Source organism: Oryza sativa, chromosome 5 (assembly GCF_034140825.1).
Source record: "Oryza sativa Japonica Group chromosome 5, ASM3414082v1".
Lineage (NCBI taxonomy): Eukaryota > Viridiplantae > Streptophyta > Magnoliopsida > Poales > Poaceae > Oryza > Oryza sativa.
This window is the reverse complement of record NC_089039.1, coordinates 13540884-13684677: the sequence shown is the minus strand read 5'-3', so window position 1 is coordinate 13684677 and position 143794 is coordinate 13540884. Positions and strand designations below refer to the sequence as shown.

Sequence of the window (143794 nt, the reverse complement as noted above, 5' to 3'; positions counted from 1 at the left end):
ATTAGACTTGAGATTTCTGACCTGAATGAAAGAATTATGTCATATAGAGAATTCTCCACAAATGCCATCCAAAATATCCATCATCGTCATCTGAATCATCTGATCATCAGTGCAATTTCGATAGATTATGCTACAGCATGGTTGCTTGATACACCTACGTGCTTTTCTTCGTCATGCTCTGCTTCCGTTCTCTGAAGAGCTCCTTCCAGAGGTTCCAAATCCACAGGTTGCTGACCGTGATGGCGGTGCCGACGACGACGATCCAAGAAATGCGCACCCACCACGGGATGACGTCGACGGCCTGGCCGGACAGGTAGAAGAGGCTCATCTTGAGGAAGAAGAGCGGGCCGGCGACGCCCCTGACGACGGTGTAGATGAAGTAGAAGGGCGGCGACAGCGCCCTGTACACCCTCGCCGCGGCGGGCTTCTCGGCGCGCCAGATCCCGGCGAGCGTCCAGACGTTCTGGAGGAGGCTGGTGACCTCGGCGAGGACGAGGAGGACGAGGAGCGCGTAGGCGCCGTGGCGGACGAGGTAGCGGCAGGTGACGAACACGAAGAGCGTGGCGACGTGGTGGGCGATGAAGAGGGTGTCCCCGGGGAGGAAGGCGAGGTAGTGGAGCAGGTCCATGGTGAAGTAGGCGACGCTGTAGTCGAGGACGTGGTCCTGGAGGCGGGTGTTGGGCGCGGCGAACCCCCTCGCCTCCGGCGGCAGCGCGAGGATGGCGCCCGCCGCGGCGAGCGCGGCGGGCGTGCCGTGCGCGAGGGAGATGAGGCAGCTGGCGCCGTCGAGGCGGAGCGGCCACGCCCACCGCCGGAGCAGGGCGAGTTGGCCGACGCAGTAGATGGCGGCGTACATGGCCAGGAACCCCGGGTACAGCCACCGCTCCTCGGCGGCCAAAGAATCCAGCACCCCCACCACCGCCATGGCCGGACCAAGATTCGCGCCGACGGAGCGAGGGATCCCGCCGCTCCTGGCCGGTCTGCCTCCGATTCGGGCCCAACCCCCCGCGTGCGCGCGAGGCGGAGGCGAGGGGATTCGATCGACGCCGGTAGGGTTTCGGCGGCGGCGGCGGCGGCGGCGGCGGCGGCGGCGGAGGGATGGATGGCTGTGGAGCAGTGTGAAGGGATGGACGGCCGCGTGGATGGTGGGGAACGAAAAGGGGGAGATTTTAAAGCGATTGGTTTTGGTTTGTTTTTTTTTCTTTTCTTTTTTCGATATTTGTTTACGTGGGTTTTGGTTTGGTTTTTCCAAATTAAATTCAAATTAATTTTGGGTTGAGTGATTAGGTAGAGGATTATAGAGGGTTTGCGTGTTAAATTGGGGTTTTGGAAGGAAGGTCAGTCTTCCGGGTGTTGTTTGAATTGAAGATTATATTATGGTTGAGACTTGGGTGCCATGAAATTTCTTCTCGGTTAACTATCATTACAATATTTTGCTGAGTTGGCACGAGTTTTCATATCAAAGTTATATTTTTAGCAGTTTTATGAACTGAAAATAAAAAAAAATGTTTGGACTTTGTAATGAGAGGCACAATGCCGACATGGAAAAACAAGTAAAATTTTGTCAGTGAATCACTCGAAACGAACGAACAAGGTATATAAATTTATACTCATCGATCAGAGTATCTTATAGTATATATACTCTTTCCGTGTTTTAACATATGTGCCGTTGATTTTATGAGATATGTTTAACCATTTGTTTTATTAAAAAAATATCATTTATTTTATTGTGACTTTATTTATTATCAAATGTTCTTTAAGTAAGACTTTTCAATGTATACAAGAAATTTGAAATAAGATAAATGATCCAACATTTATTAAAAGTTAATAATATTATATATTAAAAAACGAAGATAGTATTGTAAATGGCTCCTTTTGTTTTATACTAATATGGCTGAATAGCTAAATAAACTATACTTGTCTAAAAAGCGTTAAATAAACTATATCCCCTTCATCCTCAAATATAATTATTACTAACTATGTATTTTGATAAAGGTATGTCTAAATGTGTAGCTAAAATTGACTATATTTTGAGATAGAGACAGTAAAAATTATTCGAGAGTAGTATAAACAAATGAATTAAATATTCGAGGGTAATATTATTTGGGATGGAGTATAAAATAAAAAATAAATCTAACATAGTTTTATCAAAAAATCATATATAAAAGTTTTCCGTAAATCACTCTGTTTATAAACTTGGGAAGCATGGACATATATCAAATCATTTCATTAAACATAATTTCTAAATATTTAGTCATTTTTCCTCCTTACATTAAAGAAAGGCATATACATCCACGACACAAGCTTAACAAATGTATGGATGGATCATGGAATATTTGGTTACGGAGTAATTAGGTCCGGAAGAGCACACGCTCTATTTCGAAACGGCTACTTAGATCACGTTTCATGAAATGCTAAATGCTTGTTTCATGCAAAAGATTTTAGTTATATAGAAGTTCCATTAAAAATAAATAAATCTTTTTTTAAAATATAATACTTAATACTCGATTAATTATGCATAAATGGTTGTCTCATTCAGTGTGCCCTTAAAATTTCAAGCTAAATAGAGCTCCAAATGAAGCCTTAAAACACGAGATTTTTTTTTCTTTACAGCTTGAAAGTTTGTCCTCGCAAAAAGGAAATAGAAACATTCAGAATACCGTCTAAAGGAGAATCGCATACTCCATATTGGGTTGATTGGGTTGGTTCCTTAAACACGGAAGCAAGCTTTGGGCTGTGTTTAAATCAAAAGTTTGGATCGAAACTTCCAATTTTTTCCATCACATCAACATGTCATACGCACACAATTTTTCAGTCACATCATCTTTAATTTCAACCAAAATCTAAACTTTAGGCTAATCTAAACATAACCTTGGTCACGTAGTATGCGTAAATGTGTCGATATCTTTTTCTGGATCATGTGACAGATCATGGTATTGGCGAATATTCCACGCAATTTGGTATCATGATACCTTGTAGTAGTAGATCGCGTGGGGGCGTGTGTGTTGCTAAAGAATGTGATTCTTGTGGCACACTGCTAGCTCTACTTGCGATTTCTATACACTAACACTAGGCTGCTCCTGTCTTTTTCAGCCTTCAGAAGCGAATAAAATTATCATCGCTAAAGTATATAAAGGTGATAATAAATGTATATATGTTGTCATAAGAGCAAGTTTAATAGTATAGCCAACTACTGGCTCCAATTCATCTATAGCTAATCTAATAGCTCATTCATACAATAGTTACATACTACACTATTAATACCTGGTCCCACCTGTCATACACACTGTGTCTTGGAGTCCGTGCTACAGCTGTCTATAAATCTGTAGCCCGCTGCTTTCCTCTCTCCTCATTTATCTTCTTAAAATATGTTTGCAGCTGGTTTATAGCCTGTTATTGTACTTGCTTTAATGCTCTAATGATGGGCGATGGCGGCACGGAATGTAAGACGGATTAGGACAAGTTTAACGAAATTCGACGGAGACTAATCCGTGGCTAATTGTTTATTGCACAGACATGATTTTTCCTCCAACAACTGCATTTGATTTTTCCCGGCTCCAAACTACACGTTTGTTCCAATCTTGTTTACGAAACTGCACCTGTTTGTTGCAAAGTTTAGTTTTCTAAAACAATCTGCAACAAGTGTACTTTTGTGTTTATATAAGGGAAGTGAAAAGTGTACTTTTATGAAACCTTAGTACCTGCTCGCTCTTCACGATATTCCCGTACAGGTGCCGTTAAATTTACTTGCATAACGATATTCCCGTACAGGTGCCGTTAAATTCATTTGCGTAATACTAGCAGGCAAAGTGTTAATTACAAACTAGCAATACAATACTCCCTCCATACTGTAGGACGCCGTTGACTTTTTAACGTTGATAAAAAATCAACGGCGTCATACATTAAAATACACAGGGAGCAGTAGTTTTCTTAGACCGATCACTAGGTGAAGGTTTCTTCATCTGAATTGATTATAAGTAGGGAGGATAATACAAGGTTCATTGATTTACAATGGAGCATAAAGGGGAGATGAAATTTCTTCACAGGGTGTAACTACAATCCTGCAATCGTATTTCAGATGCTCAGCTTAGAGCCGCATAGCATCATCTACACATTTTGTTATAAACCTAGCGAGGGACCGCAGGTATGATTCCACAACCTCCAAAAGCAAAGAAGGTAGAAAAACTGGAAGTGCTTGAACGGCAGTTGGCTGGGAGGCTGCAAGCTGGTTTGATCTCTCATGGAGGAGATGTTCAGTTGCAACGGTAGTTGATTCAGTTAATGAGAATACTTACATAATTTGAAGCTATGATCTACGAAGAAGGAATTTGATTCAGTAATTTGAAGCGTAGTAGCAATTGGCAGCAGAGTTGAAAAAACATCCAGTCATCCTATAGAGGTTGACTGCTCCTCAATGTCCTCCCTCTTATTGTCATCGATGACGGAAAGCTAACAAGATGAACAAATATGCTGAATCTGCTTCCTGACGTGCATGCTCGGAAGGTGTGAAATATGCCTACTATTAGTATCAACTATCTTCAACCACAACGGACTGAGGTGCATGCTTAGAAATCATCTCTTATTGTTTGGATTGGGTACCCATGCGTTGCAACGGAAAAAAAATCAATTTAAGATCACATGTTTTAATCACTCACGATCCCATGTGACTAAAATTTGAGCCAATGCCATAAAAGCGATCATCTCTTACTGTTTGGATTGGGTGCCAATGCGTTGCAACGGGAAAAAAAAATCAATTTAAGATCACATGTTTTAATCACTCACTATCCCATGTGACTAAAATTTGAGCCAATGCCATGAAAGCGAAGTAATAAGTAGATAATTTGCTTAATAAAAAAAATACCCCCTCCGTATTTTAATGTACGACGCTGTTGACTTTTTGACTAACGTTTGACTCTTCGTCTTATTAAAAAAATTATGTAATTATCATTTATTTTATTGACTTGATTTATCATCAAATGTTCTTTAAGCATGACATAAATATTTTTATATTTGCACAAAAATTTTAAATAAAACGAATGATCAAATGTTGGTCAAAAATCAACGACGGAGGGAGTACTTGAAAAAGGAAGTTTAAGCATGAAATATATGTATCTTGTTTTATAGCTGAACAATATTACTAATGTTTTATTTTGAAGTACACATAACGTTAACAATACTATTTTTTTTTTGCGAGGAACGTTAACAATAGTATGAATACATGATCAACGAGTTCCTAAATTTTTTTGAAGTACACATAACGTAACGTTAGATCCCACTCCGAACAGTCAATGATTATATGTATCAAATATACAACGTAACAATCATCCGGCCATCATAAAAGCTCATGGTATATTAAAAAAATAAAAATCATCTCAAGAGACTGTATGCTACATATTAAATCTAATGATAGAAGCTTAATTTGGACAAAAAATCAACAAGGCTTAAAGAACATTAAAAAATCATGCTTAAAGAACATTTGATAATAAATAAAGATCCAAAAAATCAACAAGGCTTAAAAATTTAAAAATACAACCAGCTACTAATTTGTACAATTTAATATTCCAAGATGACATCTTATATGTCCAACTAATAGAAAAAACCATGACTACAGACATCATGATAACAGCTTACATCTTATAGGTCAACATACAGGAATGATGGAATTTATTGACAATGAAATGCCATTAGGAACATGTTAGTTGGACAGTAACACTGGATATTTCAGCAACATAAGGACAGCTACACAGACTGAAATAGATTCTACATGTGTGTACATATATGACCATATAATATTCATATTTGGTGAAATCACTCTGCAAATCTAATCATGCACACATAGTGTATTAATCTTATTTTTCTCAACTAATACTAATCGAATTAGTTATAACAATAATTGAAAAAAAAAGAATGTGATAAATGCATGCCGGATCTATCATGTTTAACTGCATGTGATAAACCATTGTGTACGGTAAATGAAATATGAAATAAGTTTGACTGATATTCCAGTAGGTAATGATTTCAACAGTTAATATAAAAATTGCAAAGATAATTAGTTAGTACACAATATTCTTTGTGCACACTAGATATACCTCGTCTATGCTATGAGGACATCCTTGTACACAATATTCTTTGTGCACGTTGTAGTATGTTTGGACCGTTTGTTTTTCTTCCTCTCTTTGTCCTGCATGAGAGAATCTTGATGTTTGTTCCTGAAGTTGCTCTAGACAACGTGACGTAGAGCTGACCATGAGAGAACACCGGCTCCGGGAGGTAGACGCCTGCATTTGGAATTGTTTGTCCTTATGCCTTATTGATCGTCAATTCGAAACATAGTCTAATTGGAAACAACTTTCTCTTAAAGTGAAACGGGAACATTTCATCATCTAAAAGGCATAGAGGTATCCGAGGAAGGAAAACTCCCTTACCAGCATGCTGCCCTACCACAATCTCCACGTTAATAGCATTTCTTCCGAACCCATGAACCACTAGTGGCCTTGTCCCGTTTCAAAGTCCGTTGGCTGGGTCAATGTTCCTCAATAGCATGATGGGTAGTTTAACTTCAGCTTTAGCACATGCGGAGGTAGCCCGTTTGGAGTTAGAGAGTTCAAGAATTCGGGCAGGTAATAGCTATGAGGGTCATCCTCTGCTCGGTAAAAAACTATGATATGTCATCATCTCTCCTCGAAATCGCTCGATCATTTTCATGTTTATTCGATCCATGAACTCATTCTGAGTGGACATTATGGCCCTAGATGTGATGTAGTTTGGGTCCGTAAGGTTATCATTTAGGTTGGGGAACACGGTATCAGCCCATCGAGGTCCGAGTCATTCCCTTTGCATGTCACACAAATATCCGAAGGCAGGTGTATGTGTCCTTCCTCATTCACCTCTTCAATGCCATTCCCAACTCGAAGGAGGTAGTCCGCAAACCACGAGTCGCTCTACACTCTCATATTGCGAACAGGCTTCAACTGAACCATACAATCCCAAAGATAGGACCTATGTAGAGTGGCATCTGTTATTTGAGACCTAGGAAGGACACTAGGTGTATGCATCATTAGGAAGGACACTAGGCCTCAGATAACAGATGCCACTCTACGCAGGTCCTATCTTTGGGATTCTATAGTTCAGTTGAAGCTTGTTCGCAATAAGAGGGCGCATACCGACCCGTGGTTTGCGGACAACCTCCTTCGAGTTGGGAATGGCATTGAGGAGGTGAATGAGGAAGGACACATACACCTGACTTCGGATATTTGTGTGCCATGCAAAGGGATTGACTCGGACCTCGATGGGCTCATGGATACCGTGTTCCCCAACCTAAATGATAACCTTATGGACCCAAACTACATCACATCTAGGGCCATAATGTCCACTCAGAATGGTTTCGTGGATCGAATAAACATGAAAATGATTGAGCGATTTCGAGGAGAGGTGATGACATATCATAGTTTTGATCGAGCAGAGGATGACCCTTGTAACTATTACCCGCTCGAATTCTTGAACTCTCTAACTCCAAACGGTCTACCTCCACATGTGTTAAAGCTGAAGATAAACTGTCCCATCATGCTATTGAGGAACATTGACCCAGCCAACGAACTTTTTAACAGGACAAGGCTAGTGGTTCGTGGGTTCAGAAGAAATGCTATTGACGTGGAGATTGTGGTATGGAAACATGCTGGTAAGAGAGTTTTCCTTCCTTGGATACTCCTATGCCCTTCGGATGATGAGATGTTCCCGTTTCGCTTTAAGAGGAAGCAATTTCCAATTAGACTGAGCTTCGCATTGACGATCAATAAGGCACAATGACAAACAATTCCAAATGCAGGTGTCTACCTCCCGAAGCCGGTGTTCTCTCATGGTCAGCTCTACATCGCGTTGTCTAGAGCAACCTCTAGAACAAACATCAAGATTCTCTCCGTGCAGGACAAAGAGAAGGAGAAAAAAAATGGTCAGCTCTACATCGCGTTGTCTAGAGCAACCGTCTAAAACAAACATCAAGATTCTCACCGTGCAGGACAAAGAGGAAAAAAAACAAACGGTCTAAACAGACTGCAACATGCACAAAGAATATTATGTACAAGGAGGTCCTCACAACATAGACGAGGTATATCTAATGTGCACAAAGAATATTGTGTACTAACTAATTATCTTTGCAATTTTTATATTAACTATTGAACACATTTGATATTTCAGTTGAAATCATTACCTACTGGAATATCAGTCAAACTTATTTCATATTTCATTTGCCGTACACAATGGTTTATCACATGCAGTTAAACATGATAGATCTGGCTATCACACTCCTTTTTTTTTCAATTATTGTTATAACTAATTCGATCAGTATTAATTGAGAAAATAAGATTAATATACTATTTGCCTCACTTGCATGATCAGATTTGCAGAGTGATTTCACCAAATATGAATATATTGATATGTTCATATATGTACACATATGTAGAATTTATTTCAGTTTGTGTAGCTTCCCTTATGTTGCTAAAATATCCAGCGTAATTGTCCAACTAACATGTTCCTGATGGTATTTCATTGTCAATAAATTAAATCCTTCCTGTATGTTGACCAATAAGATGTAAGATTGTTATCATCATGTCTGTAGTTTTTTTGTTAGTTGGACATATAAGTCATCTCGGCATATTAAATTGTCCAAAGTAGTAGCTGGTTGTATTTTTAAATTTGTAAGCCATGTTGATTTTTTTCCAAATTAATAGCAAGTTGCTTCTTTGATTTGTAACCCAGGTTAGTTCTTTATTTAGAAAGAGTTAACATCTATTACAATAGTATGTTGACGAATATGCTAAGAGAATACAGTTTTCATTCTGCAGGTTTTACTCCTTTTGATAACTTAAAGCATGTGGTGAAGGCAAACACGTGAATTCGTGGCAGAAATTTTTGTATGGAAATTTAACATTGATCAGAACAATTTGTATGCAAATTATGCATCACAAATTGGCATATATTTGATACATATCTTCAATGTACCGTATTTTATCATTTAAATTAAGCTTCTATCATTGGATTTAAAATGTAGCATACAGTCTATCGAGATGATTTTCATTTTTTTTAATATATCGTGAGTTTTTATGATGGCTAGATGATTGTTACGTCGTATATTTGATACAAATAATCATTGACTGGTCGGATTCGAATTCACCTAACGTTATGTGTACTTCAAAAAACAATTAGGAACTTGTTGTTCATGTATTCGTACTATTGTCCAGCTATAAAAGAAGATACATATATTTCATGCTTAAACTTTCTTTTCAAGTATTTTTTTATTAAGCAAATTATCTACTTATTACTTCCCTTTTATGGCATTGGCTCAAATTTTAGTCACATGGGATCGTGAGTGATTAAAACATGTGATCTTAAATTGATATATATTTTTTTCAAGTTGCAACGCACGGGCACCCAACTAGTTCACATCATTTTATCAATTTTAGGTCATGTTCTCCAAGCAATTACACAATATTTTAGTGCTTCTATCCCGTTAGAATGGCTGACTCAATTAAAGGAACAACAAAGAAATGTGTCATTAGAATTTTTTAGAAACAAAAAGGTCTGCATTGTTCACATCAGTATTTTTGTTTCAAAAAAAAAAAGGTCTGCATTTGTAAACTAATGATTTTTCAACCTTCATCTTGCATCTAAAAATATTGATCAGCCATAAAAAAAAGACATTCGTGAACCAGGGAATAGTGTGAACACATATATTATAGCAATCAAGAGTTGAGAAGTTAAGATTCTCACCTAGAGATAGTAGCATGTGAGTTCACAAGATCTGAATAACTGGAGCTGCAATCCTTAAAGCATCAATCTGTGAACAGAAAAAAGCAAAAGAAGATTTCGTGAGGTGAAAGCATGTGGGTTTGCAACAGTTGAAACTCGAATAAAAAGAACAATTCTCACCGGACACTATGCACCTGGGTCAGCTTCCTGTCAGCCAGCTTGTAAACTCTGAAACTCGAATCAGAAGAAATTTATTGTTTGCATATACTTGTGGTCATCGCAACGCGAGATGGAGGGGATTATCTGAAATACCAGATGTAGGGGATTACCAAATGGTTCCAAACTTAACTTTGCTTTTTTTACATACAGGTGATTTTTACATATAGGTGATTATCTGAAATACCAGTTGTCATGGGCGTTGGGCCGGCTAAGGCCCATCGGCAGCCCATGACACCAGTTGTGCAGACAAATGAGTGATAACAATCTGAATCTCTCCAGTAGAGAACATAAAGCGAATCAAGGTTGTTCTTGTTCATGATTTTTGATTATATTCAAAACCGTATGATCAACTTAGTAGGAAAGAAAATCAGCAGATTTTATACGTGTTGTGCCTATTTACAACCTGAAACTTATACTAATGTATGTGATGGCATGAGCTCCCTAACATGGCTAGTATGTATATATCTGCTGTTATTATGAAGAGAAAACATGGCAGCATATGCAGTCAGCAGAACTTACCAAGAAGTGTATTATACTGGAGAGGTAGATGGCATGATGCTGAACTTGAACAGCCTTAAGAGAGATTGAATTGAGGAAAATTAAGAGATGATCGAAGTGTAGCCTGAAAAGGAAAAGCAGAGTGAGAAAGGTTATCCAATTTCTCTGCAGATATTCATTAAAAATATATTGCAGCGATCCTTTTTAATATATCAGACTACCCAACATACATAATCTTGATTTTAGCTGCTATAATTAAAATCATTGAATAAACATGAGAAATTATGGTTAATAGTGAACAGTGGGGATTTAGTCAACACAGTGGATTTCTAAACTCGAAAGCCATTATGAATCTCTATGAATGAATGAACCATACCCTGCCTCGTATGCCTCCTCCTGTACAGGAACGGGATCGTCTGTACACTAAGTGAACGCAACATTTAATTCATACATAGTAAAACATCAAGTACACTAAGTGAAACATTTTTCGGTGGAACAAAAAACAAAATGAATTCTCTTAATAGGAGGTTTCCAAAATATGTGGTTTTTTTGTTGCACTGGAATATTTCGTTCACTGCAATATTAGATCTATATATAGTAAAACATTGTGAGTACACTAAGTGAAACATTTTTGGTGGAACAAAAAATAAACCAAATTTCCTTAATAGAGAGTTTCTAAAATATGTGGGTTTTTTGTTGCAAAAGAGTATTTTAATTCACTGCAACATTAGATTTATAAATAGTAAAACATTGTAAGTACATTAGGTGAAACATATATTTGGTGAAAACAAAAGGAGGGAGAAGTAGGTGGGCCCACGTGGGGGGAGGGGCGCACGGGGAGTGCCTGATCCGGCTCTCCCGCGCCGGTCGCGCGACGTAGAGATTTTCGAAAGAAAGGCGATCCAGACGTTGGATTTCGCAATCGATCCAACGGTTCATACTCCGCGGGTCTGCCTGGCGAAGGATTTTTAATACTACTAGAGATTATGCCAAGACCACCTATACTTGTTTGTATATATATAAAGAAAAAAGACGCCCTGAACATCAAGTGCAGCCCATCAAAAAGAAAGAGTTGTACGCATGCCTAAACCACCTATACTTATTTGCTTGGTTTTCTTTATAAATTTGTCATACTATCAAGAGAGGTGATAATCTTGGCAAACATATAAGAGCAGCTCTAGCCTGCACCTAAAATCGATTTCAACGTAAAAAGAACCGAACTATGCACACTGTGGGAAGCGAACTGCATGTGTCAGATGAAAAAGCAACTCCAAAACAAAAGTCGAACACTGATGATAAAAAATTGCTTGTTGCTATAGGTGGGATTAAGATTTTTTTTATGGGTCCCACCCAAAATCGATTTTAACGTTGTAGGGGTCGAATCGAATGTTTATTTGACTTTTGTGGACTAGACTTTTGTGTTCGCAAGTGCAGGATGGGAACACATCCCTCCTGCACGTAAAACGGAGCGTCCTTTTAACATATGATTAATTAAGTATTGGCTATTTTTTTTTCAAAAATGGATTAATTTGATTTTTTAAGCAACTTTCGTATAGAAAATTTTTACAAAAAAACGTACCGTCTAGTAGTTTGAAAAGCGTGCGGACAAAAAACGAGGGAGAGGGGTTGGGAACAGGCGTTGCAAATACAGCCTTACCGAACCAACACTACAAATGCCCTAAGCAAACACACGCCACATTAGTACACGAGCGCGTTTTTTTTATTTGTAGCTTTGATTTTGTTTTCTGTGTACGAGAATCTATACGATAGGACATCAAGCACACATGAGACAAAGATTATACTGGTTCAGGTCCCTTGCGAGGAAGCCCTAATCCAGTTTATATGGGATTATGGAGAAAACCATATAGATTATAATAGAGAACAATGGAACCCTGAGATTGCCGACGAGATCCCTATCAAGAACGGCTCGACGAGATCCACCGGTGAGTTGGCTTCGCGTTCTCTTGATTGTTTCTGCTATGGTGTGTGTCTTGCGCTAAGATTCGATGCCATGTGCCCCTCCAGGGTCCTGTATTTATATCGTAGGTTATCTTGACCTCCAGTAGAACTCGGAGATACCTTTCTACGTATGGGATCACAAATCCCCTATTTCTTCCGAATATGACTCTTGTCGACGTTTGATGTCGCGATTCCGGTATTTGTATGGTATGGGGATCGTCGGTGCTAGGATATATGCGAGACTGAGGTAAAAGAGATATGTACAAGGATTTTTATACAGGTTCGGGCCCCTGAATTGCCAGGTAATAGCCCTACATCCCGTTGGCCGAAGCCGGTCGTTGCTCTTATTCATCATAATCACACCAGTACAATATTTGGGGTAGCCTATCTAATTGTTGTCGACATGGTGGTCTGAAGTTCTGACTCGTAGTCGACAACAGGGTAGTCTTCCTCTTCGAATCCGTGCCCGGCGAGATCAGAGATAGAGCTTTCGTTTCTCCTGACAGTATCCGGAGACACCGTAGGGAACTAGCTATGCTTATCCCTGAAGTCGATATCCGACGTCTTGTCTTGGCGTATGTTGGCTTGTATGTTGATCTTCTGTCTTGATCTATTGTTCCGTGTATGTTGATTGTGGTGGGTGTGTCCCTCTCCTCCTAGGAGGCCTTGTATTTATACCCATAGGTGTCTCCTTGTCCAAGTAGAACTAGGGAAACCAATATGGATACAATCCGAGTAGTCCTTGTCGTTTCCATGTAGAACTCTGGTTGTCTTTTCTTATCCGGAACTCCCTCCATATCCGAGGTCAGTTTCCGTATAAGATATGGTATGTGGTGGGTCCTACCAAGATTTAGTCAACTACTATTAGGTATGTGGTATCCGTAACCCTGACAACACTAACATCTTTTATTCGGGGAGACGGTTTCCTTGCGGATCGGCTGTTTTCCTTAGTTTGGAGGTAACATTCCCGTATACTTGAGGATATACCGTATTTGTATATCTTACGACCCCAAGGATAGGAGATATGCCTTATTCGTAACCCTGATAGTGGAGGCCGGTCGAACCGGGGTTTTAGAACTGGTCGCTTTGGGTTGGTCCAACAGATTAGAAAACCTTTTTGGATAAGGTGAATAGACCGGGCCCTAGGCCGGTCGGTCCGGGCATGCCCATGGCGCTATAACCCCCTCAACACCTTCCTCCTCGGCAAGGAGACACTCTTGGCAATATTTTTATATTTCACTTGATCTATTGTATTTACTCTCATACTACTTGAGCACTTCTCCATTCACTGTTGGTTTTTGAGGGAGAGTAAGCCAAGATAAGTGTATTGCAATTTCATTTCTACCCCTACTTTGATGTCTAATATTGATTTTACCCTTATTTTTTAGGGTTTTCGTTTTTACCCTCAATTTTTCGAAGTGAATGCTTGTTTTGCCCCTACTTTGGATGGTGAAGTTAACGGTGTTAAGTGATTGAGAAAATGACATTTATACCCTCTCATGTATGTACATTAATTATGTTTTTGTCCCTATTTTATACACGTAGCTTTGAAACTTTATTTTTGGGAGTATATTTAAAATTAGATGACGCACATTGACTAATATAACAATTTGGACAAATTCTGAATTTGATGGAATTTTGACAAAATTTCAGCATTTTGATAGAACTTAAACAAAATTTTGACAACATTTTGTAAAATGTAATTATATGTTCCCTTTAGATATTAGTCAATGTGCTTCATTTAATTTTAAATATACTCACAAAAATAAAGTTCTAAAGCTACATGCATAAAGATGGGGACAAAAACACAATTAATGAACATACATGAGAGGGTATAAATGCCATTTTGTCAATTACTTAACATCATTAACTTCACCATCTAAAGTAGGGGCAAAACAAGCGTTCAGTTAAAAAAGTGAGGGTAAAAAAAATCCTAAAAAGTAGGGGTAAAATCAATATTAGACATTAAAATAGGGGCAGAAACAAAATTGTCCCTTGTTTGAACTATTGTGGCACTTAATCACATTCGAGCATGGTTGCCACCTGTTACTTTTGAAGGTTGCTGCATCCTATATGGTTGGAACGAGTTGTCCAGTGACCTCTACGAGAAGATTGTGAAGGAGGCTTGATATTAGTTGTCTGTGATGCCCCAGTAATAATTAGGAAAAAGAAAAAAGAGAGGAAGAAAAAAAAAGCAAGCAGCAAATATAATGGACGCATAGAGCAAAGCTAGCTAGCGTGCAGCACTAGTCTGGTTGGCCTTTGGGCCTTGACCGGCCCACGCGAGGAGTAGCGGTGCTATCAACGTATCAGGCTAGCAGCAACAGGCAGCCAGCAAAGCGCAACAAGCTAGCTGGTCCCACATCTCTAGTGAAGCTTGAGATATAATACTAGCTTACTTATATATTAACATCAAAATTGAAACTTTTTTAAAGCGAGGATAAAAGCACATAGTGTTACATTGTAAGTGTGTTAACAGTGAAATTTGGTAAGCCCCTAAAAGAATTATCACATCACCAATAGTCAGATTCCTGCTATATTTGGTTAAGAAAATTAATCTATCAAAGAAAGCTTATCCAGAAGTGACAGAGTTCAAGAAGGATGCGGCATGACAAGTTATCTATTAATTAGAAATAATTTATTAGTTTTCTTTTCATCTTTAGGAAAGTGTATTTAATGTCCTATAAGGACTTATATGTTTTCCTTTTATCTTTAGGAAAGTTTCTTTATTGTCCTACAAGTACTAGTATGTCCCCATAGGTATAAATATGTACACATGGGGTCATTGTAAGAGATCTCCACGATCAATACAATTCGGGCCATCGTCACCTTTTACCTTTTCTATTTTATTTTATCGTCCGACGGGATTTGGCACCTAACGCGGGGCTGCATCGCTTTTCGATCTCCGGCGAAGGGGTAGGTCAAATGTTCCGCCGGCCTAGACAATTATATCGTCTACGTTGGCGTCGTTCAAGGCTGCATCAATACATTCGACCTCTTGGATTGCTCAGGTTTGGATGATATATTTGTCTGCCTTTTTATCATATGTCTTAGTTAATCTATTCTTAGTATATCAATTTAGCTCTATCGGTTGTCTCTCGCTTTAGGGTTTCTGCCGGTATCGGCTAAATTGTTTTACTAGATTAGATTAGATAAGGCATCTACCACCTTAAAAATTAATTAGTCAAGGGCTTGATTGTCTAGATATTATGTTTCTTTTCATACTTAGTGCTGCATCAGTTAAGTTTGATCTACTAAACCGTGTTTAGAACCATAATCTCTAGCCTGCTTCTTGACTGCTAATAAGGGTTTCATCGGGGTTTCAGCCAATGAGGTATCTAGATGTTGCATCGGCTTACAAGCATTACATACAAGTTGGATTTAGCTAATTGCAACAAAGGTTTCACTGTTTATCCAATCTTGTGGATTTTATGACATCAGACCTCTAGCCGATGTATGCTTTAATCTTCGGATCAGTGCTTATTCTATCATATCATTTCTAGCCGACTGGTTTCTACTGGATTATATTGTTTAATTATATTGATTATCGGCCGATTGTCTTTATATCATTATATACATTGGACGTATAGCCGATTACTCGAAACCCTATCGCTATCGGCTGGTATCGGTATCGGCTAGAACTATTCCATCGGCTTGTCAACCGATCAGCTGTTTTATCTATTGTTTATATATCTTGTCGGTTGCAGGATCAAACTGACTGGCACGCTCGCATATCATCAAGATTTGGACCTGCACTGGAGCTAAGCAGATCTCCCAGGTCAGTGTGTATTTTTAGCATCAATAGTATGGTCCAACAAATTGAGTTGCGCCTAAATCCGCCTTTAGACCCTAGGCATCACAACCACCTTCAGCTGAAGGAATAACCGTCCTAGTGATCGAGCCTTATATGAACAACTTCAGGTTTGGCTTCCACCTTACCCATTCCTTAACTAGGGGATTTGGAGGTTTGACGGTTTGATCGGTGAGGTTGGGCTCTTGTGTAAACCATTTGGAAACCGGCTCCCACCTTACCGTGAGTTCTTCCTGCTGTGTAGTTGAACATCCAAAACCCTCGGTACGCATTCACTCTGTTTCGTATATTCAATCTATTCATGTTTTACGTACTGTCTAGTTTTAGTTTACATGTATAGATTGTATGATACGATTATGCTAGTTTACATGTTCAATCTTATGATTTATTTATAGAATAAATTAAATCAATATGTATATTTTTAACAAGGGTCACCCTGACTCTTCGTTGGTATTTGATTAGTGTTGTTCCATTAATCATGATGTGTACTTTGCCGGATTCCAAAAGCTGTTTAATCCATGTGATCCAAACTGAATTAAACCCCTGTGCGATAGTATGGTGTAGAGACATTCCCAGTTTAACCATATGCACAATTTTAGGGTAAATAAACATTTGCAGTGTATCTACTGCATTACTTCTATGTGTTTATTCTTTCTTTATTCACTTTTCAGGGTGCTCAGATTGTTGGAATGGTTGCAGAAGCACTGAATGTTCCAGCAACTGCCAAACTATTTGATTAAGGCCAATGATGTACTGGGTATCCCCCAACCTTTTATTCTATCAATGTGATTTCACCTGTTTCAGAGTACTTGTTCTGCCATGTTACCAAGTTTCTGTGCTCTACTCCAAAGTTGAAAAAAATAGTGATCATGCTAATGTTTTTAAATCAATGGACCAAAATTTGTTGGATCTTTGAATCAATGGACCAAAAGAAAAGCTTGATTCAATTAGGTTTGTTGATGAATCTAGGGGTTGTTTAGATTGATGACATTTTAAACCATACCAAATTTTCTAAAGTTACCAAAGATGTGCATACATTTAGTTTTGTACCAAATATTGCTAAATACATAAGGAATCCTGCAAAAACTTGGCAATATTGATAACTTACCAACATTCTAGCATTGCCAAAATTTGATAATGTTTATTTTGGCTATAATCTGAACAGCCCCTAGTTAAACACCTCTATATTTTCATCTTGCAATTTCTGCTAGAAGTCTAGCCCACAATTTTTTTGAGAATTCCCAGCTATGATTTTATCAACAATTGTTTGAGTGCCAAGTATGACATATTTCAGATATGGTTCCGGTTATTGTCAGTTAAAAAAGTTGAATTCTTATGGTAGAACAATACTTTTTTTAGCCATCTATGTATGGGACTTCCTCCGTTTCATAATGTAAAATTTTCTAGCATTGCCCACATACATATAGATGTTAATGAATCTAAACACATACATATGTCTAGATTCATTAATATCTAAATGAACATGGGCAATGCTAAAAAGTCTTACATTGCGAAATGGAGGAAGTACCAGCCTTGCAGCTGTAGAAGCACTGCGTGCACGTGATTGAGACCAAAATGTAATTGACTCTGTAGATGTCGCATGCAGTCTCAGCTTATGAGAATACACTGCACTTGCATTTGCTGGTGTTTTCAGGTAATTCCTTTGTCATGTTCATAAAATCATGCATATTTTGTTTTGAAACAATAAGCACGTGGGTTCCTTGCCTATCATGGGGGTGAACATATATACAATGGTTTGATTTGATCGATCTTTTGTTAATACCTGTAAGATGGAATTCCTAATTGAAGCATCATACTTTTTCATTCTGCTATGTGCCAAGTTTGTATACTTAATCATAGTTCTAAACATGCAGGGATGGTTTGAAGCTGTCAAGCTTAGAGGAGAATCCGTGCTGGTCACTGTCCAAAAAACACTGAGATATCTCTACCTTGATTTTTTTTTTTACCTTCGAAATCGATAAGTTTTCATTATCTGTGTAGGATGCTTCAGATGCTGCCAGCAGTGCTATGGTTAGTGTGTTGGTCTAGATTCAGAAACGGTGCAACAATTATGCGATGCTGCAATGACGAAGTAGATGAAAAAGAAAGAGTTCAAATAGCTAGCAAACTTACTGTGTCAAGTGTTTCATTTGATGTTTTCGGTTCCCTATTTGGTACCATTGTCATGTTGTGTTATTTTATTGCAGGGAAATTACGCTGTTTGTGGTGATGTGAAGGGTATTGAAGAAGTTGAAGTCCCTTAAGGCCAGAACGATGGTTAAGTGTTCCCATGCATCTATATGTGTTACCTGACTATCATAACTTGATGTGTTGTATTTTGGAAATGCAGTAAGGTTAATCTACTGAATACTAGCTCCTTTGCTAGAAAGAATATTTGCTCCCATCCAGCAGCTCTCCCGGTACCGAATCTCGGCCCTTCATCCTGCCCGATCGAACGGTTGGAAACATACGGTACCTCCAGGTACATATTTTTTTATGAGATGGTACCACCTGTATTGAGAGTGGTGGAAAGGTATTTTTGTCTTTTCGTGTAGATAAGTTTTCTCTAGCTGAACACCCTAGTTTAATTCCCCTTGTGTGTGGTAGCGGCGGCGGCTGCGAGGTAGCGAGGGCCCGTGGCCGTGACTTTGGTGGCGGGCGTGGGGTGCCGACTACGGTGATGAGGTGGTGGTGCTGTGGCGGCGGTGGCCGGTGCGTTAGCGACCTTGATTGTGAGGTGGTGGCGTCGAGTTGTTGCGGCCGCGGTATATTAAGGTGGTCGTCGGAGTCGGTAAATGACTTAGCTGAGGATTTATCAATAATTTCACAGCGCGCACAGAGATTGTTGGTAATGTTCTTTCATCATTGCTTGTATGGCATTGCCAGGTCAATGAAGGAAAAGGCTTTTCAGATAATCCCCATGAGAAATAAATTAGAGGGAATTAAAAGGGATTAGTTCCAGGTATATGAAATTTCCTTTCGATTTTCTTGTGAAAGGAATTGACCAAACAAGATCTAAGAGAAATAATAAATTAATAAAGGTACTTGAATTGAGAACATTGATGCGTGAGATCTGTAAGTATCCTAATGTATCGAATGTTAGCAACAGGGGTTTTGTGGCAAACTGTCAGTAGCCCATAGTTCAGAGTTTCTTTTTGTGGTTTCATGTTTATTTACACCCTGTGGTTCTTTGACTCCAGGGGCGGATTCAACGTGGGTGTAGGGGGACCCACAAGACCCATAGATACCCCTCGGAACACCTCCTTTAATTTTTTCACCATGACTGATAAACTAAAGATCCCTAAATGACTGGAGGTTAAAAAAACTGTGTAATTGAATCCCCAATATTTTGTTCCTGGATCAACCCCTGTATGACCCTCCACGTGTGTGCATGTGCAACGGGGTACAAACAAGACCCATAAATACTGCTATAGTTTACGCAAAAATCCTTAATGCTGCTCCTACGCTGAGACTGATATAAATTATATTTGTATTCAGAAACTATTAAGAAGTGGAGTACTCCATATTATCATTTCACGAATTATACTCCTGGTCGCAAATACTGTTGTTGTGGATAAGATTTAATCAAACTTTTGATGCTTCGACTGTCAATGGTTTATGAAATACTTAATTTGAAAAAAATATATTTTATGTATATTTGTTTTAAAAATACAGTAAGTATAACTTATAGTACCTTATAAACTTAGGCTGCTTTCAGAGGTGGAGATTCGGAGCTTCATCTCCCCGCACGTAAAACAAAGTGATTCATTAGCGCATGATTAATTAAGTATTAGCTAAATAAACTTGAAAACAAATTAATATATTTTTTAAAATTAATTTTTTATATAATTCTTTTAAAATCTACCGTTTAGAATATGGATAGCGTATATGTGAAAAATGATGGAGTAGAAATTGGTAAGAGGTGTGTATATAAACTAATTCGAATATAAAATTTGTGGTCAAAATCGCATCTCAAGCTCAGTTAATGAAAGTCAAACGTCGAAGTCTTTGGTGACTGAATGGATCACTTTAATTGGAGAACTATTAAAGAACTGCATTGTAGCCTGTAGGTATCGAAGCAGTTCGCAGTTTCAGAAAGAAGCACCTTTTGTTGCAATGTTTAGTATTCTCAATCGGTTTATAAACTGGTTAGGTAAGAAGCATGGATGGCTGAATCGTCGGCGTTAGTTAGCTCAATCGATTGGTCAAGATAGAGAAAGAACATCGACAATGGATGTGCTGACATTTGAAGAAACAGCCCGGCCAAGAAAATGGATACAGATTTACAGTAACAGATAAAGAAAGTGTTCGAAATTTTAGCAAAAATTGGGTTATCTGAATTGAACAGCTCAGCTGTCTTTCTACTAGGAGTATGCCTCCCAACAGGCTGAAGGGGCCTCAACCTTTCTCGCTGTCTTCTTTATAGCCAATACATGATCGGATTGAACTGAGTTTATTAGAATTATTTGAGGCCCAAACAAATGAATTACATATTAAAAAGATTTTTTTTAAAAAAATATCGTTTAGGAGATTGAAAAACATACACACGATAATCACCAAATCCATAAAGAGAGAAAAAAAAGTAGGCATCTCCATCTCCAATATTTATGGCCTTAATAACATTAAGGTAGGTCTCACTATTTCTTGGTTATTGCCACAATGCTTAAAACAAGAGTGTATACTAAGATGGACCTCACAAGTGTAAAGTTTATTACCTTTATCAACCATCTTAGTTTTACATATTACTTTATTGCTTGTGGTTGAGCCATAAGTTTGGAGTTATCCTTTGCATTTAGAGGTTGTTTGGTTACCTCCTAAACTTTGCCAAACATTGTTACACCTCATGTTAGGCAAGTTTGATCAAGTTAGCTCATTGTTTGGTTCATGACCACACTTGTGATAAGATTCTCTTTCATTTCTCATGGTCCCATATGTCATCAACTCAAAAGTGTATGGCACACTTTTCTTTTGCTAGCTAAAGTGTGGTTTACATTTTGTTGGTCATAACTTAGCTAAAGTGTGGTACAAAAGTATTATAAATTTGTACCGGTTAAAAACTACAGGAGAAACGATCTTTAATACCGGTTGTAGCAACCGATCCAGTAAATCGAGACTAAATATCTCGATCTCAAGATGCATACTAAGACAAAAAAAAAGTGAGATGTGGAATTCGAACTCAAGAGCTCTCACCTCAGCCCTGCTTTCTTTTTAAACTAACCCTGGAGGCATCTTTAGTATCGGTTGGTAACACCAACCGAGAATAAAGATGTTTCTAGGTACTTCGACTTTAACTAGTACTAAAACATCTTTGGTACTAGTTCTTAATCTAGTCGAGATATTTATGTTTTGGGACTTAGGATAAAAAATCGTTTCTCATATATTAAAGAATGAAAATGTTAATATAGCATCCAAACAACCATTTAGTGTATTGTGGCTTACCTCCATAATGTATATGGTCACCATAAGGTCTTTTTATAATCACTTTTTGGCTGCTCATATAGTATATGTAAGGTTGTCAGTCCAGTTTTTGGTTTTCTTCTTTCGGGGAACCACTATATTTCTGTATGGCCATTTTAGCTGATCGTATGCTTTCTTTTATACTAGAATTAACTAGGATAAAAATAGTTTGATACCCTGATTGGGATTTGACACTAGAGTAGTACTACTATTTTTTATATAAAATAAAAATCAAGGGTGCATCATACATTCACCAATTCACGTCACAGACGAAAGAATGCACTGGCCCTCTTTACCAGCAAACCAAACTCATCAGTGCCTACCGATCGTAGCAAGTGAAAACAATGAAGGCAACTAGTACAATTATTTCTTTTCCAAACACTTTTTTGCCATCAACCTCTATTGTCATATACTACCTCCGTTTTTCAATAGATGACGCCGTTGACTTTTTATCACACGTTTGACCATTCGTCTTATTCAAAAATTTTACGTAATTATAATTTATTTTGTTATGAGTTGTTTTATCACTCAAAGTACTTTAAGCATGATTTATATCTATACATTTACATAAAATTTTTTAAATAATACGAATGGTCAAACATATGTTCAAAAGTCAACGGCGTCATCTATTAAAAAATGGAGGGAGTATGTGGAATATCACCGTATCATATCCTCTAACAAGGTGGGGAAGGGGAGGGGAGGGGAGGGGAGGGGGTTCCTAAAATCCATATATACAATTCGTGAAAAATAGAAATGATTCCGTACCACCACAATTTGAACTTCATAAATATCTTAAATTATGATCTACATATGAAATGAATGTAATCCCCACATAAAGATCTGGATCCCTTTCACACATTTAGGCAGCGTGTCATCTTTAACCCTTGTACACCAAGGATAGACCAGGTTTTTCACTTTTGGTTTTTACCAAAATTTTAGAATTTTGGTGCAACTGAAACTTTTGGTAATTTTGGAACTTTTTGCCCAAAATTATTTGAAAAATTAGCAAACTTTGACTGAATTTGGATAAATTTTTGACCAAATTCACATAATTTTGGGGAAAAAGCAAAAATTCCGGGCGAGATATTTGCTTGCTAGAGGGGAGCGTAATTACAAAAGTTTCAAATTTTCAAACCAAAATTGGAATCCCTGGGATAGACATGTCAAAAGCTTGTTAGTGTAGCCACAAAAACCCTCGAGAGAAAGCTGCAATCCCGATCTTGGCCCATCCCAAAACCTAAAATACATACTCCCGCCGTCCCAAAATATAAACATTTTTTTAGTATAGTGATAAATCAATTATTTCTAACTTTGACCATTAGTAACAAAAAAAATAAAAAAAAAGATCAATAATGTAAAATTGATGTTACTAGATTTATCATTAAACAAATTATCATAATATGCAATACTTTTTATTTTAAAACATCTTACTTTACAGATATTGTTGGTTAAAGTAGCATCTCAGAAACCGTGTCAGGGTCTAAAAATGCTTATATTTTGGGACGGAGGGAGTAGTATTTTGCTAGTTTTCATAATTGAATAGTTATTATTATTATTCTAAAATAAAAATGTATAAATATTGGTATTTAATTTATTTTTTGGACTTGTTTAGGCTTTGGAATAGGTTTTTGGGTGAAAATATAGGCCAAAGCTAGCCTATCAGGCTCCGTTTGGCTAATAGGTTATACCCATTGGGAAATGGATATAATATCCTGGTAGGATGTGGTGGTAGTTTAGAGCAAGTATAATAACAAAATTTCAGTCAGCTATAAGCCTGTACAGCTCAGCTTCGTCTGACGTGGTGGAGAGAGGCAAGATGAGAGAGAGGGGATCGGGCGCTTATGCAATCGCCAGCCTTGGCACAGGCGCCTAGAAAACTTAGCCGATTATCTTCATCAGCCATTTACTCTCATGCATGCATTGGATGATGGTGGGCCCTCCTCCATATAATAAAATGAATGATTAGTATTGGAGTATGTGTTATGCAGCTGGTTGATACAAAGATCTATCTATTTGATTGCTTTTAGATGACGTGTCATTGGCTTATAGCTAACTGATGACTCTCTTATTAAACTTGCTCTTATATGAAGGGAAATTTTATCCCATGTTTGGTTGGATGGATTGGAAAAGGAAGTTTCTAGAAGAATGACCAAAATGCCCCTTCAAACTATGCTAAATGAGTAAACAAACAGCACAGCTATTATCTATAAGTTCAAATGGTGAGGGTAATTCAGTAATTTTTCCTAGCAGTCAATCCACCCTCAATCAAGCAGGATTCTATATCCCACTCCCATCCACACCCAAACGGTGGAAATATGAAAAATGGAAATAACATCCATTTCCCACACTCCTCATCCCATTTGCCAAACAGAGCCTCAAATGCAGGCTGCCCATAAACAGGTCTAGGCAATGGTATTTCTGTAAACATTATATTTAGCTACCGCTCTTTACGGCATGAGCTCATCTCTATCTACATCAATCAATGCACTTCCTCTATAAAAATATCTCTTGAAATAAATCTAGAAAAAAAATCAGCATATAATCTTTTACAACTAAATTTGTCCCGGCATTTACTAAACGCCATATTTACACCAACCAACACACAACTCAAGTGACACTTGTACCACTACCTAAGTGACGCTGGATTCCACCCTTGAATCCACATATCAACAGATCATATTCTCCCATCTAAATCCCTCTTTGATTTAAGTTTACTAGGATTCTCTTTCCTTCCACGAGCGCAGGGGTGGTGATGGCAAACCTCAACACAAAACACAGCACAACTATTAAGAACGTTTACAACTTAGGTGATCCGTAGTTGACAAGGAGGTAGATGTTCTTGCTAAAACGACATGGGGTAACTTCGTCTTGCCGTGCTGAAGCCCAGGAGGCATGAGGAGTCGAGGAATTGAACCAACGGTGATAAATCGTTAAAAACTAGTGAAAGGGGAAGTAAAAGAGAAATTGAACTTGTAGGGGTCCTTTTACGAAAGTGAGTTGTAGGGGGAAGGGCAGAAAGACTAGTGAACTTATAACGGTTATTTTCCCCTATATTGAGCCCTGATCCCTAGATAAAGACAGGGTTTGTAACTCTTGCTTGCCATTCTGAATCTTCATGGAGTCCATATATATCATTGGAATTTTGGCATGTCCAATAGCGCTTGTACCACCATATTAGCGTAGTCGATGTCTTTCTCTCTTTTGGGTATTAATCTCCCTTGTCATAGTTATGGAATGTCACCAGATCATCTCCTCTAACCGGATCCACATCTGTACTTGTGAATAATAGAAAAGTTTTCGTACCACCACAATTTGAACATCGTAAATATCTCAAATTATGATCTACATATGAAATAAATGTGATCCCCAGTTGAAGATATTGATCCCTTTCGCACATTTGGGCAGCATGCCATCTTCAACCACAGTATGCCAAGGATAGGCATGTCGAATAATGCGGGTTATCTTGGGCCATGAAAAGTGCGAGGAAAAACTACAAAACTGAGCTAGTTTTCATATCTGAATAGATATTATTATTATTTAAACAAAAAAGTATAAATATTAATATTTAATTTTTATTTTTGGGCTTGTTTAAGCTATGGAATAGGTTTTTGATAAAAATAGAGACCCAAGCTAGCCTATCAATGTGGGTTGCCAATAAATAGGTCTAGTCAATGGTATTTTCGTAAATATAATATTTAGCTACCACCCGTTATGTCACGAGCTCATCTACATCTACATCAATAAATACACTTCCTCCTGTAAAAATATCTTTTGAAATAAATCTAGAAAATAATTCGACATATAATCTTTTGCATCCAAATTTGTCCCAACATTTACTAGACACCAGATTTATGCCAACCACCATATACGTCGAGTGACACTTGTACCACCACCTAAGCGATGATGTTTTCCACCCTTGAATCCATGTATTAATGGACCATATCCTCGCATCTAAATCTCTCTTGATTTAAGTTTTGTAGGATGTCAAATCACATCCCTTTGCACTTGTGGCTCCTGGGGAGGGGGGTTGGGGTGGGCGCCCAACTTTTGGTGTTAAATCAAGTGTTCGCTTTGTAGTCGGTTCTGATCCTGTTAGGAAGATTTACCAAAATCCATATCACACATTTGTGAAAAATAGAAATGATTCCATATCATCATTTGAGAATAGTAAATATCTCAAATTATGATCCATATATGAAATTAATGTAATCCCCACCTTTTTTTTAAAAAAACTAATGGAATCCCCACTTGAAGTTCTCTATCCCTTCCACACATTTGGGCAATGTGTCATATTTGCCCATAGTCTGCCAAGGGTAGATATGCCAAAGTAGGTTAAGCCGGGTCATGAAAAGCCCGAGAGAAAACTACAAGCCCACACTAGTTTTCATATCTAAATAGTTATTATGTATTATTTAAACAAAAATGTATAATATTGATATTTAATTTATTTTTGGGGCTTGTTTAAGATCTAGAATAGGTTTTTTTTGGATGAAAATAGAGACCCAAGCTGGCCTATCAATGTCGGCTACCCATAAACATATCTAGTCAATTTAGTCAATGGTATTCTCGTAAACATTATATTTAGTTACCACCCATTACGTCATGAGCTCATCCATATCACATCAATCAGTGCACTTCCTTCTGTAAAAATATATCTTGAAATAAATATTGAAAAAAATGAATATATAATCCTTTTGTGTTAAGATATGTCTCAGCATTTACTAGATGCCAAATTTACACCAACTAGCACACAACTCAAGTGACACTTATACCACCACATAAGCGATGTTTGTTTCCACCATTAAATCCACATATTTATGGACCATATTCTCGCATCTAAATACGTCTTGATTTAAGTTTAGCAAGATATTTAATGCACGTCCCTCCACGCCTGTGGCTCCCGGTGCCCGACTTTGGTGTTAAATCAGCCGTTCGATTTGTAGTTGGTTCCGATCCTGTTTGAAATATTTCCTAAAACCCATAGCACACATTTGTGAAAAACTGAAATGATTCCATACCATCATTTGAGCATAGTAAATATCTCAAATTGTGATCTACATATGAAATGAATGTAATCCCCACTTTTTTTTTTTTGAAAACTAATGGAATCCCCACTTGAAGTTCTCTATCCCTTCCACAGATTTGGGCAATGTGTCATCTTTGCCCATAGTCTGCCAAGGGTAGACATGTCAAAGCAGGTTATGCTGGGTCATGAAAAAGCTGAGAGAAAACTACAAGCCCGAGTTTGGCCCAGCCTATAACCTAAAATACTTATCAGTTTCCATATTTGAATGGAGTAGTTATTATTATTGTTACTCTAAAATAAAAAAAAGTATGAGTATTAATATTTAATTTACTTTTTTGGTTTGTTCAGGCTTTGGAATAGGTTTTTAGGATGAAAATAGAGGCCCAACCTAGGCCGGTCAAGGCGGGATGCCCATAAACAGATCTAGTGAATTGCATTTTCATAAACATTATATTTAGCTACCACCAGTTATGACATGAGTATCACACCTATATCTACATCAATCAATGCACTTCCTCCTATATAAAAAATATCTCTCGAAATAAATCTAGAAAACAAATATAACATTATAATATTTTGCAACCAGATTTGTTTGGTATTTACTAGACGTCAGATTTACGTCAACAACAACCTAGCTCAAATGACACTTGTACCACCACCTAAGGTCTGGTGTTGGTTTCTACCATTAAATCCACATATTAATCATCCTCACATCCAAATTTGTAATAATATAACTTTAGTAGGATATCAATACGCGTCCCTCCCTCCATGCCGCGGCCGCCTATAAAACCACCCCATAGCCCTTCCCCCCTCCCCCATCGGCCATCCATCTACCATCACATTCACAAACTCACAATTTTTCACATCACCATGTTCTTTAGTTCCTTAGGCTTGAGAGCAAACCCTACCCAGGGTAGCCCAAGCTGGATCTGAACTTTGTGTTCTTCACATAATCAATCACACACACATCCCGACCGGGTCCGAATAGAAGTATAGAACACAAAGAGGGGGCTGACGCTGACCGGTGGGGCCCACCGGCCCGGCCCGACCACAACTCCTAGTGGGGGTCCCCCGTGGTGCAGCGCACGTGCGAGGTCGTTACCCCTCTCCGACTCCCTCCCCCGTAAAACCAAGCCGCGGACTTCTCTTTTTTCTTTTCTTTTCTCTATGGAGATAGCTTCCGCGGCCGCCCACCAAATCTCGCCCATGGTTTCCTCCCGCGACCCCGGCGAGGAGGCCAGCGCGCCGCCGCCCCCGCCCCCGCGCCGCGGCGAGAAGCGGCGAATGCGCGGCCGCACCCCGTCGCCGGAGCCGGCCTCCGCGCCGCAGGTACGTGCTTACGAGGCCGGATTTGCATGTGGTGTTAGTAGGGTAGATCAGGGGGGAACACGCCGCCTTCTTCGTCGTCGTACGTGGTGGTGGATTCCTTTTTGTTTGTTATATATATAATTTTTGTTCCGTCTCGCCCTTCACGTTTCGAGGAACTGTTCATTTGGTAGGCGACTGTTGCACGTAAGGAATCGTTGCCGTGGGTTTGGGGTTCGTTCGTTTTGATTGGAGAGGATAGAATTCTGTCTGTATGGATCGTGAATTTAGTTCTCTGGTATGGAGCATGTGGGGGGAGTTTCTATTTGTGTGTTGTTTGGGTGCTATCAGGTCGGATGAGTAGCAATGAGATGCGAATTTCTGGATGCGATGCGTTTGATTTGGGGTTCTTAGATTAGGTCGGGAGAGCATTGGGTGGATCGATGAATAATGTGTCCTAGAGAGAAAAACTTATGGATCCTGAGAATTGTAGGTTTAAAATTGATATGCGATTCGGATGCCGCAACAGATTGGCATCTTCCCCTAGGTAACTCTGGGTTCTGTTGTTCCTGATTTGAGATTAAAGGAATAATTTCCCCCAACCTATCATGTCGATCTGTAAATTGGTGATGCAAATTTGTGTGTGATTTCAGTGGCTGTAACTAATTCGATGTTCTTGGCCTATTGGGGGAATTTGGGATTTGGCCCGGCGAAAAAACTTGGATTTGCCCTTGTGCTAGTAGATTGACAAATCCATGAATTGATTATATGATATAAATATATGCCAATCTATGAGAAAATTCTACTAAATCAAATCAACTTTCCTCAAGTAATGATGTTGGAACTAAAGTCCATTGATCGACCAATCATGAACTCAAGCATATACATGCGGATATGTAAACAAATTTTGATGAATGGTATCGTGCAATATTATTTATTTTCCATTGGTAAATGTTAAATTGTTAACTTGTAATAGAAATTTCTCTGTCCTATAAGAACATCCAATCTGTGGCACTTTCCTGATGAATGAAATATTCAAGGTACAAGCTAATTTTGTAAGACTACTCCTTTTCAGGATCTCTGCCCATCAGGAGCTTGCGGGGACAATGTTGCTGGAGCTACAACTGTAATTCCTTGAAAAGTTTTGATTTTATTAGCTGAATGTTGTCATTTCTATTCCTCTACAGCTTTATTATTATTGGCTAATTAATTTTTCATGCTATTTTATCTTACTTTTATGAACAGACAAATGGAAAGTGGCATCCACATGAATCGTACAGACCTGAAATTGATGATGCCCCTGTTTTCACTCCAACGGAAGAGGTTTGTGTACATTTATCTTACATAACTATTCCATGAGATATGCTGATAGCATAGTAATAGTTAGCTAATCGTTCTTTCCCTTCAGGAGTTTAAAGATCCAATTAGATATATTACGAGCATTCGTCCCCAAGCAGAAAAGTATGGAATTTGTCGTATTGTTCCACCATCTTCTTGGCGACCGCCTTGTTCTCTGAAGGAGAAGAACTTCTGGGAATGTACAGAGTTCAATACCCGTGTTCAACAAGTTGACAAGCTTCAAAACCGGGAACCCACAAAGAAAAAATCACAACCTCGAGTTCAGAAGAAGAGGAAGAGGAGAAAGAGACTGAGATTTGGGATGACTCACAGGCGTCCTAGTGCAAATACATCAGAAGACTGCGCAGATGCAGACGAGAAGTTTGGCTTTCAATCTGGCTCAGATTTCACACTAGATGAGTTTCAGAAATATGCAGATGAGTTTAAGCAGCAGTATTTTGGAATAAAGGGAAGTGACGAAATCCCTCTTTCTGAAATTAAAAAGAAGAAAAAAAATTGGCAACCATCGGTCGATGAAATAGAGGGAGAATATTGGCGGATAGTTGTATGCCCCACTGACGAAGTTGAGGTATTTAGTTTGCTATCTGTGCATCATCTTCCTATTTAACTATTAATACATACTGATAAGCATCGGACTCTCTTTGACTAGGTGGATTATGGTGCTGATTTGGACACTTCAATGTTCAGTAGTGGATTCTCTAAATTATCTTCAGATTCAAATAGACGAGATCCATATGGTTTATCTTGTTGGAATTTGAACAATCTTCCACGTATTCCTGGGTCTGTACTGTCATTTGAAACTGAGGATATATCTGGCGTCGTAGTCCCTTGGCTTTATGTAGGGATGTGCTTCTCATCATTCTGTTGGGTAAGCTTTTATTTTCTCATTGACCCATTTTTACAATGTTATCATTCTGTTGGTAATAGTATAATAGCCGTTTGCCTAGGTAAAAGTAATCTAATTAACTTCCTTGCTTGTTGAAGAATGAACATATTATTGCTCTATGGGATTGGAAAATGCTACTAGCCTAGTGATATTCTAACCTGGCAGTGCTATTCAATCTTCTTAGTGGATTAACATAAGATGAATGTTTACATAGTAGGAAAATATGTGATTTTTAATTGATTATGATAATTATTCTTGGCTGATATCTCTCTCTTGAACTTTGTAGCACGTGGAAGATCATTTCCTTTATTCTATGAATTACATGCATTTTGGTGAACCAAAAGTATGGTATGGTGTTCCTGGTGCTGATGCAGTGAAGCTGGAAGAAGCTATGAGAAAGAACTTACCAAGATTGTTTGAAGAACAGCCTGATCTCCTACATGAGCTGGTAACCATTTGAAATTGCATGTTTGTTATGTAATAGAATTGACCCTGTGATTCTAACAACATGAATTCACTGATTGCAAAATAAACTTTTTGGATATATTGCGAACTGGAAACAACTTAGCATCCATGTACTGAAATTCAAAGGAAAACATTATTTTCTGTTCCATTTTAGTACTCTATTTATTATCATTGCCTAGTGCCTACTACCAGTCACAAATTCTTGCTGACACTACACAGTGGTTCATCTGAGAATAATTATCTTCCTGTATTGTACAAATAAATATGCTGCATCTTCATTCATTTTCATCCTAAATTTTCATGGTGCAGGTTACGCAATTATCTCCTTCTGTTCTTAAATCAGAAGGAGTTCCTGTTTATCGTGTTGTTCAGAATCCAGGCGAGTTTGTTCTAACGCTACCGCGAGCTTACCATTCTGGGTTCAACTGTGGCTTCAACTGTGCGGAGGCAGTAAATGTCGCACCTGTGGATTGGCTGCCTCACGGACAATGTGCTGTTGAGCTCTACAGGGAGCAGCGGCGCAAGACATCCATATCACATGACAAATTATTACTAAAAACTGCAAATGAAGCTGTCAGACAGCTTTGGATGAACCTTAGCGACTGCAAAAGTGAACAAGGAGTATACAGATGGCAGGATACTTGCGGAAAGGACGGAATGCTGACAAGTGCAATTAAGGTACTCACTAGTTTAGGCCGTTGTTATTTATCACTGATTATTAATCAGCTGTGACTCAAAGGATTAACTCTTTCTTTTTCATCAAAAAGACTAATTACTCATATTTTGGTTGTACTATATTGCAGACAAGGGTTAAAATGGAGAAGGCAGCACGGGGAGGGAATATGGCACTGCGATATAAGAAAATGGATGGGGATTATGATTCAGCTGACCGGGAATGCTTTTCATGTTTTTATGATCTCCATTTGTCAGCTGTCAGCTGCCAATGCTCCCCAAATCGTTTTGCTTGCTTAAACCATGCAAACATTCTATGTTCATGTGAAATGGACAGAAAAACCGCGTTGTTGCGGTATACCATAGAGGAGCTCCATACTCTTGTTGCAGCTCTAGAGGGTGATCCAACTGCGGTCTACCAGTGGGGACAGAATGATTTAGGTTTAGTCTGCCCATCTGGTTCTACTCAGTACAAGAAGATGGACTTGGGTGAAAACACGGAATTTCCGGATTCAGCAACCAACGTCAATCATGGCTGCAGCTTAGGAAGTCAAGATCAATATCACTATGACCCCGCAAAGCCAGCAGGATACCAGCAAGAGAAGGGAATCCAGATTGCTTCAGAAAAACATGATAAGAACAAGATGGTTGTCAATCTTGAGTCTCCAGCAACAGCTAGTAATCCAAGCAGGTCAAAGTCTGACTGCAGTGGCTCACTGTCCTTGAATCATTCATCTGAGTTACCATCTTCAAGAATTCAAACAGGAAATTCTACGCTAGCTTCCATTACCACAGAGAAACTGTTTGGTGTTGACATTAAATCCAATTTAGCACAGTCTTCTGATGGCCAAGTTAGTCAATTGGCCAAGCCTTCCTCGAGCCAAACTGATGAAGTCTCTAAGCCAGCAATAGCTAAGTATACGGTTGAGCTGCTAGACAGTGGAACAATGATGATTGGTAAAAAGTGGTGCAATCAGCAAGCTATATTCCCCAAAGGTATATACACTGAACAATGCAATGATTATTTTTGTCTTCTGGTAATATGTACATCCTCCAGAAATATCACTAATAGAAATTCATCTATGCAGGATTTAAGAGTCGAGTTACATTTCATAGTGTACTAGATCCAACAAGGACATGCTGCTACATCTCCGAAGTTCTTGATGCTGGGCTTCTTGGACCATTGTTTAGGGTACGCTTTTATTATAAACGCTTCTTGTTTTTCTAAATTTCAGGATTTGTCTGCTTTCCTTCATTGTGCTCACATAAGCTACTGAATTAATAACAGGTGACTGTCGAAGGTCTTCCAGAAGTTTCGTTTACTCACACATCACCAATGCAATGTTGGGACAGTGTAAGAGACAGAGTAAATGAAGAAATAGCAAAACAAATAAGTTTTGGAAAATCTGGCCTTCCTGATTTTCTATCCTGCAATTCTTTGAATGGACTTGAAATGTTTGGGTTCTTATCCTCCCCTATAATTAAGGTAGATTTTTACGATATCCACAGTATTTATTTTTGTGAAACCTGGTCACTTCAAGTAACTAGTTGAATATTACACAAAAATTCTTTGTTGTTCAACAGGAAATCGAGGCTCTAGATCCCTGTCACCAATGCTTGGACTATTGGTTGTCAAGGGTTTCTTCTGTTGGAACTGAACTCCCCTCGGAATCTGTGATGGCAGCAATGGTTAATGACTCCACTAACCCCCCAATAAAGTTGCTCGGGATTGAGATTAACCGGAGGGAATCAGAACAATCAAGTAGCTTCAATAATTCCTGTGTGAGGAGGTCACACTTGGCAGGTTGCTGAAGAAGGCTAGCTAAGCTCCCAGAAGAACCAGAGCTAATGGCGATGAAAAGAAGTATTCAGTAGCAGTCTAGTGGATCAGATAGCAGTGGTATCATCTGGAGTGGCAATTGCCACTCTCCAGGATGAGATGAACAATAATGTAGATACATAGTGCCATGAATAGATCAGAAATTTCAGATAACTCATCCTAGACAGCTTCCCTAGGGAACCATTAGAATTGAAATAGAGCCACCATTGGTTTGCATTCTTCTAGAATTGCATTTCTTGATATTCATTTCAGCTTGATCCCAATTCATTTCTAACTTGATGGCAACAAGTTATTGTATTCTCTAATTGTTTCTGGATTAGCCAGTTTATTGTGACCAATGTAACAAGTTGATGTTTCCTGTCGACATAAAGCTTACATGTACAAACCTTGGCAGCTACCAATTGGAAATGAAAGGAAGAAAATGTTTTCGGACTTATGGCTATTTCTTCTACTTCAATTTAAATGAATTGTCTTTTCTTACCATATAAATGCGATGAATCTGTCCTCATTCAGGGCTAATGTTGCAAGGGGTTACTTTAATTGATTGTTTTGTCCTTAATAGTGATGCCAATTAAATCATACTCCCACCGATTTTTAAATATGCGCTGTTTTTGGCTTTTAGATATAACACTTAACTAATTTTTATCTAAAAGTATTTCTCATGGTGAATATCACATAACATAAATCTCACTATGTTTAACTATATCTAAATAAGTGAAAGGTGAAACCCTGCATGCAAAACTACAGTGCCACATCATTAAGTGATTATAAAGCATTCGATTTTCAATTCAGACATTACAGGCCGTTGGATCCTTTAATTGGCAAAAATATCTTCCCAGTCCTTTTAGAAATTTATTTTACAAAGAGTTCCTCAAATAATAGTGTTATTCTTCGCCGCCTGAACGACACCTCCCCTTCTCTCAGACGCCTCAGTTTCCTCCTCCGCACCCCATGCAGTGACGCAACTGTGGGGCTATCCTTCCTGCACCTACGCAGCATCCGCTCCACCATGGTCCATGGGCATTCCCAACCTCCTAGGTTTAGACATTGCCTATAGCAGAATGCATATGTGCTGTTCAATAGTCCATTGAAATATATGATTCAGCCAATAACTAATTAGGAAAGCAATTTTGTCCTCAAAGCATCATTTGAATGAATGCAGATGTGTAGATAAATTTATTCAGGCACCTCTTGCGGCAACCTGATAACTCAGTTATCAGTAACAATACCCTTCATTATTGCACTCCACATAATTGGCTTTCAGTTGCTCACCTTGCTTATGTTGGCCATTTACCTTCATTAGGTTTCAATTAATGTTATATTGCGTTCATATCTGGAAATAAAGAAAACAATATAATGAGAAAGTAATCTTAGGGCATGTTCAAAGCTAGAGCCCAGTGCAGGCTCTCTACACTCCATGTCAGCGAAAAAACTCCTATATACAAAGGATGGTCTCTTTAGCTGACTCTCCATTAATACAGGCTAATAAATGGCTAATAAATTCATCATGTATACTAGATCAAATGTAAATTTTAGCCTTCCATAAATTGTGCAAACAACAAGCTATTATTTAAGCAAACAGTAAGCTATCATATAAAAAAAGACAATGAGCATACCAGCACACACATACTATTATTTTAAGCAAACAGTAAGCTAAATTACATTATTTCGTTATATAGAGTAGTTCTACTTTTTTCCAAGCGCTGCCATATATGTGCAACTAAATCTTTCTTGAGTTGCATATGAGTTGGACGATCACGAATAGATGAATTCCTTCGTAGTACTGCAGCAAAGCATGGGTTGGGGTTGGAGGAGTTGCTCACTTCCGGTGGCAGAACGATTGATGCTCCTGGGTTCTCATTCAAATCCAAAGGAATTTCAGTCATTTCCTTTTCATCTTCAACTATCATATTGTGAAGAATAATACAAGCTTACATTATGTTGATAGCATCACCCCTCTGTCACATCCGGGCTGGACGACATACGATGTTAAAGTGAGACTGCAACACACCAAAGGCTCGCTCAACATCCTTCCTCTCTTCCTCTTGACGGGCTGCATATAATATATCTTCATCTGTCTGAGAAAGTTGTATTGTCTTCACGAATGTTTTCCACTCAGGATAAATTCCATCAGCAAGGTAGTACCCCGTGTTATATTGGTTCCCATTTACAGTAAACTGCACACGAGGAGCTTCCCCTATCAATGCATCAATGAACAACGGTGACTTGTTTAACACATTGATGTCGTTATTGGATCCTGTAGTACCAAAAAAAAGCATGCTATATGCGAAGGTCTTTCGATGCTACCGCTTAGAGGATCATGGTAGGAACTCCCTTGTCACCACGAGTAAATTGGCCGCGCCGAGAGACCGGGCAATTTTTTCATGCCCAATGCATGCAGTCTATACTTCCTAACATGCCAGGAAAACCACGCGACTTAGCAACCTGTAGCAATCTTTCAACCTCATCATTCCTTGGAGCTCGTAAGTACTCTTCACTAAATATTTCAATGACTCCTTTAGCAAATTTGCCCAAACACTCCAAAGCTATACTAGGACCAATCTTTAATACCTCGTCAAGTTGGTCCACCGGAGTTCCATATGCTAGCATATGAATGGCGGCTGTACACTTCTGAAGTGGTGAATGTCCTGCTCTACCAGTGGCATCCACTCTATTAGTAAAATAAGGAGACCATTCACTAAGGGCCTCCTCATCCGAAACCTCCTATGGAACATCTCATCGGTGTAGATAGGGGACTCGGAGAAGTAGTTGGCCACAAGATCCTCATTGCCATCTTCTTGGTTTCTTGGTATATACGGTCTTGTACCACTTTGACGTTGACAATGAGATGGCTCAGCTGTTATCTTGTCCTTCATCCTGATAATAATCTGCTCACTATATTCATCTAAAAACACCAACTCAGCAAGAAAATCATCCATGTTATATATATCCATAGGATCAAAGTTGTCGAGGTTGATGGCGGCATCGTCGTCAAGGTCGATGGCAGCATCATCGATGTTGAGTTCGGCGCCGACGACGTCAAGGTCGATGCCGGTATCGTCATCGAGATCGGTGTCATGGTCGAGGTCGACGGCACCATCGTTGTCGAGGTTGGCGTCAGAGTCAATGTTGATGGCACCATCGTCGCCGAGGTTGGAGCTAGCACCAGTGTCGAGATCAGAATCGTCGGCGAGACCATCTTCTAACTGGTTGATTTCATCGGAAGACACCATGTGATCTGACATACATTCATAGATACATATATCTCAGATTGAGATTCTGAAGATAAACATGCCCATCAATCATATCTTGGAATCAATCCCCGCATAAAAAAAAAAGAACAGGTAGTATAGTTTCAGTAACCTTCAATAAACAGTCATCCAGAAACAACCATTCAGCATGCACTTAGTAATAATATGGAAATGAGTTGAAAGTGTAAACTTGCATATATGGTTATTACATGAACGAAAGAATAATCTTATTCACCACACACCGCCAAGAGCGTCGTCGTTCACAAAGCGTTTCGATGGCCTCTTTCTACGTTTCTCTTCCAATGCCAACTTACACGGTAACAAAGTCATAAATAAAAATAAATAAAATTTATAAAACTACATGTACTTTGATGAAAACTATCGCAAAAGAATGCGCATCACAAAATTATAGATTTTGTGTTAAATTTATCCGATTTAAGGTATCATATAAAAATATAGATGTAGCATAATTTTATCACAAAACCACAATTGTTATAACTTATAATAAATAATAGTGCTAGGGATCTAAACTCTACAATTTGTAGTACAAATTTTGTAATTTAGTGAAATTTGTAGTTCTTTGATAACTTCACTAAATCTATAGTTTTGTGATAAATATATAGTTTTGTGATGCAATGACTAAATCTGTAGCTTTGTGATTCATGTAGTAGTTCTGTGATAGTTTGATCCACGTATATATAGTTTTGTAAAATTTACTTTTTTTAAAAAAGATATTTTGGTCAATTGTGATAAAGTGTTAAGTGGCTCATAAAACGACTTGCAAGTAAAGTGGTGCTAGTTAGATAGCCGTTCAGCTCCACGAAGAAGTGCAATTTTCTCACAAATATAAAACAAGACTGCCATATAAATGGTAGGAGTAAATTCAGTTAATTTTAGAATCTGCCATTGTAGGACACAATACTGCACTACTAGCAAATAGAGATAATAGGGAGACCATCTCTTGCAACAATATTCTAAGTTATCTCTTATTCAGATAAAAAACAAAATGGATAAAAAAGGATGCCAGCACTAATATTAGTCAGAGCACAACATCGATTGTAGTGGGGCATTAGATGCGTGACATTTTGATCTGTGAGGGATCATTTGGAGTTGCACTTTCCCATTGCTGCCTTTATTTGCATTGCCATTGGCATCACCGACATGTGGCACTACCTCCACACCTGTAAACACGGCAATTGGTTCATTCCCAAAGTCACTGTTACTGCGGAAGAACCTAGCGATGCAGAACCTGCCTGAGCCAAGGTTGACAAGTTGTGGATCCTTGCACTCCCTCCATTCCTCTGGCAGGTTGAGTTCCTTCCAAGGGCCCACTAGCTGTGGCTGGGAGTCCATGGCAGAGAGGTCAGCCGCAGCCAAGCGCCGGGCCTCAGCAGAGAGGCCAAACCAGAGGTTGAACTCAGGCACATAATCAATCCTGCCATGGAATGGCAGTGTCCACTTTGCCAACTTGGCTCCATGAGTGGCTTGCTGTCTCCAGGCAGTAGGTGCCGATGCCATTGACAGATAAGCAAATGTGTGAGCCACCGCCAAGCACAGCGTAGGAGCTGATCTCTGGGTCTGGGCTGCTGCAGCAGCTGTGACAGTGCTTGGGTTCACAGACAAAAGGCGGAGGTGGAAGTTAATGGCAGTGCCAGGCCTTTCTGTAGGAAGATAATGTAGACTTGCGGTATACGAAGGCCTCAAACTGATCGCTGTTGAAGCCCAACTCCGGTTTGGGAATCCTCTCCATGACAAAGAGGCTGCTGCCATAGCCATCATGGGAACGAACTACGAAGACAGACAAGGGCATCGACTTGGGCTTGTGAAGACTGGGCATGGTTCCTACCTCGCACGTATCTGCGTTGACGAGGAATGCGCGGCCAGACTGATCCGTGCAAATCACCTCGCGGCTAGCAAGCGGGAAACAGTCCATCTTCGATTGGTTGTTGACGTTGAGAGCTGAAGCTCGGAAGTTGATGCTGGAGAAGGGAAGCCCCATACTATCCATCATCGTGCCAGCTGCCTGTTTAAACTTTTGCCAGAATTCGCCAACCTTCTGTGTCGGTGGAGGTGTTGCCGGATAGAATAACTGCTGGTGCATCATGTCGAAGTACCATAGCGATTTGACATCAGGGTTGCGGTTGCCCACGATCAGATTAAGAAACCGCCGCGAGAAATCAATCGTATCCCTTAACCAGTGGCTTAACCTGATTCGTATCCCTCACCACGATACTGCATATCTTGACCCCCCCCCTCATTTATTAAAACCGGTGCAATATGACTCCCTCAGCGGTTTTGGAGGGTGGCTTCGCTGACATGTCATCTACGCGGCGGTGTTGACCTAGTCTTTATGCCACACGGTATTGACGTGACGTTTATATGACATTAGAATTAAAAAAAATATGTGAGACTCATTTGTCATTTACAAAAAATGATTTGTGGGACCCACATGTCATGATCTCTCTTTTTCCCTCTCACCCCTTTCTCTTCACATGAGCACTGCTCTAAGGCATGTTATTTATCTTCTCTACCGAATGTCAAACTACACATGCAATGCATGATTATTTCAGCTCTCTTTGTTGGGGGGAAATAGCACCAAAAGTCCAAAACAGAGATCAAATATGGGGAGGCGAAATATCCCGCAAAAAATTGACCACGAGACAAGACTAATTTACCTCTAGAACGCACGAAATTGGGGGAGAAAAACTGGAAACAACCGAACACGCACAGCACAAAACAACCAGACGCTGCTCGCAACAAGACCCAAAAAAAATGTGGAAACACATAGGCGAATCCATCTACTTCACCGCAAATCAGCATCAAATTACAAGGGGAATAGTAACCAATCGAAAGGCAAGGCAGAATGAGCACTCGCACGCGCGAACACACACATGCACACGAGGACGAGCCAAGCAATGCAGTGCGGCATACGAGACAGGGGGAGGAGAGGATGAAGAGTGAGGATGAATTCTAATCTCTCGGGTGGATGCCCACCCGTTTCTTGCATGTCAATTAAATAATTATGAAAAAATTTCAAAAAAATTACAAGATAGATTAATATGTAATATATCACTTCACAAACATGCAAGTTCAAATTCAAATTTTACAAGTTGTAACGAAAATAACAAATTAAACTTTTAGTATACGTATATTTACAGTCAAATTTGTTATTTTTGTTACAACTTGTAGAAGTTAAATTTGAACTTGCATGTTTGTGAAGTAATATATTCATATTATCCTATCATGTCAATTTTTTTTAAAACTTTCCATAACCATTTAGATGACATGCAAGAAACAGGTGGACATTCACCCGAATGCTTAAAACAGTTTCCCGATGAAGAGTTCCTCGGAAGCTTCATTCGCCACTCCAGCATTTGCCCGCCCGCCGGCCACCGTGCCCATCGCCCACCGCCGCCGTCGCCGCCACTCAAGCCCTCGCCTGCCGCCATCGGATGAAGGTGAAGAGAAAGAGAGAAATAAGGGAGAGAGAGGGGCATGACATGTGGGCCTCACAAAATATTTTGCATAAATGCCAAATGGGTCACATATAATTTTTTAATCTAATGTCACATAAGCGTCATGTCAACGCCACGTGGCATAAAGACCTGGTCAACATTGTCACGTAGACGCCACGTCAGCGAAACCGCCCTTTCAAACCGCTGAGGAAGTCAAATTGCACCGGTTTTAATAGTTAGAGGGTCAAAATATCTGATATTGTGGTTGAGGGATATGGATCAGATTAGGACGCTACTTAACGGAGCCAAAGTGAACTTATTCCCATCCCGTGAAACCTCCTCAACCCGGCCGTTCCCCTAGAATTTGATCGGCAATTAAGGGTGTGTTTGGTTGGCTGCACCGGGGGTGGCTCGCATCCCGCATGCAACCAGCAACGCGTTTGGTTGCCTGCATGGGTGAGCGAGCCAAGATCATCTGATGCAAAAACGGCCGCTGAGCCAGGCTGCGAGGAAACGCGGAAATCGGCCGTAGGTCCTCAGCCAGGCCCAGCTCACGCCGACGCGGGGATGAGCGGATGCAAGTGTGGGATGGACGAGAAAATGAACATTTAGCCACGTTCGAAACACAGTTTTCCTAGAATGCCATCTCGAAAACGCGTTTCACTAAAATTCCAATATAAAGCGCGTGCTCATCACCACTTTGCCATTTTGGCCCTTTTGTGCATTTTCAAAATCATCTTCGCTTCTTCAGTGGATAATGAGACGAAATTGCCCTCCATCCTTCCCCTTCCATGGTGGCAGCCTTGGCAGCGCCATCGGATGAGCCCACCACCGCTGCCGACGACGGCGGGATGGCCAACAGCGCCGTCGGATGAGTCCACGCCCGCTGCCAACGAGGGTATCTGGGTGCGTGGAGCGACAAAACCACCGGCAGCTGCCCCTGCCTGCCGCATCCGGACGGCACCGACGAGGCGGAAGCAGAGGTGAGGTCGTCGAGGAGGCCCCCCCTTCGCCTCCGTCGCCGACGAGGCCATGGGGCCACCTCGAAACCCTAGCCGCCATCGTCGACCACGGCGAAGCGACCTCCGGGATGTCGTCGTCGACCGCGGCGAGGTAGTCGGCGGAGGTGGCAAGGTCGAGGGAAGAGAATATGTCGGAGGACTCGCCGGCCACCTCGTTGTCTGGGCTCCCCATATAGCACTGCTTCAGATGCCATCCATGGAGGAGGAGGAGGAAGACGGTGAGCTGCTCATGGTGGACATGGAGATGGCCGACGAGGACGAGCTCCTCTCCCTCAATGATGGCGGCAAAGGACATGAAAGGCAATTTTATCTCATCATCCGGTGGAGGAGCGAAATTGATTTCGAAAATGTACAAAAGGGCCAAAATTTTGCAAAGTGGCGGTAAGCACGCACTTCATATTAGCATTTTAGCAAAAACACGTTTTCGGAATGGCATTAGAGTGAAACCGTGTTTTGGAAGTGGCTAAATGTCCATTTTCTCGGGATGGACAGGTGCAGCGGCGCGCAGGGGTCGATGCATCCAGAAGGGAGGGCTCGAGGGGCACCGTCGGCGGCAGCGGCACTGCCATCTTCTACCTCCTCTCCTCTTCTCCTAGTAGTTGTCGGCGCCGTCTCCATGGGGAGCTTGAGCTCAACGAAATCCAGAAGAAAGAGAGAGGGCAGGAGGAGGGACGGAGGGAGGGCTAGGGGCATCGTCGTCGCTGCCATCTTCTTCCTCCTCTTCTCCTAGTCGTTGCCGACATCGTCTCCCTCATCGGCCACCGCTTCCCTCCTTCACGAGCTGTGACGCACCAGATCCGACGGCCACAAGCTTCGACACGCTAGATCCGGGAGTCTTCAGCTTCGACGGCACCGGATCCGCAGCCATGAACTCTGCTGGCGGCGGCAAACAGCGGGACTCAAAGGGAGAGTGGCGAGCGTCATGTAGGCGAGCGGCGACGGCAGTTGCGAGATGGCGATGCATTTCTCTCTTCCTTTTTTTTTTCATTTTTTTCTTTTCTTTTTCTATCCGGTTGACCGGATAATCCCGACGATTAATTTATAATAGTGTAATTTAATGTTTGGCACAATTTTTTGGGACTTCCTAGTTTGGCGAATTTTTTCGTCATTGAAATTTGTGCATCTCCAAGAAGTCAGTAGCACTGCATGTAATATGTTGTTATCCTCTCCAATACGAAGAAACTATACTCAATATTCCGAAAACTTCATCTTGGACTTAGTTAAAACTCAATTTAATACCCATGGAGGTAAACTCACCCTCCAATCCAGAATGTATTTTTGATCCAACCAACCAAACATCTTTCGCATACAGTATCTTTAATACAACTAACCAAACAATATCTAACCATATGCAGGTTTATTCAATACAAACAACCAAACAATGCATATGTATATCTTTAACCAGGCCAATCTTAGTCTGGATAAAGGAGATGAACCAGGCTAGAAGTATACGAGCAACCAAACGCACCTAAATTGGGGAGTGTTTCCTGCGCCGCTCATCTCCCTCTGAAAGTCTGGATCAAACTAGCTGGCTACCCAAATAGCCTCTCACGATCACAGGCTCACAACCTCACAGATATAGTGACAAATCGCACGAGCTGGAGCTATCATAGATTGAAGGAAAGTAAAAAACCAAGGAAAAATTAATAAACAGATAAGGGAAAGAAATAAAAATACTACTCCTTCCGTATTAATAAATAGATGGTGTTATTGATTTTTCTTTATCTAACATTTCATACTCGTCTTAGGAAAAATATAAGTAATGATTAAAATATCTTTAATGATAATAAATTATATTTATATGTTTTTCTTAAAAAAAATATCCAAACATCATATCTAAAAGTCAACAACGTCATATATTAAAAAAACTAGTGAACGTGCACGTGCAAAGCACATTGATATATACAATTGAAGAAAAATGCATTCATTGCTAATGTACATCTACATATACTCACAAATTAAAGCTCATAATCATTGATAAAAATAAAAGTATTGTAAACATTGTCTTGGTAATTCATTGAATAAAACTAATTTGTTATTGTATTATATAGCGTAACAGATGTTTTTCAGTGAGAATCTTATTTTCATTACTTTATGCCTTGGACTACATGCAATAGATAATGGTTAAGCCTGTAAGAGTTAAACTATTATGAGAACAAACGACGATAGATAACTCAAGAAAAAGTGAGATAGCAGCCATGTATTATCAAAAGCTAGTAAATGTACAAATGCAGCTTAAAATAGATCAGTGAATCAGCAATGGATGTTTCCCAATTTTCCTCTTTCACGGTCTGCTGAGCATTAAATAGTTTGATTTGGATATATAAACATGTACATGAGATTTTAATGAGATAATTTTCCACACATTTAGCAGGGTAAACTCAGGCCAAAATAATGATTGAAACAAAACTTCTCTAAATTATTTTCTTTGGGCAAAAAACAAAATTCGGTTTCAACATCTCATAAAGCTCACAGAAAACTGAACTGCAAAATCAGTACTGCAAAGTTTAGGCGCATATATTGTGCTGCATTTGAAGTTACTTTATTATGTATAGATAGACATTATTCTTTCATTTGTAACAACATGATTGGGCATCATTAAAATCCCCGTCCAGGACCGGCCGGGGTACACAAACGACAATGTTGACATTCAGATCCACGTCTTACAAACATCATAAAAGTCTTACATAAATGCAGCGGAAAAACGAAAGATAACAGGAACTAAGCCTTGACTTGATCTGCAGCGGGAACACCACTCCACAGACATCCTCGACGGCACGGACGAAGCCTACTCCTCGGAGAAACCACCATCTGACACATACTTGTACTCTGGGGTTGGGGAAAATAGAGCAAGACTGAGTACTACCCACTGTACTCAGCAAGTCATACCGGAATAGGGGTATGATGCAGGGAATTATCAAAGGAGAGCTAGAGTGGTTCATTTGCATAAAGCGAGCATTTATAAACAGAAGTTGAAAGAATTAAACAGTTGTAATAATTAATCATATTATTCATCCACTGTCCAACGCTATACCACGTTGCGACAGGCCCAACCATCCACCTATAGTATCCAATTTCATTAGACTAAACTAGGGTGAGACTAATCACGGTGAATCTGGTTGACCGCCCATAACCGCAGGCACGACTATTCGAATAGTTTTACTCTGATCAGAGGTGTACAACTGTACCCACAAGACACAGCCCCACGACACGTTTCCGTGCGCCGACATGCCACCACGACATACCGGAAAGAGACCGTAACAGGACCCTTCGCATAACCCCCTCTAACCAAGCACACCACACCTCAGGTTTCACTCCCACTCCTCACAAGGCAGCGGGCAGTCCCCTCTCGTGCCTAGGTGAATCCGGAAGCTGCATAGGCCGTAGCAGGGCCCATCCAAACTCCATCACGCCCACCCTTGCCTGGATGCGTCGGCTAAAGAAAAGCTACACTACAAGTCCAGCCGTTGCCCACGCTGGCTTGTGGTAAGTACGATAAGTTCTTCCAGGGCATCCCGCGAACCGGTCCTTAACTGCCATGGGTGCGACCAACAAAACCATGCACCCACAGCCCACCATGTGATTTATTTTAATTAACCAACACTGAAGCGGTGTCACTAATCCAACATTACCATTAGAACCTACAGTCTAAACATTAATAGGATTTTTCCCCAATGTGTGCTAGTTGAACTAAGCATGGCTAAGCAATTCCTAGTCCAAAGTCTATTCATGTTATAACGCAAGCTAACAAAGGAGCATGGTATCAAAATAGCATGGCTGTAACAATAGGTAAACATCCCATAGTAACATTATAAAACAATGCAGTATTTGAAGAAAAACAATAGACCATTTGCAATATAGGATCAACATGTTCAAGTGACAGGCATAACTTGCCTTGCTCTGCAGTTGGAGGAACCTCGGCGACTATCTCGAAGTACACCGGAGCATCAGAAGAACCGGAATCTAAGCGACATACAAAGCAAACAATGCAAACAGGCTATAAGACTACTGAAACAGAGAACAAAACCATTTTTAATGGATTCTACACATTTTTCTTGATTTACTGAGACTTGAATGGGCTTAAACGGAGCACGGATGAATTAGTTATGAATTTTAGAAGATTCACTGTGTTTATTACTATAATAAAAAGTCCTTAAATCATTTATTGCGCAATATGTCCCAGGGCTGACGTCATCAAAGGGGGGGTGGTGCCGACAGGCGGGGCCCGCATGTCAGCGGCTCAAGGGGAGAGAGGGGCGCCGGCAAGTGGGGCCCCCGGGTCAGCGGCTCAAGGCTGCCGGTCCACCGGACCGACGGCCCAGATCGCCCCCGAGGCCGATCGGACGGGCGGCGGCGACGGCGTGGTGCGGCGGCGAGCCTAGCGGCGGCTAGCGGCAGCCGGAGTAGCGGAAGCGGCGGCGGCGGGTGGAAGCACGGCGCGGGAGCGATGGGAAGCACGAGGGAGTTCGGCGAGATGGGGAAAAAGAGAGAGGGAGTGGCGGTGGAGCTTAAATAGGGGAGGGGAATCCCGGACATGGCCGGTAGGGGCGGGATTCCGCCGGCCAACGCGGGGAGGTGGAGGTGGAGAGAGAGGTGGGATTCGGAATTCGAATCCTGGCCATCTCGGGCGCGGGCGCGAGCGGGAGAGAGGGGGAGTGGGTGCGGGAGGCGCGGCGCATGCGCGGGCGTGGCCGACATGACCCGGAGGAGGCGGGGACGTTGGCACAGCGGCGGTTTCGGCGGTGGTGGCGACGTGGGGCGGGCAGCCGGAGGAAGGGGACGACCCCGACAGGTGGGGCCCACCTGTCGGCGTCCCGGGGAGAGAGGGAGGGGCGGCTTGGGCCGGCCCACAAGGAGGAGGGCGCGCGCGGCGGCGGGGTGGACTGGGCCGACGGCCCAAGAAGAGGAAAAGGAGGGAAAAGAAAAAGAAAAGGAGGAAAAGATTTTCCCTGGGATTTAAAATTGCATGTGCTCAATTTTAATTGGTTAAAATTATTTCGAGAGCTCTGAAAATTCCACTAAAAATCTTGTTAGCGTATTTCGACATGTAGAACTCAAGAAAAATTCCACATGCCAATTCCGATTATTATTTGCATTAATTTATTAAGGTTTTCTCTTGATTTGCACCGGCATTTTCTTAGGATGATTTATAAATTCAATTTTAGGCTTAGGAGGAGAACTTTAGGGTGTGACATTGATGCTCATAGGATGCTGAGGTGACTACCACACAAGATGAAGACCATGTGTGTAGTTGTTCTTGATCACTTAAAGTCGTGGTACGTGGACTGCTACGTCACTGGTCGAAGACCAGTTGTAGTTGTACCTTGTCACGCCCAAAAATTTAGCCCAAATTTCCAGACTATTTTGTGCATTAAATCTCTGTCCAAGAATCACCCAGGGTAAACAAAACGACAAGTAATATACGGTTTCAAACGTAAATAAAGCGTAAAATACTTACAGAAGAGGCACTTAGTCCTCACACCCGAAACGAAAGCAGCAGCAGCGGAAAAAGGCAATCCTAGCAGGGCTTCAGCTCCACTCCACAGGCAAAACTCAACTGGGGTCTGAGCCTTGGTCCTCTAACTCCGTCTTTAGCTCAGAAGCACTACACTTCTGAAAAGGGGGAATAATAGCAAGGCTGAGTACAACCACCGTACTCAGCAAGCCACACCAATGATGCAGGCGTGCAAGGGGATACAAGGATGGCTTGAGGCTATTTGCATAAAGGCAATTGTAAAACATTTATTGAGCAAAACAGTAAAATAGTTGATTAATTAAGGTAATATTAAATCTCCACTGATCAACGCTACACCACGTTGAATAGGCCCAACCAACCCACCTGAACTACAGTGCATTGAGTCGATTTAATAAGTGTGTGACTAATCACGATGAATCTGGTCGATCGCCCATAACCGCGGGCATGGCTATTCGAATAGTTTTACTCTGGCCAGAGGTGCACAACTGTACCCAAAAGACACAATCCACCGGCATGTCACCGCGCCTGTCCGGACACGTCACCATGTCGAGTGATTGTGACAAGACCCTTCATATAACCCTCTCTGACCAAGCACACCACACCTCAGGTTTCACCCCCACTCCTCAACAGGCAGCGGGCAGTCCCCTCTCGTGCCTAGGCAAATCAAAAAGGCGCATAGACTGTCGCAGGGCCCATCCGAACTCCATCACGCTCACCCTTGCCTGGATGCGTCAGAGAGGAAAGCTATACTTCAAGTCAGACAGTTACCCATTCCCGCTTGTGGTAAGCGCGGTAAGTCTTCCAGTGCATCCTGTGAACCGGTCCTTAACTGCCATGGGTGGGACTAGCAAAACCATGCACCCACAACCCACCATTAAGTCGCATTTTAGTTGGATAATTATGACCAATAAAACATGGTCGGATGTCTCGAGCACGCAGCTCGTCATGATACTAAAAGTTCTACAAGATCAGCCAGTCGTCCATCCCATGATGAGGACAAGCGGCCATATATTCCTGAAGTCGTTCCCACGCCTCAGGAATGGACTCATCCCTCGTCTGCTGGAAACTTGAGATCCTTCCAGAAGGGCGTTGGTTTTGCCCATCGGGAAGAATTTTGACAGGAATGACGTAGAGCATTTATCCCAGGTGTTGATCGTGGCACGGTTGGCATAAAACCATTGTTTCGCTTTCCCAAGGAGGGAAAACGGAAACAATTGCAGCCTGACGGCGTCAGGACTGACACCCTTCATTGTGAACGTGTTGCAGATCTCCAGGAACTGTTGCAGATGAGCATTGGCATCCTCATTAGGCTTGCCGCAAAACGGGCTAGCCTGCGCCATTGTGATAAGGCTGGACTTCAGATCGAAATCCACGTCTCCCATGTTGATTTGCGGCCCAGTGGCCACGTTGTTAGCAGAGGGAGCAGCAAATTCGCGGAGGGTCTTGTCAGCCATAGTCTTGAAAGTTGGTAGCGCTGGTATGGCTGGTTTCTATGTCGGAAGAGTTTACTGCAGAGCGACGACTCGTGGCTTACGCTCCGAAAGAAAGCCTCTGGATTTTCCTTAGAGTTTTCCGGCAAGTTGAAACCAGTCATGTACTACCCTGTTTCCACAATAAAAGTGAAAACAACCATGGTTAGCCTGCAAAGTACAATGATTATATAGAGGTAAATATAAAGTATTAGTAATGGTAATCTCTTTTATAAATCTTCCCTGGCAATGGTGCCAGAAATGCTTGTTGGTATTTCTTAACGACATTACTAGAAATTTAATTCCCAGTAATGGCGCAAAAATACTTCTGGTATATTATGGTTACAGAGTTCATCCGCAAGCGCATGAATATACCATTGTAGCATTTCACCTGAGAGTATTCCAAAGGTATCGTATTTGTTTAATCCCGTGGGAAGATTATAATAGAGAGAACAGTACTAATAATTTATATATTACTGTACGAATAATTTATAACCAAAGTCTAAGCAGGGGTTAATATAATTCATAGGGTACAATAACACTAAGTAGAAGCATTCATCCTCTTACTCGTGATTATCTAAGCTAAGTGGAAAGAATATAGAAAGATCCTATTCCTATACTTCTAATTTACATACATATTATATATACATCCTAGTTATAGTATTACTTAGCTAATACCCTCCATCCGATGCCCTGCTGGTGCTTCGAGAAGCCACCCCTGATTGTCGAGTTCCTTACGACAATCCGTCATGACTATACAACCGGGACTAAATACGGTGGAGTACCCTCCCCAGGAAAGTATCTTAGGACTATATACATTCGTGGAGGAATACCCATACTGAGCTGTCACCATCAGCGGCCCACCTCGCTTCCACAGCATATAACCCCAAATAATGATATCTAGTAATCTAAACACTACGCTTAAATTACCAAATACTATCTAATATCATCGTCATGACATAGAGTTATCATAAATACGATTATTATACCCACACCATTGCATCTCCCAGATAAGCTAGCATCATAATAAATATAACTCGAACATATAGTAAAGTTGGTATTCATATACTCGGAAAGTAATACAATACCAAAGTAGTATAAAGAAGAGTATTCTAAATAAAGTACAAGTCATAAAAAAAAGAAAAAAGGAAAAGCTACTAGAGCCATACACGAATTCTTCCGAAGACTCTGAGGACTGAAGATTTTATTCTATTTCTATTCCATTATACTCTAGAAACTATGCTAAACTTGAGAGATGAAATGAACTTCTTGCTTGAGGTGTGTCTTGAAATGGAGGATGAGAGGGCTTTATATAGCTTGAGAATGACGGTTATGACGGTTGGAAAGGTCAGTAATACCCTCCAACCGCCATAGGGGAGCAATCCTGACCGCCCATCCAAACCCTGCATCGAACGGAGCCACGGTGGGTTCGGCTGAACCCAATGATTCGGCCAAACCATGGGCTGGGCCGGCCTGGTCCAAATTCGGCAGGTGGCCTCCTCTCTCGATCCCTTCTGCAGACTTATGAATTTTGGCCCAATTGGTCGTGTTATTTCTGAGTTCTTGGCCCATTCGTTGATAAGTCTGATTCTCAACATCGTCCGATTGATTGATCACCTGTTTTGATATCGATTCTCCTCCATTTTATGTCATTCTCTACAAGAGGTTAGTAATCCTAGTGCTAGTGGAATATTTATTATTCTAACACAAATATGCATTGCAAGTATAACTAGTTCTCCTTTATTTTGGTAGTATTGATGGTCGAAACTGATCGCTAACGACCGTCAACATTGGTCCTTTGATCCAGTGGTGTGAATTGTGGGCTTGTTTGCTCGTGGTAATTCCGTGTTGTCAGCCCATCTATCCACAAGTCTGATTCTCGACAGCATCCAATTGATTGATCATTTATTTTGCTGTCGATTCTCCTCCATTTATATGTGCTTCTCCTGGATACATGTTAGTAGCATAGTATATAGTGGAAGGAGATATTTTATTTGGAAATTATGCATTGTAAGCATAGTTAGTCTTTATATATTGGGTAATATTAACGGTCGAAACTGGTCAATAATGACCGTCAACAATAACATCGAAAAAAACGTGTAATTAGCTATAGGACACCACAAAGACGTGAATTGGCTCTATGACACTCTAAAAAAACATATGCTTGAGGACACTGAAGACATTATTTTATTCTTTTCAAACAAAACAGAGAAAGAGACAAAAAGAAAAGACCATATTGCCCTTTGGCTCTCTCGGCTTGGCTTTCTCCTGGCGCCGCCGCCTTCCTCGATGGTGTTGTCGATGGCCGGCAGCTCGGCACGGCACATCCAGAGCCACGGTACCAGTGCGTGCAGGGGAGACGCACCACGGGTGTCCGCTACCGCGATTTCCTCCGTGCACACCGTCCCAGCCACGCCCACCGTCGCGCACACCACCGGTGGCTTTGACACCACAGCTTACCTCCCGCCGCACGAAGGGGGAGGGTCCTCGACGGGGAAGGACTGCTCGTTGCAGCTGCCCTGTGCCCGCCAGGCCGGAGCAGCTCCCTCGCAGTCGGTGTGGCCCGTAAATTATCCGCAAGAGTTAGTATAGAACAAGAATATGGGGAAAAAATCTCAATGCATGATAGTGTACAACATAACATTATCTCAATGCGAGGGTTCGCATCAATTACACAAATTTTATTTCAAAATTTCCAATCACAAATCTGTACACTTTGAATTTGCAATGTGCTGAAATTCTAAACAATTGAACAATATGTACCACTGTGTGATGCCAAGACCTTCCCCTTCCTCTCCCTCTTTTTATTCCTTTTTAGTTTGGCAAATTTTGCTACAGAACACTACTAATGTGTGGTTTTAGCCCTAGGACACTGCACAAACTCACTTTTGGGGGAAAACACTCCATAAACATGATAATTTGTCAGTGGAAACCACGCCGATTGAAATAATAATTTTCGGTTGAAGAGGAGAGAGAAATCATGTGAAATGTCAAAAATGCCCTTGGGCCCACATGTTAGCTCTCTTATCTCTCTTCTCTCTCTATCACCTCCTTCCAGCAGCTGGCGAGAGCGGCCGTCGCCTCTTCCCCCTCTCCCGCCGGTGCAGCCGTATCCTCCCCCCTCTCCCGCCGGCCTCATCTCCCCCTATCCGGCCGGCCTCCTCCCCCCTTCTCCTGCCGCCGCTCCGCTCTACTCCGCCAGCCACGACCTGCCCGCTCCGCTCCGCCCCGCCCCGCCCGCCGCCGCTCCGCTGGTCATCGTGCGATCGCCCGCCGCCACCAGCGCTCCACCCCGCCTGCCACGCGCTCGCTCGACGTTGCCGCCACTCCGCTCGCCCGACGCTGCCGCTCCGCCGGCCGCACGCTCGTCCACCGCCGCCGCCGCCCCGCTCCACTCCGCCAGCCACCGTGTGCTCGCCCGCCTGCTTCGGCCTCTAGCTCCGCTCCGCCGCAGCCGACGCTGTGCTCCACTCCGCCGACCGCCGTCCTCGCCATCTCCTCCGCCGCAACAAGCTCGAGCCCCAGCGACCGACGCCGCCCCGTTCCCCTCTGGGAGAGAAGATAGAGAGAGATGAGAAGAGAGATAGGAGATAGAGCTGACATGTGGGCCCAAGGACATTTTTGACATTTCACGTGATTTTTCTCTCCTTTTTAACCGGAAATTATTATTTTAATCGTCACGGTGTCCACTGGCAAATTACTATATTCATCGAGTGTTTTCCCCTAAAAGTGAGTTTAGGTAGTGTCCTAGGGCTAAAACCACACATTAACAATGTCCTTTAGCAAAATTTGCCTTTTAGTTTTGCTTCCTTGCTCCTTGGCTTCCTTGCAGACTTGCTGCTTGCTCTTGCCACTGCGGCCTGTGGTGCTGCAGTAGCCCGCAGCTTCGCCAAATTAACATAAAACAAACTCAATCGTGAGAGTGACCCAGGCGCCCAGCATGACTTCGCCGCGCCGTCGCCCTCGGGCTCACTTGAAGAAGAGAGAAAGAATGAGATAGAGAGAAAAGAACAAGGATAAGGAAAAAAAAATAAAGGGTAAAATCGTACTTACACAGCTGTTTCTCTCTCCAATTCCTTCACATATAATAACATAATCTGGCAGGTGTCCAGCAACTAATTACCAGTTTTTTTTGTCCACTAGCTAATTATACGTTTTTTTAATTTTCTGTAGCAAATTTTGTCTTTAATATATGCAGCAGGTATATGACTCTTGGCTGATTTTCTTAAAATACTCACATGTATTACTACCAATGTGATCTAAACCACAAGGCATAACCGTGCGAGTATTTGTTCACTTTAATATTTGATACTTTTTATCAACATATTGTCAGAAATTTTTATATATTTATGTTTTAACCTTGTCATTTTTTTTAGGCTTATGAACCTACAACACGCATGCATTAATATTATATTTTTTACTGCACTTTATATATGATGCAGGGATATATATTGCTTCGATTAAACATATGGGTGCAGTGAATTCATGTTACTTTTGAATTATTTTAATTTTTACTCTGCCTGTATTATCAAACATATGGGTGCCGCCGGAGTCGCTGCCGCCAGATCGAGCACCGGCCGAGCACCACCGCCACCCATTGGATCTGGGAGAGGGGAGGGGGTTAGAGGAAGCCGCTGGAACCTTCGAGGCCCGGCCGTCGTCGTCGTGTGGCAGCCGCTGCTGGATCCACCGCGACCGCCACTCTTCGCCGCCGCCCGCACCCCTCCCCGCCATGGGACCCACCACGCCGCTCCCCGCCGCCAGATCCACCTCTCCACCACAACCGCCCCTCTCCTTCACCGCCCACCGCCTCCTGCGACTCCCCGGGCCGCCAGATCCGCCGCCCATGGCCCGAGTCGCCGCAGCTCACGTTGTCGCCGCACCACGAGCTTCGTCGCTGCACCTCGTTGCCGGATCAGCTTCCGTGCCGCCGTCGCCGTTACCACTGCAGGCACCCTTTCACCGCCTCTGAGAAGACTAGAGAGGAGAGGAGAGGGAGACGGCCGTGTATGGGAGGAGAGGAGAGGGAGGCGACTGGGAGAGGAGACCGCCACTCTTCGCCGCCGCCCGCACCCCTCCCCACCACGGCTCCACCGACCACGCCGCTCCCCGCCGCCAGATCCACCTCTCCACCACGACCGCCCCTCTCCTTCACCACCCACCGCCGCCTGCGACTCCCCGGGCCGCCAGATCCACCGCCCGTGGCCTGAGTCGCCGCAGCTCGCGTTGTCGGCGCACCACGAGCTTCGTCGCTGCTCCCCATCGTTGGATCCGCCTCCGCACCACGAGCTTCGCCTATGCTCCTCCCCATCGCCGGATCCACCTCCACGCGCCGTCGTTGTTACCACTGCAGGCTCCCTTCACCTCTGAGAATACCGGAGAGGAGAGGGAGACGGCCGTGTATGGGAGAAGAGGAGAGGGAGGCGACTGGGAGAGGAGAGGGATGCGGTGGGTGGTGGGTTGTGGGCTGTGGGGGTTTTTAATAACGCGGTTGATTTTTTTTTGCAAGCGCTGCTCTCTATGAGTATGTACTTTTTGCTGTCGGAGGTCCTTAGTAACCGCCAGCGAAAATCACTTAAGAGGTCCGCTTATAAAAAGTCCCCTATTTTTACAAGCGGTACTCTTAACCCAGCCGCCAGCGAAGATCCATTTTCGCTGACGGTCCTTAACGCCTCATCCCTCGTTAAAATTTCGCTAACGGTTTCCACTTATGGCCGCTAGAGAAAACAAAAAGTCAACGCCATGAAAAATCGATTTTGTAGTAGTGTATGCAAATTTCATGTTTGTATCCGTGATTTGTATCCATTCGTAGGGGACCGAACCTGAGAGCGAGAATCTCGTCTAGGCTTGTATCCACTAACGAGACCAAATCAGAGGGTATGGTAGGATAACATGAAAAAAAACGTGCATAGAAGCCACTCCTAGACCCATACTCATCTGGCCGAACCATAGAAAAAAGTGTGAAATTATGTTAAAAGCCATCAAATAAAACGAACTTTCTTGTCTCATATGCATTGGTTGAGACGAAGGACATAACAAAAGACGAAAAATTCCTTTGGCTTGTACTCATGGTGGTCAAGCCTAAGAATATGGCAAGAAGATGACTTCCTGGTTCGTACTCATTAGCCGAACCGAACAACATAGCAAAAGAATACATCAACGTGAGCAGAAGAACGAGAACCGAGAGATTCTTTGACTCGCACACAATGAACGAGCCTAATAACGAAGGAGGAGCATGATTCCCACCTTAAACACCTCTGATCTTCCAGCACAGTGGAGCGAGGAAGCAGAGGCTGACGAGATGGCATAGGAGCAAAGCGGAACGGCAGCAGTATTGCCTAGCAACAAGCAGCGCTTCTGCAAAGCCTACGAACAGCACCTAGCCTCTACGCTAATCTCCCCTGGAACTTCCTTTGCCGCTAGGGGGTTAACCAGCTTTTCGTGGTTTAGAACAGAGTCCCGCGCGCATCCGTGGGCAGATCGTGGGAAATGGACTCAACAGCATACACCTTTCTTTGGCTTACATGTGGGTCCCTTCATTTTGACTGGATGAATGTGGCAACGTGCGTGCAGGTAGTGGGGTGAACATGAGCAGACCGGTCATGCCCCTGGTCGTTACATGCTTTCCCATTTATTGTTATCATTCTAATCTTTATTACTCCAGTTAGCCTTTTAATTGCCTGGTTATTGAGTGAGAGAGAGCGCGTGTATCCTCTCACTGACATCTGGCCCTCTCTTATTTGGCGCGTGCGTGTTTATATATCCGCATCATTATAGCGGTCTGCACGTGACATGCATTTTTATTTCACGTCGCAAAAATTAGGAGTATAATTTTCTCATTTGTTGTATGAACATATATTTTGGTTTTCTTTTTAATTTATTGGATGACCGTAGTCTAAAACTATTTTATATGGTGCGTACACCTTTCCTGAAAATATTTAGGACATGACTATTTTGGGTGAGTGGGAAAAATCCTATTCCACGGCCATATGTTTTAGGCCAGGTGTGTACTTAGCGAATAATCGTAGTCTCAATATATTTATACGATCTCTTTTATTATAGCACGAATTTCATATGTGCACACGACCAGAAAGCTAAGTATCAGCGTTCGTCGGTCCGATGAAAAGCACGTAAAAAATATTTGTTCACGTTTTTTAATTTTTTGAACGTGTTTCCAAGATGCTAATTTATTTTTATATGGCACGCGCATACGCATTTCTATTTGCGCCGGAAATCATTTCACTCTGACCGAGCGGATTTTATTTTTATATTGCGGCCATATATTTTTGGTCGCCATTTTATTTTATTTATTCATTTGACTGTTTTGACTGTTTATTCCTATTTTTGTTTATTTATTTTTTTACATTATGTTTGAGATTATATATTAGTTTATAATTTAATACATCTTATTTAAGATACGAGCCAAAATCAGTGTCAACAAATGCCCCCTTGCCAAAATTTTGGTTTTGCATCCGGAGCTCGAAACATAATTTTGGATTCGTAGGGACATGATGCATGTGAAGTTTATCCTCACAACTATCGATGTGCCCGTTGTTTGAAAGATTGTTGAGAAAATTAAGGAGCATCTCTCCGATTATTTGGCCACGTTCCCTATGGCTAGGGGCAGTGAGGCACTTGTTCGTTGAACTCATCTACTACTCCAGTCTTCTCCCTCTTTCTCCTCTTCTGTGCAAGGATTTGAGGAGAGACTTCATCAATGACAGCATCAAAGGTAAGACCTTGATTTGATCTTGCATACTGAACTGGCGATCTTTTTTTTTGTTTCCTTTTTACTATTATTGTTGGCTTTCATTCCTCCATTAATTAATTCCATTTGGGTTTCTTCCCTATGCACACATGCCCGAAACCTACCAAGTCTTAATTTCAGCGGGTGATTGGTGATTTAGGTGTGGCAAGAGGAAGGTACAGAGAGATTTTCTTCACCCTCTTTCAGTCATTCATTTTTTTTACAGGTTGATAGATACATATAACTTTCTTTAACCACATTTGTATAGAATGAGTTGCTCGTATAATCGGGGTTCCCGGAAATTTTGTGATATGTTACGCAGCCAATCCGGGTTGTTAATTAGATTTGCATGTCAAACTTGTCTAACAATACCTTTTCTTCCTCATTGTATATTTAGGCTGCACCTATATACATATTCCGATATATTTTTTTCATTTGTAGATGACAGATGCTGGCTCTTCTCGAGCAACACATAACTTGCCGCTTTTTAGAATGGCGCAACTTCAGCCCTATGAACCTGAAACAAGTGACTTGGGGAACCCTACTATTGTGGATAAAGAATTGATCGGTGGTGAATTTTCGCGTAACACTCGTGGCAGGACTTCTGGTCACGCTTTCAAGGGCCGCTGTTTTCACCCTCTCACCCCTTTGCCTTGAGATGATAAGGCTTCCACCTTAGGGAATAGGATAGTATCTGAGGGATTGGGTTGGGAAAACCATAAGGTGGAATTTGTTCTAGCTCCTTCAGGATATGCGGAATGGGGTAAAGCAGTCCTGCGTCATCATTCCCTTCATTTGCGTGGTAGCGAAGAGGGGGTAGATTACATTTATGGGTCTATCTATTGCTCCCTTGGTTTGTACTGTACATCACCATTCACCAAGTATGCTGAGATCTCTGCTGGAAAAATGGGATCCACACACCAACAGCTTCCTTTTTCCTCATGGCGAGAGGACCATCACATTACTCGATATATACAAACTCTCAGGACTGCCCCTTGACGGTGATCTTTTTGAAGAGTACGTTCCACCTCACAGTGAGTTAGAGCCATCTCTCTTGATGTACCCAAAGAGCTTAATGCTACATATGGACATTAGGAAGAGTCTTGAAGTTGGTGGAGAAGTTTCGCTTCAGGATTGGTGTGATCATTTTCACAACCGCATGGAGGGGTTGCCAGATTCCTCGGGCATTGAGTCCTCACGCATTTACATAGCCGCCTTTATAGCTTTGTGGCTTTGTTGCTTCGTTGTTGTTGGGTTGGGTCCAGTCCTTCGTCATGGGGGTATTGGTCATGGCTTCCTGGATGGCCCTAGGGTGGAGAAATTCGTTGGCTCCGCCCGCCCTATGTTCTTTGTACTATTCTTTGATATTGGCTAGTACAAATCTTATCATCCCCTCCCATGCTGCAAGTAGACCATGGCCTATACACTTTTTGGTTGGATGGGCATTTATTTGAAGAAGTTGTATGGCAACAAAAAACAACACCCATATTTCCCTTCCTACAGACACCCTTCTGCTGAGAAGCCACTCATGGAGCATACCATGTTTAGGATCCCCTAATTTTATACACTGTTGACGGACGTTATAGACCAATCTCGACCGTCAATATAACTATAATAAAGGAGAACTAGCTATGCTTACAATGCATATTTGTTTTAGAATAACATATCTCCACTTGTACTTATAGTATTATTTGTTACAGGAATTTAGCAAATAAAATAAAGAGAAAGTGAAGAAACCTCACTCCTAAGCAAGCTTATGGATAAGGAGGGTCCACAAATCAGGTGTAACCATCCTGGAAACCGCATTAACTGCCACAACCACCAATAGGACCCACCTGTCACCCACCCTGCCGAAGCTGGAGACCTGCTGGGCTAGCCCAGGTTCAGCCAAACCCTGGCTACGTCGGCTCAGGTCAGCCCTCCACGTGGACGCTCCAAATTGATTCCCAATGACGGTTCCGGGGGAAAATGGACAATTCGCATAGCTACAACCATCATAACTGCCCTATAACAGGAGGAGTTCATTCACTATCTCAACACACTCAAGCAAGCTCAAGATTTCTCTTCATACTTTAGTTTAGTATTTTTAGTGCTAAGTGGAGTAGAATAGAATAGTTCTCGGAGTCCTCGGAGTCTTCGGAAGAGTTCCGGTATGGCTCTAGCAGCTTTTCTACTTTCATCTATAAGACTTTCGAAATTAATGAAATATTCTTCTTTATATACTTTCAGTACTTTGCTTAGTCTGAGTATTGCTCTTGCTTTATGTTTGCGTCGGTATAATTGTGTGGGTAGCCTACCAGAGAGGTGCAATGGCATGGGTTTAGTGTCCGATTTATCGGTTGCTCTATATCATGTCCAGAGGTGTAGAGTAGTATTTATTAATGTAAGCATGGTGCTTAGATTACTAATTATCACTATCTGGGCATATATGCTGCAGGACAGTAGAGGTGGACCACTGATGATGACAGCTCAATACAGGTATTCCTCCACGTTAGTATATATTCCTAAGACTAATTCCTAGGGAGGGTACTCTCATGTATTTAGCCCCGGTTGGACGGCCATGACAGGTTGTCGTAAGGAACTCGGTAACCCAGGATGGTCTCTCGAAACACCAGGAGGGCACTGTTAGGGGGTATTAGCCACATGATTGTATACTTCTGGGTGAAATGCTACAATGGTATATCCGTGCGCTTGCGGATTACTTCTTTGACCATACATATATACCAGGATTATTCATGCGCCATTGCTGGGAATGAATATTTGTAGTAATGTCGTTAAGAAATACCAACTAGCATTTCTAGCGCTGTTTCTAGGGAAGATTAGTAAAGAGATTACTATAAGCTAATAATCTTTTATATATAATTACCTCTGCATAAATCATTGTCCGTTGCAGGCTAACCTTTGTGTCATGAAAACAGGGTATGAAAACAGGATAGTGCATGACTGGTAAACCTGCCAGAAAACTTCAACGAAAATCCAGAAGCTTTCTTCCAGAGCGTCAGACCGAGTGTCGTCCCTCCGCAGAAGAAACTTTCAGCTAAGAAACCAGTCATCCCAGCGTCACCATGTTTCAGGAATATGGCTGAGAAGACACTTCGTGAGTTCGCTGCTCCGTCCGCTGACAATGTGCCCGTCGGGCCACAGGTTAACCTCGGAGACACTGACTTCGATCTCAAGAGCAGCCTGATTACTATGGCGCATGCAAGCCTATTTTGTGGCAGGCCAAATGAGGACGCAAGTGCTCACTTGCAGCAGTTCCTAGAGATCTGCAGCACCTACACCATGAAGGGTGTCAGCCCGGACACCATTAGGCTGCGTCTGTTCACTTTCTCACTCCTGGGAAAAGTGAAGCAGTGGTTTTACACGAATCGGGTTGCAGTTAACACATGGGACAAGTGCTCCACTGCGTTCCTCTCAAAATTCTTCCTGATGGGCAAGACAAATGCCCTCCGCAGGAGAATATCAAGCTTCCAGGAGTTTTACAACGTCTGCAGGAATATGTAGCTGCCTGTCCTCACCATGGGATGGACAACTGGCTCATTCTACAGAGTTTTACAACGGACTTACTGTTTCGTCCCGGAATCACTTGGACGTTACTGCTGGGGGTGCCTTCTTATCAAAGACGGTCAAAGGGGCCGTTGATCTCATCGAGAAGATAGTGTCGAACATGAGCTGCAGTGAAGAACATCTCCAGACCCATCAGCATGGCATGCATACTGTCAAGGAGACAAAAATGCTGGCCGCAAAGCTGGACCTCCTGATGAAGAAGCTAGATGATCAGGAGAAGAACAACCCGTAGGCCGCTGTCAAGGCACTAGACTCGCACATCACTTGTGAGGTCTGCAGGAACACTGGACACTCGGGGAACGACTGCCCCGACATTCGTGAAGAAGCCATGTTCATGGGGAACAATGGCTATCATCCCAAAGAAGACCAGGGGTGGAACCAGCCCTGCCCGTTCTACCAAGGAGGCAACAACAACAACAATAACGGTAACTTCAACAACCAGCCCTCCTTAAAGGTCTATGTGGGCTCCACCAGAAGACTCATCGAGGTAGATAAGTCAAAGTGTCACGTCAACGAAACCACTCTCCAAACACAGTTGAGAGAGTCAAGTTACACCGGTTTTAATAATTTGGGTTTCAAAGATATCCGGTATTATGGTTCAAACGACATCAATTGAGGATTGGAGCTATATTTGAGGGACACGAATTGGACTTATTTCCTTTTTGTTTTCCGTAAGTGGACCGAGCCTTAGAGGCTCTGTAGTAGGCCAGGCCGCGCTAGGAGTTCTGGCCCAGGCAGAGGAGAGAGGGTCCAGCGCTAGGGTTGGCCCCCGCTCTCTTCGCCCTTTGCGCCGCTTCTCCTCTTCTCTTCTCTTCTCTTCTCTTGGGAACCTCCACTTGTGCTCGCCTCCTCGTCCTCCTCCTCCTCCTCCCCCTCCCGGTAAGGCGGACGACCGAGCTGAGGCTGAGCTAGGGCTAGGGCACCCACCTCCTCCCCTTCCGGTATGGCCTCTCCCCTCTCCTCATGATTTCTTTTGCGAGTTCGTCCCTGCGATCGATTTGTTAGGCGAGCGCTAGGGATGCGCAGATCTGTTACCTGGGTGGGTTGGATGGATGGATGGAACCTGTCGATTCGATTCTTCTGTTTGTTTGTTTGGAACGTGTAGATCTGCCCCCAAATGGGTGCTTTGGAGAATCACGCGGATCTACCATCCGCCATGGGATGGGATGGGATGGGATGCCATTTTGACTAGTTTGTTTGATGCCTGTGAACCGCCTAGATCTGCCCGCTCTGTTTGGTTTCCTTGGTACTTGTTGTTAGAACAATGGAACCCCTAGTGGATGAGGGACGGACTAGTGCTGTGGATTTGGGCATATGGTCCAGTACGTGAACACGCATCGTGTACCACATGGATCATACCCATTTTTTTCCCTTTTTCTTGTCACGTACCAAGTAATCTTTTTCGCTAGATAGATTAGGCACGGCTGAGATATCACTACATCATCATGAAAAATTGAGATGATTTATTCCTGTGGCTACTTATGTTCAATGTGCCTTACAGTTGGCACCTAACAATTGAGATGATTTCGCATGGTATGTGCTTATTTATCGACAATAGTGCAATGCTCCATTTATACTAATCTAAACTTTTTGCGATGCAAGTTTCATCTTGTTTCTTTGATATCATGTTTTAGGTCACTGGCGTATCTGGTACACTTCTTTTTGTATATTTTCTTGTAAACACACTGATTAGAATACTGCAATTTGTGAGTTATGGCCTAGATGAGGTGTTAGATAAAAGTTTTGCACCATATGTCTTTCACTATCTTCATCCTACTTTTAGCAAATTAGTTTACATGATATCGATATGTCAGGTATGTCACTATAGGCACATCAATATAGGATGTTGCCGTCATGGTTTACGTGCATGCATTAGGTCTTCTGCAAATGCAGTAACAGCACTATCCTCTAATTAGGTTATTGATATAATGGTCTTGTGTTAACCACATAGATGGATAAATTGGCCTAGTTGCTATTACGCGGTCTTCCACGGTTTGCATATAAGAAGGGGGCTAGGGGTTGTAGCTAGACAATCAAATCTATGCTTTGTCTATGCAATAACAAGGTTCCCTTTTTCGACCTGTGTAACTTGTTTAGGTAGAGCATTGTGGTGAGATAGCATACATACTTCTTTCAAGGAGCAAGTATGTAGTAAGTTAAGGTCTGCAGTAAGGTCAATTTAAACAGTTTTTTTCAGAGATTGTAATGCATGGCACCAAATGTATGCTTATTTCTTTTCATGAGTTAATAAAAAAATACCATTCAGTTGTTTTAATTTTGACATTGGGGGTTGATTTTCTGACATATACTCCCTCCGTTCCAGAAAAAACCAACTTCTGGGGACAAATCTAGACAAATGCATGTCCAGATTTATCTCCATAAGTTGATTCTTTTTGGGACGGAGGGTGTAAATTTGCGGTGAATCCTCCTGGTTATTACTCAAATTCACTCCACTTGGATGGTTAGATACTGTAAATGAAATATGCACAGTTGCTTCTACTAATTATGATGCCATAACCTCTTTTATTGTACATCTCAGTTTTCAATATTTGATGCAGTATCCTGGATGGCTGCTGGTCGGGGCATTAACCAGCTCCTACGGAGAACACTCCATAATCAGTCCTCAGTAAGAATTTTAATGAACTATTTATTTTGTATTACTTCTGTCAAAAACCGATCGCTTACCAATCTTTTTAATATTTATTTTCTGTCTGATGCCTGTATGAAATGTTATGGTATACCAATCTTGAATTGATTATTGAAATGGCATGTAGAAAGGTATTACCGGACATCACTATAACGTGAAATGTATCAGATGGGGTTTTGGAAAGAAATCACAGTTCACATTCTTACTAGTTACTACTGCACAGTTTTTAGGGGTTTCTGTTTGGCAGGATTGATCTTTATTCTACTTTTTACAGTTAAACCTGCATTATGCATACAATGCTTATTTTTGCTGTTCTGGTTGAGTAATTAGACCATGATATCAACTACTTATCCTAATTTTGACAAAGTTTATAATCTGACAGTAACCATTTGTTCACCATAAGTTTCAGTACCCATGATCATCTCCTTTTTAGTGTGGTGACCTGCTTTTTTTTAAAACATTATAATCATGTTTTCAGGGCTCATCTCTGCTATCCTCGTTCCGGATAAAGCATGAAGAATCCTCCGCTGGACTGAGAGCATTGGCTCTTCTTGGAGTTGGTGCTTCTGGTCTTTTAAGCTTTGCTACAATAGCTTCTGCAGATGAAGCTGAGCATGGTTTGGCAGCAGCTGAATATCCCTGGCCACATGCTGGCATTCTTAGCTCTTATGACCATGCATCGTGAGTCATCCTTTTTCAACTTCCTTACAAAATAGAGTTTAGCTCATTGCAATATTTCAGAGTCTTTGCATACGGTATTTGGTTATTATTAATTGATCCATGCTCTTGGTTACCCCAATCCTTCAAACCTACTTCACCAATTTAGTTTCCCAGTAGGATAGCGAAAAGAATCACAATATTCTTTTGCTCCCAAGAAAATCCTTTTAACCACTACTACCCTATTCTTGCTGTTTACTCATTGTCTTATATTTGAACACTTCTATGATCAGTATTCGGCGTGGACATCAAGTTTATACACAAGTGTGTGCCTCTTGCCATTCCATGTCATTAATTTCGTACCGAGATTTGGTTGGTGTGGCCTACACTGAAGAAGAAACAAAGGCTATGGCTGCTGAGATTGAGGTGGTTGATGGTCCTAATGATGAGGGTGAAATGTTCACACGTCCTGGTAAGTTAAGTGACCGGTTCCCACAACCATATCCAAATGAGCAAGCAGCCCGTTTTGCAAATGGTGGGGCATACCCACCAGATCTCAGTCTTATCACGAAGGTAATGATATTTTATGCCATTGGCGTTGCATTGTTTAATCTTCCACCTTCAAGTTGTAATTTACTGTTTGACTCCGTATGTTCAGGCAAGGCACAATGGCCAGAACTATGTGTTTGCTCTTCTTACTGGTTACCGTGATCCACCTGCCGGTGTTCAGGTAAATCTCATTCTCTGTCAGTTATACCTTAGGCATTTGCAGTTGCTACTTGCTATGTGTATCGCCCTTAATTCCTTTACAAACAATAAAGATGCTCTTGCATGTGGATTGAATCACTTGTGTCACAGGGATACATATTTTACAGACACATGATATTGACATCAAATTTGACACTGTTGTAACTCTGTAATTGCAATACTGGTTGAACTTGGAGGTGCTCAGCTTCAAGTTGTGTTGTCCCATTGTTGTTTGAGTGTTTTCTCTGTTAATTTACAATTATTCAGCCTCTCATTTGTTGTCAGTTATTGTTTGGAATTCACTACATAATCACTATTTTTGTTCATAATTATGATGTTGAACTCTATTTTGAAAAAAACCTAACCTGTCCCACGAAGTGTTATTTTTCTAGCTGTAATTTTTCAAGCTGGTTGTGTTCTGTTATTTGCTTTCTGCAGTGTGCAACATTAGTAAACTCTCTGGTTGATTTGTATTCTAGATCCGTGAGGGTTTGCATTACAATCCCTACTTCCCTGGTGGTGCCATAGCTATGCCCAAGATGCTTATAGATGGAGCTGTTGAATATGAAGATGGTACTCCTGCCACTGAAGCCCAGGTAAGTTTCTAATGCGTTGTTGGGCTCTTACAGTTGTGACATGTTGGGTTAGCATTAAGGGCCTAAGCATGATTGTTGTCATCCTCTACCACAGATGGGCAAGGATGTCGTTTCGTTCTTGTCATGGGCAGCTGAACCTGAGATGGAAGAGAGGAAACTGGTAATCAGCTCAACTTTTGTCCATTTATATATTACTTTCAATTCGCAATATTTCCTAATACCAACCTACTCTAATTTGATGTAGATGGGAGTGAAATGGATCTTCCTACTGTCACTTGCACTTCTCCAAGCCGCATACTACCGTCGCATGAGGTGGTCCGTCCTGAAGTCACGCAAGCTGGTCCTTGATGTTGTCAACTGAGGGACCACTGTTTCTTACTTTCATTAAAATGTTTTGAGCATTTAAGCGGAAGCATTTCAAATAATGAGTATGATGTACATTCTGCCACTGGGGTTTCCCATGCCTAGAATTTTCTGTTTTCTTCCTCTGCTGCAAAAGCATTTTCTTCATGGGAGCACTTGCAATTTTTGTCAATGTTACCTGAATGGTACCAGCAAGCTTCTAACAGAACTGCTAAAGTTCATAAATCTTTATGTTTTGAACTGTGCACAATTCATTTGTTTCGAGCACGCTGATGATTTGGGTTTGCGTTTTTATGTGACGGATGCCTGTTGAACTGTCCTGTTTTGTGTTTTTGTCAAGTTCTGTGTCGAATCTATGCGTTCATTCGCGCTCAAGCTACATCGGTATTGTCATGCGCATATCATATGTCAAGCGGTACCAATTTGGTATTTTTTTTCCGGTAGCTTCATGTACTATGCTGTCAGAATTTTGCGAACGGTCTAATGTAACAGAAGATACATCTAAACGAAATTTAACATTTGTCACAACTCACTTTTGCAATGGCTAGGAGTAGAGTTTACATCGACCTGAACTCGTAGGCTCTGTTTGGCAAATGGGATGAGGAGTGTGGGAAATGGATGTTATTTCCATTTTTCATATTTCTACTGTTTGGGTGTGGATGGGAGTGGGATATAGAATCCTGCTTGATTTGAGGGTGGATTGACTACTAGGAAAAATTATTGAATTACCCTCACCATTTGAACTTATAGCTAATAGCTGTGCTGTTTGTTTACTCATTTAGCATAGTTTGAAGGGGTATTTTAGTCATTCTTCTAGAAACTTCCTTTTCCAATCCATCCAACCAAATATGGGATAAAATTTTCCTTCGTATAAACTACCACCACATCCTACCAGGATATTATATCCATTTCCCAATGGGTATAACCCATTAGCCAAACGGAGCCGTACTCCTAATGAGTCACTAGGCATTTAGCTCGTAAGCTTATATGCCAGCTCGTGAATTGTCCGTTTAGCTCAAACAGTTGTCCGTTTAGCTCAAACGAGTCGAACCTTAACGAGCCGATGACTTGTAGTTTGTGCTTGCTTTACTTTGGACCATCCAAAAACAACAATTTGTTTTGCATAAAAGAAAGCTTAATAATATCAATTTATTTTTCCAAAAAAAGTTAACATGAATCAATGATGTCTCATCTAAAGTTTTTTTTTTGTTTGAGTTGGAGTTCGTTTAATTTGTTCTTCGTGTTGGATTTATTTACTAGAGCTTGTAGAAATTTTTTTCATGGATTTATCTTGAGTTTATGGAGATGTTTTTTTTGTCGAATTTCTTTTAATTCCAGTAGTTCACTACATCCACAAAATCCATAAACCTAATTCAAATACAAGGGTGTATCAGGAGTACAGGTTGCTAACTCATTCATCTCGCTTAGAAGACGAGGTTGTTTATTAGTGCATAATCCATTAAGTTTTTAGCTAAAATGACTTGAAAAATAGATCTTATATATATATATATATATATATATATATATATATATATATATATATATATATATATATATATATATATATATATATATTAAAAAACATACTATTTAAAAGTTCAGAAAACGTACACGTGAAAATAAGGGAGAAGTTGAGAAATACGAGTGCCAAACACAACCCTCATAAATATTAGGCATACACATGCATTTCAATTAGGAATCCAGTGAGCTTAGCGATTAACTCCCTCCAGTTATGAGTATCTGTGTTCAACTTTAATCGTCCGTCGTATTTAAATTTTTTTTAAAAAATTAAAAATTTAAGTCACGCATAAAATACTATTCATGTTTTATCATCTAATAACAATAAAAATACTAATCATAAAATTTTTTAAATAAGACAGATAATTAAAGCTGAACACAGAAATTTATAAATTGGGCCAGAGGAAGTACCATTTTACTGTAGGTCTTTGTCGAATATAATGGTGCGTGTGTAGTGGAGTGGTGTTTCCATGTAATCCGGGGAAAAAATTCCCTAAACCCTGTCAGGCCAAATCTTTCCAACCCATTCTATTCATCTGGCTGAACCCACTCTTCTCTGTCTTCCTCCACTCATCTTATGTATACTTCGAGGATGAGCAGAGCACCTAAAATAAATAAAGAAATATTTGCCGCTACTAAACTAAACTAGTATCGCCAAAAATACTGAAATACAAAGTCACAATATTAAAGAAATATATGGTGAGGAAAAAAACACTTTATGCGTGAAACAAATCAAGGCCATATCTTGCCATATCTGGCCTTATCCAATATGTGGTTTGAGTATCAGCTCTTGATAAATAGTCTCAAATGAACATGCAAAGGAGCTCACCGTTCAGCAAGTAAATGTAGCTAGGCAACTCAAACTAAATCAAAGCCATTCTAGGTACATCAAGATCTTAAACACAAAGGGAAGATGAATGGCATGCGTCGTTTACAGGATGCACATCTGATTTTGAATACAAGGATCTAACACACAGGCAAAGCATGCTTCACACAATTTAGACAAACCACATGCTTCTGCTATGTTGAGCTTTTCCTAGCTTAGCAAACAACAGGGAAAAAGGAACGGTAACTTCATTGCTTCATGTTTGCGGTGGGGGTGTGCTGTCACAGCCTGCTGGCTTCTTTCCTACAGCTTTGGCTTGGCTGCCTTTTGCACCTCTATCATCCTCATCAGCCTCATCGTCAATCAGCGATCCGGAGCGCATCAGCTCCTTCACCTTGAGGAATTCATCATAGTGAGCACGACGATGTTCCTTGAAACTCAGTCTTGACTTTTCAGCTTCTGGATCTACATGAACACCAACATATAACTAACTCTCCGATGATACCAGGAAACATCCCACAGGAACTATCATACTCCATAAGATTTCAGGTTCCCTATGGTGAATAACAGATTATTGCCAATTCGTAATGATGGTATGTATCCCTTGCTTATGTCGTCAAAAGAAAGTACTCCGTATACAACATGATTTTAAGATGAATTGACGAAATTTACCAACGAGGAAGCAAGAACTAAACATTTGTCTAATTATATAAAACAGATATATTAAGAAGAGCTGTGTCATCTGTCATCAGATGCATCTAGGTCAAAATTGAATTTGCTTTGGAAGTTAATAGATAAATTGGAGCTAGCTTAACATGTGGAAATAAATGAATATTGATAATCACTTCTGTTCTTTTCTGACCATCAAACTCAAAAAATGTGTTTTAATCATCATCATTTTGAGCTGGTACAAAGTATAACCTTCAAGATTTATTTTGAACTGGTTCTCAGAATCTCTATTAAATGCCTCCTCTCCAGATATGTACGTTGCTTTAGTAGAGCAATGCTAAGGGTTTGGTCGGTGTATGTGCTTTACTATTACAAAATGTTAACATACTATAACTTCCAGTAAGATTTGCGCTACTTATCCAATGACAAGACTTTTCAGACATATTCATGTAATTTCCTGATAATCAATTAATTAATTTTTCCATCAAAAACAAGATGTCTTCAAATGCATTTAACTGAAACAGGGAAAATATAAGAGCAAATTACTACATGCAGGGTAGATATATGAAAATGGGAACAGGGTAAGAGGCACAACCATCATCTTGTTCCATGGCATCTGCATCATCATCTGAGGATGCCCAACCATCATCCTTTGGATCAGTTTTGCTTGAAGAAGCCACACCATTTAAAGCAGTTAAAATAGCTTCAGCATTAACAGTCTCATCCAGACACTTGTCAAAAGGACGCGTTGGTGACAATGACCCTATAAAGAAAGCAATGGCAAGACATATTCAACAACGACACAGTAACTAATATGGTCAAGTAAAGGTATAATGAGATCAGAACAGGAAAACATGTACCATCATCATCTACCATAGGGTGATATGGTGTCTTAGGCTCAGTTATCTTCTGCCTAACAGGTTTATTTGATTCAATCTCATACAGGTTGTCTTCATTCCACTTCACACGACGAGAGCTAAAGAAAAACAGTAAAATCAAATTAAGTAAACTCTAAACTCACGCTTGTGCAGTAGTTTTTTTTCAACTAGCTCTTAACAGTCCAGCATTTCCACACCAAAAAAGAAAAAAAGATGGTGTATGAATCTAAAACTCCATAAAGTTCTTTAATCTAAAAATCAAACAGTTTTTCGAAACAAAATTCATGTACAAATCAGCAGCTATGGTGTATCTGTCTAAGCACTTAGGGCCTTATTGTAAGTTATTCCACCATGGTACCATCATCAAAAGGAGCCGTGTCACCTTTTTCTTAACACAAAACTTTGACAAGCTCTGTTTGCCCTTTCATCCCTTCAGTTTTAACGTATCAGGTTCTGAAATCCAAGCAGCATAAATCAACAAACTACTATTTCTGGGCCTAAAAGATTGAGACATCATACTTCAACAATCATACAGCTCTAAATTCTCAACTTTTTAGTATTTATAGTAATATTTGATTTTACTAAACAATCATACAATCATACAGCTCTAAATTCTCAACATTGAGTCCCATCTAAACAATATTTGACCCTGAAGTAATCCGGAATGGAACCACTGATTTCATCATCATTGAAACTGCTGAATCTTTACACCACCTCATATTAATAACTGCCTGGCTGGAACCTTAACTTTTGTAAGGTAAAAAGGAAAAAAAAAGGAAAAACAACTGTAAACAAAGAGGTGCTGCTTAAATTGATTCTTTGTCAAGGGCCCAGGGTTCGTGGCCTTTCTTGACTAGCTTTGTCTGTGGTTTCTTCTTAGCTTGAAAAGATGAGGGGGCGGTCTTTCCCCCGCCGGCCGAGTTTTGTTTTTTTAATTTACATATCATAGCAACTGGAAAATAACAAATAATCCTCAGAATTTACCAAACATACTTCTTGGTAACGTGTTATGGGCGTGGGCCTAAGGTATGCAAACCAGCAGAAATATGTCCAAAGGTAGGAAGCAAGAATTGACCTCATGATTAAGCTTCAACACCTCCCAGTGATGGAAAATAAATGAAGTTTGAGAAATCCTCACTCACGAAAGCTGCCAAAGTCATATAATGTTAAATGGCTTCATCATGTTTTCATGCAGGAAAATTGATGATGCATGATGCCAGAAAGAAAAATAATAACATATAGTTGGAGATATGCAAATACGGTAAAAACATTAGAACATTAAGGCCCAAATGTAATGTGAGATTTTTTCTGGTTTGTGTAGGAATTGAACTGATATCTGTGAAATTCCTGTGTTTTAAATTAAAACAGAGCCCAACTGTCAGTGGCATAAGTGTAAGATAGGAAAGCACGTGCAAATTCCCAGTTCCAACATATCGACACGACTTAATATCATCTCAAGTTGATGATCCCGAATGACTCATAATACTAACAAAGTTAATCAAACAATTTTCTGCACATGACAAATGAGATAATGAACTGGTAGAATGTAACTTTTTTAGAGAGTGCATCATGTGCATGGAGGTGAATGGTCTTGCAGTGACTGAAGATCAATAAAGATATTTGAGCAGGACAATCTATAAATGCATAACTAACCCAGCTTGGAGAGAGCACCACAATATTTTGAACATAGTATGCTGTCGAGACAAGCTATTGGCTTAAAGAAAAAATAAACATAGTGATACATTTAGCAGCAGCGATGGATTAACTGGTGAAAATGGTTACTGCTCCTACCAGCTCAGAGTGATGGTTCCATAGTAGTCAGAAGGGGTAGGATACCCCTGCCCTCCACACGCACAACACACACACACATCAAAATTAGCATGTGTTAAGACAGACACACACAAATTGTGACATGCTGATGTTGCCACAACGTTACATACACTATAGAAATAAATATTGGCATCATCCAACACAAATTACTCTTCTGGATGTGTGTAGATTTCATAATACTGAGAAGAAAAACCAACACCATATATATATATATATATATATATATATATATATATATATATATATATATATATATATATATATAGACCATTTTCTGGTTTTCATTTGTCTGTTATGATAAGAGAAAGGTTTTGCAGCCCACAAACAATTTGGCCTGCATCAATGGATGTGGGGGCACACTGGGTACCATCCCCAATTCTTGTTACAAGGGAACCATTAGTAATAACTATCTTAGGTTAACTGACTTTTCATGGGGTCTTAATCAACAACACAGCTCCACTGCTGAATCGTGTCAGCCATGACCTAGTGATCACTGATTTTCCTTGGTAGCGATGGCCACTAGACACACTTGCATCAATACGCATATATTATACCCACCAGCTACAAGGATGGTGCGCAATAGTTTGTGCGTGCTCAGGAATGGAGAATGAGCAACGGCGCAATGACGAGCAACGAATTCATTTATTATATAGAACCACAAGTAGTGCGGGATGGCAGTGTAATCAAATTTTCTAGTCAGGATTACGATCGCCCATCGACTATCTCTACAGAGAGAATTATTGTCAACTGTGTTCAGCTTTATCGCAAGGCGAAAAACCACAAGCGGATCATAAATCCTTTGGTACTCGATCATAAATCCCCCACCCTAGAACGATGAATCCAGGTGCAGGCAGACCTAAACCTAACACGCGGGGGCATATGGGGTTTAATCCTCCGTTTTCCGTTTCTAACAAAAGAAAAAGCTACAGGCTAGGGAGAGAAACGAGATCAAACCAATCGAATCCAATCCACGCCGGGATGGGGGATCTCCAGTCCACACCGCCCCCGCTGATGAAGTGGCGCGGAAGGAGGAGGGATGGGGGAGAGGGGGGCTACGAGCTGCGAGAGAGAGGAATAGGTACCTTCCGGTTCGACTCGAGCGGCCTCGCCGGCCGCGCGCACGACGGAGGCCTCCGGCGACGGCGGGGGGAGGGGGGGGGGGGGGGGAAGGCGGCGCGGGGGCACAAGCGGCTCTGCAGATCGCGGGAGAGGGAGAGAGGAGAGGAGAGAGCAGAGGGGATTGGTCAGAAACAGGGGAAGAGGTGGGGGTGAATGTTGTTTTTGTCATTGCTAATTTATCCATTTTTTTAAAAAAAATTCATGACATGAAAAGGTCAAACTTGTAAAGGGTGATGAAAGGCAAAGACGATTTTGTTCACCTCCTTTAAAATACTTCTTTTTATAAAGAACAAACATGATCACAATACGCATCCACTTATTTCTATGAAATCATACACGCATACCTCATCTCTATTATCATATAAAATAACTGGGTTGGTAAATTTTCGTATCGACCAAGTTATCGTGTGTGTCTCGTTATCGACAGATACATTATCTACTACTAAAAAAATAATTAGCCGTGAATACTTGCTCCTTTCTCATTAGTCACAAGAGTTGAGGCGTACAATATAGTCTTTGACATTGAATAAATATTTTGATCATTAATTTCTTCCTAATATAGGTACAAAACAAGAAGCATTAACAATTAAAAGTATTTTTAAATATTAATATAATGATATTATGTCATACATGAAAATAGATAGGGTTAATTAGATACATGCCATTAAAAATTTGCTGGTTTCGAAATATACTATTACTATTTACGTATTTGTAACAATGCTACTGCTATTTGTAATCTCAATTGCGTATTTGTAACGATGCCACTGCTACTTATTTGTAATTTCAATTGCGTATTTGTAACGATGCCACTGCTACTTATTTATAATCTCAGTGGTGTTAATACCCACAAAGATACGTATTTTGCATGTATTAGACGAAAATGCACTCATCTTTTACCTCTCTCTCTTCCCTCGTCTTCTACCTCTCTCTTCCCGCTGCTTTCTTGCTCCACCGCCGCTCCGTTCTCTCCGCTCTCTCCGCCGCCGTCCTCGCCGTTGTGAGCCACAACTTGCTCTATCGCTGCCGCCATCGCCCTCGCTGCTCGAGCCCATCCGATTCCAGCAGTCGCTGCCCTAGTCGCCTCAGCCGCCGCCGTCGCAACCGCAACACTGCACTCCGTGTGCCCGTCGCCGTCGCAGGCGTCCCCCAGTAGCAGCAGCAGCAGCAGGCGGCGGCCGCGGCGAGGGTGCGGAGCCCCGAGGTGGAGATAGCGCTGCAGTCGCAGGCGTCCCCCTAACGGCAGTGTGAGGTGGAGGGAGATGCAGATGTCGCGTGCAAAATAACGCTGGAGAGGGAGGAGACAATGACTGCAACACTCGTATGTTTATCGCTGGTTGTGCTTGCTGCTGCCGACACTAAGCATCACTGGTCTCTGAGCTGTGGAAGAAAGAAGGGGAGAAAAAGGAAGAAGGAAACAAGGGCAATTTGGTCCACATTTTTTCGTAAATGCATCTAAGAGGTAGGTAGTGGCATATCTTGAATATGTGTAAATTATATGGCATGGATTCAAATATGTAAATGCTCGTGGCATATTTTAAAACCGGAATATTTTTAATGGCACGGATCTAATTAACCCAGCAGAGTAATCCTAGTTGATCTTGTAATACAAGCAAACAAAAATGATAATATTTTAGCTGGCTTGATCCCATGTCTGATGTTTACAAGCCTATTTTCATCTGTTTATTTCTCTTGGCACAGTGAATTCATTCGTTAGGAGCACCGTCTACCGCCATAGGTAAAGAGAAATAATATTGCTTTTGAGATCTCACATGTCTCACTGGACGTTTTGACGAGCCAGTCCGTGGCAGAGTTGATACTACGTACAATCCATTAATTCAAGTTATTAGGGTTTTAACATATTAGATGAGCTTTTAGGAGTCCAGAACATGAAGATGATACACCCGGTGGTCAATCTTTGTTATTTCAGACTGTCAACTGCGAAAAATGACTTTGGCTTTTTTCTTTTCTCGAAAAACACATGAGACGTTATATTTTATTAAGAAAAAAAATAAAATATGATTAGCTGTCAAACTTCTTTTGCCTGATCTTCAACTTCCCATGATGACCCTATTAGGTGAATGGAGCAATTAGCTTAGTACTACCATGAAAGAGTTGCTGTCTAGAAACGTTGCAATGTTCGTGAAAGGTATTATGGCATCTTCATGAAAATTACATATGAAACAAGGTGAAAGGTCGCGTGATTTGCTATTAAGTGCAAAATTTCAATCAGTTTCAGGCGGTCACAAGTGCTTATCATGTTACAAGGTCCTTTGAAACTCCCAGCCTGAATGACTGAGACAGGTTATCAACAGGAAATCTACGAGTATTTGATTCGAATTCGAGCATATCAAATTCGCACAATGAGAAACCAGGTGATCCATTCTCCAGTCTAATTGCTAAATTGACATACCATGCAGCGCCGGATTCGCTCAGATCTCACTGATGTACTCTAAAAGAGATTCGACCTCTTGCCTCAGGGCAGCAACTTTCTGCTGCTGGGCAGCAATCCTGTTCTCCACATCTTGCCCTCGCAACTTCTTTTCAAAGCTGTCAACCACAGTGGAATGCCTTGTCATGAGCTTATCCTGCAACTCTCTCTCCTTGGCAACCAATTCCTCTACCTGCATTAAAGAAAAAAAGGCCAACTGTAACCACTATGGCGCATATACTTAATTAGAGAATGTGGGCAAAGAACTCAAATTCAAATTAAATGGTGAATAAAGATGCACTAGTAAGTATCTCTCTCTTCTAGGTGGTCTATGCACAAGACGTTGAGCAAACCTTTGGCCATATCTGGTAAGACTGAGAGGATGACTGCAGGGATGTCAACAATGGCTTCAACTCTTTTGCTAATTCCTTAAACTGTGCATCAGCTGTCTTACGAGCCACTTTGCATGATTTAACATCTCCTGACCTAGATAACTCGTGTAATGAGGTCTCCAGTTTATCATGAGCTGCTAGACATTGGTTGAAGATAGCCTGGATTTGCTGGATGATGCTCTGTACCTGTACAAAAAGTATGAAATAGATTGTAGAGGTTAGTCTGCAGAAAGTAAGAGGTCTCCACAAGTTTAAAGCATTCTTCAATTCCAGAAACACTACAATTAATGTTGATCCAGCTTAACTGCTTAAACCAATGATACGCAATTATTATCTTCTTAACTTTGAAGTTTGGATTGAAGATTTAGGACTTTTCAAGTAACATTTTTTTCCCTGTCAATTATGAAGCTCGCTTTTAACACAGCATGGACTGCTCTTTACCTCCAGATTCATTTAGAGCTTGTTTTGCAGATTCTATTCCACCGTGGTTAAGACCCTTCACTTGTAACTTGTCCATTTTTGGACCAAAGCTCTCAAAAGCCAATCTTTAACAGAAAGGACAGCGTTCTCACATGATTCTGATAGTAAACTTGTCACTTATCCAACTAAAAGTTCTCACATGATTCTGATAGTAAACTTGTCACTTATCCAACTAAAATTACTAGTAAACAAGCCCTCCCCAAAATTTAAGGCCACCATTCAACCCTGCACATTTTGAGACCTTTCCTAGCTATTTGCTCAGGCCCTAATATGTTTGTCATCTGATATTTACTAGTTCAAGTTTTTATCATTGCATTTTTTTTCTCCCATAAAAATAACACCGCTACATAGTACTCCGTATGAGCTAGCAAACCAATTCGAATTATGATTCATAAGTTTATTTCACTGTAATTAGTGCTCATCCTAAACATAGCAGCAGTATAGTAACAAACTGTAGTTCACTAGAAGAAAGGTTATGGCAAGATAGATTTAAACATTTCTCGTAAATCATCAAAATCCAATCCTCAAAGGGGAGATTTGACTAAAACGACCATACCTCATCCCACTGCACCTTTGCCAGATAAGAAGGAGAATTCTTAGAGATTGACATGTCAGTGCGCATGTAAACAATACAGGCCATGAAGAGGAGAAAGAAGCCAGTTATCAACATCATCGGTTCTCTGAGTAGAGAGATGTTGTTGAACCTGTAGTAAACCTGCATATTGTAGGGCATTAACACCATAAGTTTGCTATGGTTCACATAAAACACCATGAGATAGACAACTCACAGAAAGTATTCATGGTGCAGTAAGCCTTTTGCATAGCAGATTTTACATACTCTTCAGTCAGGTTAATAATTTAGCAACGCTCAACTTTTCATGGAGGGGTAAAATTAGTTGCACAACAAATTAAGTCTGAAGACAAACCTGGAAATATAGATTATGCTCTGGAATAACATCAAGCTTCTCCAAGACAACCACTGGCCTTCCAGAAATATCAAGGTGTGAATACTTCACCTGCACCACAAATCATTGTCATTACAACAAAAGAACAGGATCAGCTAGTTGTTCAGAATATATGTGTGTGTGTGTGTGTGTGTATCATCCAACAAGAAGTCACCTCTTGCTCTTGCTTTGTTGGAAATGGAACTGAAATATCAATATCCTTTGAACCTTCAGGCAGAACAACCTGTTCAAAAAGAAAGGTTTTTATGCAGGGAGGGAAATTAATATGTAACATCACGTTCATGGAAATATGTGCAAATGTATTTCTTATTGATTATCTAACCATGACATGTCATCTACATTTTTTTAGAAACATAAAATAAAAATAACTAAGTGAAGGACAATACACCAGAAGATAGCCAAGACAACAAAAGGGTATGTTAGTTGCAGGTTCCCAGCAATAAATGAAGATCTAATTTCAATATCAAAGAAATAGGCAACACAAGGAATTATGTTTGGTGTCTAAAATTCTATATCAGTGCAATTAAGAACAAAACATGGAACACAAGGGTAAAAAATGAAAGATTTTACCGTGCGTGCCAGATGGGTACAGGAGAACATACCTTCACAATAAGCTTTTCTATGAGAATCTCCTCCACTGGAGAACCAAATGTGATATTGAGGAATCTCTTTCCATCAGAATTGAAAACAAAGTCTTGAAGAGGTAAACCATAACCAATGGTAAAGGTCGTTTGCCAACCACCAAACAAAGGAAACCTTGGCTCAACTTCAAGTTGAGTCTGCAATAGGATAAATATTCAGCATATGCACTCACTTTTGCAATTTTGCTGGGAATATTATAGCCTTGAAACTGAGATAATAAAAAGCAAGTGTACCTTCTTGGAATCACTCCATAAATGTGATGTTGAAATGTTACCAATCTCATCTCTGTAGTATATAGAATGTGCCCTTGGAGGCAGTCTAGCAATAAGATGCCTAAAAGATGAGACCCCTCTTATGTACGGTCTAGATTGGTAATCAATCCTGCAAATTTGAACACATCAGTTATCTCTGGACAAATTTTTTCTATCCAGCTAAAGGTGAGCTATTTAAAGCACAAGTTAGAAGGGAGAAGAACCTGGAAAATTCACCCTTGAGTTTGGCACCACCATGAGCAATGTTGTAATGTTCTGTAATCTGTACATTCCCCCAGTGAGATATCTCTATCTCCCTTATAACTTCCTTTGCAACTGCAAAAGGGTTATTGTTCTCATAGTGCACAACCATAGGGGAGTAGGAAAACGGTGGAAGATCTTCATATGGTCCATATTTTAGTTCTGACTCTGCAAGTTTTGTGTTTGGGTACTTTGTGTAGGACTCAACTCTTCCACCAGGCAATCTGATACTAAGTGTCTGTACCTTAACAGGGTAAGGTGACAGATACTGAGCACTGTCCTGATAGACAACAAGCTGCGATTCAGCTTGTGTGATTTCTTCGGGGAATGGCTGGACAGAGTGCGTAAATACGGTCAGGACATCTAAGTGAAGAGTCTTCCCCTTCTCCAAAGGTTTGGATAAAGATGCCGAAAAGAATGTAAGTTCTGGGGGCACTCCAGAAGGCTGAACAACTTCAATCGGAAGGACCATACTTGGACCTTTCACCTTTTCCTCAGTACCAAATGCTCTTATAGCTGCTAAGTTCTTTGCTTGGACATTGGGAAACGCCAGTAGAAATTGAGAAACAGCCTCCGGTCCACTATTCTCAACCTAAAAAAAACAGAGATTACAACAAAAGCAAAACCTCAGCATATCACATGTGCATAGACAAAACCCCATATATTACTCTATCTACTAGTGAGGACTGGCATCAGACAAAGTGTAATTCAAAAAGAGTTACTCGGAGATTTTAGAATTGGTGGTGGCACTGACAAACACAGAACCCCTATTGCCAGTTAAACCCCAACTTCAAATCAACCAGAAGAGAGCTTGCAACCCAAAGAATCTGCAGGCCAAATCATGCGAGACATGGAATTGAACATCCCAAATTGAGACGTTAAGAATTTGGAGCACTCGTGAGCACACGTCGAGGCGATGAACCTATACAGGACACCATTAATGATGAAACGCTAACTCCATCCATGATCCATCCACACATTACAGCGCTCTTATCATATTATCAGCGATGAAGAGACAAACATCTACCCATCCAGAACTATATCACGATGAAATGAGAAGCTCCCTTAACAGATCGGACGAACGAACCGGGGAACGGCTGAATCTCCCCCCAACTAGACAAACAAAATTCGAGAGAACACAGCAACAACAACCGCGTGTACCTTGAGCGAAGTGAGGACACGAACGATGTGCGAAGTCAGGTCAACCTGCAAAAAAGAAAAGGAAGGGCAAAGAGGCCTCAGATCCGGGGGCAGAAGGCGCGGCGTGCTCGTCGGGAGATCTGGAGGGCGCGCAGAGAGACAAAGAAGCGAGGCGGGAGCTCACCTTCCGATCCGCCCTGGTGACGACGAGATCGGCCCGTGCGGTGGGGGTGGAGGCGGCGGCGACGAGGAGGAGGAGGAGGGCGGCGACGCGGCGGAGCGGCGGTGGCGTCGCCATGTTGGGGGGCGGAGGGCAGATCGGTGGGTCTCTCGCGGCGAGATCGAGTGAAGAAGCGCTTTAAACCCTTCCTCTCCTCGGCTCCTCGTCTCATCGTGGAGGAGAGGAGACCGGGCGGCTAGACCTGCTCGTGGGCCGCCCGACCCGGCAGCCCAATCGGGCCGGGCAGGCTCGGTCCTGCGTTTTGCAGCGCGGTAAGTCTACATTGAGTCCCTCAAATTAGCTGCAATACCAGATATATTGACCCCCCAACTGTCGAAACCGGAGCAAAATGACTCTCTCGGTGGTTCTGAGGGTGGATTTCGATGACATGGATCATTGACATAGTCTAATCAGCTGAGCCAGCGTGTGGGACCTACATGTCCTCCTCTCTCTCTCTCTCCTCCTTCACACACCTCTCCGGTGGGTAGGCGATGGTGCGGGCACCAACGATATCCTGCGTAGTCAAATATGGCGGGCTCCTCCTCCACCACCACATCTCCCCATCGTAGCAGGGCCATGCCGCCGTGGTTGAGCTCCTCCTCTTCCCTCGAGAGGAGGCGCAAGCAACGACGAGGTGCCGTAGCATGTCGCTGTCCCTGTCCTTCGCGCGGGCCGCTGCGAGCCCCGAGCCCACCTCCATTCACAAGGTTAGCCCATGTCGTGGTGGCAATGGCCAGGGAAAAGCATCAACGTCGCTGGGCTGACGGCTGAACACATCTATCGCGAGGAAGAGCAACGAGGCGAGCAGCAACACCAGCGTGATGTCCTCTCACGGTAGAATGCCGGAAGAGCGAGTAGCCACACAGTGCTTCGGCTTGCTTGGCAGCAACGACATTGGGGGAGGAGAAGAGAGTTATGTGTCGGTGGACGCGATCCCTGTCATGTGCCGGGCTGCCCACATGACGAGAGGAACTGTGCCGAGGGAGATGTAGGGGGAGAAAGGGGAGGGAGGAGAAAGAGATATGGATGCAGGGGGGTGGGTGGGTCTTCCTCACCGTCTGACCAGTCAAGGGCGACGAGGCCACTGCCTTCGTCCATGGCCGTTGGGTTAGGGCACACCACCGTCAAGCCGTAGTTCCACCAGTTCCACCACCACGACCTCACCACGAGCCACCAACACCCCATGCCGACGTCACTTTGTCCTTGTCACATGAGCCGTGTGCTTCGTCGGCTGCCAAGTAGCCGCCGCCTACTCCTCCCTGGTCAATGGTGACGGGGGTCCACCGGCAACCTCAAGGAACAATTCGCACAGGAGGAGATAAAGGTGTGGGTGATGACGTCGCCGCAACGAGGCATCATGTTAGCCGCGCAGATGGTCACGTTGTCCAACCTCTGCGATGAGGACGAGGATGAGGGCGAGGGCGGTGGTCGCCGCAAGCTGGCTCCTACCGCGGTGGTGTTGGGGAGGCGCCTCACGCTACTGGACGTCATCCGGCGTCGACTAGCCTCCGTGGAGGTCGAGGACAAAGATACAGAGCGAAGGAAGGGAGCACCACCCACGGTGGCGTCGGCGAGGTGACATCGTGATGTGACCATGGCTACCACGGATGCAACCATTGCTCACATCATGGATGAACAAAAAGATATCGAGATCAAGTACTCCAAGTGCTGGAATCCGATTCGGCCACCTACTACACTGCTGACTTCAAACGGCCACCGAATCTGCATACGACCTCCGTTTTCGGCCCGTGAGTACTTGATGGAAAGCTCTCGGAGCCCTCTTTCTAACGGATCCAGCCTCTTCTCTGAATTCTATCTCGTGTGGCCAGAATCACAGGAACAAGGTGTTGCATCACCTATAATGGGCCTATGGGCTTGTAACTTCATTTGGGACCCCGGGCCAGGTGGGGCCCATGTGGGGTGCGCCCCAAGCTGGTGGAGCACGACCCTAGGCACCCCTAGGTCGTCCTCCCACCCCTATATATAGCTAGTTACCCCTTCAGGGTTTCTCGGGTTTTGTTAGATTAAAGTTTAGCCATTGCTACTTGCTTGCAGCGCGCGTGTCGGCTAGACCGTCCGTCTGCTTGTTCTTCGGAACCCCAACTTATCATTTGTATTAAATTCCTATTTGCAATATCAGATTGCTTTTATCTTGTTCTTGCTTGTTTCTTCGATTTGCTTGCAGGAATAGGGTTGATCTGCACCGGCAAGATCAGCAACCCACGGAGAGGTGTATCGATCGCTAAGGCGCAACACAACGTCTCGTACGGTTGTAGTCGGATCGTCAACGTTTCTCCCAAATCGTAGTTATCACAACTCACCGAAAGATCGGGCCAACAACAGCCTTGAGTGTCGAGAGGAACTCAGGGTTCATCAGGTGGTATCAGAGCTTTCGTTGCTCGGTGAGTTTTTATCTTCCTATAACCAGAAAATAGCCATACAAAAAAATTCGTATCATTTACCTAGCCATATTGTGCCATTGCATTGTTCTTTTCAGTTTTTGCTTTGTTGAATTTTGTGTTGCATCGTCACGTCGTGTTGCTGGTCTTAGCGTCTAGTTCGTTTAGAGTTTCGAGTTCTGGTCACGTTTTGTACCACAGTCGTCGCTGCCACCGTGTCTCTGTTGTTGTCGGGACCTACGAAAACGGAATCGGCTCGCTGCCACGGTTCTATTTTTGTAGTTTTCAGAAGTTTCTGTCGGTTAGTTTTGGAGTTCTTGAGTTGCATCTAGAGTTTGCCGATCCTTGTGTGTGTTTGTTTTGGCCGTGCCTATGTCGTGCACGAGAGGAGGAAGGTGAATTACCATATCTGATTTTGGAAGTAGTCAAGATTGTTTTGGAAAGATATAGTAGATTGGATTGGTTAAAAATCAGTTTCCTTTTTATCCCATACACCAAATTCGGCTGCCATCCACTCCACCTCCTGGCCGAGTCCCACTCGCCCCTTTGGCCGAGTCCGACTCCCTCCCTCTCTTCCACGGTTCCGAGTTGTGTCAAACACCTTGGCAAATTTTTGTTTGGTGTCGGTTTCGAGATCTGTTTGGAAAAACGGAACCGGCATAAATTCAGCATTCCATTTTTTGTATAATTTTAATTTTGGGTTTAGACTTTTACATTTGAGTCCCTGTAAATTTTATATTTATGTTTGAGTCCCTGTAATCTTACATTAAGGTCCTTGAGTCAGTTTTTGTTAAAAAAAAATCAAGAAAAAAAGTGAAAAAAAAGGCAGAAAGGTGCAAAAAAAAAAGCCGCACAAAAAAAAAACAGAAAAGAAAAGGAAAGAAAAAAAAAGAAAAGAAGAAAGAAGAAAGAAAGAAAAGAGAAAATACTGTTATGTTTGAGCTGAACTTCATATATCAGAGTTGTGCATGAGTTGTTCCTAGTGCTATCTTGTGGTATCGTTTGTGTCTAGGCTCGCGTCTCTAGTACGTTCTAGCCTAGGACCAGCACGGTACTTGACTTTGAACAATTATTCAACTTTGCATTATCTGATTTGAGCATTTGCTATTCCTTTGCTACATATTTAAGCCTACCCAGAGCTCCACATATTTGATTACAGCTGTACCGCAAGTGTTTGCCAAGGCATCGATACATCCAACCTTCATTGGGGTGCTTGGTTGAGTCGGTGTATGTCACCATTCCACTTGCATTGGTAAGATCTTGTAAGAGCTTGGTTAAAAGCTTGAGTGTGTGCGATTTTTGAGCTGCCACTACCTAGTAGTTAATAGGAACGCGCATATTTTTGTGTATGTTTCTTGTTTTCTACTAACAATGGCAGGGATACGCAAGATAATTGGGGATAGCTGCGCTCAACATCGACATCTTCGTCGAGACATGAGGAGGGATCAACATGACCATTATGAGGTAAGTGATGATGTTCTAGGTAAGATCAAATCTGCACTGCCTTATTTCGAGGGAGACTATGATCCTCGTGCTTACATTAATTGGGAGCTAGCGGTTGATAGTGAATTTCAAAAGCATGTCTTGTCGGAGAAACAAAAGGTTATGTGTGCCTCTAGTGTTTTAATTAAACATGCTTCTAATGATTGGAAACATCTTTGTAGGCATAACAAAATACCACAATCTTGGAAAGACCTGAAACGATATTTCAGAGATGTTTATGTTTCCATGTATTATGCTGACATTTTGTTCAACAAACTGCAATGTTTAAAACAAGATACCAGAACTGTTACTTCATACTATCATGATATGCAAGCTTGTTTATTACGTTGTGGTTTAGATGAATGCGAAGAAGCTAAAGAATTGAGGTTTTTATGTGGGCTTAACAAAGAAATTCAGGACATGCTTGATTGTCAAAGATATACATCTCTTTCTCATTTGTTACAACTTGCTTGCAATGCTGAAAGTAAAATAGAGGAGGACATGAAGAAGCAACATGCTATGTTTTTGTCTTCTATTACTAACCATTTGCAGGAAGTGCATAATCATGAAAAGGAGGAGAGAGACATGAAAGAGCCACCAGTCCCATTGATCACACTCAAAGTCGAGGCACCTCCATTATCTGAAGAGGGCATCAAAGGTAAACTTAATGGTGCTGAAATTAATAAAGGTGAGTGTGTTGTTAATGAATTGAATTTGTCCACTTTTCATGCTATAGCAGAGCAACCATTAGTGGAACCAACTGCTGAGATTCCTTTGTCACAAATTGATTTGTTTGCTGTTCCTTGTGATAAAGAAGAGTTATGCGATAATGCTTCACTTATATCCATGCCACAACTTGTGAATGAACATGCTATTCCTACTGTTAATTCATACTGCACTGATTTTAAGCATGTTGTTCACATTGCTAATGAAGTAGAGGAGCGTGAATTGAGATCTTCTTTAAATACTATGGGCTATGTTCAGTTTGATGATTTTTGTGAGCTCGATAATTTCAAGGAGAAATTATTTGCTAAGTCTGATTTGCCATATCCAACCAATGTTCTATTTCACATCTTTGGTGAATATAATGATCTTGGAATATATTTTGTGCATAGAGTTTACATCTGCTCGGATTTAGAACCTCCTGTACATGTGGATAAAATATGCAAGCTAGAGAAAAATGTTATTGCTAACCAAATTGTCTCGAGTTTGCCTTGTTTTGATTGGAAGAAACAGGTTGTTGTAAATGGACTACGCAAAGAGCACCATATGGAAAAACCGAGGACGGTTTTCCGTGAAGAAGGGGAGGATGATGTGACCATGGCTACCACGGATGCAACCATTGCTCACATCATGGATGAACAAGAAGATATCGAGATCAAGTACTCCAAGTGCTGGAATCCGATTCGGCCACCTACTACACTGCTGACTTCAAACGGCCACCGAATCTGCATACGACCTCCGTTTTCGGCCCGTGAGTACTTGATGGAAAGCTCTCGGAGCCCTCTTTCTAACGGATCCAGCCTCTTCTCTGAATTCTATCTCGTGTGGCCAGAATCACAGGAACAAGATGTTGCATCACCTATAATGGGCCTATGGGCTTGTAACTTCATTTGGGACCCCGGCCCAGGTGGGGCCCATGTGGGGTGTGCCCCAAGCTGGTGGAGCATGACCCTAGGCACCCCTAGGTCGTCCTCCCACCCCTATATATAGCTAGTTACCCCTTCAGGGTTTCTCGGGTTTTGTTAGATTAAAGTTTAGCCATTGCTACTTGCTTGCAGCGCGCGTGTCGGCTAGACCGTCCGTCTGCTTGTTCTTCGGAACCCCAACTTATCATTTGTATTAAATTCCTATTTGCAATATCAGATTGCTTTTATCTTGTTCTTGCTTGTTTCTTCGATTTGCTTGCAGGAATAGGGTTGATCTGCACCGGCAAGATCAGCAACCCACGGAGAGGTGTATCGATCGCTAAGGCGCAACACAACGTCTCGTACGGTTGTAGTCGGATCGTCAACGTTTCTCCCAAATCGTAGTTATCACAACTCACCGAAAGATCGGGCCAACAACAGCCTTGAGTGTCGAGAGGAACTCAGGGTTCATCACATCGTCTCCGGCACCGCGAGATGGCCACCGCAGAAGCTAAGGCTGAAGACCCGGGGCAGAGGAAGGGAGTGCGGCGCCCACAACTGCGTCAAATGGATAGGTCGGAGAGGAAGTGGGAAGAGAGAAAAGATATAGTGAAAGAAGGACGCTGACTCGTGGGTCCCACATGATGACTTAGCAAGGTGGACTAGGTCAACATGCCACGTCAGCGAAAACCACCCTCAAAACCACCGAGGGAGTAATTTTGCACTGGTTTTACTAGTTTAGGGTTAAGATATCTGGTATTGCGGTTGAGGGATACGAATCGGATTGTAGGGTCTATTTGGCACAACTCTAGCTCCAGCTCCACCTCTCGTGGAATTGGAGCATAGCCAAATAGTTTCAGCTCCATCTAAAATGGGAGTGGAGCTTGGTGAGCGCTCTCACAAAATAAAGTAGAAAGGTGGAGTTGAGTTTAGACTGTTCCACAACTCTACTCCAGACCCAACCCTCGGAATTAAATTTAGGAGTTGGAGCTCTACCAAACGGGTCTGTACTTATATTTGAGGGAGTCAAAGTGGCTTATTCCTTTTGCAGCCCCAAAAATGTGAAAAATAATCATTGAAAGAAAACTAGCATGGTCCATGGTAGCCCAAGGTTTGGCATCATCATCAGAGAAGGCAATCTACATCACAATATTTGCATAATTAGTGGATATACCCCACACGTTGCAACCGGGAATTTAGAAATATTTTAAAGAAAACTTGTATTTTTTTAAATCGTGTACTCGTAATACCTAAATGGACAATATTTTGAGCTCTATATAGTAATTGATGTGAAATTGCAATTTTATAAGTGTGAGAGTAATCTAATGATTATTACTTTTCTAGGTGTCATGGTTCAATGTACATTAAGCCTTATGGCAATAAACGTAGTGGATTTTAAATTCATATGGCATATGAATGGTTGACATCAAAGCATAGGATGGATCCAAAGGCTGGTATTTTCTATGTGATGTTATGGCATATGAATGATTAAGATAAAAGCATAAGATGGATCCAAAGGACAATATTTTATAGATGATGTGGCTCAATGATTGTTAAGCTTTTGGCTCCAACTATGTAGTGTAGGATATATAAATTCACGATTCCTAGTTGACAAGGAAATTCAATTTCCACGTACATAACCAATTTTGAATGAAAAACCACGGTTGGGGGACCTCAGAATTGTCCTCAGGCAGAGGTGAAAACGATGTTGGGGGACCTTGAAGTTGCACAACTAGAGCACGGGAGGGGAGGGGGGGGGGAGGACTTCCACAGATGCCTTGCGTTATTGGGGAGGAACACGGGAGTGGTTGAGGAGCTCGGGAAAGCCTTCAGCATGGATCAAGGAGCATTGGGAAGACTTTAGTGTGAAGGGAGGAGCTCGAGAAGTTGGCTGTGCAGCTACGGGCAGATGCACCGAGCTTCTACAGTATGTCTTGTGGTGTTGGGACGGCAGAACAACGACTGCTAGCCTAGGAGGCATGGGGGAGGTGCGGTCACATATGCAGCGTGGAGGAGCTTAGGAGGGGTTGGAGACAGCATGGCGGCACTTAGTGCCTGCTAGGGAGTGCGCGAATGATGGCATGTATACCAGCCTAGCAGGATGACAATGAGTGGCTACTCTATGGTTTTAGGGTCTCAACTTAGTGGCATAGGGGACGGAAGGAGGGGGATGAGGGTGGGAAAGTTGCGCGAGAGAGGGGCTCAATGGTGAGATTGCATACTTTTTTTTGCACTTACCCTGTTGTTCATTTCAATGCCATCTTTGTTGACCTTTGCCACCGAATGATGCTATGATATATGACAAGATATGATCTCTAAGTGGCCTTTCGAATTTACCACATGAACCCTCTCTCCATATCTCTAAAATGTTGACTCGTTAGGGTGTAGTGGATGATCTAAATCCTCAAAACTAATAAATGCTTTAGTTATAAAACTGGATGTATCAATTAGAGAACAATTTATCCTAAAGAATTAACTTTCAATATCAAAATGTTTTTTTCTCTATTAAATGCTTGTGTAATCTCCTAGAACTTTCTTTGGCCAAAATCCTGACCCATTTTAACAAACAAGGCCTTCTGCATCTAAAAACATCCATAGATAACCAAGGAAGTTTTTATGTACCCTTATAGAAGAAGCTGCTTCCTCCGTTTCACAATGTAAGTCATTCTAGCATTTCCCACATTTATATGATGTTAATGAATTTAGATAGATATATATGTCTAGATTCATTAACATCAATATTAATATATGACATGCTAGAATGACTTACATTGTGAAACGGATGGAGTATATAAGGACCATTTGTACTCAGCAAACTCTGTGGTCCTTGCCTCATGAGATGCACATCTTTAACTCTCCTAAAAAGGAATTTCAGTTTCAGACTTTTTGGAGCTTTTTTTGGATTGTCTTTATTAACCTCTTTTCACTTCCTAGTACTCCAAGACCAAAATCATTATAAACAATATCTTCACTTTCCTAACCTCTCTACCAGAACCATTGCCTACCTAAGATAGAGAATGGGGGAGAAAGAGGCAATGCTAGTGGTGTGTGCTAATGATGTAGGGTTGGTGTACGATATCAACACATGCGAGAAGATTATGTACATACACGACTGCGTTGCTCCTCCATGTGGCCTCGCTTTTGTTGATGGATTTCTCCTCGCTGCATCTCGGACAGACAAGGATCAACCAATCTTTGGAAGTGCTATATATTTCTGGGCTCCAAGTAAGGTAAGATTTCTTTTGTGCCATGTGATGTCTTTTCTTCGTCTTTGCCCTTTCAGGTAATGGATTTTGTGTAGATCATAGGTTGGATTGTGTGGATCATGGCAGCAAATTAGTCTAGAGAATGAATTAATTGCAGAAGTCTAGGGCTAGAACTGGTCCTTGTGTTATGATTGGTTCCAAATTAAATTATATGTTTCATTAAAAAATAAGATGGATTATTTTATCAAAATACTCTAAATTTTGTTAGATTTTTCGCTATCATGTTTGTAGGAGTAGATCTAATTCGATCAGTATTGACAAATTCAGGTTTTTCAATTTTAGTCAGAAATCATATGCCAGATTATGGTAGAAGGGATTCAAGATGTAAAAGTGTGATTGTGATTAGGGTGAGTCATAATTCAGATGAAAAATGTGATCCAAGTTACAAGCTAAAGTGATAATACATTAAGTCCATTTTTCCTATTTCATCTAAAACTCGGCATGTATTGCTCATTTCTAGATGTAATAGTTTTTTCCCTCAATCAACCGAGGACATAGAATCAACTAACTACAACTTCTCATTACCCTTACACAACAAGTACATACGGTGTATGTTTCTATATGGTAAATGACTAAAACTGATTGATTGTAAAATATTATAAGTGTTCAAATTTAACATTTAGTGAGAAAACAAAATGGCATTACTTTTAACATATGGGCCCAAAGGATTAATGCTCAAACATGTGAGTGTTTATATCTCAATTGTGAATACCCTATAGTCCTATTCTAGTTCCATTTAAATTATTTTCCTTTTACAGATCAAGGAAGTGCAAAAAAGTTATGTAGCTGAAGCCATTGGGCCCATTGCTTGCTCAAAAGATGGGGTGTATTTGGTTGGTGGTGCTAGTTCTGGACATACTTATATTTGGGAGGTAAATAAAAAAAGCTTCCTCTTTCTACAAAAGAATTAAACTATTCATACGTCGTTCTATTCTAGCTAGATTATGATCAACAAGAGACTCTTGATGCATTGTTCGATGTTTGAATTGGGTATCTTTATATTAAAGGAAGGTATGGCTTGTGTTTATGTTTGTTTTTTAAATCATTCTACGAATTATCCTGTCATCACTAATGCATAATTATATCCAACAATACCAAGTTCTTTTATTTTGATTTATGAAAGACATGGGGATTTCCTATTTAAACATGTATGAATCTACCGAACTTCAACTGGTTTGTCCAGCAATACAAAATGAAGTTTGAACTAATAAAAGATCACATCAAAACTTATGCCCCGCCAATTCTTTCATTTATAACCTAGTATTCGTTATGCTCCATCTTTATCGAAAGGATGCCACTCTGATCATAAATTGGTTTGCTCCATTTGTTAATGTTAGTTTGGATGATCTAAATAAGGAGGTCCATGTAACTGACAAACGGAAGAAAGTTTATGACCATGGAAGTTAATTATACTTCTAGTCACTATGTTAACTTCCCTAAAAATAACATTACGAGTTCATTTAGCGATAAATTGGTAGTGCTGTTCCAGCAAGGATATATAATGATTTGTATTTATATTTGAGAAGCAGTTCAGTTGAATATCCCTTTTGTATGTATGATTTCGCTTGAACAAAATCTTAATGCCTCTCATTCTACTTCACTTGACATACTAACATTTTTTAACCTACTGCATTGTTTGATATTCTACTTGGATGGTTAGTGTATGAGTGTATTTTTTAATCCAAATTCATAAATAAAGATTGCATCTTCTATGGGAAATATTCTTGCAAATAGTACAAATATCTAAAAAGAGTAATAATTTAAATTTTGCATCACACACTTAGTGACAAATTTCTGTTTAATATGAACTCTTTTTCACTTGAAAATATTGTTCATTTCAGATAGCAAGTGGAGCATTATTGAAAAGATGGTGCGGACATAAAAATGCTATAAGTTGTTTAGCCTTCTCTCAAGATAGTTCGTTTCTCATCTCTGGATCTATAGAAGGGATGGTTTATACTTGGTCAATGGTCAGGTACTCTCTACAAGCTAGAAGTCGGTGAAGCATTTTTTTTAGGAAAAAAATACAAATTACTCCCTGAAATATCGTGGTCGACTGAATTACCCCCTGAACTCGAAAACCAGATATCGCTCACCTTGAACTTTTAATACCGGACAAAACACCCCCTCCCCCCGAGCACTGTTGCAAGCGGTTTAGGATTCAAATAGCACACGTGGCAGTCCAGACATCAGTTTTTTTTAAAAAAAAATTGCTAGGGCCCACTCGTTGGAATCCCCGCCCACATCTCTCTTCTCCATCCCCTTCTGAAGTGGGTGGTGGCTAGGGAGAGGGCGTGACGCGGCGCTCTTCTCCCTCCTCTTCTGTAGCGCGTGGCATGGGGGGAGATGGGCGACACAACATGGCGACGCGACCGGCAGCGGCAAGTAGGCGGAAGCGAAGGCGGCGCGTGCCGGCAGCGGCAAGTAGGCGGAGGCGAGGGCGGTGCGGAGGACGCAGTGGCGGTCAGAGTACTGCTAAAATCTCTCCTTTCTCTTTCTTCCCTCTGGTGCGGCGGTGAGATTGGGTAGGGCGCGTCGCGACGGGGCTAGAGGGGTAGAGCCGCCAACGAGGGCGTCGGGAAGGAGAGGTGATTGGAGCGGAGGCGGCGATGACAGAGCGGTGGAGCACGCGGTGGAGGAGGAGCAACCGGGCGCTGGGACGACGGGGATGGGCTGCAAACTCGTCGCCATAGCCTGCCGTCTCCAATGTCCTCGTCGGCGCCCACCGCCCGCCTCGCCCTCCCCACCGCACGTGTCGCGCCTTCCCCGATGAGGACTTTGTCAGGGTTATGGATATCACATACCCAATAGTAATCGACTAAGCTCGGCAGGGCCCACCACATACCATGTTTTATATGGAATCATACCTCGTATATAGAAGGAGTTCCGGATAAGGAAGGACAAAAAGAGTTCTATATGTAAACTACAAGGACTACTCGGATCGTATCTATGTTTATCTCCCTAGTTCTACTTGGACAAGGGGGCATCTATGGGTATAAATACAAGCCCCCCTAGGAGGAGAGGAGACAGAAGCCAAACGCCACAAAACCACAAGACCAACATATACACACGCTAACACACGCCGCCAGATCTCGACATCAGAGATTAGCCAGACATACCCCATCCGGTGCCTACGGAGGCCGGTAAGAGGGATCTAGCATCATCTCTGATCTCAACGGGTTCATATTCGAGGAGGAAGACTGCCCTGTTGTCGACTACGAGTTGGTTATCTAGCCGCCAAGTTGACGACAACTAGATAGGTTATCCCAAATATTGTACTTGTGTGATTCAGATGAATAAGAGCAACACTGGCTTCGGTCAACAGGATGTAGGGCTATTACCTATCAGATGAGGGGCCCGAACCTGTATAAAAATCCATGTCTCCATCTCTTTTACCTCAATCTCGCATATACCTGGTACCAACGATCCCCATACCATCCAAATACCCTAGTCGCGATCTTAAACATCGACAGACTCATCGCTCGCCGCCTGCCTGAGTTGAGAGAGAGAGAGAGAGGCCTCACCGCCGTCTCCAGGGAAGGGAGCAGCAACAGCGCTGGCGCTTTTGCCTCAGCGCCGGCCAATGACGTCGACGGCGATGGCGACGATGAACCACTCGTCTACTCTTCTCCCTACTGCTCACCCGCGACCCTGAGCTGCCTCACCCGTGACCCCGAGTTGCCTTAGCCTCGCCACCGACCGCGCTGCCCTCGCCTCTATGGTCGTCAGCCTTTGCAGCCGCCCCGCCGCGTCACCCCTCTCCCCCGCCATGGCTGCCTTCTCGCGTAAGTCCGGCGCGAGCCACTACTCCCCTAACCACAGGAGGACGAGGCCTGGTGAGCCTGATGGGCCGGCCACCGCCGGCACGCCACATCCTCGGCCTCTGCCTCGAGGAGACTCGCAACCGCTGGCGCGCCGCTAGTCCTCGATCACGCTACCTTCGTTTCCGCGGTCGCCGGCCTTTGCAGCCAACCAACTGCGTCGGGCCAGCCACCGTCGGCGCATGCGCTGCTCGTTCTCAGCGGCGAGTGAGCGACATCAGAGAGAGATAGAGAGGTGAGAGGGGATAGAGAGGAGAGAGACTATGATATGTGAGCCCCACCATTTTTTAAAGGCAAATTTTGCTACAGGACACTGCTTATGTGTGGTTTTAACCCTAGGACACTGCCCAAACTCACTTTTGGGGGAAAACACTCTATAAACATAGTAATTTGCCAGTGGACACCGCCCCAATTAAAATAATAATATCTGGTAGAAGAGGAGAGAAAAGTCACATGAAATATCAAAAATACCCTTCGGCCCACATGTCAGCACTCATATCTCTCTTCTTTTAATCTCTCCCTATCTTCCTCCTTCCAGCGTCACTCTGATAGGCGAGCCGGCGTGCAGAGGACCGGCATAGGCGCGACGACCTTGCGGGTGGCACGGCGAGGCGAGGCGGCGAGCGCCAGTGGGGTGCGGCGGCTGTGCGGGCGGCGCGGTGAGGTGTAGTGGTGCGGCAGCGGCGGTGGCTCGCGGTGACACCTTGCGGGGTGCGTCCGGCGGCGAGGTGCAGTGGCGCGGCGGCCATGCGGACCGTGAACGTCTCCGCGCCGTAGCGCTCGCCTGGACCACGAACTTCTCCGCGCGCTAGCGGGGGCACTTGCGCGCCTCCACGACAACGTCCGCCGCCGTGCTCGCACGGCACACCGTCTGCACGGTCGCCGCGCCACTACACCTCGCCGCCGGACGCACCTTGCATGGTGTCGCCACGAGCCGCTGCCACTGCCGCACCGCCCGCACAGCCGCCGCACCCCGCTGGCGCTCGCCACCTCGCCTCGCCGTGCCACCCGCAAGGCCGTCGCACCCGTGCCGGTCCTCCGCACGCCGGCTTGCCTCTCAGAGTGACGCTGGAAGGAGGAAGATAGGGAGAAATTAAAAGAAGAGAGATATGAGTGCTGACATGTGGGCCGAAGGGTATTTTTGACATTGACATTTCATGTGATTTCTCTCTCCTCTTCAACTGGATATTATTATTTTAATCGGCGCGGTGTCCACTAGCAAATTACCATGTTTATGGAGTGTTTTTCCCCAAATGTGAGTTTGAGCAGTGTCCTAGGGCTAAAACCACACATAAGTAGTATTCTGTAGCAAAATTTGCCTTTTTTAAATAAAAAGTTGCTGACTGGACTGCCACGTTGGACTGAAACCACTCTGATATTGAGTAGGGGGGTGTTTTGTCCGGTATTGAAAGTTTAGGGTGAGCGATATCTGGTTTTCGAGTTCGGGGGGGGGGGGTAATTCGGTCGACCGTGATAGTTCAGGGGGTAATTTGTACTTTTTTCCTTTTTTTTAAGGCCCAACTTTTCCTGTTGGGTTTACTAGTATTACACGCAGGCTTGCCATTCAAGCATAGGAACAAAGCACCACTACATTATTCAGCACTACCAGAACCAACTAGCAAGAATAGGTAGCTAAAGAACTACTTATGACAAAGAGAAAAATGTCCCAAATAGCTTGCAAACTATATAAGCGCAACAGTCTCATCAGGCTTGTAGACTATTTGAGACAATCCTTGGATTGCAATTAGAGTTGTTTATTTTTTTATTGGAAATAGCGAGGGAGGCCCTCACGGCATCTTTTTCTTTTATTCAAGCATGAAATTTGCTCCCTTGGAAAGTCGAATGAAGGACCTAGAGGTGCTACTTGAGCACTGTAACCACTAGGCTACAACCCCTTTAGCAAGTTGTCTCATATTCAGTTGATCCAGCAAGGTGTCAATGTCTTCTTGCTCTTCCCACTCCATTAGTCACTATCACTACACAAACTATTTTTTACAGTTTGATTTGGAAAGGAGTCTTACAGGCAAGTATTAAAACATATAGATCATTTTTAATGAATCGCATTAAATGTCAATGCAATCACATTAGTCCAATAGGATGATTTCACCTATAAGCTACCTCTGATAGAACCAACTTGTTTGTGGACTCATTCAAGCATAAGATAAAACCCATCATATATAAGCCGTAAAGGGATGTTGGGTAAATATATTTTTATCAATGTTTCCCAACCACCATGAGACAAATGACCACATTTCCTAGAACTGAGCCGTTGTCTCACTATCTCCACCATTGAAATCATCTATGCAACAATTTTCCAGAATTCAATGATATGTATGTAGGTAGTTGAAAATAAGCTATTTTTACAATTCATCATGTCAACAATTGTCCTCTGTTCTTCTCACTCCACTCCAGAGACAAAGTCTCACTCTTCTAACTATATATTATCATACCAAACATCTCATAAAAGCAGTACAATAAATATTTGAGAAATGCTCCACTTCAGAAAAAGAACAGTGTTACCAGTATATTATTGTTGGTATGTAAGGCTATTTGATATCAGATGAGGCACCAAACCCTCCAATGGGAATAATCAACTAAGCATTTAAGTTAACACATGCTTTCAATAACCTATTTTTCGCTCTGCATATGAACTTTGCAGTTTATTTCAAGCAGAGGAACCTCGACCCATTGAAGGTACAGAGATATATCCCAACTTTTATAATGTAAAGAAAAATGAGCACAAGGCGTCAATAACTGGCATTTTAACAATGCTAAGGGGTCAATGTCCCATTCTAATAACGAGCTCACTCGATGGCAATTGCAAGGTTTAATGCACCTCAGATGAAATATGTTGTTTCCTTTTGCAGTGATCAATATTGCAACTTTATCAGCATCCTATATGAAACTTGAAATCTAGTTCCTGTACTAAATGTCATGTACACTTTCATAATTTAGCAATGAATTATGACTACTGATACTCCATACATTCAAAATATATTATTCAGTAAAATGGTTCTATATGCTTAGTTCTTTTTAAACAATATAACTTACATATATGTTTGTTGTCTATACAATTTACTATTCTGATGTTTGCTTCAATATTATAACTAGATCTCATATCAACACAAAACTCGATGTGGTCAATTTCTTGTGCTTGTGTTATTCATTGCTTAAAATATATTCAATAATAGTACCAAGACCAAAATGCAACAGAACACTTACTCGTAAGATTTAGCACACTTTTTGAATGTAGATTTGAGCATGATTTCCATTGGCGCTGATGACAACTTTGAGAATATGTTATTTTTCTAGGTTACGGATCTATTGTCTGGGTTACTACTTCACACCATTTCACTCTCCAGTTCAGTTACTACAATCGCAGTTGATCCTTTGGAACAATTTCTACTTTGTGGGGCTGGTGATACTTGTATATATGTCACTGTGTTGAATGGAATTGGGACAAAAAAATCCAGTTTAACATGTTTTGAGGATAATTGTCAAATTCTTTCAGGACACAAGTAAGTTATAGTTGAATTAAGAGCATTGATTGGTAAATTTTGCAAATGTTACTCAAGACATATCAATAATTGACAATAAGATGCAATGTACTATTTTAAATTTAGAACAAATATTATTATCAAGAATATAAAACAATTATAGGGATTTCCAAAATGAGAACACATTTCTTTATCACAATTAAAACTTCAAGGAAACGGTGAACATAACCTCTAAACTTTGGGTAAAATTCCGTGTAGCACCCTAAACATAACCCCCAGACTTTGGAATACCATTCATATTATTTCCTAAAGTGATTTTGGATAGTGGCTTTGTGCATTTGGAAGCTTAAATGAGCCTGTTACACATCATCAGTCATTGGTCATCAATATATAAGATATAGTTATGCCATACTAGTATTATATCGACATTCATTTGTAAGTTCAAGAAAAAAGTGGGTAAGAATGAAAGATTTAGGTGGAGATATTAGCATATATGTCCAATGTCATGCAGTCATCGAACGTATATGCAAATTACATAAAAACCAGTTTGCAAAATGCACTAGTATTTGGTTTATGTATGATATTATATAGTTCGGAGGGTTGGGTATTTGGTTTAATAGATTAGGGTGCCAAATGGACTTTCAATCAAAGTTTCTTTTGGGCGGGGTGTATTTAGACTTTTCTAAACTTATGTAATATGTATCTATACGTTAGTTTCTATTGTATCCAATCTTGAGTATTAGTTTCTTTCTATGTTAGATTATGATTGTTCCGAAGTATTTTTTAACAAAGTTCTATAAAGTCTTGATATCTAATCTATACCTAACATTGATAAAATATTTGATTTTAAGTGTTGTGAATCCATAAAATAATTAGCACAACATAAAACTAATTGGCTGATTCCAACTTGTCAACAGCGCTCCAATTACTGCATTAGCATTTTGTTCTAAAGGAGTAAGGTTGGTTTCTGCATCAAAGGATTGCACTATCCTTGTTTGGGACACAAGAGCATGGCAAGTTATTAATAAAATAGAAAACAAAATAGGTAAGTCTACATGAAGTCCATTTTAGTTCACTTTTGTTCTTTCTGAAAGGGTCACTTTTGTTCTTTCTGAAAGGGTCACTTTTGTTCTTTCCGAAAGGTTCTTATTTTAACATTTTTTTTGCCTTGTCATTTCGTCACTAGGTGGGCATATAACAAATTTGCTAGTCTTTCCAAAGCGAGCGATCTCAACTGTTCATCAAGAAAGAAATTTCCGTCCCATCAAGTTCCCTAAATTAGAGAAGATATGCAAACCAACAAATGAAACAATGGCATTTTTGGTGCCATCTCAATTCTCCAAAGATGTCAATTCTAGCATAGTATCTTTCAATAGTTCCAACCTTCTGGCTGAGCAACTCTTGGATTTAGAGGTAAGACTTATATGTATTATTATTATTTCTGAAAAGAAAATTATATATTATTATATTAAAAATTATGTAAAGAAAACTAATTGGAACACTTTCTACTATTTACTAGGAAAAGAGAACCCTTGAAGCAGTAGAGATGATTATTGGAGTGAACATTCAAGACCGGGTGAAGAACCAAACCATGGCAAAGGAATTGACTAATATGAATATGCTACTGCAGGGACAAGTATTTGATGTGATGGATGTTGGTGCAGATGAGGATTAAGTCATTGATTTGTTGTTTCATCCAGTATGTGCAATGAACATAATAAAATGATTGAACATATATCACAGTAGAAAGTGACATAATCCAAGTATCAGAAAGTGCAATCTTGAAAATCATATTTATCTGAAATGAGAATGCCTATTTTATTTGGTATTGTTGTCCTGTTAATTTATCTTTGAGATAATTCGTTGTATGCTGCCTATTATTTTATTATTCTATTACTTATATACAACTTCTAAGTTTAGCTCGATATCATGTATGCCAATATGTTTGGCTCTTCATTCCATGCATACCTTTTTGTTCCTATATCATTGGTTGTTCTAGAATGACCATATCACCCCTCATTTTTTTCTCCAATACGTAGGAGATCTGTTTATCATCATATTAACAAGAAAAAAAGATGGGCTATAACCCTGAGTACAGAACCAAACACGCACATAATGAGTTCTAGGAACCATACATGTTGCAAACCAAACCACAACACAAGACCACAACCACAAACCAAACCATGATGTGAGACTAACCACCCGGCTCTTGAGTAGTCAATAATGATAGCCCCTGAGGCCGGCAAAAACCACAGTTGTGCTTCCTCCTTGGCAAGCAAAAGAGCATCGGCCAATTTAGGAGCAGTCCCATAAAAAACACAATGGTTTCGATGCATCCAAAGCGTCCAAGAACCAAGAATGACTATAGAATTCAGGCCATATTGCACCCTCAATGATTATGCTCCACCACTTATTTTGATCGTCATTCAAGGGGGACCAAAGAATTTAGGACAAACCTCTACAGGAGGGAGTACCAAAACTGTTTCATGAAGACACAATTTGTGAGAAAGTGATCAATAGTTTCATCATCTTGGTCGCAATGAGCGCAAAGGTCTGGATGTGGCAGACCTTGTCAGGCAAGACAATCTGGTGTCTAGCAGTGATTATGCACGACAAGTCACATGAAAAAAGTGACACTTTCCAGATGCCCATGTTTTCCAAATACGTTCCCATGGCCTGAAAATTTAGTGGCACCTTGGAAGGAGGAATCATAAGCATCCTTAGCTGAATATTGTCTTAAATTCATAGTGCAAAAAACTGGACTGGTGAGTGACCTGGATGACCCCTTGGTGCACCTGTCCGACGGTCTGACCGGTGGACTGCCGGTTGAACCGTGGTTCAATAGCAAATATATACGGTGTGTATTTGCTCTAAAATACAAGGGAACAAGGGTAGGATGGCTAGAGCCAAGCGCTCTCAATGCACAAACCCAGTTTCGAGTCCCTATACCACAAGCCTTCCTATGATTTTTGTAAAAAAAAACAGCCGCGTGGGCCTGAAGGCAATGGACTGGGCCTTAATTTGGCCCATTTATCTCCTTTTACCCGGTTGTACCAAAGTGGTTTAGTGCCCGGTATAGTCTAAACCTAGTCCGTTCAGTTGTTTTTTATCCGGGTCGAATGCATGTCCGGTCTTTAAGCTCAACCGAACCATGGAGATCTAAACCCGGTCGGTTCAGTCGTTTCTATTCGGGTTGAATGCATGTCCGGTCTTTAGGCTCAACCGAAAATTGGAGACCTTTGGTTCTAGTTTTTTCCTGTTGAACCACCAGCCCGGTCCGTTTTTTTCCACTATGCCTAAAGTTGAGAATCTCCATCTATGAATATCCTTCATGCCGAGCTATAAAACAATCTTAGAAAGCATATCTCATAGATTGAGAAAATCCGCTAGGACTCCACCAGAAATAGCACCTTGAATGTCCTGGATCCAACCATGATCTATCATTATTGCCCCTCACTAGAAACCCAAAGAAAGAAGACACCCTACCTAGATCAAAACCACACCTAGTAACTATTTTCTAATTTTGAAAAAAAGAATCAAGAGGATGAAATTGCCAAAAATACATAAATTTTGTAATTTTGGTATTTTCTCACTGGATTTTAAATTTAAAATCATTTTCTTGTCCCATTAACCGCTTTGGCATTGACCCAATGAATTACAAACAGATTTGAAGGGAAGCACCGAAGCAATAGTAATTTGTAAAATGATTTATTATCAACAATAAAAATAAAAGTGCCCAACCAAAATAGCTAGAAGTTAATTTTCTTGACTAAAAAAGGGGTCAAAACAGGCCTTTTCATACTTATTAGATAGATCAGGCATCTAAGGGAAAAAAACCAGAACTCAGAGGTATATAGAGAATTGAGCAAAACTCGCAGGTCTAGAAGGGATTAGTAAAAAACTGCAATACGTAAAAGTAATTTCTCTTTGCCTTTTGTGATGTATTTGGTCTTGCTTATGATCTTCACCCAATTTTTATATACGAGCATAGGCTTGAGAAAACTATGCCTTAATAACATTTTAAAAGAATAACATGTCGATTAGATGTAATTTATTCTGCAAACAAATAATGAAGGGATAAATAACATGGATCATGTTTTACAATAATATAAAATATCACAAACAAAGATGTGTAGACTCCAGTTGGCGAGGCTTTGGCTACTCCAAATTAATCTTGACGATTATTATGAAAATAATAAATGGTGTATATAATTATGGAAATAATAAATGATGTGTACTCACCAATTTTGGAGTAGCAATGAAAATTGTGAAGAGCTTCAACTCAATGGGTGGGAAAGATAACTTGGATGGAGTCCCGTAGAGTTTCTTAAAGGGAAGTTCTATGCAAGTTATAATCGTATTGTAACTTGAATTATCAACTCCAATGCCACATAATAATATATCATCAATTAGTTATTGAAAACGCATGAGAATTGTGCTTCATTTCATGAAGAAGAAAAGAAATATTTACAAGAGAGAGAACCAAAGTATCCCTCAAGCGACACCAAAAAAGAAAAGGGCGTCACAACATGACACACCACTAAAACAACCTCTAAGGCCCCGTTCGTTCTCTCCGATTAGAGGGACATTTCCGGTGCACATGAAATGAGAAAACTCATTAGCACATAATTAATTAAGTATTAATTATTATAAAATTAAAAAATGGATTTATTCGATTTTTTTAAATAACTTTTACGTAGAAACTTTTTGCCAAAAACACAACATTTAACAGTTTGAAAAACGTGCTAACGGAAAACGAGGAAGTCAAAGTTTGAAGTTGAGAAAAAGAACTAGGCCTAAGAGGAATTAGCCATCAAGAGGTAGCGACCTACAAAAAGCTCGTGGAGCTTTGGCCCCAGCAATACTCCAAAGGGTACTTTCCTGCTTGAACAACCACCAAAATATTAGGTGTACCCCATTAAAAACACGGTCGTTATGACCCTTCCAAATTTCCCAAGCCACTAGGATAAACAAGGAATTCAAGCCCTTCTTTTCCTTCTTAGGGACTTTTTGAATGGCCTTAAACCACTAGTTAGAGAAACGAGTTGAAGAGGACTGAGGTGCTGCAGCTGCCATTCCAATCTTCTCAAGGATCAAAAACCAAAGTTGTCGGGAGAAAACACATTTGACGAAGAGATGTTAAATGGTTTCTTCTTCCTGATCACAAAGTGTGCATGCCTCCCGGTGTTGCAACCCGAACTTGGCAAGGCGGTCGGAAGTTCAACCTCGGTTATTTACTGCCAACCAAGTGAAGAATTTGCATGGTAGGGGCCCAACTTTTCCATATTCTGCTCCAAGGTGCAAATCTGATGGATCCCACAAAGTATCATAAGCATATTTACTTGTGTAAGATCCCGACCCAGAGATTTTCTAAACATACTGCTCCAACACATTGCAAAATTAACCCATCCACCAAGTCACATAATTGTAAATATTCATAAATGACCAGCATAGTGAGGCTTCCTAGTATATCATCTACCCATCTTCTATTTATAAGAGCTTGCACTATTGTTCTCTGCTTTCTTTTATCTTTTTAGGGATCATAAGAAAGAGGTTAGGAGCCCATTCTACAATTTTTTTCCCTTTCAGCCAGCAGTCAGTCCAAAACTTGGTCTCCTCCCATTACCATCTGTAGTAACCACCACAACGTTGAAAAGTGCGTGAACACTTTGCGGCACTTGAATGGGCAGCCCAGCCCATGGCCTTGTGGGATCGGTCTTTTGGAGCCATAGCCATCACATTCTTAGAGCCCATCCTAGTTTCTCTTAGTTATGAAGTCCAAGACCACCATATTGGAGTAGTCGGTAAACATGATCCCAAAGACTAGGCAGCTACCATCACTAGCAGTCTAGCATTTTCCTGTCCTTTCCAAAGGAAACACCTTCGCCTTTTACTCTTTATCAATAGCTTTGATCACCCATTTTGGAAGATCCATTACCATCATGAGATAAATATGAACCGCCGTGAGGACCACCTTGACCATAATCAGCCTACTAGCTATATTCATGAGGGAGGCTTCCCACCCCGGGAGATTATCAGCCACTTTATCAACCAAAGTCAACCCGGGGTTTATCATCGATTAGTTATTGTAAGTAATATCTTGATGGTGCTGTCAGTCTGAACATAGCCCAATTAAGCTTACATGATTGTGTACATTGTTAGAACAACAAATTTCATTGCAGTTGGGGCTTAGTTGGATGTGGATGTATAAATGTTGAATGTAATTTCTGATTTGAATGAAACAATACATTTTGTTCAGGACCATGGATCCTCAATATATTGACAGATAAATTGCTGCCATGTACATGTTTAAGTACTAATAGACAAATCCATTCAAATTGCTTGCTGTGTATGTTAACTCATGCTGTGAGAGGTCAGTCCAAATGTAACGTAGGAAGGAAGAATTAAGTGCCCAATATGGGAGGAGATTTTGGGGGCCTAAGGTGGCCAGCAATAGACAAATGTGTGGATTGGGCTGACCCAGATTGTGGATGATGTTTTTGATAGTGTCCTTATCCAGATAATGTTTCTAGTAGTGTCCTGGCTTGGACGCTATCCACTCTAGCATCCTTCTTATTTTACTAAATTTCTGCCTTCAATTACTTGTTATTTAATTAAGGATCTGTTGATTATTGCAAATAAAAGAAACCGATTTATCTAGTGTTGGGAGTTTTTTTTCCATTGTTCTTTCAAACAGATTCCACTGAACAGATATACCTTGCTAGGATGAAAATGGTCATGAAAATTCCCAACCGACCGAGCGTCATTTCCATATAAGTCATACTATTTCTGATTGTTTCCCTTTTTAGAAATATATAAATGTTGAATTTTTGTTCTCATTTCTTTCAGCGTTGTATTGATGTTGACACGGAACAGTTAAATTGATAAATATGGTGAATTACTAACTGACCGAACATCATTTCTGAAAAGATGCTAACGATTTTGACCTTTTCGGAATATTTTCATCCCATCCATGAATAGTTGACAAAATTTGCTTCAGTGCTAGTGCTGGATAAAGTGATGTGTTCAGCAATTGTTTTCCTGGGCAACATTCTTGGATCTCCTTGATAGAGTTCCAAATTAGCAGATGTGTGTCTCTGTTCCAAAATTTTTCTTCCACTGCTGATCGCTTGCTTCATCTCTGCTCCCCCCCCCCCCCGCCCCTCCCTCCGTTAAATCCCCTGTTGTTGTATACACTTGTACCTTCTTTTGGTTATTATTTTTTTTCTGGTTATCTGATTATTATACCCATCTAGTGGCTGATCTCTAGGGTTTATGCTATTGCAAAGTTTCCTTTTGCAAGTGGCAGATTAGTATATTCAAGTATGCATATGTATAAATTGTTAATACTTGCTGCCTTGATCTGCTAGCTAGTTGTTGGTTGCTAGTTGTTGTTGGAACCAAATCCAATAGCTATGGGAGTGTACAAGTTGTGTGAACTACTAGAAGAGTGAGACTTATGAGATTGATGAGAATCCTGCCTTCACTAAGGCGACATCGCACATTTATATGCTTAGCATATGTACATGGGAAATTACATCATTGATCATGTAGGCCTCCTACAAGTAGGCCCGGGAACTTCCTACTAACAAGTGGGCTCCACCTAGGAGCACACCCGTAACTACACCAGACACCGTCGTGGGTGGCCCAAGATGTTGCATGGGCCGACATGGATCCTGTGGATCCTAGGATCTGATGTGTCATGATGGGCCCAAGTCGCAAGGATCTCGATTGCCTCCCGCTGCACGACTTGTTGGAGCAAAGCGGCTAGTAGGTGGGCATTAACTGCCTCCTGCCTTGTCTCGTCTTTAATGGCTCATGAGCTGAAGCCTCGGAGTAGTCTTGATCATGCCCCCCAACTGGAGCACGGGGTTATGCGCGCCAGTGGAAACTGGCTAGAGGCCTCCGCTTCTTCGAAATGGAGGGGTGGGGCCCCATCTAGCGCAAAAGGGAGGGATCTTTCCTATGGAGACAGGCTCCAGAAATCCTTCAGAGTGACACTGGAGCCCATCCCTCAACTGTTGCTCATCAATTTGTATATTTTATCAAAGTGCAATCTTTTATGCAGCAACCACGATAACAACTATTGCTGCTGCCCCTGAGGCTGGGTATGATCCTATAACTGATCCAAAACGGAGGCCACCATGCAAAGGATCCAGCTTGGAAGTGCGGCTATTTGATAGTAATTAGAAACACAAACTTAGTGACATGTAATCTTTGTGGGGAGGTGACAAATGGAGGGGCTACAAGGCTGAAGCAGCATCTAGCAGGTGGCTATGGAGATGTTTTAGTTTGTATCAAAATTGATAAAGAACTCATGAAACAAATGCAAAATCGGTTGCACAAGAACAAAAAAAAAACGGACAATATTCTTGGGAGATGAAGAAAGGGGGAAATGTGGAGGTTCTGCTAGATCAAAATGTAACAACATCCTTTTCTATGCCAGTTGTACCTTCTAGTGGGATAACAGCAAAAAGAAGAAGAGCAACCTACGATTTCAGAGCTCCAATAGTAAAAAAAAAAAGCCAAGCCAAAGGAGACCAAGACAATTATTGCTACGGTTAGAAAAACAGTTGAAAAGATTGTAGATGGACGCGCTTTGATTGGTTCCAAAGCACCATGGAGAGTACAAAGAGAAAGGAAGATAAGCATTATGTGGATATGCAAGGGGTATTGTGGTTCTATGAGTATGGCATACCATTCAATGTTGCAACCTCAAGGCAGTTTGAGATTGCTTGTGAGGCCACCGCATAATATGGTTCGGGTTACAAGCCTATGAGTAAGCACATGTTAAGGGAGACCTTGATTTAGGACTATGTCCAAGACACAAGTAAAATAAAGGTAAAATAAAGGTTGATCATGAGCTACAGAGCTAGCATGGAAGTAGTATGGCTCCACCTTTATGTCAGATCGATGGATAGATAGGAGGGGCGCCACCTAATTAACTTGCATGCTGTGGGCTTACTTCTTGGAGTCTTTTGATGCATCAAGTGAAACACTGTAGACCCCCGATTTTGGAAATCGGAAATCTTCTGTGTTTATCCGTACCAATCCCTGGATCAGTAGTTGGTACACACATTCATAGTTGGATCACAACATATCACGAATGAATTCAGGCTAAGAGAGTTAATACTTACATTAGGGCCAGGTAGGCTAACAACTATCAGAGAGCAACAGCGGAAGACAAAATAATATAAGGGCCCGGTTAACATGCCACAGGCAGTCGACTGGGGAACGAGACCTAGAACAAGACCGCACTCCGATCATCTTGTTGGATACGCAAGCGTACTAACAAGGGCTTCTCTTCAGCGCTCTCCTAAAAGATATATAAATAGCAAGGGTGAGTACCAACCGTACTCAGCAAACCACCACAACAGCAATGCATATGATAAAGGGTATTCAAGGAATGGCTTCAGGTTCTTTTGCGTAAAGCTGCGTTTTGCAAATATTTTTACAAGCCTAAGACCTAGCATAGACTGATCAAATTTTAGTTCCAGTGTTCACATTAAACAACGACGGTTCTGTCCACCATCCATTGTGATCCCAATGATAGCTTCCCGCCATTGAATCCTCATGGTTTTCTGAGGACGTCCACCTTCCCTCCTCTCAGGAAGTGGCTCCAACAGCATAAAAATCATCATGCAATATCCCATCCCACACAAGTTAAGAATTTAGAGTCTAGCCAAGTGTAATACACGTCCCGGTGCTCAATAACCGCGAGCACGGCTATTCGAATAGATTTGGTTTACTCACACTGCAGTGGATGTACACTTTACCCGCACTCTGCGACTGCCCAACACATGAGCCTCATCCCAACACATGAGACGCGTCACGACAAAGCTTTTCGATAACCTCGCATTGGCAGTATCCGCTCCATGAACTTTACATCCTCATGCACTCTAGGCATACACGGTTTCTAGCAGTGAGAGGAGTTCTAGCGCACCCGGGAAGGGAAGACTCACACATGCATTAAGTTATAATTATGTTTAGATTCTCACATGGCAGTCCTACCGATGGCGACACCACTGTAGACACCCGCCTCGTGGTCCTACCAATGGCTGCCCCACCGTAGAGCCCCTGCCTCACACATCAAGAAACCACTATGCATGGATACTGCCTCCGCTCAGCTATCTACTCCGCTAGGTCTATACCCATACGAGAAGTGCGGTTGTACGGGGTTCGTTTCATGCTTAACTTCATGACTCGGTCCTTAATTGACCGGGGACGGTACTAGCCTTTTCCAGATACCACCCAAATCCTCCGTCCGCCCCAGTCAAAAACAGTTGTTTAGTTTCATTTCTCCTTTCACAAATCATGTCATCAATATCATGGCAATGTGGTGCTCATGTCTCCACATGCCGTATCTCAATTATCTTCCCAAAGGTAATTGCCCAAGCATATAGCATTTGATAAATATGAGTATGCATGATTCTAGAATAGCATTTCTAAGCAATTGTCATAATTGACTAGGGACTTATACGTAATCATGGTTACAAGGATCTTAAGGGTAAACAATAATCAAGGCATGGCATAATCACAAGTAGGATGTTCATCATTGCATGCAATTTTATTTGTAAACAAAACAATTTCGCAATTGGGATCAACATGTTCAAGGAATAGTGATGACTTGCCTGCTCAGAATAGTCCTTATTCTTGATACAATCTTGATCAACCTTCACCTCCTGGAAGTTGCAGACGTTGCCTCACGACTGACCGATACACAATTTCTATAATACGCGAGAAAAACCAATATTCAAGCAACAATCAAATATGCACAAACAAAATATATTTGTTGAGGTCGAACCTAGGGTTGCTCATATTATTCGCGCTTGCTAATGGATTCTAATCAAGGTAAGAGCTAAAGTTTCTTAGTCTTTCTGTTGTCATGGTGGTTTAGTCTAGCTAATGGCTATGGAAGGATTATGGTTACACATGCATCTATCTAAATAAAATGGTCATATCCTAGAGATTATGTTGTCAGATGGATTTAGGATCAATCAAATAATTACAGTGAATCATTTGTATTATTATTTTATTGATGGAAGCTTTACTTTGATTATCAACATATTTTACTTGTCACAATAAATTAGAAAAGGTTAATAATTATCCGTGCTTTGTATGTTAGAGTTGTTTAGGTTAATCATATTATGGTTACAAATTATCCCATCACATAATTTTACAATGAATAATCCTAATTTACAATTGAACTATAATTATATGAGATCAAGATTTATAACTAGTATTTATCTAATATTCCTGTTTATCATATAGTCCCTCTAATTTAATATATGCAACAAGCAAATTAATACTATACCGTATAGCTATAATGGGATGTACAGTATAGGTGTGTGCACAATATCTTAATATTGAATCATTTATTTGAATAGTTGCTATTTACTACGAGCTACACAGTACATGTGATTTTAAGTGGATTTATGAGTGAGTTACCGTCTATACAACTTAAGGGTCGATTTCCAACCTAAACATATACTACTGTACAGGAAATGCCGTTAATTAATTTCGTGCGGGTGATTTTAGTCACACTAGCTCTGTTATTATCTCTCATAAACAAGTTAAAGACTCATCTACGTGTGTTCAACTTTTAGTCACAAAGTATGAGGCTAAACATTATTTATACAATTCGGACGTCATGAGTATAATTATATATTGACATATATTAATAATTGACACTAGTATTTCCTATGCTTTAATTAATTTGAAACAATGCTGCTAATTAGTTTACATAGGTTTTACAGTGAGAAAGCATGTTAAGGACAATTATTTGACATCTACTTTATAGTACAATATCAATTTTATTTATTAGCACATTTTTAAGTTGACTATTATGCATCATCGTGGTATTAATTATTTAATAATTATAAATATATTTTATTAAATAGTGAACTATATACCATTGGAAAGCTTATGAATTTAGATGAATTTAGGTTCAAGATTCACTCAAATCGGAGCTAAAATGAATAAGTTATGCTAGTGTAAAGATTCAAATTTGAATTAACCCGAGAAATTGTAAAAAGCTACTGTTCATAAATGATTTATTTTTAATCCGAAATCTAATCCATAACCCTAGTGACCGACAGGTGGGACCCAGGGTTCCTTTTCTTTCCTTTTTCTCTCTTTTTCCTTCTCTCTCTTTTCTTTCTTTTCTTTTCCTTTCTTTTTCCTTCTCTCTCTCTTTTCTTTCTTTTCTTTTCCTTTCTTTTTCCTTTCTTTTTCCTTTCTCCCCCTGGCTTCTTTCTTCCTCCCTCTCTCTCTCGGCTCACGGCCTACCTGGGCGGCGACGGCGACCGGACGCGAGGGGGGGCGGCTTACCGACGGCGGCGGCGGCGGCGCAAGGCGGCGACGCTCAGCGCGGCACTCGGCGCAGTGCGGCGGCTTCAAGGCAACGGCGCGGCGGAACGAAGGCGGCGGCGCGGCGGCACAAAGGCGACGGCGTGTGGAGGAGGAAGGGGAAACGGAGGGGAATGGGTGTGGGTGGAGAAGGGGAGGGGGCCGGGGTTTTATAGAGCGCGGGGGAGGGGTTGGATGACCCTAACGGCGACGCGACGGGCGGCGCGTGGGGCTCGAGGCGCGACGGCGATGGCGCGCGGCGTGACAGCAGTGACGAGACGCGACGGCGACGGCACGCGGCGCGGCAGCGGCGACGCGACGGGACGGCACGCGGCGCGGCAGCGGGAGTGGCGACGCGGCGCGGCATCGGCGGCACGGGGCTCGAAGCGGCGAGGGGACGGGCGCGCGGCAACGGGACGGGCGACGCGACGGCGAGACGGGGCTCGAGGCGACGGCGGCATGCGCGGCGCGGCAGCGGGATGGCGACGGCGACGGCGCGGCAGCGGCGGCGCGCAGCTCAGAGCGGCGACGCGACGGGCGGGCGGCGCGGCGCGGGGCTCGGCGCGATGGTGACAGGCGACGCGACGGCGACGTGGCGCGGCAGCGGCGCGGGCGCGAGGTGGCGATGGGACGGCGCGTGGCGATGGGATGCGACGGCGACGGCGCGCGGCGATGGGACGCGATGGCGACGGTGGCGCGGCACGACAGCGGCGACGGCGACGGCGACGCGGGGCGCAAGGCAGCGGCGCGGCAGGGCTAGGCGCGGCGCGGCAGGGCAGGGGCAGGGCTAGGCGCGGCAGTGGGGAGGAAGAGGGCTAAGGTGGCTAGGAACTCCATCAAACACCTCATGTGCAATGAATAGTGCTATCCCTAATTAAACCCTATTTTAGCCTATCTCCTATACAATTTTAATCCTACAAACTCTAATTTTACTTAGTTAAATGTTAACTAAATTTAAGTACTAAATCCTCATGAAAATTTATCCAAATTATTACCACCCATATTTATTTATTTATCGCACAAATGAATTCTTTTTAGATTAATTTGGGTTATTGACCCTAAGGTGAACTTATATATTTTTGAAGACTTTGGGGTAATATTGAATTTAATATAACGACTTGTCATGATTAATACATTAGCAGATTGGTCGAGTTTAGTTGTATAGCAATATATTTTGCACGGATGGGTTCAATCTATTTATTCTATAAATAGTAAATTGAGACTCGGCACAATATTAATCTAATTGTTTAATTAAAAACTCACATAATTTTATAAAGCTTAATTTAATTATATGACCATTATTTTATATGAGTGACTTTATCAAGTGTTCAAATATTAATGTATATATATTCCCATGAAATTCTCATTTGTTAATAGGATCATTATAGTAGTAATCATCATTTCATGTGGATTTATAATACTTCATGTGAGATTGGATCCAAATACATTAGATTTAATCTTACAATCCCATTAGTTAAACATGACATCGAGCTATCAACATGGTTCGAATATTTAATATTTGATCTATGATTTATAATAGAAATTAATATTTTATTTGGCTTGCTTTCTTGCGCACTAATGTATATATTTATTGTTCAGGTGTACGCCATTAATTTGATTCTCCATTGTTACAATTTATATTTGGCAAGCAATGACAACCATAACACCCAGCATGATGCAAAAGTTTTTAAAAAGTTCGAAATTTTAGTGATTTTTATTATTAGGAATTTTCAGAATGTTACAAACACATAATGCAACTATGTTAGCTAATTTGCTAGAGAAGAGAATTGAGATCATTGGAAAGGAGAAGGTTGTTCAAGTTGTCACTGATAATGGTGCTAATACATGCAACAGATAAGCTTCTAATGGAGAGAATTCTCACATTGTATAGGACTCCTTGTGCTGCACATTGTTTGGATCTTATGTTGAAGGACATAGGGAAACTGAAGGAATTTAAAAACCCCATTGCCCGTGCTAAGCGTGTCACCACTTTCATTTATAGACATGGGAGGCTTCTTAGTGCAATGAGGGAGAAGACAAGTGGAAAGAATCTTTTAAGACCAGCTGTCACTCGATTTGCCACAACTTATCTTACTTTGAAGAGCAATTATAGCCAAAGAGATGAATTGAGAAGCCTATTTGTGAGTGAACAATGGACTGGGATCAAATTAGCAAAAACAAAGGCAATAATATAAGTGACTGGCATTGTTCTCTCTAAGAAATTTTGGTCCTCTATTGAAGATTGTATCAGAGCTTCAACCCCATTACTTATTGTGCTAAGAGTTGTTGATGGCGATGAGAAGCCCGCTATGCTAGAGGTTTCAAGACTAATGACGCATGCCAAAGAGAAGATCCAATTGAGCTTTTTTATCCAGTTGTGAGCTCAATTGGAGAACATTTGGATTTGCGAGTCAGTTTATCTGTAGTTTTGCTTTAAATTTCTTTACTATATCAGCAAGTTATTTATCCTTTTTTTTCTTCCCTTGTTATTTGCATCCCTGCAGATCCATACAAAGAAAATGAACCAGTTAGTACACAAGAGATTGAATGATGTTGTTTTTGTTGCCTATAACTGGAAGATGGAAACTAGGTTTCAGCTTAGGCGTGAGAAAGCAGGAAAAGGCCAGATCCTTAAGTCATTGAGGAGTTTGATTGGAACAATGAGTGGGATAATTCCTTACATGAACCAGTTGAAGGTTTTCGTGGATGTGACATTACATAGGATGATGTTGATGAAGTTGTTGGTGCATCACGATCTCTTTGAGCTCGCTGTTGGTATTTGATACGGTCACAGATAAATCCGCAAGCGCACGAATACCGCTGTAGCACTTCACCTCAGAGTATTCCAAGGGTATCGAATCACAGAAAACATGTGCATATATCTAGGAACATAATTCTATCCAAGGACAACAACTAATGGTAGGCTAAGGCTAAAGAGGATTCCTATGGATTAATTTACTAGACTTGAGTTAAAGGTAAAACCCTATCGATTGCTTCTGGCACTAGCCCTCCGCTGGTCTGCCAAGCTGAATCCAGCCTACGGCTCTATGATGTACCTGAACATGGAGGGATACAAAGGATGGACAAGGCTATCACCACCTTCCGCCTACCTCACTTTCTATGGAGCACACAACAAAAAAAGGTAACCGCTAACCTAAACACCACACCTAAGTTATTGATTACTACTCTAGCCCCACGCAGGAACTTCCTTCTTTATCTAGAATCCTAGTACTAGAGCACTTAATAATTCAACTAAGCGACGAACCCGCAACGATGGGAATATATGTCATTCAAGCAACTAAATTAAATACCATAAGGAGATCTCAAATACTTACTTAAGAAGCATCCGTTAAGATACAAACGAGAGAAGAAGGCCGATAACTCCATCACTTCTCCGAAACTCCAGTGGAAGAAGAACTCCGATATTTGGGGCACTCCTTCCGGAGCTTTACCTCACTCTTTACCTAATTCCACACACTAAAGAGATGCCTAAAATATGAAAGTGAGTTGTACTCCACTTGAGATGTGTGTTTCGGAAGTGAGTTGAACTCCTCCTTTTATAGCCTTCATATGACGCTTGAAATGGCGGTTGTGGATGTTGGTGCACCCACAACCGCCATCACCAACCAATAGGGGGTCGCCACGTGCAAGGAGGTGGCTGGGGGCGCCAACCTTGGATCAGCCGAACCAGGCACACCGCCATTGGCCACCGACATTCTCCGGTGTATGACAGTGGACCCCTTTGGCAGTTGACGGTGGATTAGCTCAAATTCAGTTAGTTTTGACTGACATGTGGGCTCTCCGATCCTTGTGCTTGCGTATGGTTGGTCGGAGGTACATTTAGTCTCATGGCGAGTGCATTTTCTTTCAAAAATCACCTGCATACCAATATTTACAAAGACTAGTGGAAATGGTTAGTAATAAACCCCTACCACTAAGTTTGATATTATATTTTGTATTCTTTTATGCAGGAGTTGACGGTGAAAGTTTGCACTTATCTACCGACAACAATCGCATGTTCTAAGGAGAGTTCACAACCTTGTTGTTCCAATAACCTTTCAAAGGCACCCAAGGAATACAACAATGTTTGAAGAAGATGAGGAAGATATGCAATCTGACCAAGAAGAAGATAAGGAGGAAGATCCACCTAATGATGCAAATGTGAGCAATTGTGATGAAGCTCACGCAGGTATTGAAGATGGCTAAGAGAATTTGGATGCCAATGGCAATTTCGATGAGTTTGATGATGAATACTAAGAGACAAGGAGTTGGACTTATAGTATATTTGTTTAGAGTGTGGAGTGTGGAGTGTGGAGTTATGGACCACTATTATCTTTATACGCCATTAGGTATATGATAGCTCCCACTATTTTGCTTTGTTATTATGTTTACTTGCCTGCTAGGTTAGCCTGCTTGATAGTTTATTATGTTTAGAGTAAATTGCACCTTGAGCCGCTCTTTTTTACCATTGTTGCAAATTGGACTAAGGACAAACAAACTTTTTCACTTTAGACCACTTTATCTTTACCAGTTGCTTCAGCTTGGGCTAGTTCTTCAACCTCTAGCGCTCCTCCCTCTTCTCCATATCTCAGAGCCATCACCGAACTACACCACCCCATCAAGAAGGTGATGAACCTGGTGACCGCTAGTAAATGGTCTGACCCTCTCCATCACGAAGATGACCAGCAAGCCGGTCCTTTACCCAACAATGTGGAGATCAATGTGGCCGAGGCGAATAAATGGATGGTTAGTCCGTCAGTGCATACCGATTGTATAATTTGGTTTGTTTGTTGTGTGGACTGTGACATGTCAGAGACGTACTTCATGCCATGCGTTGGCAAGTGGAGGCAAGAGGCCGAGCGCCGCTGACCACGGTGAGAGCCATCACGCAAGTTGTTGTGGCAAATTGGATAACACCACCCATGATGATGATGATTTCCCTGTAGTAGCCATGCTTTAGCGAAGCAACAACCTATGGTAGCCCCTCCACCCCTCTCCACTAGTAGCACGTCCACTGTTGGCATCCGCTCGAAGCAGACTACGCACTTGACCATGACCTCGAGCCCTGTCAGGGCTTACACCATGCTCGGCCTCGAGAGTCATTGGTGGCTCAGTGTCATGCTCAGCCTTGAGCCCAGTCAGCAGCCAGCTCAGCTCTCGGCCTTAGCCCCAACAGCTCCGGCATTGCACTTAAGTTGAGCTCGGCCGGCAGCTCCATGCTACAGTCTTGAGCCCACCCGGTGGTTCTTTTCTTGCCCACAAAGGAAGAGAGAGAGAGAGAGAGAGCGAGAGAGAGAGAGAGTACACAAAGAGAGGAGAGAGGGAGCTACAGGTACAAGAACAGCCCCAAACTGAAACCTTTGTAAATTTACCCAGTCCAATAGGGAAATGTAGATCTACCAATAGTCCAAGCTGATAGAGTTGTAAAATATAGTGGTCCAATATGCAATTTACTCGTGCTCAAATGCTTACTTTGTTGTCTTTGAATTTATGGCTTTATATTATCATCTTGCTCATCAATAATGTGCCTTGCTGCTTTCAGGTCATCAACAAGGTATGCTACTCAAGTAAATGGAAGCAATTTATTAACTATTGTTTACAATTATGCATCTATTATTATCTTCATAACACAAAAAATGGTGATGCTTCTAAGGGGGTGGATGCTGCCATGTAGGTATTGGATGCTACATGGGCTTAAGAGTTGCCAAGAACAAGGTATATATGTGTGTCGTACTGCTCTTAAAATGCAGCTTTGATGTGCCTAAGACGTCATCTCGCCTTAAGCCTTACCTGTAAGGTAGTCCGGGGTCACCTTACCACCTTAAAAACCATGATATAAAGTTTGTCTCCAATCACCATACAAAGCCGTGTAGTAAAGTCAAATTTTGGCCTCAACAAAATAGTCTCTAGACCTTCTAACACGTATACAGACATATGAATGATCTTAAATATAAAGGTTGTCAACTATAGATTGTAAATATTCTTAAGTTCTACAACAATACTTATGGATATAAAGTTTATTTTTATCTGACTTTATATGAAAAATTATCTAACTTTTTTATTAAAAAAACTATAATTACCAGTTCAACACTCAATAGGCAGGATGATCCAGACCTTGTGATGAGGTGGTTTTAACAAAAGCCATTTGTGTAGTATTGCATATTCGTTAATTCCATGCACAAATCCGTAGGCCTACAACACATGTTGTTTAAAATAATATTCTCTCTCTTCTTGGTCTCATCTCCCTCTTCACCTGCCTAGCTCAAAAGTAATGTATCCTTATTGTCAATTATATGGCCCATAATATACTCCCTCCGTCCCAAAATATAAGGGATTTTGGACGGATTGGATATTTCCTAGCCTATCCAGATTCGTAATACTAGGAAATATTCATCCATTCAAAATCCTTTATATTTTGGGACGAAGGGAGTACGTACTAGGTAAACATTACTATCGGTGGTCCCATGCCCAGAAACCCCACATTAGAAGTTATGAAAAATTCTTTAATAAATTACAATATTGACAGTATGCACCTGCATTTGCAAGAAAAATAACAAGAAAAAACGGAAATTTGTAACATGTGGCAAAATACACAATCAGTGAAATTCTACCTTTTAGCACATAACCGTGAGTACTACTGATACATGTTATTGGGTGCACTTTTGCACTAGGGTCTGCTACTACCAGATCTAATTTAGGCCTTGTTTAGTTTCCAAATTTTTTTTCTCAAAAACGTTATATCGAATCTTTGGACGCATGCATGAAGTATTAAATATAGATAAACAAAAAAATTTACTTGCACAGTTTGCATGGAAATCGTGAGACGAATCTTTTGAGCCTAATTAGTCCATGATTAGCCATAAGTGCTACAGTAACCCACATGTACTAATGATGGATTAATTAGGCTTAATAAATTCATCTCGTGGTTTCCAGGCGAGTTATGAAATTAGTTTTTTCATTCGTGTCCGAAAACTCCTTCCGACATCCGGTCAAACGTCCGATGTGACACAAAAATTTTTTTTTCGCGAACTAAACAAGGCCTTAAATGAGATCCTTTGCTTGTACTGCATATGCAGTATGTGTTACTGACATATGGTCCTAGAGCAAGTGGGATCCATCTATCAATGACACCTTATGCATATGTCGGGCATTTTTGAATCATAGGAATGGAAAAAACGAAAGAATAGAAAAAACACAGAATTCTAATAGGAATACAAGTGCAAACAAACAGAGGATTGTAAAACGTAGAAAAAATATAAGAATGACTGTTTGATTAGACCGCTGGAAAAACGTAGAAATTGGATGAAAGAGATATAATTGGATGAGAGAGGAATTGGAAATTTTCCAATAGGATTATAATCCTCCAAAATTCCTATATTTTCCTACAAATTAAAGGTGCTCGTAGTATAACAAAAGGATGTGTGTCCGTCTACTTTGGTTCTTAAAAGCTTAGTCTGCTAGCACTTTTGTCACCATACCTTAGAATGTTATGGTTGGCATAACAATAGATTGATCTATGACCCACTTGTGAGCAAACACATAGCCTAACCTTCTATAAGTATTAATTCATTTTGATCCACTAATAACAAAATTTATCACCACATGTTCAAGATAGAAACAAGAAGTGATAGTAACAGCCGAGTAAGGCCAAATTGAGCCACTTTCCTACACTATCGTTAAATACCTAGTCTCCCTCAACCCTTACTGATTCACATCCCCTCTCTTCCCTGCCCGCCGCCCCCTCTCTTTCTCTCCATCCACACTCGCCCTTGATCTCCCTCCCCTACCCTCCGCCCCCTCTCTTTCTCTCCACCCACACTTGCCCTTGAACAATCAAATCTATCTAGCCAGAGCTCCGGGTTGATTGATTTGATTGTTGCAATATTACGGCTGCTAGATCTAATTGCCAGATCTGGGTGCTCTGAGCGCAGGTGATGGTGATGATGGCGATTGGCCTAGGAACAAGCAACAAAACAACCATGGTCTTGGGTGACAAGGATGAGTGGCAAAGCGAGAGGCATTGTAGTGTCAGATTTGGTTGCTCCAAACTTGAGGCTACTAGATCTAGTCAGTTCTTGTAAGATATGGGGTTGACAACGACAAATAGGGTCCAATGAAGACGGGACCCGCAAGCACCTCAAGGGGCCACCGTGCGCACAAGGTGTCGTGCAAGGAACTAGAAGGTAACTCAGAGTATGAACTGGAGCTGGCCTAGGTGCTATTTTTTTTCCTTCAATTTTATTACCGTAAAACATCACTATTTCTTTCTCACCACTGGTTCCAAACTAGAAGTGATGCCCATTTCGATCCACCAGTATGTAGGTGTTTACTAGTGACCCCCTAGACTCTAAAGGCATTCTTAGGGGGTGATTTAGTACATCCTATGGGTGAAGATAATAGGAGTTTGTCCATAGATTTTTCTTCTTTGGCCACACTGTGGAGGTGTGGTGCAGGCCGCTACAAAACTAGCAACTTTTTTTGACTTGACAAAAGTATGATAGAATCTTTGGACCACATGTTCATGGAATCCTAGAGAGTTAAAACAAACATAGTTTGTGTGCTTCATAAAAAAAAACACAAAACCAAAATGATGGAAGATGCCTTACCTAATACAGAAGAAAGTTTTGGACCAAAATTTATTAAGTCTAGACTTTCTATCTTTCCTCGTCCAATAGGCTATATCTATCCATACTACTACTACCTCAAATATGGCAGTGGAATTTTCTACTAATCAAATACATAAACCAATGGTACTTTTCTACAGTAGAATACTATCTGTAGAGACCATAGTGACCAACAACAAATTATCAGAACCAAACTATACCAAGCTGACGCTAGACTTCACGTAGGTTTTGCCCCTTACTTTTTCCTATGAGTACTCATGTAATCCTAACCCCTAGTCCGCAATCTGGAAAGGGCAAATCACTAAACCAATCAAGAATAATTGGAGCATAATAATATCCGGACCATCTGGAAAATCATGTCAATTTCTCCAATTGTGACAAGGCAAGGAATTGCCATTGTCACTTGTTTGTGAAAGTCACCCGTGCTGCAAGTGAGCTAACACAGATAACCCAGTAAAGCCCTGAAGGGGGGAAAAATCAAAGGCATCTAAAGCACTGAACTGAATGGATGGATAGTCATTATCGACAGTCACATGTTACACACAACAGTTTAACTTTAACCACACCACGGTAACGGGGGTTGACTGACTATAGCAAACTCTTGCTATAGTGCAACATTTCAGTATAACGCGATCATACTGAAACATTTTCCGTCAGTATCATCTAGGAAACTGCAAAGGTGTTACAAAAGTTGCCGGCTTTGCCATCTGGACAAAACTTGTTCAAGCTTCTGATTCAATTTCTGTGAATGATCCAACAATTCTTGGTTCTTCTGTAATTGCGCAAATTTTCTGTAGCAAAAAATGGCCCTTCTGGCCTCAACAGAGGTTGCCTTATCTCAACTAGCATAGTCCACCCACCTGCCAAAAAAGAACAGAAATATTATTTCACAGTTTCAAGTCCTAACAAAATAGTGATACCACTTCAACACAATAACAAGCTCATGGTACATTTATCAATTGTTATGACTGGTTAAAAAATGATCATATTAATAACCGCAACTAAACTCATGTTAATTAGTTGAGTATCCATGAGGGCATGTCCTCACATGGATTCTCATATCTTTGTAAGAACATCTAGCAGGCTACAAATTCCGTAAAAAGTAGCAAAATACCAAATCATAGATCATAGCATGTATCGCATTCCAAATTATCTACTCAAAATTAAATCAACAAAAATACAACTATCCGATTGATAACATGTAAAAGTAAGAAGATTGATGTAGGCAGTGTCACATAAACAAAATGATATGGGAACTCCTAGCGTAGTCTAGATGCAGGACCCATACAAAACTAAACTCAAAATGGTAATAATAAACTAAAGAAATGAAAAGGGGTGTGCTGAATTAAAAGGGTACCTTCAGCCAGGTGAGGAACCTAGAGAGTATGATCAGTAGACTATTGTGCAGCTTTTCTCCCCCTGCGTTTAGGCCTGTATTACCAGTTAAAATCACATGTCAGATCAGTGACAAACTGTGTCGACAAAGACAATTTCTACTATTCATGGAGTTGACAAAAACAAAGTGAACTTAGTTAGCTTGTGTGATCTGATATAAGAGTAAAGAGAGAAAGTTATTGAAAGCAATATTAGGTATTAAAACATTGCCAATTGAGGAAAGCGATAACAAGTTACTGATATGCTATTTCAGAAGTTGGAAGTAGAATATGCTAATACGTTAGTTTTAATCAATGAGCAACAAGTATCATTGCATTCATCACAAGGACAAGATGAAACTTCAGCATGTCAACATACATGGCAATTTTTTTGTAACCTATATAATCTTGATTCTTGAAACATTTGTATAGCACCTTTAGATCAACAGTGAAAACATCAGAACTGATAGTTTGGATTCTGTTATTAAAAAGATAACTGATTGCATTATTATGATAGTAATAAATAAACTAATTCCTTAATAGTTAAGCCAGTGATGGTCATCCAATCTTGGCAGTAATTCTCTGCATACTCGTCTAAACTTCTGATGTCAAATTTTGATTATTTTTTTAAAATATTTCCTGAAATTACAACATAAAACTAGTGGGGAACAAAGATGTTACATCTCAATATCTCACTTCATTATCAATTATCATACTAAACCCTGTATTATACAAAAGTTTCAGTCAAGTAGAAAATAAGGAACCACTAGCTTGATATGCAAAATAAACTCTTAACTAATGCGGTGCATCACTTCAGCTAGGAAAATATGTGGACAATGCAAGCTATAATTAATTAATGTGGTGCATCACTTCAGCTAGGAAAATGTGTGGACAGTGCAAGTTATAGTAGTGAGGTACACAAAAACACAGATATATTCATCCATATCCAGTAATATGGCCATGGAACATTGAAAATGCAAGTATGATATATAAAATAAACTTTATTTAATGCAGTACATCACTTCAGTTAGTCAGATGTCTGGACAAAGTGCTTCACCGACCATTTTATGCTACTAAAGTTTCTTGATCATAACTAAGCATATTGGAATGATTCAGTTGAGATATTTGAGCTTTGTGGAATCACAATACACTACATTTTCAGGAAATAATATCCCCAGTGCATATTACTTAGGATGCTCCTTCAAAGGATATACCCATCAAGTACATCACAATGTACAGGTGGTTCAATCATTGGAAAATTTTATTAAAAACACGAATTTTGTTTGCAGATAAAATATCAAATAGTGTTTCTACCAAAATATTTTGGTGACTTATCCAGCATACCAATCAGCATGCATTCCTGATTTATAATAGATAAAAATAAATCCAAATAAATTGAGCTTTTTTATCCAGCATACCAATCAGCATGCATTCCAATTGAGCTTTTTTATCCAGTTGTGAGCTCAATTGGAGAACATTTGGATTTGCGAGTCAGTTTATCTGTAGTTTTGCTTTAAATTTCTTTACTATATCAGCAAGTTATTTATCCTTTTTTTTCTTCCCTTGTTATTTGCATCCCTGCAGATCCATACAAAGAAAATGAACCAGTTAGTACACAAGAGATTGAATGATGTTGTTTTTGTTGCCTATAACTGGAAGATGGAAACTAGGTTTCAGCTTAGGCGTGAGAAAGCAGGAAAAGGCCAGATCCTTAAGTCATTGAGGAGTTTGATTGGAACAATGAGTGGGATAATTCCTTACATGAACCAGTTGAAGGTTTTCGTGGATGTGACATTACATAGGATGATGTTGATGAAGTTGTTGGTGCATCACGATCTCTTTGAGCTCGCTGTTGGTATTTGATACGGTCACAGATAAATCCGCAAGCGCACGAATACCGCTGTAGCACTTCACCTCAGAGTATTCCAAGGGTATCGAATCACAGAAAACATGTGCATATATCTAGGAACATAATTCTATCCAAGGACAACAACTAATGGTAGGCTAAGGCTAAAGAGGATTCCTATGGATTAATTTACTAGACTTGAGTTAAAGGTAAAACCCTATCGATTGCTTCTGGCACTAGCCCTCCGCTGGTCTGCCAAGCTGAATCCAGCCTACGGCTCTATGATGTACCTGAACATGGAGGGATACAAAGGATGGACAAGGCTATCACCACCTTCCGCCTACCTCACTTTCTATGGAGCACACAACAAAAAAAGGTAACCGCTAACCTAAACACCACACCTAAGTTATTGATTACTACTCTAGCCCCACGCAGGAACTTCCTTCTTTATCTAGAATCCTAGTACTAGAGCACTTAATAATTCAACTAAGCGACGAACCCGCAACGATGGGAATATATGTCATTCAAGCAACTAAATTAAATACCATAAGGAGATCTCAAATACTTACTTAAGAAGCATCCGTTAAGATACAAACGAGAGAAGAAGGCCGATAACTCCATCACTTCTCCGAAACTCCAGTGGAAGAAGAACTCCGATATTTGGGGCACTCCTTCCGGAGCTTTACCTCACTCTTTACCTAATTCCACACACTAAAGAGATGCCTAAAATATGAAAGTGAGTTGTACTCCACTTGAGATGTGTGTTTCGGAAGTGAGTTGAACTCCTCCTTTTATAGCCTTCATATGACGCTTGAAATGGCGGTTGTGGATGTTGGTGCACCCACAACCGCCATCACCAACCAATAGGGGGTCGCCACGTGCAAGGAGGTGGCTGGGGGCGCCAACCTTGGATCAGCCGAACCAGGCACACCGCCATTGGCCACCGACATTCTCCGGTGTATGACAGTGGACCCCTTTGGCAGTTGACGGTGGATTAGCTCAAATTCAGTTAGTTTTGACTGACATGTGGGCTCTCCGATCCTTGTGCTTGCGTATGGTTGGTCGGAGGTACATTTAGTCTCATGGCGAGTGCATTTTCTTTCAAAAATCACCTGCATACCAATATTTACAAAGACTAGTGGAAATGGTTAGTAATAAACCCCTACCACTAAGTTTGATATTATATTTTGTATTCTTTTATGCAGGAGTTGACGGTGAAAGTTTGCACTTATCTACCGACAACAATCGCATGTTCTAAGGAGAGTTCACAACCTTGTTGTTCCAATAACCTTTCAAAGGCACCCAAGGAATACAACAATGTTTGAAGAAGATGAGGAAGATATGCAATCTGACCAAGAAGAAGATAAGGAGGAAGATCCACCTAATGATGCAAATGTGAGCAATTGTGATGAAGCTCACGCAGGTATTGAAGATGGCTAAGAGAATTTGGATGCCAATGGCAATTTCGATGAGTTTGATGATGAATACTAAGAGACAAGGAGTTGGACTTATAGTATATTTGTTTAGAGTGTGGAGTGTGGAGTGTGGAGTTATGGACCACTATTATCTTTATACGCCATTAGGTATATGATAGCTCCCACTATTTTGCTTTGTTATTATGTTTACTTGCCTGCTAGGTTAGCCTGCTTGATAGTTTATTATGTTTAGAGTAAATTGCACCTTGAGCCGCTCTTTTTTACCATTGTTGCAAATTGGACTAAGGACAAACAAACTTTTTCACTTTAGACCACTTTATCTTTACCAGTTGCTTCAGCTTGGGCTAGTTCTTCAACCTCTAGCGCTCCTCCCTCTTCTCCATATCTCAGAGCCATCACCGAACTACACCACCCCATCAAGAAGGTGATGAACCTGGTGACCGCTAGTAAATGGTCTGACCCTCTCCATCACGAAGATGACCAGCAAGCCGGTCCTTTACCCAACAATGTGGAGATCAATGTGGCCGAGGCGAATAAATGGATGGTTAGTCCGTCAGTGCATACCGATTGTATAATTTGGTTTGTTTGTTGTGTGGACTGTGACATGTCAGAGACGTACTTCATGCCATGCGTTGGCAAGTGGAGGCAAGAGGCCGAGCGCCGCTGACCACGGTGAGAGCCATCACGCAAGTTGTTGTGGCAAATTGGATAACACCACCCATGATGATGATGATTTCCCTGTAGTAGCCATGCTTTAGCGAAGCAACAACCTATGGTAGCCCCTCCACCCCTCTCCACTAGTAGCACGTCCACTGTTGGCATCCGCTCGAAGCAGACTACGCACTTGACCATGACCTCGAGCCCTGTTAGGGCTTACACCATGCTCGGCCTCGAGAGTCATTGGTGGCTCAGTGTCATGCTCAGCCTTGAGCCCAGTCAGCAGCCAGCTCAGCTCTCGGCCTTAGCCCCAACAGCTCCGGCATTGCACTTAAGTTGAGCTCGGCCGGCAGCTCCATGCTACAGTCTTGAGCCCACCCAGTGGTTCTTTTCTTGCCCACAAAGGAAGAGAGAGAGAGAGAGAGCGAGAGAGAGAGAGAGTACACAAAGAGAGGAGAGAGGGAGCTACAGGTACAAGAACAGCCCCAAACTGAAACCTTTGTAAATTTACCCAGTCCAATAGGGAAATGTAGATCTACCAATAGTCCAAGCTGATAGAGTTGTAAAATATAGTGGTCCAATATGCAATTTACTCGTGCTCAAATGCTTACTTTGTTGTCTTTGAATTTATGGCTTTATATTATCATCTTGCTCATCAATAATGTGCCTTGCTGCTTTCAGGTCATCAACAAGGTATGCTACTCAAGTAAATGGAAGCAATTTATTAACTATTGTTTACAATTATGCATCTATTATTATCTTCATAACACAAAAAATGGTGATGCTTCTAAGGGGGTGGATGCTGCCATGTAGGTATTGGATGCTACATGGGCTTAAGAGTTGCCAAGAACAAGGTATATATGTGTGTCGTACTGCTCTTAAAATGCAGCTTTGATGTGCCTAAGACGTCATCTCGCCTTAAGCCTTACCTGTAAGGTAGTCCGGGGTCACCTTACCACCTTAAAAACCATGATATAAAGTTTGTCTCCAATCACCATACAAAGCCGTGTAGTAAAGTCAAATTTTGGCCTCAACAAAATAGTCTCTAGACCTTCTAACACGTATACAGACATATGAATGATCTTAAATATAAAGGTTGTCAACTATAGATTGTAAATATTCTTAAGTTCTACAACAATACTTATGGATATAAAGTTTATTTTTATCTGACTTTATATGAAAAATTATCTAACTTTTTTATTAAAAAAACTATAATTACCAGTTCAACACTCAATAGGCAGGATGATCCAGACCTTGTGATGAGGTGGTTTTAACAAAAGCCATTTGTGTAGTATTGCATATTCGTTAATTCCATGCACAAATCCGTAGGCCTACAACACATGTTGTTTAAAATAATATTCTCTCTCTTCTTGGTCTCATCTCCCTCTTCACCTGCCTAGCTCAAAAGTAATGTATCCTTATTGTCAATTATATGGCCCATAATATACTCCCTCCGTCCCAAAATATAAGGGATTTTGGACGGATTGGATATTTCCTAGCCTATCCAGATTCGTAATACTAGGAAATATTCATCCATTCAAAATCCTTTATATTTTGGGACGAAGGGAGTACGTACTAGGTAAACATTACTATCGGTGGTCCCATGCCCAGAAACCCCACATTAGAAGTTATGAAAAATTCTTTAATAAATTACAATATTGACAGTATGCACCTGCATTTGCAAGAAAAATAACAAGAAAAAACGGAAATTTGTAACATGTGGCAAAATACACAATCAGTGAAATTCTACCTTTTAGCACATAACCGTGAGTACTACTGATACATGTTATTGGGTGCACTTTTGCACTAGGGTCTGCTACTACCAGATCTAATTTAGGCCTTGTTTAGTTTCCAAATTTTTTTTCTCAAAAACGTTATATCGAATCTTTGGACGCATGCATGAAGTATTAAATATAGATAAACAAAAAAATTTACTTGCACAGTTTGCATGGAAATCGTGAGACGAATCTTTTGAGCCTAATTAGTCCATGATTAGCCATAAGTGCTACAGTAACCCACATGTACTAATGATGGATTAATTAGGCTTAATAAATTCATCTCGTGGTTTCCAGGCGAGTTATGAAATTAGTTTTTTCATTCGTGTCCGAAAACTCCTTCCGACATCCGGTCAAACGTCCGATGTGACACAAAAATTTTCTTTTCGCGAACTAAACAAGGCCTTAAATGAGATCCTTTGCTTGTACTGCATATGCAGTATGTGTTACTGACATATGGTCCTAGAGCAAGTGGGATCCATCTATCAATGACACCTTATGCATATGTCGGGCATTTTTGAATCATAGGAATGGAAAAAACGAAAGAATAGAAAAAACACAGAATTCTAATAGGAATACAAGTGCAAACAAACAGAGGATTGTAAAACGTAGAAAAAATATAAGAATGACTGTTTGATTAGACCGCTGGAAAAACGTAGAAATTGGATGAAAGAGATATAATTGGATGAGAGAGGAATTGGAAATTTTCCAATAGGATTATAATCCTCCAAAATTCCTATATTTTCCTACAAATTAAAGGTGCTCGTAGTATAACAAAAGGATGTGTGTCCGTCTACTTTGGTTCTTAAAAGCTCAGTCTGCTAGCACTTTTGTCACCATACCTTAGAATGTTATGGTTGGCATAACAATAGATTGATCTATGACCCACTTGTGAGCAAACACATAGCCTAACCTTCTATAAGTATTAATTCATTTTGATCCACTAATAACAAAATTTATCACCACATGTTCAAGATAGAAACAAGAAGTGATAGTAACAGCCGAGTAAGGCCAAATTGAGCCACTTTCCTACACTATCGTTAAATACCTAGTCTCCCTCAACCCTTACTGATTCACATCCCCTCTCTTCCCTGCCCGCCGCCCCCTCTCTTTCTCTCCATCCACACTCGCCCTTGATCTCCCTCCCCTACCCTCCGCCCCCTCTCTTTCTCTCCACCCACACTTGCCCTTGAACAATCAAATCTATCTAGCCAGAGCTCCGGGTTGATTGATTTGATTGTTGCAATATTACGGCTGCTAGATCTAATTGCCAGATCTGGGTGCTCTGAGCGCAGGTGATGGTGATGATGGCGATTGGCCTAGGAACAAGCAACAAAACAACCATGGTCTTGGGTGACAAGGATGAGTGGCAAAGCGAGAGGCATTGTAGTGTCAGATTTGGTTGCTCCAAACTTGAGGCTACTAGATCTAGTCAGTTCTTGTAAGATATGGGGTTGACAACGACAAATAGGGTCCAATGAAGACGGGACCCGCAAGCACCTCAAGGGGCCACCGTGCGCACAAGGTGTCGTGCAAGGAACTAGAAGGTAACTCAGAGTATGAACTGGAGCTGGCCTAGGTGCTATTTTTTTTCCTTCAATTTTATTACCGTAAAACATCACTATTTCTTTCTCACCACTGGTTCCAAACTAGAAGTGATGCCCATTTCGATCCACCAGTATGTAGGTGTTTACTAGTGACCCCCTAGACTCTAAAGGCATTCTTAGGGGGTGATTTAGTACATCCTATGGGTGAAGATAATAGGAGTTTGTCCATAGATTTTTCTTCTTTGGCCACACTGTGGAGGTGTGGTGCAGGCCGCTACAAAACTAGCAACTTTTTTTGACTTGACAAAAGTATGATAGAATCTTTGGACCACATGTTCATGGAATCCTAGAGAGTTAAAACAAACATAGTTTGTGTGCTTCATAAAAAAAAACACAAAACCAAAATGATGGAAGATGCCTTACCTAATACAGAAGAAAGTTTTGGACCAAAATTTATTAAGTCTAGACTTTCTATCTTTCCTCGTCCAATAGGCTATATCTATCCATACTACTACTACCTCAAATATGGCAGTGGAATTTTCTACTAATCAAATACATAAACCAATGGTACTTTTCTACAGTAGAATACTATCTGTAGAGACCATAGTGACCAACAACAAATTATCAGAACCAAACTATACCAAGCTGACGCTAGACTTCACGTAGGTTTTGCCCCTTACTTTTTCCTATGAGTACTCATGTAATCCTAACCCCTAGTCCGCAATCTGGAAAGGGCAAATCACTAAACCAATCAAGAATAATTGGAGCATAATAATATCCGGACCATCTGGAAAATCATGTCAATTTCTCCAATTGTGACAAGGCAAGGAATTGCCATTGTCACTTGTTTGTGAAAGTCACCCGTGCTGCAAGTGAGCTAACACAGATAACCCAGTAAAGCCCTGAAGGGGGGAAAAATCAAAGGCATCTAAAGCACTGAACTGAATGGATGGATAGTCATTATCGACAGTCACATGTTACACACAACAGTTTAACTTTAACCACACCACGGTAACGGGGGTTGACTGACTATAGCAAACTCTTGCTATAGTGCAACATTTCAGTATAACGCGATCATACTGAAACATTTTCCGTCAGTATCATCTAGGAAACTGCAAAGGTGTTACAAAAGTTGCCGGCTTTGCCATCTGGACAAAACTTGTTCAAGCTTCTGATTCAATTTCTGTGAATGATCCAACAATTCTTGGTTCTTCTGTAATTGCGCAAATTTTCTGTAGCAAAAAATGGCCCTTCTGGCCTCAACAGAGGTTGCCTTATCTCAACTAGCATAGTCCACCCACCTGCCAAAAAAGAACAGAAATATTATTTCACAGTTTCAAGTCCTAACAAAATAGTGATACCACTTCAACACAATAACAAGCTCATGGTACATTTATCAATTGTTATGACTGGTTAAAAAATGATCATATTAATAACCGCAACTAAACTCATGTTAATTAGTTGAGTATCCATGAGGGCATGTCCTCACATGGATTCTCATATCTTTGTAAGAACATCTAGCAGGCTACAAATTCCGTAAAAAGTAGCAAAATACCAAATCATAGATCATAGCATGTATCGCATTCCAAATTATCTACTCAAAATTAAATCAACAAAAATACAACTATCCGATTGATAACATGTAAAAGTAAGAAGATTGATGTAGGCAGTGTCACATAAACAAAATGATATGGGAACTCCTAGCGTAGTCTAGATGCAGGACCCATACAAAACTAAACTCAAAATGGTAATAATAAACTAAAGAAATGAAAAGGGGTGTGCTGAATTAAAAGGGTACCTTCAGCCAGGTGAGGAACCTAGAGAGTATGATCAGTAGACTATTGTGCAGCTTTTCTCCCCCTGCGTTTAGGCCTGTATTACCAGTTAAAATCACATGTCAGATCAGTGACAAACTGTGTCGACAAAGACAATTTCTACTATTCATGGAGTTGACAAAAACAAAGTGAACTTAGTTAGCTTGTGTGATCTGATATAAGAGTAAAGAGAGAAAGTTATTGAAAGCAATATTAGGTATTAAAACATTGCCAATTGAGGAAAGCGATAACAAGTTACTGATATGCTATTTCAGAAGTTGGAAGTAGAATATGCTAATACGTTAGTTTTAATCAATGAGCAACAAGTATCATTGCATTCATCACAAGGACAAGATGAAACTTCAGCATGTCAACATACATGGCAATTTTTTTGTAACCTATATAATCTTGATTCTTGAAACATTTGTATAGCACCTTTAGATCAACAGTGAAAACATCAGAACTGATAGTTTGGATTCTGTTATTAAAAAGATAACTGATTGCATTATTATGATAGTAATAAATAAACTAATTCCTTAATAGTTAAGCCAGTGATGGTCATCCAATCTTGGCAGTAATTCTCTGCATACTCGTCTAAACTTCTGATGTCAAATTTTGATTATTTTTTTAAAATATTTCCTGAAATTACAACATAAAACTAGTGGGGAACAAAGATGTTACATCTCAATATCTCACTTCATTATCAATTATCATACTAAACCCTGTATTATACAAAAGTTTCAGTCAAGTAGAAAATAAGGAACCACTAGCTTGATATGCAAAATAAACTCTTAACTAATGCGGTGCATCACTTCAGCTAGGAAAATATGTGGACAATGCAAGCTATAATTAATTAATGTGGTGCATCACTTCAGCTAGGAAAATGTGTGGACAGTGCAAGTTATAGTAGTGAGGTACACAAAAACACAGATATATTCATCCATATCCAGTAATATGGCCATGGAACATTGAAAATGCAAGTATGATATATAAAATAAACTTTATTTAATGCAGTACATCACTTCAGTTAGTCAGATGTCTGGACAAAGTGCTTCACCGACCATTTTATGCTACTAAAGTTTCTTGATCATAACTAAGCATATTGGAATGATTCAGTTGAGATATTTGAGCTTTGTGGAATCACAATACACTACATTTTCAGGAAATAATATCCCCAGTGCATATTACTTAGGATGCTCCTTCAAAGGATATACCCATCAAGTACATCACAATGTACAGGTGGTTCAATCATTGGAAAATTTTATTAAAAACACGAATTTTGTTTGCAGATAAAATATCAAATAGTGTTTCTACCAAAATATTTTGGTGACTTATCCAGCATACCAATCAGCATGCATTCCTGATTTATAATAGATAAAAATAAATCCAAATAAATTGATATGGAGAAATCCTTACCTTGTGGATAAATAGTTTTCAACTATTTTCTTTTCATCTTCATTAAGCATAAACCACTTGTCTTTGTTCCCCATTAAATCATCAGCATCAACCTCTGATACAGACAGATGTTAATCGTCTCCAATTTTATAATGCAGAACTGAAATTAGTGGAAGGATGTTGAATAACGCTTTCCAACAAACCTTGGAGCATCATTGTTGTGTTATTACAATAGTCATCCAGCTTCCAATAGATTACCTTTTTGTCTACCATGAAAGGATTAGTCCTAAGGAAACCTCCATGCTTCTTTTCTGATGTTGCCATAGTTCATAGTTGAGAACAAAATTAATAACAATGATCAGCTTATTTTCCTTCGCATTACAGGAAATAAACAGTGCAGGAGATCATGCAAAATGTTCTAAAGTAATCTGTTTAAAAGGCTATGACGAAGCATGTTTAGCAATATAATTCATACCATTTGTGTCTGCATTCTTTACTTCTTTCACATCCTTTTGTTGAGAAATGCCATTCTTATCTTCCTCAATAGCAACAGCTGCTCCTTCAGTTTTCAAAAGCACTGCTTCATCTGTGTTCTTTATAGTTTCTTCTTTTGGCTCCTCCTAACAAACAGGAGATATTTTGTCAATTGTTCTAGAACCATGTGACAAGGTGGGAAAGGCAAGCCAAGATCAAAACCTTCTCTTTTGCAGAATGAGCTTTTTCTCTGGAGGGGTTTTTTGTTTCAGATAATATGCAGCTCCTCAACTTCCTGAACAATGTTAAGAGTAATTTAAAAAATCAGAAATAACAACATCACAATAGCGAAGGGAAGTATTAACAAATGTGTAGGCAATACTTACTCAGTAGAAAGACTTTCATCACACAAAAAGTTCAGAACACTGAGCTTACAAGAAGGGCTCAGATTTTTATATCCCGATACCCCCTGACTTAGGGAGTCAAGGGGAAGTCCCTCTGGGACAAAGATTGACTCGCTTATGCATTTTCCAGTATCAACAATCCATGCATCATTATCTCTTGAATATGTGATAGGCCTGAGAAGAAAACAACATAATTATAATTTTATCAACTGCATTTAGAAAAAAAAAAGGCTCGGTTTGGGATCTACTTACTTGATTCCTCGGCCTTCTTGGATGATGGATAACAAAGTTATGTGGAAGTCAGCGATGACTGAGGACACCACTCGAAGTCCACGACCTCCAGCTATGTCCCGAAGGATTCTTTCTGGTTGACCCTTGCGTACTTGGAAAATCTGTGGGGAAAAATCAGTATGTTATTCCATTTGCAATACAAAATATAATCTCAATGTACCATGTGAGCATGTAGAGCAGATTAGTATATTAACTAAGGAAACAAGATATTGTTTTAAAATATCTGATTCAATTAAAAAGCCTGTAATGCTAGCAGCAAACTGTGACTATTTTCTCAAATTGTTAAGTACACCAGAAAATAAATGCATGCTTTATATATGTAAAACAAAATAGCAGAAAAAAGAATAGTTCAAAACCAACGCCCACAGCAATCTCAATAAATTAATTACTGCGTTATCCTTGTATTATTATTATTGAAACAAGGAGTTTACATAGAAGCAAAAAGAGAGCATATGCACGATATATGCACGAGATCAGACCGTAAAACGATACACTTGGGGTTGTAAATTATTGAGTACATCCTAGATATAAGCATGACGCGCCCATGGTTAGTTTGTGCTCAGATACAGGTACTCTTACATGACAGACTGTTCGCTCAACTCTGCTCGCATTGCATCGCAGCGATCACTTGCGGCAATGACTAAATACTTCAGATTATAACGCAAAGCGATCCTAAGCCCGAATTCAAAAGGAAAACTCTAAAAAACACTAAGAAGTTACTCCCTCCGTTTCATAATGTAAGACTTTCTAGGTTTGTCCACATTCATATAGATGTTAATGAATCTAAACACACATATATGTCTAGATTCATTAACATCTATATGAATGTAGACAATGCTAGAAAGTCTTACATTATGAAACGGAGGAAGTATGATGCAACAATTGTAATGGAACAGGACTCACGGTAGTTGCAAAAATTTTACACTAATTGTTCCATGACACTTGTTAGAAATAAACATAAAAGATTAAGATAACTATCACATCGCCTAATAAAACAACTGTTACAATGTTTTGCTGGTTACCAAAATTATGCCTTAAGGACTTGGATGTTTGGTCTATAACAGAAGAAATAAATTATAAACTCGCACAGAAAAGAATAAGCTTCGCTATCACTTACTCCCTCGTTCCAAAATATAAGCATTTCCGTTCAGGTAAATAGTCAGAAATGCTTATATTTTGGAACAGATGGAATAGATAGTTGTTTTGCTCAGAAGTTTGAACTTTGCTCAAACTATGTGTAAAACAATGGAGCTTTATACATACCTTTTGCAAGAGATATTGTATAGGATGAAACATAACTTTGGTAGTTTCCTTAAAAAAAAAACTTTAAAACATAGCTTTGGTAGTTCAGTTGAACACGCAGCCTATCACAAATAAAAAAATTCGACAGAACATAATAACATTTAATTTGGGTTATATGAAAGCTACTACATGGCTTAAATTACAAACCAAGAAATATAATTGGAAGGTTTCGACCAGTTTATCAATGTTAACATGTATATCATATGGACAAGAAGTGCCATGCAATAAAAAAGAAACCTCATAATTACAAATAGGAACTCGAATATTGTACACATTAAAGGGCAATTAACAGATAGCCTGTATCTAGGTGTTAGCATGTTGCACGCAGAGAAATCGCATCCATTTAATGCGTACAATGAACTCAACAGGTAGTCATATATTTCCTTTTGCCCATTTGCTGTCACCCGGTCACCCCACCATCTCCCTCTCCAAATTCTAATCCGAATACCTATTCCCTTTATGATTTGTATCCCATCATGGCATTGCATGCCTTACCTACATAAACACATAGATATGATTCCAAACTTGTAGGAAGCTCTAATATCAACACTTCGGTGCTTACCAGTAAAAGCATTTTTTACATTGTCATACTTCATACCAAAACATAACATGCATCAGACATGTAAATAGAAAAAAAAAACTCGATCTATTATTCTCTTGCAAATGCTAGTAAGATATTACTCTGACAAGGCATGTGCAATCATACTATTAAATATCCTTGATCTTTCTTTCGTAACTACCTCAGCAAATGTGCGGCAGAATTCGAAGAACTGAAGTGCAAGACCAACATCTTCAGGCTCCCACTCTGCACCGGCAACACTAGTGACTGGAGTGCCCTTGGGCAGAACAACTTGTTCCTTGGGAGCATCAGGGCTTTCATCCTTCGTCAGAGCCACACCATTACCCACCTTCCTGCTTCTCTTCTGCTTCTTCACTGGAGCAGCATTGAAATCAATGCATACATTCTCATCCCCTTCAGCCAAAGGTTCATCAGCAGCAGCATCTGGCTGTATGGCCCTCTTTGGGCTCTTCTGCTTGTTCATAAAAAAAGGATCAGCAAAACATATCAAACATAGTGAACAATCGTACCATGCAACAGCGAATTGTAATGTGACAAAGGATCGTGCCAATCCTGAACACCACACACCTTCACAGGTGTAGATCTCACTTTCTGGGTGCTCCTCTGCGCGGCAGCCACCGCTTCTTTCCCCTTTTTCAGTAAATGATGGACCGAAGCACAACCTGAAGCCTTAGCAGCATGGGCAAGTATTCCGGTGGGCGGCAGCCCCTTCTTCTTCCTGCCAAACAAATCAAAGTCCATCCATCACTTCTGACAACAAAACGCGAGCCACAGATAATCAGCATGACCGGTAGAGCATCAGGTTTGGTCAGCTCACATGCAGAAGCTGCAATTGCAGATATCCTTGCACTTGGGGCAAGTCCAGGTGCCGTCATTGGCCACCTTCTCGGCTTCCTGGCCGTACCTGCGCCACGAATCACTCAGAAATCACATGGTCAGCCAGCCTTGCTCTGCCTCCTGAAGCTAAGAAAGAAGACGAGAAGAAATTCCCCCCTCACCTGTTAAAGAGACACTTGCGGCAGTACTGGATCGTGCACTGCTTGTTGTTCTTCTTGATCTTGTGGCATGACGCGGCGAAGTCCATCGTCTTCTGACGGCACTGCGAGGGAGCAAGAAACAGAGCAACCGCTAAACCCAAGGGTGAGCAAGAATTCCCCGCAAAAACAAGGGGGGGCGAGCAAGAATTCCTCAGATCCAACCCGACCCAACCACCGGGGAGGAAGAACAGGGACGCACGACTCCTCATAGGACACCGGCTAGACACGGTGTCGAACAGATGGTAGGCAGGCAGGTAGGTGGGAGGAGGAGGAGGGGTTACCTGGTGGCAGGTCTTGCCGTTCTCCGGATCATAGATCCGGCCGCCGACGACGCGGACCCCCTTGGATTCGACGGACTTCCCCTTCGCCGCCGCCGCCGCCGCCGCCTGCTTCGCCGCCACCTCATGCTGCTGCGGCACCACCACCACGACGTCGCCTCCTCCTCCTCCGTTCACCTCCACTCCAGCTGCTTCCATGGTCGGCGGACGGCGGCGGGCGACGGCGAGCGCGCTGGAACGAGGGGAAGAGGAGGAGGGATCGAGAGGGGGGGAGAGGAGGAGGAAACTGAATCCGGGGACGCGGAAGAAACCGAGAGGATTGGTATGAATGATGATGAAATGGGATTTCTGCTCGTTGGCCTCGTGAGGAAGGTGATTAATGTGGGCGAGAGAGATTGAAAAATTTTTGGGCAGCGAGGCGAGGGGGGGGATCATGACGGCATCGCGCCCAGCGGGTTGGGGAAAATTTTTTTCAAAAACTTCCCTCCACGACGCGTCTCCTCAAGTCCTCTCTCCCCGCTTCGATCCAAATTGGGTTTTTTTCGGTTTCAGCCGCGCGGAGCGGAGGTGAAGCAATGCGCGGCGCCGCGCGGCCCGCTAACGCGCGTGGAAGGAAGAGGAGGGGGTGTCAATTGTCAAAGGGGGAGGAGGTGTGTGTCTGTGTGAGCTGTTGTTGCTGCTGTTATTTCCTACTATTTCCTTTGACAGCTTGCTTGGTTTGACGGTAGAGCGGCCAAAGGTCCAGCTAAAGCGGATGGGTGGGTGTGCGGGGTGCGAGAGGTATATGAGTGGGTCCCACCGTTTGCTCTTCCTCGTCATGACTCATGAGGTGTGAGGGGGTGTGCGTCAGTGGGCCTACCAACTATCTACTTATTTAAAGTAGGTAGATAGAAATTTATTTTTGACTTATCTTTAGTGAAGAATTATTGTTTTTATATATCGGGACCATTTGAAAAAATATATATATATAATATGTGAAGATATTGCATCAATTATACAGCAAAGATATTAATACAAAGATAAAGTAGATGAGTATATCTAATTGTTAAATAACATAGGTTTCAACGAGAGGGGTTGGACTACCCCCTTATTAATACTCTAGGTCCACTCGATTCAGGGGAAGGTGTTTACTACTACCTCCGTCACAAAATAAGTGCAGCCGTGAAAATCCGTGTCCAACGTTTGACCATCCGTCTTATTTGAAAAATTTATAAATTTTTTTTAAAAAATTAGTCACACATAAAGTACTATTCATGTTTTATCATCTAATAACAATAAAAATAGTAATCATAAGTTTTTTTCAAATAAGACGAACGGTCAAACGTTGGAGATGAATAGTACAAAACTGCACTTTTTTTGGGACGGAGGGAGTATTGTTATTTCTTAATTTAGAATATATTAGGCAGCCAAAGGTTTTTCTAGACTAGATAAGTGGGTATGCTAGTTATAATAGGCATATGATCAAGACATGATATCCTGCTCATGACACGTCATGGAATATTTACTATTTCTTTTAATAGCAGAATGACAAAAATTCCGGCTAAAACATACGGGGCGGGTGTGCAGGGTGTGAGAAGCATATGAGTGGACCCCACCGTTCGCTCTGATTCATGAGGTTTGAGGGGTGCATCGGTGGTCCTACCAATCGTCCACTTTTTCACCTTCTTAAGTAGGTGGATAGAAATGAATTTTGGACTAATCTTTAGAAACAAATTGCTAGTAACCTTTATATATTTGGATCTTTAAAAAATTCTGTTAGTGAATAGTTGGTTTACTTTAGAATTAACTATAAAAAAAATTAACACAAAGAATAAGATATATGAATATACCATAGGTTTGAATAAAGGAATTGAACTACTTCTTACCATGGACTTCCTTATACCACATAAGTCTCGGGCTACTCTATTCGGGGAAAGTGTTTGTTAACATTGTTTCTTTATTTGAGATTGCTAGGCAGCCAAAGGTTTGTCTAGACTACATGAGTGGGTAATTAGTTGTCAGAGGCATATGACTGGGATCAACCGTCCACTCTTCCTCATTGACTCATGAGGTGTGAAGGGCTATATTGGTGGGACAACCAGCCATCCGCTTTCCCACCTTAAATGGGTGGATGGAAATTTTGTTTTGGATTCATATGTAGTGAAAAATTATTGTTAGACTTTATATTTTGATCTATTGAAAAATTATATTCAATATAAGAATCACGCGTTTAATTATATTCAATATAAGAATCACGCGTTTACTTTGGAATACAACGACTATAGAGAAAAATATAAATACAACATTAATGTGGTTGAATAGATATAGTATTTAATAACATGGGTTATAATAGGGGTTGCACTACTTCTCCATTTTAATAGTATAGCGGCCAAAGGTCCAGCTAAAACAGATGGGTGGGAGTGCAGGGTGCGAGAGGCATACGAGTGGGCCCCATCGTTCGCTCTTTATCATCATGTCTCATGAGGTGTGAGGGGGGCACATCGATGAGCCTACCAACCGTCCACTTGTCCGCCTTCTTAAATAGGTGGATGGGAATTTGTTTTTGACTTATCTTCAACGACAGATTGGTAGTAACGTTTATATATTTGGATCTTTCAAAAAAAAATCAATATTTGAATCGCTGGTTTACATTGAAATGCGTCAACTATACGGCAAATATATTAATACAAAGGTAAAATAGGTGAGTACATCTAATAGTTAATAGCATATGTTTCTTCCTTTCTTTAAAAAAAACTAATAACATAGCAACTTGTTTGGTAACTCGAGGGAAGGGGATTGGGAGTTTACACGAGGGAATTGATGATGAGATTAAGATGGGAATTTGATTTTTAATCCCAATATCTTGTTTGGTAGAGGTGATGGAAATTGATAGGGAGTTTAGTTGGAGATTATGTCATTAATAAAAACGGATGGCTGATATTTGCTTAGACAAAGTAAAGGAGGAATTCCCTCCCAATTACCTGCCCCTACCCAGGTATTGAAAAGGAGGGAGTTCCTTCCTCAATTACCCATCTCCATCCCATCAAAATTCACATGTCTTCCAACCAAACAAAACACTTAATAGCCTCATCCCTCTAAACTCCCAATCCCTCCTAAAAACTCCCTCCAACCAAACGGGCCATAGGTTCAATATAGGGATTGGACTACCTCCTCATCATGGGCTTCTTTGTACCACCTAAGGCTCTGGCTACTAGGTCCACTCAATTCAAGGCAAGGTGTTTGTTATTGTTGTTTCTTACTTTAAGAATGCAATAGGCAGCCAAAGGTTCGTTTAGAGTAGATGAGGGGGTATGCTAGTTGTGAGAATCATATGATTGGGACCCACCATCCGCTCTTCCTCCTCATGACTCATGAGCTATGAGGGGGCATAACCAATCAGCCATCCACTTTTCGCCCTTTCTTAAATGATTAGATGAAAAATTATTTTGGATTCATATGTAGTTTCAAATTACTAGTAGAGACTTTATATTTGAATCAACTAAAAAAATATATTCAATATATGAATCACTGGTTTACTTTAGGATGCATCGACTATAGAACAAAGATATTACTAAGTTAGTCGAATAGATATTAACATGAGTTTAATAGGGAGTTGTACTGCCTCTCCCTTTTGCTATTGTCTTCATTGTACCACCTAATCAATAATTAATGTAAATATGCTACCTTAGGCCCTAGCCACTAGGTTTCCTCGATTTTGGGAATGTGTTTTTGGCCCTGTTTAGATCCCACCTCAAAATTTTTCACCCTGTCACATCAAACGTTTAAACACATGCATGAAGTATTAAATATAGGCTAAAAAATAACTAATTACATAGATTGCGGCTAATTTGCGAGATGAATCTTTTAAGCCTAATTGCTCTATGATTTGACAATGTGGTTCTACAGTAAACATTTGCTAATGACAGATTAATTAGGTTTAATAAATTCTTCTCGCGGTTTACTGACGGATTCTGTAATTATTATTTTTTTGTTAGTGCCCAAACACTCCATGCAACACACTATATAATACCTGATGTGACACGCCAAAACTTTACACCCCTGGATCTAAACATCCCTTTTGTTGTTGATGCATATTTCTTACTTTGACAAGGTGGTAGGCAGCCAAAGATCAGTTTAGAGCAGATGGGCATGTAGGATGTGAGAGGCTTATTAGTAGATCCCACCGTTTGCTCTTCCTCCTCATGATACACGAGGTGTGTGAGGGCCTCCAAACCGTCCAATTGTCCACCTTCTTAAGTAGGGTGGATGGAAATTTGTATTGGACGCAGCTGTAGTACCAAATTACTAGTATTTTTTAGTAAAGTACACGACTAGTCCCTAAACTTGTTCGTATATGTCATCGAAGTCCCTGAATTCTCAAAATGCACTTTCAGATCCCATAAATTCTTCTTCTATTTAGCCGGATTGCCATAACATTTACAGATGTAGGTTGGTGAACTTCTTTGACATAGATATAGTTATCATTGGTTAAAAACAATTCATGCTTATTGTGGATATAGCTAAAGAAAGTAGCATTAGATTAAAGCTAGCTTTCTTGATGTGGATAGAAGGCCATTGATTGCAATGCAGATCAAGAAAAAAGAAGTGGTATTAGATACCCACCCCAATGTATTATAAATAATATATAATTCTAATCTATTATATAATAGTATTTTCTAAAGATAAGGTCTTAATTTATATTTGGCACAGGCCCCAAATTGCTAGGGACGGCCCTGCACCGAACATCCTTACAATCATATGTACGCCACAAAAAAAACATGTCTCTCCTGTCCCATTTCAACCGATCTTTTTTTTTCATTGGAGTAGAAGGGATCAAAATTGAACTCTGAATGACATCATGAAAATTATTTTTTTATGCATCAACCCTTCAAGTATGAGTTGTATACTGTGCATCATCACTGGTCAAAAACTAGCCCCTGATCCGCTCCATGAGACAACGTGGGCATATGCCACATGGATCCCTCATGGACTTGATCTGGATCCAAGACGAGGATAGGGCCACATGTTAGCCTCTTTCTCATCTCTCCCTCACCCTCCCAATCGGTAATGTCGTTAGGGAGTGTGGCGTTTGTGGTAGACTGGGAGTTCGTGTGCATGGAGCGGTGCTCGTGTTGTTGAGCCTGAGCCAGCCGTGTGCCAGCTCAAGTTCACCGTTCCACAGTCACACCCCCTTACCCAGTCACCTTCCTACACCGCCGCCAACCCCTCCATCAAACCAAGCCCCTGCCAAGATCGTCCCTACTTATCGCAGTAGAGCTTACCCCGCCTGTAGGCTCTAGTTGCCACCACCTGTAGGTTCTCCGGATCATAGATTCGGCTGCCGATGACGTGGACTCCCTTGGATTCGACGGACGCCGCCTCCTCCTGCTGCGGCAACACCACCATGGCATCGCCTCCTCCTCCTCCTCCTCCTCCTCCAGTCCAGCTGCTTCCATGGTTGGCGGGCGGCGGGCGACGGCGAGCGCGCTGGAGCGAGGGAAAGAGGAGGAGGGATCGAGACGGGGGAGGAGGAGGAAACAGAATCCGGGGACGTGGAAGAAATCGAGAGGATTGATATGAATGATGATGAAATGGGATTTTTGCTCGTTAGACTCGTGAGGAAGGTGATTAATGTGGGTGAGATATTGAAATTTTTTTGGCAGTGAGGTAAGGGGGGATCATGACGGCATCGTGCCCAACGGGTTGGGGAAATTTTTTGTTCAAAAACTTCCCTCCACGACACCTCTCTCCTCTCTCTCTCTCTCTCTCTCTCTCCCTGCTTCACTCCAAATTGAGTTTTTCGGTTTCAGGTGTGCAGAGGTGAAGCAATGCGCGGTGCAGCGCGGCCCACTGACGCGCGTGGAAGAGGAGGAGGAGGAGGTGTGTGAGCTTTTACGGCTGTGAGCTGTTGTTGCTGCTGTTATTTCCTACTTTGATAGAGGGTAGAGCGGCCAAAGGTCCAGCTAAAGTGGATGGGTGGGTGTGCGGGGTGCGAGAGGCATATGAGTGGGTCCCAGCGTTTGCATTTCCTCATCATGACTCATGACGTGTGAGGGGGCGTGCATCAGTGGACCTATCAACTGTCTACTTGTTTATCTTTTAAAATAGGGACAATTGCTTATTTTATCCCATTTTGAAGTCTAACTACCAATTTAACCCTACTTTTTTAGTTTGCTTATTTGACCATGTTTTTCAAAAACGAACCTTCCGCTTGACCCTGTTTCCACTACACCGTTAAGATTTGATTTAAAAAAACAAAGAAATATAAATAAAATTCGTAATGCCAAAATACCCTTGAGGAAACCATATCCATCCCTAACCCTATCCACATGTGTATCTCTCTCTCTCCTGCCAGCGAGTTGCGGTGGTGGCACTCGGTGTCTGAAGGGAGGAAGGGGGCGGCGCCGGCGGGAAGCACGCGGAGGGGATCCGCGGCGGCGCCCGCTCGTGGAGGCAGGGGCCGCGGTGATGGGAAGCGCGTGGAGGGGATCCTCGCTGGCACACGCTTGTGAAGGGAAGGAGCGGCGGTGGTGGGAAACGGATGGAGGGATCTGCACCGGCGTCGGCTTGCGGAGGAAGGGAGCGGCTGCGCCGAGCCTCTGCGACGGCGGCGACAGTTCCCCTGCGGTGGTGGCGGCAGCATGCAGTGGAGCTGCGCGCACCGTCGGGTGAGGCGGCGGCGCGTGCAGCGAGGAGGGAGGCAGAGGCCGGCGCGCGGCGAAGGGAGGGAGGGGAGCCGGGCCTGGCGGTGGCGGTGATAGGCGTGCTGAAGGAGGGAGGAGGCCGCGGCGGCAGCGGCAGGCGCACGGAAGGAGGGAGGTAGCAGCGGCGGTCAGCGCGCGGAGGGAAGAGGAGGCGCCACCGGCATGCACTAAGAAAGGAAGGTGGCGAACCCAGCGATGGAGCTGTGATGGCTGGATCCGGCAAGGGAGGGGCAACGACGGCTCGGCGGTGACGAGGAGTGGAGGCGGTGCTCCACAGCTGCTGGTCGGCGCTGGCTCGCCCTCTCGCTGCTCGCGGCCTTCTCCCTGCGTGTGGAGCTGTGGAGGAGAGGACAAGAGAGAACTGACGCGTGGGTCCCACATGTAATAGGGTCAAATGAGTAAGGGCAGAAGGGACATTTTGTGCTTCAGTTAACATCGTTAGATGCCCTTAATAGAATAGGGTCATACCATATCTTCAATTTTTAAGAAAAGGGTTAAATAATTAAAGTTGATAAAAGAGGGTCAAATTGATAGTTAGCTTTCAAAAGAGAGTCAATGTGCAATTACCCCTTTTAGTTAGGTAGATAGAAATTTCTTTTGGGACTTATCTTTAGTGACGGATTGTTGTCTTTATATATTGGGACCTTTTGAAAAATATATATATACAATATGTGATGATTGCATCAATTATACAGTAAAGATATTAATACAAAGGTAAAGTAGGTGAGTATATCTAATTGTTAAATAACATAGGTTTCAACGAGAGGGGTTGGACTACCTCCTTATTAATACGCTAGGTCTTCAAGGGAAGTTGTTTACTATTGTTACTTATTTCTTAATTTAGAATGTAATAGGCAGCCAAAGGTTTTTCTAGACTAGATAAGTGTGTATGCTAGTTATAATAGGCATATGATTAGTACATGCCATCCTGCTTATGACACGTCGTGGAAGATTTACTCTTTCTTTTAATAGCAGAACAGCCAAAAAGTCCGGCTAAAACATATGGGCGGGTGTGCAGGGTATGAGAAGCATATGAGTGGGCCCCACCGTTCACTCTTCCTAATCATAGGCCGTATTTAGTTGCAAAATTTTTCTTCAAACTTCCAACTTTTCCATCACATCAAAACTTTCCTACACACATAAACTTCCAATTTTTCTGTCACATCGTCCCAATTTCAATCAAACTTCCAATTTTGGTGTGAACTAAACACAACCATAATTCATGAGGTTCGAGGGGTGTGTCGGTGGGCCTACCAACCGTCCACTTTTTCAACTTCTTAAATAGGTGATTAATTTTGGACTAATCTTTAGCAACAAATTACTAGTATCCTTTATATATTTGGATCTTTCAAAAAAAATCTGTTAGTGAATCGTTGGTTTACTTTCATCAATTATAAAAAAATTAACACAAAGATAAGATACATGAATATACCTAATAGTGAATAACATAGGTTTGACTAGAGGAATTGGTCTACCTCTTTCTTACCATGGACTTCCTTATACCACCTAATAAGTATTTGGCTACTAGGTCCACTCTATTCAGGGAATGTATTTGTTAACATTGTTTCTTTATTTTGATATTGCTAGGCAGCCAAAGGTTTATCTAAACTACATGAGTGGGTATGTTAGTTGTCGGAGTCATATGACTGGGATCCACCATCCACTCTTCCTCATTGACTCATGAGGTGTGAAGGCCATGTTGGTGGGGCAACCAGCCATCCGCTTTTCCACCTTAAATGGGTGGATGAAAATTTTGTTTTGGATTCATATGTAGTGACAAATTATTGTTAGACTTTATATTTGGATCTATTGAAAAATTATATTCAATTTATGAATCACTCGTTTACTTTAGAATACAACGACTATAGAGAAAAATATAAATACAACATTAATGTGGTTGAATAGACATAGTATTTAATAACATGGGTTTTAATAGGGGTTGCACTACTTCTACATTTTAATAGTGCAGCGGCCAAAGGTCCGGCTAAAACAGATGGGTTGTGTTGTGTGTGCAAGGTGTGAGAAGTGTATGAGTAGGCTCCATCGTTCGCTCTTTATCCTTGTGACTCAGGAGGTGTGAGGGGGCACGTTGGTGGGCCTACCAACCATCCACTTGTCCACCTTCTTAAATAGGTGGATGGGAATTTGTTTTTGACTTATCTTCAACGACAGATTGGTAGTAACGTTTGTATATTTGGATCTTTCAAAAAAATCAATATTTGAATCGCTGGTTTACATTGAAATGCGTCAACTATACGGCAAATATATTAATACAAAGGTAAAATAGGTGAGTACATCTAATAGTTAATAGCATATGTTTCTTCCTTTTTTTTAAAAAAAAACTAATAACATAGGTTTCAATACAGGGATTGGACTACCTCCTCCTCATCATGGGCTTCTTTGTACCATCTAAGACTCTGGCTACTAGGTCCACTCGATTCAGGGAAGGTGTTTGTTATTGTTGTTTCTTACTTTAAGAATGCAATAGGCAGCCAAAGGTTCGTTTAGAGTAGATGAGGGGGTATGCTAGTTGTGAGAATCATATGATTGGGACCCATCATCCGCTCTTTCTCCTCATGACTCATGAGCTGTGAGAGGGCATACCCACCTAATGTATTATAAATAATATATAATTCTAATCTATTATATAATAGTATTTTCTAAAGGTAAGGCCTTATTTTATATTAGGCACGAGGCCCCAAATTACTAGGGACAACCCTGCACTGAACATCCTTACAATCATATGTACGCAACAAAAGAAACATCCTCAGCCAGTTCATTGTCTGACCATGTTGACTAGATAGTGGAAATGAACTGGCTAGACTGTCCGGCAGCTCTCGAATTGTCTGATGCCTAGTTAATTTGGCAACTAGCGGACAGTTCGACACGACGTCGGTTAATCTGGCATGTTCATTCGATTGTTACTGGTCATTGGTTTTTGAACATTGCGGATTGTCCGACACCGTGTGGACAAAGGGGTCCTGGGCAATCTAGGAGATGTTGGATTGTCCTATGCTTTATGGCCCAACAACTACTTGCCCAGTTACAATCAGAAAAGTATGAAGGGCAGAATAGTTCGGGTCGGTGCCATACTGTTTGACGATTTGCAGTTTTGGCTGCTTCTTTACGATGGCTGCAAACCGCTAGGGAGCTTGATTGGGGCTTTATACATCCCTTGGCTTGACTCCCCGGTGTCCTTTGGAACCCTATTGAGCTGAGCAATTGATGGGAGAGTCTAAGAGCATCATTGAGCTAATTGTGATAATTTTCTTCACTAATTTAGTGCTAGTTTGAGTTGAGAGTATGCTTTTTTCTGGTGCTTGCCACCCTCCCTGTAAATTATATTTTCCTACTGTTTCACGTCAAAAAAGAGTGGCTTAGTGTGCACCAACAAGAATCCTGTTCTTAACAGGAGGAGTGGCTCTCTTCCTGTTAACTATTGGCATCTTGGCATGCCTAGCCAGTCTCGAAGGCAACCCGGTGATCTGTCAAGAAGATTGTGGGAGAGCCGGTGTGGTTGTGGAGGTTTCGGGGTTCACCTTTCAGAGCGGAGAAGAACCACCATGATGAGAGCGCCAATGGACTTCGTGACTATCAGAGACAGTGTACTCTTTGTGTAGAGTGCTCCAACGAGTATTAGTGGAGATTGCCGAATCTCTTATACCTCAGAGAAAACTCGCCGGATCTATGTTTGAATTTCCTATCGTTTTTCTCTCTTTACTTTTAATTCGTATTCCTTTCAATACTTAGCTTACTTCCTTATAGCAGTGGACAGCAATATATTTTGCATTCAACTGTACTAGCGAATTACTAGTAACGAGGAATTATGATCAATATATGAATCATATATTGGTTTTATGGAGGAATGCATGGACTATAAGACAGATAATAATCTTTTACTCTTGGCTTCATAGATTTGGTGGCTGACAAACATGGGCTTCAATGGATGGGCTGAACCACCTCCCTCTTCTTTTTGGCCTTCTACTGCCACCTATTTCCTCCGTTCTAAAGAAAACTCAATCTCTAAGGGGATACGACCCCTCTTAGAATAACGAATCTAGACTACCCGTTGTCTAGATTCGTTGTATTGATGACAAGATATGCTATATCTTTTTTGTTAAACAATGTGTGCACTAATTAGAATTGATGAGTGTTTTGTGCACCGTGTAAATACGTTCCTAGACTTCCTACATGATGCCCGACACACAGAGGAGGACGGAAGCGACTGGTTTTCATGGGCCACGGACACGGGGTAATTTGGGCTATAGCAACAAAAAGGCTCACAAGCAAGTACTTCCTCCGTCCCAAAAAAAATAGACAACTAGGGCCTGTTTAGTTCGCGCAAAGAAAATTTTTAGATATCACATCGAATGTTTGACCGGATGTCGGAAGGAGTTTTCGGACAGGAATGAAAGTACTAATTTCATAACTCGCCTGAAAACTGCGAGACGAATCTTTTGAGCCTAATTAATCCATCATTAGCACATGTGGGTTACTGTAGCACATGTAGGTTACTGTAGCACTTATGGCTAATCATAGACTAATTAGGCTCAAAAGATTCGTCTCGCGATTTCCCCTCTAACTGTGCAATTAGTTTTTTTAAAATAATCTATAATTAATGTTCCATGCATGTGTCAAAGATTCGATGTAATGTTTTTGGGAAAAAAATTGGGGAACTAAACGAGGCCCTAGTACTATAATGTGACTAGTACAATGAATCTGAACACTCCCTCCATTCCAAAAAAAAAAGACAAACTCTGGTGTCGAAACATGAATTATGCAATAATAAAAGGGGGTAGCGCACGAGATCTAAAAGTGGATGGATGCGGAGACAAAGGATTTAGACAGGTTCAGGTCCTCTCAATGAGAGGTAATACCCTACTCCTGTTTGAGGATTTGAATCCGCCGGGTGTAGTATAGATATGACGATCTAGTTGTGTCTCATGCCCCCTAGAGGGCCTCCTGTCCACCTTATATAGGATGGGGGGCAGGATTACAAGATAGAAACCTTAACCAATACGGTATCGGTTTCCTAAATCTACTTTACAATCTTATCAAACCAGGACTTTAGGCCGTTCCATAATATACAGGGAAACGTAATACCCAAGTCATGATCTGTTACATATTTCATAGATATAAGTTATCCCCTATAACCAGTCGGATAACCACGCCGTGTGGGTATGGGGTACCCATAATCTCCATAGTAGCCCTTGAGACCTTCATAGTCGAAAAGATAATCTTCGACTAGACTGTGGAGGGTTGGAAAATAAAGTTAGGTGCATCGACTAGATGCACCTAATAGGTGTAGCCTCCGACTATGTGGTTAGCTGAACAAACTAAGCGTATAGTCAAGGAATAAATAATCCAACCAACCGAGTGGTTTTGATAATTGTAATCAACCAAATGACTTGATATATAGCATATGCGGTGTGAATCCCCGAATAACATGATCCAAGTGATATACCGATTGCTTTGTAAAAATTGATGAGAGCAACCTAAAGTTGACTACATCATTGAAAATACACATAGCAAAACAGCTATAAAAAAGCTTGAATGTTGTGAATAAAGAAATTTCCAAAGTATTGGGCATACGCCATGCGCACACTGCTTTAACAGATGTGCTTAAGTCCCTAAAAGACACATGGTTTCACCACACCCGGAAATATACGGCATATGTGGTGTAAAATCCGAGTAAATAAACTCATAAAGGATTTACCAACCGCCTGGAAAATGACCAAGATATATAATCAGCCTAAGCCATAATATTGGTCAATAAAAACGCACACTTACGTGGCAAAAAGCAATGATATTGTATCCAATCGATTGCTTAAAAACCCAAACAACACCTTGACTTATATAAAAAAGTCAGCGGAACAGCTATATAAAGCTTTACTGTTTGACACCTTTTAAGATGCATTGTACCAACTCCTAAAAAGTTGAGTAACTGCGGTATAAAAGGATTTTAAGATATTGGGCACTT

At 41.3% G+C, this 143794-nt stretch overlaps 8 protein-coding genes, 4 long non-coding RNA genes and 1 other non-coding gene across 19 annotated transcripts in view; 7 read left to right on the top strand and 6 right to left on the bottom strand.

The window, feature by feature from the left end:
* LOC4338352 (TLC domain-containing protein At5g14285) overlaps nt 1-1144 on the bottom strand; it is a 1374-nt gene extending 230 nt beyond the window's left edge. The window contains exons 1-2 of the mRNA XM_015782403.3: nt 159-1144; nt 1-90 (exon numbers count right to left, since the gene is read on the bottom strand). The exon at nt 1-90 is cut by the window's left edge and continues 230 nt beyond it. Of these exons, the coding sequence (XP_015637889.1) occupies nt 87-90; nt 159-925 (771 nt within the window). The 5' untranslated portion in view covers nt 926-1144 and the 3' untranslated portion in view covers nt 1-86. The remainder of the gene's footprint in view (nt 91-158) is intronic.
* A 26737-nt stretch (nt 1145-27881) lies between these two features.
* On the top strand, nt 27882-33677 carry LOC4338351 (lysine-specific demethylase JMJ18). The gene is made up of 11 exons (XM_015784940.3): nt 27882-28043; nt 29095-29145; nt 29265-29342; nt 29428-29946; nt 30028-30246; nt 30551-30712; nt 31039-31407; nt 31533-32397; nt 32490-32593; nt 32690-32887; nt 32986-33677. The coding sequence occupies exons 1-11, from the start codon at nt 27882-27884 to the stop codon at nt 33211-33213; spliced, it is 2955 nt and encodes a 984-aa protein (XP_015640426.2). The 3' UTR covers nt 33214-33677.
* Nucleotides 33678-47427: 13750 nt separating this feature from the next.
* Nucleotides 47428-47533, top strand: LOC112939130 (small nucleolar RNA R71). Its single transcript, XR_003242672.1, has one exon. It is a non-coding gene; the product is annotated as a small nucleolar RNA R71 (small nucleolar RNA).
* Nucleotides 47534-51565: 4032 nt separating this feature from the next.
* On the bottom strand, nt 51566-52468 carry LOC112939108 (uncharacterized). The gene is made up of 2 exons (XR_003242642.2): nt 51968-52468; nt 51566-51886 (listed from the first exon to the last, which is right to left on the bottom strand). It is a non-coding gene; the product is annotated as an uncharacterized lncRNA (long non-coding RNA).
* A 6271-nt stretch (nt 52469-58739) lies between these two features.
* LOC107280949 (uncharacterized) lies at nt 58740-59460 on the top strand. Its single transcript, XM_015783093.1, has 2 exons — nt 58740-59147; nt 59284-59460. Exons 1-2 carry the CDS (start codon nt 58740-58742, stop codon nt 59458-59460), a joined length of 585 nt encoding a protein of 194 aa, XP_015638579.1.
* Nucleotides 59461-60052: 592 nt separating this feature from the next.
* Nucleotides 60053-64488, top strand: LOC4338350 (cytochrome c1-2, heme protein, mitochondrial). Of its 3 annotated transcripts, none has more exons than XM_015784965.2 (8): nt 60053-60169; nt 61787-61854; nt 62354-62556; nt 62826-63105; nt 63191-63262; nt 63759-63875; nt 63970-64035; nt 64120-64488. In XM_015784965.2, exons 2-8 carry the CDS (start codon nt 61795-61797, stop codon nt 64234-64236), a joined length of 915 nt encoding a protein of 304 aa, XP_015640451.1. In that variant the 5' UTR covers nt 60053-60169; nt 61787-61794; the 3' UTR covers nt 64237-64488. The 3 variants fall into 3 exon arrangements, with proteins under 3 accessions (XP_015640451.1, XP_015640452.1, XP_066166823.1); XM_015784966.3 differs by having other exon boundaries at nt 61768-61854; XM_066310726.1 differs by lacking the exon at nt 60053-60169 and adding an exon at nt 61245-61389.
* A 1991-nt stretch (nt 64489-66479) lies between these two features.
* LOC4338349 (protein phosphatase inhibitor 2) lies at nt 66480-72726 on the bottom strand. Of its 4 annotated transcripts, none has more exons than XM_015784813.3 (5): nt 71976-72299; nt 69205-69276; nt 68112-68227; nt 67847-68014; nt 66480-67047 (listed from the first exon to the last, which is right to left on the bottom strand). In XM_015784813.3, exons 2-5 carry the CDS (start codon nt 69207-69209, stop codon nt 66839-66841), a joined length of 498 nt encoding a protein of 165 aa, XP_015640299.1. In that variant the 5' UTR covers nt 69210-69276; nt 71976-72299; the 3' UTR covers nt 66480-66838. The 4 variants fall into 4 exon arrangements, with proteins under 4 accessions (XP_015640299.1, XP_015640298.1, XP_025881716.1 ...); XM_015784812.3 differs by lacking the exon at nt 71976-72299 and adding an exon at nt 71042-71211; XM_026025931.2 differs by lacking the exon at nt 69205-69276 and having other exon boundaries at nt 71976-72726.
* A 490-nt stretch (nt 72727-73216) lies between these two features.
* On the bottom strand, nt 73217-78009 carry LOC4338348 (dolichyl-diphosphooligosaccharide--protein glycosyltransferase subunit 1A-like). Its single transcript, NM_001402509.1, has 10 exons — nt 77822-78009; nt 77659-77703; nt 76461-77089; nt 76219-76366; nt 75946-76122; nt 75498-75566; nt 75305-75394; nt 74935-75093; nt 73860-74084; nt 73217-73699 (listed from the first exon to the last, which is right to left on the bottom strand). Exons 1-10 carry the CDS (start codon nt 77933-77935, stop codon nt 73508-73510), a joined length of 1848 nt encoding a protein of 615 aa, NP_001389438.1. The 5' UTR covers nt 77936-78009; the 3' UTR covers nt 73217-73507.
* An 8361-nt stretch (nt 78010-86370) lies between these two features.
* Nucleotides 86371-95778, top strand: LOC107280948 (protein ROOT INITIATION DEFECTIVE 3-like). The gene is made up of 8 exons (XM_026025420.2): nt 86371-86596; nt 87391-87504; nt 88474-88607; nt 93113-93278; nt 93766-93971; nt 94868-94995; nt 95137-95363; nt 95470-95778. Exons 1-8 carry the CDS (start codon nt 86384-86386, stop codon nt 95623-95625), a joined length of 1344 nt encoding a protein of 447 aa, XP_025881205.1. The 5' UTR covers nt 86371-86383; the 3' UTR covers nt 95626-95778.
* Nucleotides 95779-108714: 12936 nt separating this feature from the next.
* Nucleotides 108715-110825, top strand: LOC136356770 (uncharacterized). The gene is made up of 2 exons (XR_010741725.1): nt 108715-109440; nt 110270-110825. It is a non-coding gene; the product is annotated as an uncharacterized lncRNA (long non-coding RNA).
* A 3115-nt stretch (nt 110826-113940) lies between these two features.
* Nucleotides 113941-119902, top strand: LOC136356772 (uncharacterized). Its single transcript, XR_010741727.1, has 3 exons — nt 113941-114481; nt 117880-118517; nt 119347-119902. It is a non-coding gene; the product is annotated as an uncharacterized lncRNA (long non-coding RNA).
* LOC136356771 (uncharacterized) lies at nt 115411-117685 on the bottom strand. The gene is made up of 2 exons (XR_010741726.1): nt 116280-117685; nt 115411-115782 (listed from the first exon to the last, which is right to left on the bottom strand). It is a non-coding gene; the product is annotated as an uncharacterized lncRNA (long non-coding RNA).
* A 4583-nt stretch (nt 119903-124485) lies between the features above and the next one.
* Nucleotides 124486-131768, bottom strand: LOC4338347 (uncharacterized). 2 transcript variants are annotated; one of them, XR_001546136.3, is made up of 13 exons: nt 131135-131737; nt 130815-130915; nt 130634-130720; nt 130384-130534; nt 129977-130267; nt 127896-128035; nt 127626-127817; nt 127462-127534; nt 127241-127385; nt 127024-127076; nt 126787-126880; nt 125355-125428; nt 124486-124857 (listed from the first exon to the last, which is right to left on the bottom strand). XR_001546136.3 is itself a non-coding variant. In XM_015784600.3 (13 exons), exons 1-12 carry the CDS (start codon nt 131564-131566, stop codon nt 125395-125397), a joined length of 1848 nt encoding a protein of 615 aa, XP_015640086.1. In that variant the 5' UTR covers nt 131567-131768; the 3' UTR covers nt 124486-124857; nt 125355-125394. The 2 variants fall into 2 exon arrangements, 1 of the variants encoding a protein (XP_015640086.1); XM_015784600.3 differs by having other exon boundaries at nt 126969-127076; nt 131135-131768.
* Between the last annotated feature and the right edge of the window lie 12026 nt (nt 131769-143794).

What these genes read in the sequence shown, in the direction of transcription:
- LOC4338351 (XM_015784940.3), top strand. Translation starts at nt 27,882, where the DNA reads ATGGAGATAGCTTCCGCGGCCGCCCACCAAATCTCGCCCATGGTTTCC. An exon ending in AGCCGGCCTCCGCGCCGCAG is followed by an intron (nt 28,044 to 29,094) that starts GTACGTGCTTAC and finishes ACTCCTTTTCAG; the next exon opens with GATCTCTGCCCATCAGGAGC. An exon ending in TATCCTCCCCTATAATTAAG is followed by an intron (nt 32,888 to 32,985) that starts GTAGATTTTTAC and finishes GTTGTTCAACAG; the next exon opens with GAAATCGAGGCTCTAGATCC.
- LOC4338348 (NM_001402509.1), bottom strand. Translation starts at nt 77,935, where the DNA reads ATGGCGACGCCACCGCCGCTCCGCCGCGTCGCCGCCCTCCTCCTCCTC. An exon ending in GTGTCCTCACTTCGCTCAAG is followed by an intron (nt 77,090 to 77,658) that starts GTACACGCGGTT and finishes TGTTTTTTTTAG; the next exon opens with GTTGAGAATAGTGGACCGGA. An exon ending in CAACAAAGCAAGAGCAAGAG is followed by an intron (nt 75,395 to 75,497) that starts GTGACTTCTTGT and finishes TTTGTGGTGCAG; the next exon opens with GTGAAGTATTCACACCTTGA.
- LOC4338349 (XM_066310725.1), bottom strand. Translation starts at nt 71,262, where the DNA reads ATGGATAAATTAGCAATGACAAAAACAACATTCACCCCCACCTCTTCC. An exon ending in CGCTCGAGTCGAACCGGAAG is followed by an intron (nt 68,228 to 71,041) that starts GTACCTATTCCT and finishes GTTTTTCTTTAG; the next exon opens with CTCTCGTCGTGTGAAGTGGA. An exon ending in TGCCATGGAACAAGATGATG is followed by an intron (nt 67,048 to 67,846) that starts GTTGTGCCTCTT and finishes GTGTTCATGTAG; the next exon opens with ATCCAGAAGCTGAAAAGTCA.
- LOC4338350 (XM_015784965.2), top strand. Translation starts at nt 61,795, where the DNA reads ATGGCTGCTGGTCGGGGCATTAACCAGCTCCTACGGAGAACACTCCAT. An exon ending in AGCTCTTATGACCATGCATC is followed by an intron (nt 62,557 to 62,825) that starts GTGAGTCATCCT and finishes TTCTATGATCAG; the next exon opens with TATTCGGCGTGGACATCAAG. An exon ending in ATCCACCTGCCGGTGTTCAG is followed by an intron (nt 63,263 to 63,758) that starts GTAAATCTCATT and finishes TTTGTATTCTAG; the next exon opens with ATCCGTGAGGGTTTGCATTA.
- LOC107280949 (XM_015783093.1), top strand. Translation starts at nt 58,740, where the DNA reads ATGGCTGAGAAGACACTTCGTGAGTTCGCTGCTCCGTCCGCTGACAAT. An exon ending in GCTTCCAGGAGTTTTACAAC is followed by an intron (nt 59,148 to 59,283) that starts GTCTGCAGGAAT and finishes TTCTTATCAAAG; the next exon opens with ACGGTCAAAGGGGCCGTTGA.
- LOC4338347 (XM_015784600.3), bottom strand. Translation starts at nt 131,566, where the DNA reads ATGATCCCCCCCCTCGCCTCGCTGCCCAAAAATTTTTCAATCTCTCTC. An exon ending in CGCAAGTGTCTCTTTAACAG is followed by an intron (nt 130,721 to 130,814) that starts GTGAGGGGGGAA and finishes TTCGTGGCGCAG; the next exon opens with GTACGGCCAGGAAGCCGAGA. An exon ending in TGAGATCTACACCTGTGAAG is followed by an intron (nt 130,268 to 130,383) that starts GTGTGTGGTGTT and finishes ATGAACAAGCAG; the next exon opens with AAGAGCCCAAAGAGGGCCAT.
- LOC107280948 (XM_026025420.2), top strand. Translation starts at nt 86,384, where the DNA reads ATGGGGGAGAAAGAGGCAATGCTAGTGGTGTGTGCTAATGATGTAGGG. An exon ending in TATACTTGGTCAATGGTCAG is followed by an intron (nt 88,608 to 93,112) that starts GTACTCTCTACA and finishes TGAACTTTGCAG; the next exon opens with TTTATTTCAAGCAGAGGAAC. An exon ending in CAAATTCTTTCAGGACACAA is followed by an intron (nt 93,972 to 94,867) that starts GTAAGTTATAGT and finishes ACTTGTCAACAG; the next exon opens with CGCTCCAATTACTGCATTAG.